Source organism: Mesoplodon mirus (assembly GCF_964341445.2).
Source record: "Mesoplodon mirus genome assembly, chromosome: 7".
Classification (NCBI taxonomy): domain Eukaryota; kingdom Metazoa; phylum Chordata; class Mammalia; order Artiodactyla; family Ziphiidae; genus Mesoplodon; species Mesoplodon mirus.
Genome location: NC_138983.1, coordinates 49,805,516 through 49,949,694, shown reverse-complemented (window position 1 = coordinate 49,949,694; position 144,179 = coordinate 49,805,516).

The window sequence follows — 144,179 nt, the reverse complement described above, 5'->3', positions numbered from 1 at the left end:
AACTCTTGGGTTATATTTACAAGTAGTTCTATTTTCAATTGTGAATAATAGTTCTAAAACCATATGTTCACATTTGTTTGGAGTACAATAATTTTCTTGGTAGTGTAGTCATCAATTTTATAACTGCATTTCTTTTGTTCACTGAATTTAGTTAATTTTTATATCTAAAGCATTATGACCACTATTCTTATAATATTTATTCAATATTGGGGTAACTTTTCCACATATTATCCTGTTTTATCCTCAAAAACTCCAAAGTAGGCATTTCTACTAATTTTTTTTCTTTTAAATTGTTTTTTAACATCTTTATTGGAGTATAATTGCTTTACATTGTTGTCTTAGTTTCTGCTGTAAAACAAAGTGAATCAGCTATATGTATACTTATATCCCCATATCCCCCCCTCTTGAGTCTTAATTTTTAATTAAGAGCATTTGAGTCCAAAGTATATAGGCAGCCTAAAGACTCAAAACTCCCAGTTCATCATTTGAATTTTAGGTGTGTTTCATTTTGAAACGCTTCTACTTCTGACAACAAATTCATCAAATGAAAACCTACGAGACTCACAGATGGTGAACAGTTAGCTCAGTATCAAAGGAATTTGTATTAAAATTGATGCAATATATTTTTATTATAAATACATTTCTCTGGACTGAATGGTACCACTGTGTAACTGACAGAGAATACATAATCTTAGAATAGATGTCGATGTTTTACAGAAAGAATTAGCAATCAGTCCTAAAGTTTTCCTTAACTTTTCTGAAAGATTTTAAACTTTACTACTTTCCTAGTGCAATACTTTTTATAAGTTAGGTAATTACCTTTTAACTCCTCTATGTTTAAATACATATCAATGAGCTGAATGAATGTAGTAGTAATTGGCATGATGAGTTTTCCTCTTTTGCTTTTTTCTTGTTTATCACGCCAGAGAAGAAAATATCATTAACCCCAACTACATTTAGCAGACAGGTTCAAATCTGTTTCTGCCTCTCTTTGTTCCTGTTCTTTCCTTATTTACACAGTAATGTATCCTTTGCCATGAGTTTAAAATTAACTTCCTCTCTTCTTTCATCAATCCTGCATGAATCTGCAGAAAGCAGTCCTTTCCACACTAGCACTCCTGCACTTTTAGTGTATTGCCACTAGGTATCTGTGGAAGAGAAAGAAATTCCCCTGCAGAGTGAGCCCTGGGGCTTCCTATTTTTAGGCTAGAGATTCTCTAAATATGTCATGACTGAATAAGTGATTAGCTAGATAGCATATACTTGAATTTTACCTTGCATTAAATATTTATGGGTTTCCATTAACCTGGTCTAACTTGATGGAGACAGAGTTGAGGAGGCTAACTCCAATACCATTTCCCCATCTGATTTTAATGCTGTTATTAATTTCTCTTTTGAAAATACAGTTCTGATCCCAATACTTACGTGCTCCCAAACCTCTCATGGTTCCCCGTTACTGAGATAACCAGATGCTTACAGCACACTCCATGATCCCCAAACCTCCCAGCAAATGGTCAACAAAATTCCACACAGGAAATCTGAGGGTGAAACTTTAAAAAAAATTCATCAAGATATGAATCTATATTTTTCCTCACATCTGTATATAATCTATCAAATAATTCTAGAAACACAGAAATTGTGTTGATTCTAAATATCTCACTTTTCTCTCCTGTCTCTATTACCACTTCCATTGTCTTCATTTGGGACCTTATCATACCTCACTTGGGTTCTTTCAGGACCATCCTAACTCACTTACCTGGATCTTACTGTTCTAGCTCCAGTCCACCTCTCACTCTATAGCCAGCAGGATCTTTTTAGTAGAAAAATTGATCATGCCCTTCCCCTCCCTCTCCTGGCTATTAGCCTAAGGCCTGGCGCTTACCCGTCTGTGTCTCTTGCCTCTTACACTGCTCCTCCTCCACCACCCATGCTCACGCTCTGCCAAATCCCATCCGATAACGTGTTAACCGACCTCACTGCTCCTTCATGTGGGTAGAATAATCTCCTCTGCTTGTTCATCATAAAAACACCTACTGAGTGTTCAAAGTCCTCTGATCATTACGTTATCTTTGAAGTTTTCACTATTGCCTTTTGTCCAGACTGAATTAGCCATCTCTTCCTCTGAACTATTTCTATATCCTGAATGTAATTTTCTCCTTGCCCATATCTCACAGTAACCCATGGCATTCAAATTATTTGTAATTATTTGTCTAATTTTTCCATCTTATAACTTTTCAAGGCAAGCAAAATCAAAAGATTGTTCTGAGTATAATATACCAGTTATTGTAATGGGGAGATAGAGTAACTAGACAGTTAAAAGTCCTACCTTTCTTGGCATGATAGGCTAGTGATGGTTTCATTCATCTTTGTTATTGTGAGACAGATAAAGTACCAAGATATATTTGTTAAATGAATAAACAGGTAAATTATCATATTAAATAAATGGATATGGTATCAACCATCAAGAGAATTTACTCTCATTTTTTAAAAACCAATTTAATTAGTTTTTATTCGATTTGGCCAGTATTTTCAGAAGCCAAATAGCAAAGGAAGTCAATGCCATCTCCAGGCCAAACTACTTGAAGGAGAGATAATCACCCATCTGAAGACTGTAATGTGCACTTAGATATGAAAGGCAGACAGGCAGACATGCCTCAGAGTATCTTACCCATCCCACATGGAGCTCTCAGAGATGAGTTCACATAATTCTACAGTCTATATTATAGCCATGTCTAGACTTGCCTTGAATAACTCCAATAATATCGAATCCCTCACCTCCCATCACAAGTTGTTCCATTAACAATTGTAATTTTTTTAGCAACTGAAACAAAATATCATGTGTGTATATGGAAGTTCAGCAACAACTTGCTGATGCACATTTATTGATAAAATTAAGATTATTTTTTAAAGTGGATTTCCAATATTCTAGATGACAAGGAAAGAAGGTATTTCTTTGATTTGACAGAATAACAAGACTGTGGAGGAACTAAAAGTTCATTTAGTCCAACATTATTGTTTTACAGATGGGGTAGGTGAAGTCCAGGGAAGAAAACAACCTATCCAAGCTGAGCTGGCTGTTCAGGGGATAAGCCAGAACTCAAATCTAGATCTCCTCAGTCTCTCAGACCCCCTGTCCACTGTATCAGCCCTCTAAGAGCTTTATCTGGACAAGATTTCATCTAGTTTTTTGTCTCTTCTATGTTGTAGGGTCTCCATATTTTAAAAGTAGAGAGAGAGAGAGAGAGGTATATAGATGTATATAGATAGGTACAGATAAAATACTTCATAATTTTTGTGGCAAAATAAAATTCAACAGTGTTATGTATTCACCACACTTTTCATGTCTCCTGCCCCATTCCCTCTCTTGCCTTACCAGGCACACTGCGATCCCTGATTTAGCCTTTCCCACTACGCTGAGAAGAACGTTTCTCTTTCTGCCAGGTTCTTGGGGAAGTCCATGATGTGCATTTACACAATGGATTTGGAAGGACGGACTCTGAGAAACAGAGGTGAAAAGAAATATGAAGGGACATAATTACCCAATCTATAAGAATCTGGAGAGAGGGGAAGAGAAGAAGCTATGAGATGCTTTTTGACAGATAGAAGATAGACTTTTGGTGGTGGAGGGCAGGGATGGAGAGATGTCAAATGAGGCTCCAAATGGTGCTTGCTGAATACAAGAGGTTTAAAAAGGCGGAGACATCTGGGGTTATGGCTTAAACCTCCTTTATAATCTACTAAAAGAGGTGATAATCACAACAAGTGAAATTCTGTTATTGTCATCATTATTGTTAGAGCTGTTTGAACTGTTTCAATAAATGTTGCCTTGAGATTAAACTTGTGACTTTATTTGGGCTAAGGTAGATAAACAACTTAAAATTCTTGCACAAGTAGGTTTAAATGCATTTAAGAATATTAAGTTCTAGACCAGCATTTGCCAAACTATGACTCAGTTTTATATGACCCATGATCTTAGAATAGATTTGTACATTTTTATAAGGATTGTAAAACAACAACAACAAAAGAATAACTGGCAGGCAAATCTTAAAGTATTTATTATCTGGCTCTTTAAAGAAAATATTTCCTGACTCCTGTTCTAAACAAAGGGCAAAGAAGGCTCTTTTAAATTCTTCTAAGCATTTGAATTTCAAGCTATCCCTTGAAAATGAGACAGAACATTTGCCAGATGTAGGAGCTGGGACTTGAGTAGTCAACCTGCGACTATATCTGAAGTGAAACAATCAAAAGTGGTTAGAACTGCTAGGAGACTGGGATGCAGAGATTACAGGGACCCTGTGATAATCACAAGAGGCTTACAGGCTAAGGAGAGAAGATCCAACATGAAATATTTCCTACATTTAGGAGACATTTCTTCAATAAGGGTTGTATTACGATTCTATTAATATTAGTATAAGGACCACCAAAACTTTGGAGTTAATATCTTTGAATAAGTCATATGACTTCAATAAGCATTACCTTCTTCATTCATAAGATCAAAATCAAATTGATAGCTCTTTGCTGGTATTATTAGGAGAATTAAATTAGGTAATTTATACTAAGTACCAATATTTCATATTACCTGGCACACATAAAGTGATAAGTAGAAAGGATTCAATTATAGAAATTTAATTTTTTGTGTGAATTTATAAAAAGTGGTCAGTTCTGACATATTTCAGAGAGCTTAGTAAGATAGTTGTGAAACAAATGCAGAGCTATTACAATGTACTGGATACACGGGACACTTAGTTTCCTCCCAAGGTAGGTTCAGATGCCCAGATGGAATAGAAGGGCAATCTCTGTCCACTTATTTCTTTTCTACTGAAAAAAAAAAAAAAAGAGTTCTTCAATCCTTGCTTGATAGCCTGGCTTCTTCCCAAGGTCACTTTTAAATAATTACACAGTTTCACACTTGGTTCTGTCACTGAGTCATAGAATTATCTGTCTAGAGGTAAATCCAAATGGCATTTCCTTAAACTCCTCTGGGACCAAATACTGTGCCACTTATATATGGTTTATCGCTCCTGGAGAATAGATGCTATGGTTATTCTGGCATTTGGCTGGGGAAGGAGAGTATACTTCCTAACAGGAACCAGGGACAATATTAATTACAAAAAATAATTATTACTTCCATTATCATCAGTGTAAGTAGTGAAAGGATATATATATAATCCTTTATATAAAACAAATATATATAATTGTTTTAAACACCCTGCTCTTCATTTCTGACCCACAGCTGCATCTCAATGTTAATTAGTATCTAAACTGCAGGGAGTCCCCCAAAGGACAAGGGGTCAGTATGGGGTTAGTATGTCTGCTGTTTACTATTTGGTTAAAGCAAGCAAATAAAACACACATAGCACAGCAAACACAAAGCTAAAAGATTAATAGTTTACATTAAAAGCTTTATCAAAACCTCCCTCTGTCCTTCAAAATGTCTAGGTACCATATTCAGGGGTGACTTAATATACAGTAATATTCTTTTTAATGAGTGACTAAATTAATCTTATACCAGGCCTGTGGGAGAGACGATCTGGATATCTTAGTGCCATTTTGTTTTACTAATACCTATATCTGAGGAAAAGCTGAAATAGGATTTGTTACACCAAACTCTCTGACAGCATAACATTATTTATACTGGTAGCTATGGGTAAGTAAGTGAGTTAATATTGCAGTATTTTGAAAATCCAGCTGTTCCCCAAGGAGGAAAATCCAGCTGTTCCCCAAACAGGTTGTCATAAATGATCAATTGTAGAAAAAGGTCCAAGCTTTGCAAATTTCTACACAAGATATTCACTGAAGTTCTCCACCTACCTAAGTAAGCTCACTCCAGCAACCAAATTGTGGGACTGAGAGCTTCAGTTTCATGCTAAGAGATATGTTTTCCTTACCCTAGAGTGTCACAAAATTGGAAATGTCACAACACTTGGGGGCACATGAAAAATTCATATTATATCACATCTGTTTTTAACTTGATCCCAATGGACCTGATATTTCTCCAAATTGCTATGTGGAAAAACCAATTTAATTTGACTGAGGTATGAACAGAAACTTACAAGCAAAGTAGAATACTTGCTTTAAGGTTAAAATGGGAAACTTTTCTTTGTATCGTGATTGCTAAGAAATGCTTCTAGGAATATTGTTCTCTTTTTAAAAACCTATTTTCTTCACTTGTACTGATGCAACTCTGACTCCTTTAAGATCTAGTTCAAGGAACATCTCAAGATTGCATCTAAAATATATGTGTTTCCCCTTTCTGAAAACCTAGTGTAGGTATAATCTGTAAAAGTAAATAATGGAAAGATGAAAATTAAGTGAATAACTGAGTTGAAGGCACAACTCTATTTCTTAATAGCTGTGTGGCCTTGATTAAGTGATTTAACCATTCTGGGACTCAATTTCTTCATGGGCAAAACAGAAATAATGAGTGGTCCAGAAGATAAAATTAAGCCTTGGAGGATGAAAAAAATGACTGCTATTGGTCCTTGTTTGATAATGATGTGATTCAATGTTTATAAACATTTTCTATGTATCATTTCTCTTCACGTATCCTAAAGTTTAAAGAATCTGAAAAGCAAGGTTTTCATTATCAGGACATCAAAAATCATTCCAAGTGCAAGGAACGTAAAGCATACCAGGGCTATGTTGAAGGGAAATGTTGTCATTCTAAAGGAAGATGGAATATATCCCAATCCATTAACCCTCTGACCATCTCCACATTCTCCCCATCTCCCCAGGGGGAGGCATCGGATTAGATGTAGCGCAATCCATTCTGCTGAAGGGCTGTGTGTGCACTGATAAGCACACTGAGCAGTGGAAGAGCATTGTCTGTGGCTTTTCTCTAGAGCACTGGCTATTTATTTCACTTTTACCCCAATCAAGCAAAGACATTTACTAAATTTCTCTTGATGCTGTCACAGGATCTCTTTCAAAAGCACCGTGTGCAGCAGGCTGAAAAGGTTGGCAAAGGAGGAGGCCTTGTGACTAGCTCATACAACTGCACTGGCATGTGTGGGATTTCTTGGGAAAAATTATGCCTTCACTGGGCAATTAAGATACATCTGGTTATTCTGTCAGCTGAAGAATTCACTGAATTCAGTGCCAGCTACTATCAGGTGTGGATGTCTCAAATTTCCTTTGAATGAGATGTTGAGAACATTCATCCCCCAATGATATGTCCCTTGGAAATGTAGTTAAAAATATAGAATAGGATAAGAGTGTCATACAATCACAGATTAATTTATCAGGGTTCTTTACTGTTTGTACCATTAGCTTCTTTGACTGTCTGGTAAAGTCCATGGACTCCTTGCTCAAAATAATACTTTAAGTGCATAAGATAAATACATACGGTTGCAAAAAACTAATTATATTGAAACAAAATTATAAATATTTATTAATGTTTTAATAATAAGTCCAAGCAGCAGGTCTGTTAACTAGTGCAATTTGAAACTGGTAGTGAGCATAAATGACATCTCAAGGTATATGTTAAAACTTTAATATGATATAAAATTATTTTTATTTATATTGGTGATAAATTCAGAGGAATAGCTAACACTAATGATTTGTTGCCCATATTCATAAATCAAGGAAATGCTTAAATTCAATTAGAGATGAATGAATTTCTCCTTTCACATATATAGCCCTCAACTTATAAACATCTAGTAGTGGGAAAAACTTTGATATCAGAGTGAAAAAAACATGAGCTGGTAATCTAATGCTGCCACATTCTAAATGTGTGATCCAGGCAAGTCCTTTTAATAACTGTGAGTCATCATTTCCTCAATTTTATTTACAGGGAGTTCAGTGAAAATCAAATGACCTAATACTAATGGTCAACATTTATTGAGCACTTACCAGTGTCAAGTACTGTGCCAGTTGCTTTATAGACATTAACTCACATCATGTAGAAGAGAATTGGTATAATTTAAAATTGTATCCAAATATATATGTAAGGTTCCCAGATAAGACTGGAAACTTTAGAAAATTCATTTTAGCTCAGATTTTGCATGGGGAAAACTTTAGAACCTACAGAAATTCCTTCCAGTCACCAGTAGACATTATACTGACCATTATATTAGTATTATTTTATCAGGGGAAATGAACTATAAGAGGCCTATTCCAAGCTCCTCATTTTTTTGGGTGCCACTCTGAGGAGTGAAGCAATTCTCCACCAAAAATGCCCCCCTGAAACTCTCAGATTCTGGCCTATACTCCTGGGTCCTTCCCAAAATTCTTCTTAGTACAGCTTTATGGAGATGGTGGATGGGATAATCATTAAAATATCTAACCACAGAAGATGGTGGTGTAGAAAGATCCTGAACTCATCTCTTCCCAAAGACACAAAAAATATACAACTAAATGTGGAACAATTTCCTCTGAAACAAACCTGAGAAACTAGATGAAGACTTGCTCCACAATAAAAGTTAAAAGGGCTGCACTGAGATGGGTAGGAAAGGCAGAAACATGCTTTTGCCAAAAAACCCACATGCAGCATAGTGACCCACAAAGAAGAGGGATTTAAAATATATATATATATATATATATATATATATATATATATATATATAAATATAAATATATATATATACATATATATATAATATATGTATCAACATATATATGTATGATATATCTATCAATCTCATACATAAATGGAGCTTTTCCCTGAGAAGCAAGATGTTTATACCCCACACTAGGTACACCAAATTTGGGGGCCTGAACCAGAGAAAAGAGCACCAAAAATGCCTGGCTTTGAAAATTAACAGGCTTTATGTTTAGGAGAAACATAGGGTTATAGGGAAAAAAATATTCCACTCTTAAAGGCTCACACACAGACATACTTGTTCCAGGACCTAGTAAAAAAAAGCTGCAGTTTGAATAAAAGCCTGGACCATATGTGAAGGAGATTCACTGCTAATCTTAAAGCATCTGCCAGAGGGGCAGAAGTCTTTTGGGTCTCTCTCTGGGGATGGAACACTTGTGGATGCCATTTTCACAGGGTCCCTCTACATTGCTGGTGGCAGTGCTAGAAAGTACCATTTTTGCAGTCTCAATATAACCTGCTAACAGCAGCAAGCAAGCAGCCCCAACCCTCCATGCCACTCAGTCAGCCCCACAAGCCCCAAGCCACTGTCTCAACCCCCTTTGTCCAAGGCCAATAGGCATGTGTAGCCTACATAGGGGATGCCCATAGAGCACTAGGCTCAAGTCACTAGAGGGGGTTGCATTTCAGGACCACATCCATCTTAAACAATCAGAGATGAACAAGAAGAACTAGGGCAAGATTAAATGATAAGGTTCAATTCCTACACAGACCCACTCATTCAAGAAAGGGAGAGATAGCTGTTTCATATAAAATACACACACACACACACACACACAAACACTGAGCATCAACTAAAATGATGAAACAGAGAACAATTTTCCAAATAAAGAAACAGAAAAAAATCTTAAAGAAATGGAGATAGTATCTTACCTGATAAAGAGTTCAAAGAAATGGTCCTAAAGATGCTCACTGAACTCAAAAGAAGAATCAATGAACACAGTAAGAACTTCAAAAAAGAGACTTAAAATATGAAAAGTACTAAACACAACTCACTCATCTGAAAATACAATAACTTAACTGAAAAATATACTAGCAGGAAGAAACAGCAAATTAGATGACACGGAAGAATGAATTGGTGACCTGAAAGACAGGGTAGCAGAAATCACACAATAGAACAGCAAAAATAAAAAGAAATTTAAAAAATGAGAATAGCTTAAGGGACCGGTGAGACAACATCAAGTGTACTTCTCTCTATATTATAAGGGTACAAGAAGGAGAGAAAAGCAAAAAAAGAGGTATAAAACTTATTTGAAGAATTGATGGATAAAAATCTTCCCTAACCTATGGGAGAAAAGTGACATCCAGGTCCAGGCAGCGAAGAGAGTCTCAATCAAGATGAACCCAAAGAGATCTACTGCAAGACACATTGTAATTAAAATATCATGAGGAAAAATAAAGAAACTTAAAGCAGCAAAAGTAAACTAGTTACATACAAGGGAACCCCCATAAAAATATCAGCTGATTTTTCAGCAGGAACTTTGCAGGCAATAAGGGACTGTCATGATATATTCAAAGTGCTAAAAGAAAAACAAACAAACAAACAAAAATTCCCAATCAAGAATACTCTACCCAGCAAGGTTATTCAGATTGAAGCAAAGGTTGTTTATCAGACAAGAAAATGTTAAGTAGTTCATCACCACTAAACTGGCCTTACAAGAAATGTTAAAGGAACTTCTTAAACCTGAAAAAAAAAGGCCATAACTAGAAAAAAAGGAAAACTGTAAAAGAAAAAAAATAAATAAAATTTCACTGGTAAGGGAAAATATGTAGTAAAGGTAATGAATCAACTACTTATAAAGTTGGTAAAAAGGTTAAAAGACAAAAGTAGGAAAATCAACTATAACTTCAATAATTATTTCAAAAATACATAAAATAAAAAGATGCAAAATATGAAGTATAAAAAGACATAAAATATGGGGGAAGGAAGTGAATGTTATTGAAATTAAGTTACTTTTAACTTAAAATAGACTGCTACTATATAGGTTTGTTATTATGAACCTCATGGTAAGCACACACCAAAAACCTGTAATAGATATACAAAAAATAATGAGAAAGGAATCTAAAAAACATTAAAGAGAGTAATAAAACCACAAGGGAGAAGACCAGAAAAGAAGGAATGAAATGAACTGCAGAGGACTGGGGCTGGCGGCAGGAAGAGAGCCTGAAGGGGTTAGTCCACCACGGCTAGCCCGGAGCGAGTCTGGGGAAAGGGTCTGGAGCTGCCGAAGAGGCAAGAGACTTTTTCTTCCCCTTTGTTTCCTGGTGCGCGAGGAGAGGGCATTAAGAGGGCTGCTTGGGGAAGCGCCGGAGACGGGCACGAGTCGCGGCTAAAGGCGCGGACCCCGGAGACGGGCGTGGGACGCTGGGGCTGCTGCTGCCGCCGCCTCGGGGCCTGTGTGTGAGTGCGGGTCACTGTCCGCCCCGCCTTCCGGGGGGCCTGTGAACCCCGCCACTGCCGGGGTCCCGGGACCCGGGGACGGCTTTCCCGGGAAAGCACACGGAGCGCCTCGGTCTGGTACAATATCATGCCGGCCTCTGCCGCCGCAGGCCCGCCCCACACTGCGCGCCCCTCCCTCACCTCTTCCTGAGTGAGCCAGAGCCCCCAAATCAGCGGCTCCTTTAAACCTGTCCTGTCTGAGCGAAGAACGGACGCCCTCCGGCGACCTACGCGCAGAGGCAGGGCCAGGTCCAAGGCTGAGACCCGGGAGCTGTGAGAGCAGAGAAGAGACAGGGAAATCTCTATGTGCAGCCTCGGAGGCAGTGGATTAAAGCTCCACGGTCCACTTGATGTGCCCTGCATCTGTGGAGTGCATGAATGGACAGCGAACCATCCCAAATTGAGGAAGTGGACTTTGAGGACAAGATTTAAGACTTTCCCCCCTTTTCCTCTTTTTACAACGAATTATCCCAAATTAAGGAGGTGGACTTAGAGAGCAAGATTTCAGACTTCTCACCCTTTTCCTCTTTTTACAATGAATTATCCCAAATTGAGGAGGTGGACTTGGAGAGCAAGATTTTTGATTTTTCCCCCTGCTCTCTTTTTGTGAATGTGTATGTGTATTCTTCTGTGTAAGATTCTCTCTGTATAGCTTTGCTTCCACCATATGTCCCAGGGTTCTATATGTCCGTTTTTTTTCAATAATTACTTTTTAATTTTAATAACGCTACTATATTTCATACTTTATTCTATTTTACTTTACCTGCTCTTTCTATTTTTCCTACCGTCCCTTCCCCCTCCCTACCTCCGTCCCTCCTTTCCTTCTTTCTCTCTTTCTTTCCTTACTCCCTCCCACCCTCCCTTCGTCCTTTCACTCTTTCTTTTTCTTTCCTTCCTCCCTCCCTCCCTCCCTGCTGTCTTTCTTTCTTTCCTCCCTCCCTCCCACCCTTCTTCTTTTCACTTTCTTTTTCATTCCTTCCACCCACCCTCCCTCCGCCCCTCCTTTCCTTCTTTCTTTCTTTCCTTCCTCCCTCCCTTCTTCCTTTCACTTTCTTTTTCTTTCCTTCCTCCCTCCCTCCTTTCTTTCTCTCTTTCCATCCTTCCTCCCTCCCTCCCTCCTTTCTTTCTCTCTTCCTTCCTTCCTTCCTTTCTTTCCTTCATTTCTTTCTTTCTCTCTCTCTTTCCTTCTTCTACTAATTCTTTCTTTCTACTTTTTCTCCCTTTTATTCTGAGCCGGGTAGATGAACGGCTCTTGGTGCTGCAGCCAGGAGTCAGTGCTGTGCCTCAGAAGTGGGAGAGCCAACTTCAGGACACGGGTCCACAAGAGACCTCCCAGCGCCACATAATATCAAGCAGTGAAAATCTCCCAGAGATCTCCATCTCAACACCAGCACCCAACTTCAGTCAACGACCAGCAAGCTACAGTGCTGGTCACCCTATGCCAAGCAACTAGCAAGGCAGGAACACAAACCCACCCATTAGCAGAGAGGATGCCTAAAAACATAATAAGGGCACAGGCACCCCAAAACACACCACCAGACGTGGACCTGTCCACCAGAAAGACAAGATCAAGCCTCAACCACCAGAACACAGGCATTAGTCCCCCCCACCAGGAAGCCTACACAACCTACTGAAACAACCTTAGCCACTGGGGACAGAAACCAAAAACAATGGGAACTACGAATCTGCAGCCTGCAAAAAGGAGACCCCAAACACAGTAACATAAGCAAAATGAGAAGACAGAAAAACACACAGCAGGAGAAGGAGCAAGATAAAAACCCACCAGATCTAACAAATGAAGAGGTAATAGGCAGTCTACCTGAAAAAGAATTCAGAATAATGATAGTAAAGATGATCCAAGATTCTATTTTGAAGATCGAAAATCTTGGAAATAGAATAGACAAAATGCAAGAAACAGTTAACAAGGACCTAGAAGAAGTAAAGATGAATCAAGCATCGATTAAAAACACAATAAATGAAATGAAAAATACTCTAGATGGGATCAATAGCAGAATAACTGAGGCAGAAGAACGGATAAGTGAGGTGGAAGATAAAATAGTGGAAATAACTGCTGCAGAGCAAAATAAAGAAAAAAGAATGAAAAGAACAGAGGACAGTCTCAGAGACCTCTGGGAAAACATTAAACGCACCAACATTTGAATTATAGGGGTTCCAGAAGAAGAAGAGAAAGAGAAAGGGACTGAGAAAATATTTGAAGAGATTATAGCTGAAAACTTCCCTAATATGGGAAAGGAAATAGTTAATCAAGTCCAGGAGACACAGAGAGTCCCATACAGAATAAATCCAAGGAGAAATACGCCAAGACACATATTAATCAAACTGTCAAAAATTAAACACAAAGAAGTCATATTAAAAGCAGCAAGGGAAAAACAACAAATAACACACAAGGGAATCCCCATCAGGTTAACAGCTGATCTCTCAGCAGAAACTCTACAAGCCAGAAGGGAGTGGCAGGACATAATTAAAGTGATGAAGGAGAGAAACCTGCAACCAAGATTACTCTACCCAGCAAGGATCCCATTCAGATTTGATGGAGAAATTAAAACCTTTAGAGACAAGCAAAAGCTGAGAGAGTTCAGCACCACCAAACCAGCTTTACAACAAATGCTAAAGGAACTTCTCTAGGCAAGAAACACAACAGAAGTAAAAGACCTACAATAACGAACCCAAAGCAATTAAGGAAATGGGAATAGGAACATACATATCAATAATTACCTTAAATGTAAATGGGCTAAATGCTCCCACCAAAAGACACAGAGTGGCTGAATGGATACAAAAACAAGACCCATATATATGCTGTCTACAAGAGACCCACTTCAGACCTAGAGACACATACAGATTGAAAATAAGGGGATGGAAAAAGATATTCCATGCAAATGGAAATCAAAAGAAAGCTGGAGTAGCAATTCTTATATCAGACAAAATAGACCTTAAAATAAAGACTATTAGAAGAGACAAAGAAGGACACTACATAATGATCAAGGGATCGATCCAAGAAGAAGATATAACAATTGTAAATATTTATGCACCCAACATAGGAGCACCTCAATACATAAGGCAAATACTAACAGCCATAAAAGGGGAAATCGACAGTAACACAATCATAGTAGGGGACTTTAACACCCCACTTTCACCAATGGACAGATCATCCAAAATGAAAATAAATAAGGAAACACAAGCTGTAAATGATACATTAAACACGATGGAGTTAATTGATATTTATAGGACATTCCATCCAAAAACAGCAGAATACACATTTTTCTCAAGTGCTCATGGAACGTTCTCCAGGATAGATCATATCATGGGTCACAAATCAAGCCTTGGTAAATTTAAGAAAATTGAAATTGTATCAAGTATCTTTTCCGACCACAATGCTATGAGACTAGACATCAATTACAGGAAAAGATCTGTAAAAAATACAAACACATGGAGGCTAAACAATACACTACTCAATAACGAAGTGATCACTGAAGAAATCAAAGAGGAAATAAACAAATACCTAGAAACAAATGACAATGGAGACACGATGACCCAAAACCTATGGGACGCAGCAAAAGCAGTTCTAAAGGGGAAGTTTATAGCAATACAATCCCACCTTAAGAAACAGGAAACATCTCGAGGAAACAACCTGACCCTGCACCTAAAGCAATTAGAGAAAGAAGAACAAAAAACCCCTAAAGCTAGCAGAAGGAAAGAAATCATAAAGATCAGAGCAGAAATAAATGAAAAAGAAATGAAGGAAATGATAGCAAAGATCAATAAAACTAAAAGCTTGTTCTTTGAGAAGATAAACAAAATAGACAAACCATTAGCCAGACTCATCAAGAAAAAAAGGGAAAAGACTCAAATCAATAGAATTAGAAATGAAAAAGGAGAAGTAACAACTGACACTGCAGAAATACAAAAGATCATGAGAGATTACTACAAGCAACTCTATGCCAATAAAATGGACAATCTGGAAGAAATGGACAAATTCTTAGAAATGCACAACCTGCCAAGACTGAATCAGGAAGAAATAGAAAATATGAATAGACCAATCACAAGCACTGAAATTGAAACTGTGATTAAAAATCTTCCAACAAACAAAAGCTCAGAACCAGATGGCTTCACAGGCGAATTCTAACATTTAGAGAAGAGCTAACACCCATCCTTCTCAAACTCTTCCAAACAATTTCAGAGGAAGGAACACTCCCAAACTCATTCTACGAGGCCACCATCACCTTGATACCAAAACCAGACAAGGATGTCACAAAGAAAGAAAACTACAGGCCAATATCACTGATGAACATAGATGCAAAAATCCTCAACAAAATACTAGCAAACAGAATCCAACAGCACATTAAAAGGATCATACACCATGATCAAGTGGGGTTTATTCCAGGAATGCAAGGATTCTTCAATATACACAAATCAATCAACGCGATACACCATATTAACAAATTGAAGGAGAAAAACCATATGATCATCTCAATAGATGCAGAGAAAGCTTTCGACAAAATTCAACACCCATTCATGATAAAAACCCTGCAGAAAGTAGGCATAGAGGGAACTTTCCTCAACATAATAAAGGCCATATATGACAAACCCACAGCCAACATTGTCCTCAATGGTGAAAAACTGAAACCATTTCCACTAAGATCAGGAACAAGACAAGGCTGCCCACTCTCACCACTCTTACTCAACCTAGTTTTGGAAGTTTTAGCCACAGCAATCAGAGAAGAAAAGGAAATAAAAGGAATCCAAATCGGAAAAGAAGAAGTAAAGCTGTCACTGTTTGCAGATGACATGATACTATACATAGAGAATCCTAAAGATGCTACCAGAAAACTACTAGAACTAATCAATGAATTTGGTAAAGTAGCAGGATACAAAATTAATGCACAGATATCTCTGGCATTCCTGTACACTAATGATGAAAAATCTGAAAATGAAACCAAGAAAACACTCCCATTTACCATTGCAACAAAAAGAATAAAATATCTAGGAATAAACCTACCTAAGGAGACAAAAGACCTGTATGCAGAAAATTATAAGACACTGATGAAAGAAAGTAAAGATGATACAAATAGACAGAGAGATATACCATGCTCCTGGATTGGAAGAATCAATATTGTGAAAATGACTCTACTGCCCAAAGCAATCTACAGATTCAATGCAATCCCTATCAAACTACCACTGGCATTTTTCACAGAACTAGAACAAAAAATTTCAAAATTTGTTTGGAGAAACAAAAGACCCCAAATAGCCAAATCAATCTTGAGAACGAAAAACGGAGCTGGAGGAATCAGGCTCCCTGACTTCAGACTATACTACAAAGCTACAGTAAGCAAGACAGTGTGGTACTGGCACAAAAACAGAAAGATAGATCAATGGAACAGGATAGAAAGCCCAGAGATAAACCCACACACATATGGTCAACTTATCTTTGATAAAGGAGGCAGGAATGTACAGTGGAGAAAGGACAGCCTCTTCAATAAGTGGTGCTGGGAAAACTGGACAGGGACATGTAAAAGTATGAGATTAGATCATTCCCTAACACCATACACAAAAAATAAGCTCAAAATGGATTAAAGACCTAAATGTAAGGCCAGAAACTATCAAACTCTTAGAGGAAAACATAGGCAGAACACTCTATGACATAAATCACAGCAAGATCCTTTTGGACCCACCTCCTAGAGAAATGGAAATAAAAACAAAGATAAACAAATGGGACCTAATGAAACTTCAAAGCTTTTCCACAGCAAAGGAAACCATAAACAAGACCAAAAGACAACCCTCAGAATGGGAGAAAATATTTGCAAATGAAGCAACTGACAAAGGATTAATCTCCAAAATTTATAAGCAGCTCATGCAGCTCAATAGCAAAAAAACAAACAACCTAATCCAAAAATGGGCAGAAGACTTAAATAGGCATTTCTCCAAAGAAGATATACAGACTGCCAACAAACACATGAAAGGATGCTCAACATCTTTACTCATTAGAGAAATGCAAATCAAAACTACAATGAGATATCATCTCACACCAGTCAGAATGGCCATCATCAAGAAATCTAGAAACAATAAATGCTGGAGAGGGTGTGGAGAAAAGGGAACACTCTTGCACTGCTGGTGGGAATGTGAATTGGTACAGCCACTATGGAGAACAGTATGGAGGTTCCTTAAAAAACTACAAATAGAACTACCATATGACCCAGCAATCCCACTACTAGGCATATAACCTGAGAAAACCATAATTCAAAAAGAGACATGTACCAAAATGTTCATTGCAGCTCTATTCACAATAGCCCAGAGCTGGAAACAACCTAAGTGTCCATCATCGGTTGAATAGATAAAGAAGATGTGGCACATATATACAATAGAATATTACTCAGCCATAAAAAAAAACGAAACTGGGCTATTTGTAATGAGGTGGATAGACCTAGAGTCTGTCATACAGAGTGAAGTAAGTCAGAAAGAGAAAGACAAATACCGTATGCTAACACATATATATGGAATTAAAAAAAAATGTCATGAAGAACCTAGGGGTAAAACGGGAATAAAGACACAGACCTACTTGAGAATGGACTTGAGGATATGGGGAGGGGGAAGGGTAAGCTGTGACAAAGCGAAAGAGAGGCATGGATATATATACAGTACCAAACGTAAGGTAGATAGATAGTGGGAAGCAGCCGCAGAGCACAGGGAGATCAGCTCGGTGCTTTGTGACTGCCTGGAGGGGTGGGATGGGGAGGGTGGGAGGGAGGGAGATGCATGAGGGAAGGGATGTGGGAACAGATATATATGTATGACTGATTCACTTTGTTATAAAGCAGAAACTAATAAAAAAAATGAAAAAAAGGAACTGCAACAAACCCCCATAGAACACAATTAATAAAATGGTAAAAAATACATACCTATCAGTAATTATTTTAAATGTAAATAGACTACATTCTCTAATCAAAAGACATAGGGTGGTTAATTGCATAAAAATACAGGACTCATCCATATGCTGTCTACGAGACTCACTTCAGATCTAAAGACACACACAGACTCAAAGTGAAAGTTTGGAAAAGATATTCCATGCTAATGGAAATGAAAAGAAAGCTGGAAATGAAAAGAAAGAATAATAAGACAGTGACACTTATATTAGACAAAACAGACTTTAAAACAAAAACTATAACAAAAGACTAAGAAGGACATTACAAAATAAAGGGGTCAAGTCAACAAAAAGATATAACATTTGTAAATATTTATGCACCTAACATAGGGGCACCCAAATACATAAAACAACTATTAACAGACAGAAAGGGAGAAATTGACAGCAACACAATAATAGTAAGGGACTTTAATACCTCACTTACATTAAGGATAGATTATCTAGACAGAATACCAATAAGGAAGTACTGGCCTTAAATTATACATACTTTGTACCTCAACATAATAAAGACCATATATGACAAACCTACAGCTAATATCATACTCAATGGTGAAAAGCTTAAAGCTTTTCCTCTAAGATCAGGAAGAGGACAAGGATGTCCACTCTTGCTACTCTTATTCAGCATAGTATTGGAAGTGTTAACTAGAGTAATCAGGCAAGAAAAAGAAATAAAAAGCATCCAAATTGGAAATGAAGAAATAAAACTATCACTATTTGCAGATGATATTATGTATATAAAACCTTTATAATTCCATCCAAAAACTGTTAGATTAAATGAATACTGTAAAATGCAGGATAGAAAAGTAATGTACTGAAATCTGTTGTACTTCTATAAACTAATTTAGAAAAAAACTATCAGAAACAAATTTTTTAAAAAGTCCTATTTATGATTGCATCAAAAAGGATAAATTTCTAGAATAAACTTAGCTAAGAAAGTGAAAGTTCTGTACTCTGAAAACTATAAGAAATAAGACATTGGTGAGAGAAATTGAAGACAACAGAAATAAATAGGAAGATATACTGTGTTCATAGATTGGGAAAATTATATTGTTAAAGTGTTCATACTACCCAAAGCAATCTACAGAGTCAATGTAATCCGTATGAAAATACCAAGATATTTTTCACAGAAATAGAAAACAAACAATACTAAAAGAACCCCAATACTAATAATATGGAAACACAAATGACCCTAAACAGCCAAAAAATCTTAAGAAAGAATAATGAAGCTGGAGGTATCATGTGCCCTGATTTCACACTAGACTATGAAGTTATAGTAATCAAAACAGTATGGTACTGGCACAAAAACAGACACATAGATCAACGGAACAGAAATAGAGAGTCCAGAAATAAACACACATATATATGGTCAATAATCTTTGACAAAGGAGACAAGAATATACAAAGGGGGAATGACAGGATCTTTAATAAATTGTGTTGGAAAAACTGGACAGCTACATGCAAAAGAATGAAACTGAACCACTTTCTTACACCACATACAAAACTGAAGTCAAAATGGATTAAAGACTTAAATAGAAGTTCTGAAAGCACAAAACTCCTAGAAGAACACATAGGCAGTAAGCTCTGAAATTGGTCTTAGCAATGTTTCTTGGACATGTCTCCTTAGTCAATGGTGACAAAAGCAAAAATAAACAAATAGGACTATATGAAACCAGGAGGCTTTTGCACAGTGAATACAGTCATCAACAAAATGAAAGAGTAAACTACTGATTATAAGAAGGTATTTGCAAATCATATATCTGATATCAGATTAATATTAAAAATATACAAAGAACACATACAACTCAATATCAAAAAAAACAATATGACTAAAAAATGGGCAGAGGACCTGAATAGACATTTTTCCAAAGAAGACATACAGATAGCCAATAGATACATGAAAAGATTCTCAATATCACTAATTATCATGGAAATTCTACTCAAAATCACAATGAGATATCACCAAACATCTGTCAGAATGATTATCAAAAAGACAAGAAATAAGAAGCAGTGGTGAGGATTTAGATAAAAGAGAAGCTTCGTGAACTATTGGTAGAAATGTAAACTGGTGCAGCCACTATGGAAAATGATATGGGGGGCTCTTCAAAAAATTAAAAATAGAACTACCATTATAATCCAGCAATTTCACTTCTAGGTATTTATCTGAAGAAAACAAAAACACTATGAAAATTATATATGCACTTCTATGATTCTTGCAACATTATTTACATCAACAAAGATAATGGAAGCAAACTAAGTGTTTATGATAAATGAATGGACAAAGAATTAGTGGTATATATACACAATGGAATATTACTCAGCCATAAAAAGAATGAAATCTTGCCTTTTGTGACAACATAGGTAGACCTTGCAGGAGTTATGCTAAGTGAAATAAATTAGACAAAGACAAATACCATACAATTTCACTTACATGTGGAATCTGAAAAACAAAACAAATGTACAAACAAACAAAACAAATCCAGATTCATACTTACAGGGTATAAACTGGTAGTTGCAAAAAGAGAGGTGTTTGGGGGGGAGGGGAGAAATAGGTGAAGGGGATCAAAAGTACAAACTTTTAGTTAAAAAATAAGTCAATGGGATGTAATGTACAGCATGTAGAATATAGCCAATGATTATTTATTTATTAACTTTGTATGGTGACAATTGATAACTTGATTTATTGCAGTGATCATGTCATAACATACATAAACATCAAGTCACTGTGTTGTGCACTTGAAACTAATGCAGTTTTGTAGTTCAATTTTACATCAATTAAAAAAAAATCTAACCACATAGGCAGAAATTAGTTAGGAAGGACTCCTGACCATTCTAAAGGATGCTGGTAGTAAGCAAAGGGTTCACTACCTTTACACAATCATTCCAAAGACATTTAAACAGTTTTAAAAAATGGTAAAAGAAGGAAATGCCCCAAACCAAACCCAACAATGACTGGCTTAAGGGATTTTATTCCAGAAATATAGGTATGTGTCAATACTAAGAAATATGTAATTTACATTAATCAAATAAAGAGAAAAACAATATGTGGACATTTCACTCAATTCTAAAAAAGGACTTGAAGTTTTAAAATTAAAAATAGTAAGAAATACAAAAATTTTGCTGACTTTATAAAGCATACCTATATTCAAAGAATATTATACATAAAAAAATTAGATGAATAATCCTAAGAGTCAAACAATGATATAGATAAACACAATTACTATTTAGTATTTTTGGATATATCAGCCAACAAATAAGAGAACTAAAAAAAAATGATCTATAATGGAAAATTTGGAAGGAGCTAATAATAAATATGGTTGTAAACTTGGAAATTTAGAAAATAATCTTGAAAGACTATTACCAATAATAAGAGAACTTTTGTAAGGGTCTAAGCACAAAAATTTTATACATAAAATAACAGTTTTCATACATACAAACAGCATTCAGTTAAAGGACATAAAAAAAATGGAAAAAAAATTTGTATGGAAACACGAAAGACCCCAAATAGCCAAAGCAATCGTGAGAATGAAAAATGGAGCTGGAGGAATCAGGCTCCCTGACTTCAGACTATATTACAAAGCTACAGTAATCAAGATAGTATGGTACTGGCACAAAAACAGAAAGATAGATCAATGGAACAGGATAGAAAGCCCAGAGATAAACCCATGCACATATGGTCACCTTATCTTTGATAAAGGAGGAAGGAATGTACAGTGGAGAAAGGACAGCCTCTTCAATAAGTGGTGCTGGGAAAACTGGACAGGGACATGTAAAAGTATGAGATTAGATCATTCCCTAACACCATACACAAAAATAAGCTCAAAATGGATTGAAGACCTAAATGTAAGCTGTGACAAAGTGAGAGAGAGTCATGGACATATATACACTACCAAACGTAAGGTAGATAGTTAGTGGGAAGCAGCTGCATAGCACAGGGAGATCAGCTCGGTGCTTTGTGACCACCTGGAGGGCTGAGATAGGGAGGGTGGGAAGGAGGGCAATGCAAGAGGGAAGGGATATGGGAACAGATGTATATGTATAACTGATTCACTTTGTTATAAAGCAGAAACTAACACACAATTGTGAAGCAATTATACTCCATACAAGTTGTAAAAAAAAAAAAAAAAAGTTCATCAAAACAAGTCCTGAATAAAGCCACTGCAGATCTACTAAAGAGAAGATTTATAATCCATAAATAACCAATGTCTAAAAATTGCTGACTTTTACACAGCAGAAATATTATCTGTAAGCTTACACTGCATTAAAAGTACTAGTATATTTGTACAATGCAAAAAAAAAAAGAAAAAAACTCAATTTACAACAGTAAAAAATAGATAAAATACTTAGGAATAAATCTAACAAGAAGTGTAAAGATCCATACAAAAAAAAAAAATTTAATGCTCCTGAGGTACCCAAAGATGATCAGAACAGATAAAAAGGCACGCAAAGAGGTTGGATGGGAATATTCTATATCATAATGATGCCTGCTCTCAGTAAATTACTCCATCAATTCATCATGAGATAAATCCCATACAAACCCAACTTTTTCTCGAGTGGGAAGTAAACAATCTGATTACACATTTATATGAAAAAAGAAATAAGCAAGAATCACTTGGAAAATTGAAAAAATAGATTGACGTTTAGCTGTTTAATAATGCTACCAAATAGTAAAACATATTCCATAGCTTCAAAAAATGAAGCAGTGTGATACTTGCAAATAAACAGAAAGTCAGAAAGTCAATGACCCAGACTAGAAAATCTAGAAATAGACTCAAATATGTGTTGGAGTCTAGGGTATGAAAAAGATAACATTACAAATAAGTAAAGAAAAGATGAATTTTAGAGCAAAAAATGCTGTAACATTGTGATAATCCATTGAAGGATATTGTTATATCTATGCCTCACTCATAATACCAGAACAAATTCCAAAAGTATCACATATTTAAAATATTTTTTTGAGAATGAAACCACAAAAGCGTTGATAGAAAACTTGGACGTTTAAATATATCAGGTTGGAGCCTCATCCACCAGGTGGCAGACAGCAGAAGCAAGAAGAACTACAATCCTGCAGACAGTGGAACAAAAACCACATTCACAGAAAGACAGACAAAATGAAAAAGCAGAGTACCAGATGAAGGAACAAGATAAAACCCCAGAAAAACAACTACATGAAGTGGATATAGGAAACCTTCCAGAAAAAGAATTCAGAATAATGATAGTAAAGATGATCTAGGACCTCGGAAAAAGAATGCAGGCAAAGATCGAGAAAATGCAAGAAATGTTTAATAAAGACCTAGAAGAATTAAAGAACAAACAAACAGATGAAAAATAAAATAACTGAAATGAAAAATACACTAGAAGGAATCAATAGCAGAATAGCTGAGGTAAAATAATGGATAAGTGACCTGAAAGACATAATGGTGTAATTCACTGCCATGGAACAAAATAAAGAAAAAAGAATGAAAAGAAATAAAGACAGCTTAAAAGACCTCTTTGACAACATTAAACACAACAACATTTGCATTATTGGCAACTCTATGCCAATAAAATGGACAACCTGGAGGAAAGGACAAATTCTTAGAAAGGTATAAGCTTCCAAGACTAACCAGGAAGAAATAGAAAACATGAACAGACCAATCACAAGTAATCAAATTGAAACTGTGGTTAAAAATCTTCCGACAAACAGAAGTCCAGGATAAGATGGCTTCACAGGTGAATTCTATCAAACATTTAGAGAAGAGCTAACACCATCTTTCTCAAACTCTTCCAAAAATTTGCAGAGCAAGGAACACTCCCAAGCTCATTCTATGAGGCCACCTCCACCCTGATACCAATACCAGACAAAGATACTACAAAAAAAGAAAATTACAGAATATCACTGACGAATATAGATGCAAAAATCCTCAAGAAAATACTAGCAAACAGAATCCAACAACACATTAAAAGGATTATATGCCATTATCAAGTGGGGTTTATCTCAGGCATGAAAGGATTCTTGAATATATGCAAATCAATCAATGTGATACACCATATTAACAAATTGAAGGAAAAAAAACCATATGATCATCTCAATAGATGCAGAAAAAGCTTTTGACAAAATTCAACACCACTTATGACAAAAATTCTCCAGCAAGTGGGCATAGAGAAAACCTACCTCAACATAATAAGGACCATATGTGACAAACCCAGAGAAAACATCATTCTCAATGTTGAAAAACTGAAATCATTTCCTCTAAGATCAGGAAGAAGACAGGGATGTCCACTCTCACCACTATTATTCAACATAGGTTTGGAAGCCCTAGCCACGGCTATCAGAGAAAAAGAAATAAAAGGAATCCAAATCGGAAAAGAAGAAGTAAAGCTGTCACTGTTTTCAGATGACAAAATACTATACATAGATAATACTAAAGATGCCACCAGAAAACTTCTAGATCTAATCAATGAATTTCATAAAGTTGCAGGATACAAAATTAATGCACAGAAATCTCTTGCATTCCTATACACTAACAACAAAAGATCAGAAAGAGAAACTAAGGAAAAAATGCCATTCACCACTGCAACAAAAAGAATAAAATACCTAGGAATAAACCTACCTAAGGAGACAAAAGACCTGTATGCAGAAAACTATAAGACACTGATGAAAAAAATTAAAGATGATACCAACAGATGGAGAGATATACCATGTTTTGGGATTGGAAGAATCAACATTGTGAAAATGACTATACTACCCAAAGCAATCTACAGATTCAATGCAATCCCTATCAAACTACTAATGGCATATTTTACAGAACTAGAACAAAAAAATCTTAAAGTTTGTATGGAGACACAACAGACCCCAAATGGCCAAAGCAATCTTGAGGGAATGAAACAGAGCTGGAGGAATCAGGCTCCCTGACTTCAGACTATACTACAAAGCTACAGTAATCAAGACAATATGGTACTGACACAAAAACAGTAATACAGATCAATGGAACAGGATAGAAAGCCCAGAGATAAACCCATGCACATATGGTCAACTAATCTATGACAAAGGAGGTAAGGATATACATTGGAGAAAACACAGTCTCTTCAGTAAGCGGTGCTGGGAAAACTGGACAGCTACATGTAAAAGAATGAAATTAGAACACTCCCTAACACCATACACAAAAATAAACTCAAAATGGATTAAAGACCTAAATGTATGACTGGACACTCTACAACTCTTAGAGGCACACATAGGAAGAACATTCTTTAACATAAATCACAGCAAGATCTTTTTTGACCCACCTCTTAGAGTAACAGAAATAAAAACAAAAATAAACAAATGAGACCTAATGAAACTTAAAAGCTTTTGCACAGCAAAGGAAAGTATAAACAACATGAAAAGACAACCCTCAGAATGGGAGAAAATATTTGCAAACGAATCAATGGACAAAAGATTAATCTCCAAAATATAAATACAGCACATGTAGCTCAACATTAAAAAAACAAACAACCCAATCCAAAAATGGGCCGAAGACCTAATAGACATCTCTCCAAAGAAGACATACAGATGGCTAAGAGGCACAAGAAAAGCTGCTCAACATCACTAACTATTAGAGAAATACAAATCAAAACTACAGTGAGGTATCACCTTTGGCATCATCAGAAAATCTACAAACAACAAATGCTGGAGAGGGTGTGGAGAGAAGGGAACCCTCTTGCACAGTTGGTGGGAATGTAAATTGAAACAGCCGCTATGGAGGACAGTATGGAGGTTCCTTAGAAAACTAAAAATGGAATTGCCATATGTCCCAGCAACCCTGCTACTGGGCATATACCCAGAGACAACCATAATTCAAAAGGACACATGTACGCCAATGTTCACTGCAGCACTATTTCTAATAGCCAGGTCATGGAAGCAATCTAAATGCCCATCGACAGATGAATGGATAAAGAAGATGTGGTACCTACATACAGTCGAATATTAGCCATAAAAAGGAACGAAACTGGGTCATTTGTAGAGTTATGGATGGACCTAGAGACTGTCATACAGAGTGAATGAAATAAGTCAGAAAGAGTAAAACAAATATCGTATATTAACGCATATATGTGGAGTCTAGAAAAATGTTACAGATGAACCAGTCTGCAAGGCAGAAATAGAGACATAGTGTAGAGAACAAATGTATGGACACCAAGGGGGGAAAGCAGGGTGAGGGGTGGTGGGATGAGTGGGAGATTGGGGTTGACATATATATACTAATATGTATAAAATAGATAAGTAAGAAGAACCTGCTGTGTAAAAATACAAAAAGATTGGAAGACAAGTTAACTACTTAATAAGTAACTTCTTAGGTTCACTTTATGCTCACTTTGCTCACAGAGGTAAACAAGCTACTGTGAAAATACATCAATCTCAATTGCTATTTGGGTAGAAAAATAAGTTTTTCTTTACACAGCTTGTATTGATTTTCTGAAATAATATATGAGGCATATGTTTTTCAAACTAAAAAAAAAGAAGATTTTCTATATTTCCCCCCTTCATGTTATCATCACTGTTCTTCTGTGTATCAGCCCCCACCCCTCTCAGTTATTTTTATTTTCAGCACAAGTCAGCAAACAGTGCATGAGACAAGAAGTGATAATGAAAATGACTGATGTATCATAATAAATTAAAAAGTTCAGGAAAAAAAATAAATATATCAAGTTGGAAAAGGCATTTTTAAGAATAAGTAAGACACAGAAGTCATTAAAACAATGTTCAATTCAAACACAGCTGTATGGTAAAAATAACCATAAGCAAAATAAATAAATGAATAGAAAAATATTTTCAACTCATCACAGAAAAAAAATAGAAAAATTGGCTTCAGTAAGGTTTTAATTTATTTTCAATAAAAAATAAGTAAAAAATACCAAAAGCCAATAGCTTAGTGGGAAAGCATAGTAAGAGAGTTCACACAGACAAAAAAATGCCAATGATTCTTAAGGATATGGAAAGATGTTCAGTCTCATTCAAAAACAGAAAAATATCAAATTTAATTACATCGATATGCCACTTTTTGAACTATTCAGTTGCCCAAAATAGAAAAATTTGATAATTCACAGTGCTGAGCAGCAAATAGGGAAGCAGGCATTCTTACTGCTGGTGAGAATAAAATTCACACAACCTCTATAGAGGACAATTTGTCAACATTTAGCAAAAACAATGCACATTACTTACATGAAATATTTAACAAAAGAATACACATTACTTACATGAAACTGAAATAACTGATATATAAAGTTATTCATTGCAGTATGATTTATAACATAAAAAAGATTGGAGAAACCTAAATGTCCATCAACAGAAGGCTCTTTATATAAATTACAGTACTTTCATAAAATGTTTCTCTTCTATGTTGAGTTTAATACATATTTTAGCTCTTTTTACATATCTTCACATTTTTGTATGTTTGATTAAGAAATAAATCCCCAATATTTATGAAGTTATTTAAGTTAAATGATCAGTAACATATAAAACTCATAAACATTTTACTCTGTTTTATTCAATTGAAAATAGGTGACACAATTAATCTAACAGATTGTAGAAGATTAAAAACTCAAATTTTTTTAATAGTGACATATAGATTGCCACTATTCACTTACTGTCACTGTCAGCATTTATATATTAACAGATGAGCTTTTCTTCTCATTAGAACTCTGATGGCCAGTGACTGCAGGGAACTCAGGGAAACCATTCTAAGATGAATCTTAAAGAAACATACATGAGCATTATACTCATTTATTTATAGAGTTATTTGTAGATAAGTAGTAGGTAGGTAGGTAGATTTAGTTAAATGGAGGTGGATGGACAGATTGAGGGGTAGGTGGATATACAGACAGGCAGACATTCAGAGTTATAAATGAAATGTTTGCATCCCCCCTAAAATTCTTATGTTGAGATCCTAAGCCACAATACAATGGTATTGGGAAGTGGGGTCTTTCAGAGGTGATAAGGTCATAAAGGTAGCACCCTCATGAATGGAATTAATTAGTATCCTTATAAAGGAGACCCTAGAGAGCTTTCTCACCCCTTCTGCCATTTGAGGAGACTTTGAGAGGATGGCAGCCTATCAACCAGGAAGTGAACCCTCACCAGACACTAAAACTTCTGGTGCCTTCATCTTGACCTTCCCAGCCTACAGAACTGTAAGAAATAAATGTTTGTTACTTAAGCCCCTCATTCTATGGTTTTCTGTTATAGCAGCCTGGACAAACTAAGATACATACATAGATGATAGATAGAGTATCGAATTAGTTCTGCTTCTACGTCATTGTCACCCCCAACCGCAAGCACACATAGAGACATGTGCTTCGGCCTCACCTTCAGACCCTGACAACATCCTTTTAGTCAAAGAATCTTACAGCATAAAGGAGTTCAAGTCAGAGTGATACTTTCGCCCAACACAGTATTTTTCAAAAAGTGGCTTTCAAATATAAACTGGATCCCAAAATCAATTTAGTGAATTGTAAAGATTATTTTATTTGAATAGGATAAAACGGAAGAGCACAGAGAACACAGACATGCCTAATATAATTTAAATAGTTTCATGGCAATTTTGCTTCCATTTTAATTATAATCTCATATATGTATGGACTGAAATTTGACATAAAATATATTTCTTAAAGTGGGGCGAGACAAAAAGTCACATGAAAATTATTGCCAGATTTTAGGCACCAAGGAGCAGATGGAAGGATTTAATCTCAGATTTAGATAAGAAACCATTTTTTTCCAGGGCTTTGCAAATTACAACTCTAGCAATTAATATTTATACTGAGTTTACTGTTTTTACATTCATCTTTCAATTGATCATCTAAACCATTCCCTTTATGCTGATGAGACAACTGGGATTGAGTAGAGTTGAGTGTCTTTTCCAAGTTCATTCAGTTAAGAAGCTATGGAGCAGAATTGGGAATCTGGCCCAGGTTCAATCCTACACCTTCTCGATCAACAGATATGGCAAGCTAATTTATTCCTTTATTTATTCACTCATTCAAAAAATAAATGTGCACTGTATAGTCACTGGGATCCAGGCATGGTGCTGAATAAAAGAAATATATTGAAGGGCAATATAGTCATATCCCTGCTTTAATGGAGCTCACGGTCTAACCGCCATAGGCTTGGCAAGTGGCAAAATGAAACTGGACCTCAATGAAGTTTAACTTCTTTCACTGATGTTTAAGAAGAATTATGATGCAGATATAAAAGCAGAGATTTGTCAGTACATAGACCCAAGCCTGTCTCCACCCTTCTTTTCCCACCTGGCATGTCTTTGATATTGGTCAAGTTACTTCTCATATTCAGCTTCCTCATCCTAAAATGGAAATCATAACACCTAGCTTTCAGGATTATTGTAAGGATTAGAAATAACACAGCAAAAATGCAGGGTCTTATGTCTGGCACTTCACTGCCATTATTATGAGCTATTACTGTTAATGAATCCAAAAAAATTCTGGATAATACTTGCTTAAAGTACAAGGACTCAGAGAACCTTACATAAATGTTACAGTAATAGATATGAAGACTCCCTAATAAAGGCCTATCAAGTGTCTTACATGTATAAATGCCAATTTGTAGTCCTTGGCAAATATAAATATAAAAGCCGTCTACTAATAACGTGTTTAATGAGGACAATAAAAACAACACAACACAGAGAAATTTGAGAGCTCAGCATCCCCATCAGTGCCAAAGCATTTCATTTGTTTCACCTATGGAAGGATGTAAAGCCAAGCTTGCCTACTATCGAGAATTCTCTTGACTCAGTAGGAACTGCTTCTATTTAAGGCATCAGTGCTTAAAACATTCCCTAGAGGGAGTTGATAAATCACAGCTTCCAAGACTTTAGCTATTTGGCAACAGTCTTTTTGAAATTTCCTGTAAACATTTACCCTGACCCTTGATACCTTTCCATTCTTCAGAGTTTGTTATCCCCAGGGTAAAGATGGAAAATTATGCAGAATTAGGTGGTAGTTAGAGGATGTAGCTTCACTGAAAAGAGAGAGTTTTCACTTTTCAGTAATAAAAATTCTATGAATTTGTCTAGGGCAAAAATCTACAGTTACTTTGGGAAAGGTTTATGTAAGGTCTGACATTTCAAAATGAGGCATCAAATAGTCTTGGCTGCTTACTTTTTTTTTTTTTTTTGCTGTACACAGGCCTCTCACTGTTGTGGCCTCTCCCCTTGCAGAGCACAGGCTCTGGACGTGCAGGCTCAGCGGCCATGGCTCACGGGCCCAGCTGCTCCGTGGCATAGGGGATCTTCCCAGACCGGGACACGAACCTACGTCCCCTGCATCGGCAGGCGGACTCTCAACCACTGCACCACCAGGGAAGCCCTGGCTGCTTAATTTTTATAGGCTGGGACACTTGTGTTTTTGAAAGGGTAAAGAAAAAAGGAAGAACATTTAGAGTCTCTTCTCCCCCATCTATTCTGATAATGAAATTCAGGCTGAAAAGTGTTCCCTGAGAAAAGGCTTTTCATGAGGTTAAAGTAAAGGACCTAAGAAAGCAAAGAGAAAATGTTATTTTATCCATGTTAAACATACCAGCCTTGAGAGAAACTTACACATTTCACATTGGGAAAAGACACGTGTATTTCCAGTCTACTTTGATGGAAGTGTTAATTTATTAGATGCTACACAAATGGCCTCAAACTTGCATTTCATATATATTCATGTGTTCTCACCTGCTCTCCCCACTCTGCTCCTTGTCCCCATCCCAACCCAAACCATTCAAAAAGACTGAACTAAGCAATGTTCAGGAATCCAGGATTCTGACTCATCGATAGTTCAATAACCCTAGCATAACTCTAAGCTAGAGCCTTCCTTCTCTTCTCTCCTACAGAATCTGACTTCTCTTCATAGGGAAGGCTTCCTGCAGACTCTAACCCTTCATGACCCAAAGACACCCCCCACCCTTATCCAATGCATTACAAGGAAAAAGATAATTTAGACATTGGAAAAGGGAAAACTGTCCCATAATACATCATAAATATGGTAGTAGAATAGATTTAAGGAGAGAGACATTCTTTGGTAAAATAATATCTAAAAGTTTTGTCTGCAGGGGGAATATAAAGTACTATACACAGATAGGCCTGCTTATTTGTAGTTGGTTTATCTTTGCACAATTAATTATCTATCTATCGTCTCTGAGAAAGAACACAAAATTCAGAAAGAAGAACACTAAATGACTTCCCACCAAGGCCTCCCTGACCTAATGATGCCCTTTTGCTAAGAAAAATCCTCCTTTCCCCTGCCAACCCCAATATTTCCTGATTAAACAGGGAAAGGAATTCCTCACATGTACCCCTCACCTCATCACTTCACAATGCACCTCTAACAATGCACCTCTACTACCTTGGCGTATCATCTGGTTCACAGAGCTAGGTTGGATTTCATCTCCCACCTGACCCAGATCTATTGGAAGTGCTCAACTATTCAATGCTACCTTACTTCGATCCAGAGCCAAGACCACTATTAGGTCCTTGTTACACCTTCCAGTCTTAAGATCAAAGTTTCTCCCTTTGTTTTCCAAGGAACTTAAGCAGTTAAAGGAGAATATAGTTGTGACCCATAGCAATGGTCTATTCTAGAGACCTGAGGATTTACAAGATGCAAAAGGAAGGGGAGGTCAAAGGGAAATTAAAAACTTGGAGTTGACCAGAGAGTGGAGGAAAGAGAGCAGTTAAAATGATCCAGGTCTTCATGAGGGAAGGGAGTAGTGTGGGGTCACATGGCAAGTCTCTGAAAAGCTGAGAAATTAAGCCCCACTTTGGCAGCTGCTTTACAGACTTGAGTTAGCTGGACATGTGCTCTTTGCATGACATTTTTCATATTCCCTTCCCTCCAACTCTGCCCATATCTCCTCTGCATAGCTAAATATATGATAGCTAGCTACCTAATTAGCTAGTTTACCTTATTTGGGAGTTTCCAGGGCTGTATTTGCTGGTGATGACTATACTGTATTTCCTAGTCACCAGCAGGCATCCAACATCTATTCAACATCAGTGACTATGAAGATAAACTGATCAGTTAATCAGTTTATCTAAAATCCCTGACCCATTTCTGTACCTCCTAACCCCACCTCCCAAGATAAGAAGCCTAGTGCCTGGCTTCATAGGTAGCAATCATAGAAACTGTGGGAAAAATTATTAACTTTGGTAGAGCAGTGCTTTTCAACCTTAGCTGTTCACACTAAGTGATCTTGTTTAAAACAAAACAAAAAGAAATCCTATACCCCCACCAATAAGATCAGGAACTCTAGGGCCAGAATCCAGGCATCAATACTTTATTTATATTCTCCAGTTGATTCCAGTATGTAGTCAAGAATGAGAACTACTGCTGTAGATCATTGGTTCCCAAACAAATGCTACATGGGAATTACCTGGAGGATGTACTAAACAGTATGATGGGGCCCTACCATCAGAATTTCTCATTTGGTAGGTCTGGGGGTGAGACTTACTGTTTGCATTTCTTAAGAATACACCTGTGGTGCTAATGCTACTGGTCTGGGACATACCATGGTATTAGAGAAATAGCTCAGTGAGGGGCAACCCAATCACAGGCTGCGGAACAGATAAGAGATATACCCCAGGGGTTGGAGACTGAATGTCTTAGTCTCAGACAAAGGAAGGTGGAATGACTTCAGAATATAATTTACAGAATTGCAGTGAAAGAATGTAATCTACAGAATTGCCTCAGAGTAAAACCGTGTAAGAATGAGGGTGCTACTCTGAATTTAAGGTATACCCCAGACTCTATAAAATGTGCCTGATGAGGAATATTGATAGAGTTATTAATTGGAAGTCTGTCCTGCACCATACTGATCCTTTAGTATATTGTTGCATCCTATATAACACAAAACTATTTAATTTGGAGATTTTATGTGAGCTTTGGGGGAATTGCAAAGGGGAGGATTTTACTTTTAAATCAAAGGAGAAGTAAATGCTGGTTATGGGAAATAAAAAAATATATTATTAGGGCAAAAAGCATTTATTTAAAAGTCTTCCACCATTCAAACAAAGGTTATATGATAATAATGGGCTGAGACTTTTAAAATTGCCAATACTTAAATGTTTTTGACCTACAAAATGGCAGTTATTATAGGTCAACCTACTGGTAATTTCAATAACAATGTATGGTGTATTTCATTGCAATCAGGTGAATCATTAATTTGAAACTTCATGAGCAAAGAAGATACCTCACTCATTTTCCTTCCTGCTGTCGCTAAAGAGTTCCTATGCCTGGTGCATGGTAAGTATTTAATAAATGTTGGTTATGTGAATAAATGATCTGAAAATAAAGTGTTTTCAGAGTATTGGAATGCCATGGATATGTACACCTGGAAGTTGCATTTGTTTGATCTTTACTTTTATGTTCTGGGTTGTTAATTTTAAAACTTTTTTGTCTATTTTCATCAATTCTTTTTTTTTTTTTAACTCCTGTGAGGTCACCCATCGGACCATGGACTATACATAACTGTTGTCTAGACACGAACCAGGATGTACTTTGCCCTTTCAACTCCTTCCATCCTGCAGAACCGAATCATTATTTTGCTGTTACACTTGCAATCACTGTTCAATAAAGCTTCCAGTGGACCCCCATTCACCGTTGGCAGATTTCTAGTTTCTTGTTTGAATGTCCTTCATCTTTTCAAATTGTCCTTTGGCTGTATTCAATACTTAAGTGACTATTACATTGCAATAGATGCACTGTAACCCCAATTTTCCATTTGTTGGAGTTTATTTTCTGAGGAAAATTGTACTTCATTACAGATCTATTCATCTGTGAGTTGGGGTGAATATAGTATTATCCCAATCTTAAATGGGTCACTTTTTTTCCCCTTATGCTTGAGTAGGGAATGGGAAAATAAGTCTAGGGGCTCTTTTGTAGAGATTTGGAAAGGATACTTAATCAGAACTATTAGGGTCATGGCAATTCCTCAATGACAAGACAGAATATATACTACTTATGAAATGTAAACAGAAGGGTTATAGTCAAAAATGCCAGCACACTATAAACTCATAGCAGGTAAAAATCATATGTGATTCAAAGAACTCATAGCTATGCATAACAACACTGTCTAGCTCTGTATTCTAGTACCTTATTTACCACAACAAATGTGCTCTGAAGAAATAGTTTGTATAATAAATAAATTTATATGAACTGAATCATATTTTGGTGTTATAGAAAAACATAGCTAAAAATTAAAGAATGCATTTAAATAGCATTTTAGTGTTTATGAGGGGCTTTATTATATATGTCATTGGATTCTCACTTAAAAAAAAAACAACTGTGAGGGAGATAAACCAAATGGCAGTAAGTCCACATATTATGGCCAGGTTAAACTATATGACTGGCCCAAGTCCACACAATAAGTTGCAGAGGTCAGTTATTAACACAAGGTTTGAAACTAAAATTAAATGTTTTATATTTCTCTGTTTCAGGTTGCAAGCATCCATAGTTTAACTTTTTATTTTACATAATCATGCCGGTTTTGACCCAGTATCCTTTTATTTGAGTATCTCTCCTACAGATTTGGTTATATTTCCTACAAATTATGCCTAAATGATCTACATCAAGACCTGAATTAGTGACTGGCATAATTCTGTCTCAGAGATTTTAGTTTTACAGAATGGATTCACATGGCATTTTACTCAATTGTAAAAAAGCTGCCTATATATTTTTGGTACATAACTCTCAAGGAGCAACATGGAGACAGGGCCTTCTAGGGCCCTGTGATGTGACCCTGGCCTTATAACTCTAAAATTCTAATGAAAATTGTCTACTCTAGAGACCATATGTTTATAATGGGGAATATTCTACTCCATTATTTGTTCTTTAATGTGAACATCTTTGGCTGGAGCTGAGCATAGCTTGAATGCCTTATAACAAATTCAAGTAGAATGGAGAATTAACAGCAAAAGCAATTAATCACTTCTCAGTGTTTATCATGGCACACAACTTTCTCTGTGATCTGGCCCTTGCCTACAGTTCCACCTTGGTTAGAGACACAAAGACAGTGCAAATGATAGGTAAGGAAAATTAGGTAATCTTAAGAGCTGCTTGTCAATGTCCTAATGGACTTCAGATCTCTTGCCATTCACCTGTAGGGAATCAGAAATTTTCACAATTCCACATTTCTTAAAAAATAAGAACAGTGGTAGTCCCTCTTAGTCTGCAAATATTCAAGGAAATAGTAGAATGCAAGAACTGTAATAAATTTTAAAAATAATCTCACCCCAAAGCTCATTTTAGATGTGGAAAACCTGAGAATTGAAGAGTGAAATGGAATTGTCCAAGGAATAGATGTTCTAATATTAAATTCAATTAATATTGAAATATTTCCAACTAAACAACAGGTATTGTGTTAGGCAAGGTCATAGTTGTTATTTCATTTAATCTTCAGCATGACTGTAAAAGTGGGAATTTGTATCTTCACCTGATAGATTCAGCAGTGTTAATTAGTTTTCTTCAAATTGTACAGTTAGTGAGTAAGAGAATGCCCCAGATTCATACTTTCACTTAGGTGAAAGCAGAGCCAATAGTATTGATCAAATTAATCAAGGGTTTTTCAGAGCTGGCAATAAGCACAGTTTAGGTCATATCTTTTCCAAAATTCTTAAATGACCATGTATATTAATATAAACAACATTTCATTATCCAATTTTGAAATGTATTTTTCCTATTACTAAGGTAAATATTTTTTCTCTTCCAAGAAGGTTTCCTTCCTTCTTTTGTGTTGAGGTTTCATCCACATCTAGCTAGGGCTCTGGCCATTGGAATAAAATCTACTACTATATTGGCTCACAATATTGTGCAGTGACTGGAAATAAAGTAAAAGAAGCATCTTCAACTCAGGTATCTTAACACCCATCTTTCTGCCCTCCTCATTCATTGACCAGAGAGAGAGTTCTGTCAAGAATATTTATGCTATCAAATTTAAGAGGATAGAAATTATTTCAAGCATCTTTTCTGACCACAATGGCATGAAACTAGAAATCAACCACAGAAACAGAAATGAGAAAAAATGATTACATGGAGACTAAACAACATGCTAATGAGAAAAAACAATGGGTCAATGATGAAACCAAGGGACATTTTAAAAGACCTTGAGACAAATGACAGTGAAAACACAACTATATAAAAATCTATGGGATACAGCAAAAGTAGTCATAAGAGGGAAGATCATAGTGATACAGGCCTTCTTCAAAAAATAAGAAAATTCACAACTAACAAACTAACCTACCACCTAAAAGAATTATAAAAAGAAGAACAAATAAAATCTAAAGTCAGCAGAAGTAAGGACATAATAAAGAAAAGAGAGGAAATAAATAAAATAGAGATTAAAAAAAATAGAAAAATAATCAATAAATCCAAGAGAGGGTTATTTGAAAAGTTAAACAAAATTGACAGACCTCTGGCCAGGCTCACCAAGAAGAAAAGAGAGAGGACCCAAATAAACAAAATAAGAAATGAAAGAGGAGAAATATCAATCGATACTGCAGAAATACAAGAAAAACCATAACAGAATACTATGAACAATTATATGCCAACAAATTGGACAAACTAGAAGAAATGGACAAGTCTCTAGAAACATACAGCTCACCAAAACTGAATTAAAAGACATGGATAATTTGAACAGAACAATCAAAGTGGTATAGAGGGCTATATCTCAACATAATAAAAGCTATTTATGACAGACCCACAGCCAAAATAATACTCAAAGACATCCCACTAAGATCTGGAACAAGACAAGATTGCCCACTCTCACTACTTCTATTCAACACAATATTGGAATTTCCAGCCACAGCAATCAGAGAAGAAAAAGAAACAAATTGTATCCATATTGGAAGGGATGAGGTAAATTTTTTTTCTACACAGATGACATAATATTATATATGGAAAATCCTAAAGATTCCACACAAAAACTACTAGAACTGATAAATGAATTCAGCAAGGTAGCAGGTCAGAAGATTAGCATACATAAATCTGTTGCATTTCTTTACACTAGTAATTAAATATTAGAAAGGGGAAGTAAACAATAATCCCTTTTAAAATTACATCAAAGAGTGAAATACTTAGGAATAAACCTGATCAAGGTGAAAGGCTTATATGCTGAGAGCTATAAAACATTAATAAAGGAAACTGAAGATGATTCAAATAAATAGAAAGATATACCATGCTCTTGGATTGGAAGAATTAATACTGTTAAAATGGCTATACTACCCAGAGCAATCTACAGATTTAATATGATCCCTATCAAATTACCCACAACATTTTTCACAGAACTAAACCAAAATAATCCTAAAAGTTATATGGAACCATAAAAGACCCAGAATTGCCAAAGCAATCCTGAGGAAAAAGAACAAAGCTACAGGCATAACACTCCCAGACATCAGACAATATTACAAAGCTACAGTAATCAAAACAGTATGGTATTGGCACAAAAACAGACATATGGATCAATGGAACAGAATAGAGATCCCGAAAATAAACACACACACCTACAGTCAATTAATTTTTGACAAAGGTGGCAAGAACGTACAATGGAGAAAATGCAGTCTCTTCAGTGAGTGATGTTGAGAAAGCTGGACAGCTGCATGGAAATCAACAAAGTTAGTACACTGCCTCACACCACAGATGGAAATGAACTCAAGATGGCTTAAACGCTTAAATATAAGACATGACACCATAAAACTCCTAGAAAAGGATACAGGCAAAACATTCTCTGACATAAATCATAGTAATGCTTTTTTTTTATGTCAGTCTCCCAAATAAAAGCAAAAATAAAGAAATGGGATCTAATCAAACTTATAAGTTTTTGCACAGCAAAGGAAACCATAAACAAAATGAAAAGTCAACCTACAGACTGAGAGAAAATATTTGCACATGATGCACTGGCAAGGGCTAAATTTCCAAAATATACAAAAAGCTCATACAATTAAATAACAACAACAACAACAACAACAAAAAACCCGATCAAAGAATGGGCAGAAGATCTAAACAGAGATTTCTCCAAAGGAGACATACAGGTGGCCAATAGGCACATGAAAAAATGTTTAACATTACTAATTATTAGAGAAATGCAAATCAAAACTACAATGAGGTATCACCTCGCACCAATCAGAATGACCATCATTAAAACGTCTACAAATAATAAATTCTGGAGAGGGTGTGGAGAAAAGGGAACCCACCTACACTGTTGGTAAGAATGTAAATTGGTACAGCCACTATGGAAAACATTATGGAGGCTTCTTAAAAAACTAAAAATAGAGTTGCCATATAATCCTGCAATCCCACTCCTGGGCATATATCTGGAGAAACTCTAATTTGACAAGATACATGCACCCCAATGTTCATGCAGAATTATTTACAATAGCCAAGACATAGAAGCAACCTAAATGTGTGTATGTGTGTGTGTGAATATATATATATATGTTATCAAGTATAGTTTGCTATTTCTATCTTCTTCTATTGAGCTTTTTTTCCCCTCAGTGCTTAACATAATATTCCATCTTCAGACTGATTCATCTGCCCATTACTGAAGCTCAGCCACTTGTGGAGTAAAATGTATTAGTCCTATAGGAGACTATCCACAAAGCATAGCCAAAAAATGGCAGGAATCTCTGGAGGTTGATAAGGACCCCATAAGGTGAATAAAAACTAGCATTATGTAGTTTATATACTAAATTTAGCTTATTCATATCTCATCTACAACCCTATCAAGAAGATAATTTTTTTATTTGGATCGTACTATGTACCAAGCACCATTATAAATGCTAAACAGGCATTGACTTTTTTCATTTTAAATAGTACTAAAAGCTTTATAGACAACTACAATTAGGGCAGTGATCTTCAAAACTGTCTACATTTTAAAGTCGTTTAGCTTGTAGTAGAAGCATATAACATTTTTTTTTTCTTGAACCGTTTCCAAGTGAAAGCACACTTCAAAATCTTGTTTAACTACAGTTTGGGTTTTTTATTACTTGGGATTAGTGTTAGGCTGGATTATCTTCTAAAAGACAACAGGCAAGAGTTGTCAGTGGTAATCACAAAGAATCATAGAAAGTGAACAGTGTAAGGAGATTTAATGTTATTTATTCCAGCAGTGTTTCCCCTCCTGCATTGCAGATAAGGAGGCTGAAACCTAAGAGAAGTGATATGGTTTAAGCTACATAGCTGGTTAATGGCTATGTCAGTGTTCAAATTCAGTCCTTTTATTTCCCATTCCCATAATCCTTCCACAATAATGCAAGATAGAGTCCCCTTTGTCAATTACAGAAAAAGAAAAAAAAAAAACAACAGAAACCCAGGCATGCAAAATCTATGAAGTTGAAAGAGACCTGGTTTTACTCTGCAAAGTACTACTTTGATACAGCCAAACTATTCAATGACAGCATCCTAGATGACAAAGTCTACAATACTTCACTCTTGCCTATAGTGAAATATCGAAACCCCATATTATGTGTTAGAAAGCTCTTAACTATCTGAAAGGCTTACCTTTCAGCCATATACTACTGTGGCTCTTCATCTCAAAATAAATATTCTGGTAGCAGAATTATTCAACTCAACCCCTAACTGCCATTCTTCTTTCATTTTTTATCCTCATCCATACACATACACACTGAACCCAGAAATTGTACTTTTACATTCAAATGATTTATATTGTCTTATTTATTTAAATATATATATATATATATATTTTAGAATCTACATATATTAAATTGTATATTTATAATTAACATATATAAATATATTTATATTCTTATAAAGAAATACATATTTCTTTTAAAATACGTGTATATTCTAGGAAACCTATTTATCTTCTATAAGACCTGTTTTAGAGTAGTGCTGATAAATGTTCACTCAGTGAACTGATGAATTTGGCATTATGACACACAGTACACAAAATTCAGTTAAGTTCTTCCATCCAACTACAATGCCATTTCCCATTATGTACCATCTTGTCTCTACATAGAAATTTCTTCTCCCTGAGAGACCCCGGAAAAATTCTCTATGTTAGAGATATACATCTAATGAAAAATAATCTCTATATATTTTCAATTTGTTCCTATCCTAAATGATACTAAAGTGTCAGGAAATATATGCAGCAGCCTCCTAAAGTGAATGCAGGTTTCTGAGAAAGCTCTGTTTCTTGGGAGTACTCACTACCCATTTTTTATATAAGCAAAGAAAAACTGCAGTTCTCACCACTAAAATTAAAAATGCTATACACATTGAAGAGTGAAACCTAGGAAGAATCAGAGAAAATCTCATCTAGTGTGCAGTGCAAGCAGTAGACAATGTTATTTCCAACAAATTAATTTAATTGGTTCTACAATAGCAAGAGGAAGTAGCCGCGTGTAGTTAGATGTCCCCTTGGGAGCATAGCTGAAAGTGGCTCAGAGAATACACAGGAAATCTCCTGTAGATCAAATGTTCTTATAGAACTCAGCCCTTACTGTGTTACCTAATTTCAATAAAATTTTACATCCAAATGACTTATGCTGTTTTATTACTTCTTTAAAAAAATACTTACACAATGCATTTAGTTAAATACACTCTTTTTTAATACTTTAGGAAAATTTATGTTAATAGGACACAATATCAACTGGCTAATATGATAAAAAACAGTCTTGCCTACATAATTTGGAACTGCCAGATAAATTTATCTAAACTACAGCAATTTTTGAAATTTAAAGGATATGTAAGAGTTTGAAAGGTTATGTAATCATGAAAACTAATGATTACAGTAGGAACTAAGGTTTTCATTTCACTTAAAAGTATTTTTAAAATTTTTCTATAATGAACCTATGTTACTTTTGAAATTAAAAAAAGCACTTATTATTTTTCAATGTTGTAAGTGCTTTGAAAGAGAAAAGTTTAAGGTAAACCAGAAGCTAGAAGGAGAAAACTGTCAGATGTAATCAGTAAAGGCTAGAAGAATGTGCACCAGCGAGTACTACAGATGGAGGGGAAAGTATTCCAAGTAGAAGCAATAGTGTTAGCAAATATTCAATATTATGAGTGACTTCATATGAATTAATGAATACTGTTGTGAATAGTAATTGTCTATTTTAGTAAAAAGAAATAGTTTAGACATAATTGAGAAAATAATGAAAAGTGCTTTCAAAATATGAATATCTTTAAAGTAGGCATTCTGATTTCTACTTTTATATATATTGAGGAATGTGAAGTAACCTGAGAGAGAGGTAGTATTTTGTCTCTTTTACAAATAAAGAAATGGATAATATAGGATTTACAATGATTTATTCTTTCATTCATTTAAAACTTTTTCATTGGGAACCTACAGTGTGCCAGGCAGTGTTTTGTTTGTTGGAGAATCAGAAACAAAACTGATAGTTCCTGCCTTTATAGGAGAGTCTCTGTCCTATAGGAGAGAGTTTCAGTAGTGGGATCTGAGAATTTGTATTTCTAACCAATCTCCATGTGATACATTTCTGCTGGCCTGGGGATCACACTTAGCCAAAGGAAAATCCCATGTAAATAAAGCCTAATGAACAATGGGAATGGAGAAGTAGATGAAGTGAGAGAGATAGGCAGGATCTCCCCAGGTGTTTAAAGGGTTATATTAATAATTTGGTATTTTATCTCTGAGGACAGCCATTGAAAGCTGTTAAGGGAGTTTTAGGTAATGATGATAAGAGAGATTAGTGTTTTTTAAAAATATTACTTTGGAGTCCCAATCAAGATGGTGGAGTAGGAAGATCCTAAGCTCACCTCCTCCCACTGACACATCCAAACTACAAATATACATAGAACAACTATCTCTGAGAATGACCTGCTGACTAGCAGAACAGATTTTCCACAATTAAAAATATAAAGTAAAGGCCACATTATGACAGGTAGGAGGGGCAGAGATGCATTCTAGTCAGAACCCACACCCACAGTGTGGAGACCCACCAGCAGGAGGAATATCACAATAACAACAGAGGTCCCTGCTGAGGATCAAGGAGTTCAAACCCTATGTTGGGCTAACAAGCCCAGGGGAACTGCACCAGGCAGATAAGCCCCCATAATAATGTGTGGCTTTGAAAACCAGAAGGTCTTATGCCTGGGAGAGGTGGAGGGCTGTGGGAAACTGAGACTGATCTTGAAGGATTCATGCACAAACTCACTCGTTTCCAGTCCCAGCACAGAGGCAGCAGCTTGAAAAGTGCCTGAGTTATACAAGAAGATCCACTGTCTAACTTGAGAGTGTGTGCCAGAGAGGCAAGGGTCTGGTGGAACTTTCTCCTGGGAGAGAAGTGCTGGTGGGCACCATTTTAACTAGCTGGTTCAGTGCTGGCAGATGCCATTTCTGTCACTCTCCATCAAAGTAGCTAAAATCATGTGTCCCAACCCAGAATTCCCCTGAGGAACTTTCCGGCCCAACCTGCCCCTACTGGCTGGCCCCTAAGAAGTGGCTCCCACCCTGCTCTATGCAGATGACACCAGACAATAACAGTGCCCCTCCAAAGAGGGTCCCCCTCAGAGGAACCAAACCTGTGTGCCAGTGTATCTGAAGCAGTGGTGGCTGGGCCTCGCAGCCAGCTGTCCTGGGGGCAAACTTGACCCACCCATTCAGCGATCAAGGCCCAGCCACAACAGGAGGGCAAATGCAACCCACACAGGAGACAGCCCTGGAGCATCTGGCTCTGGGGACTAGGGAGCACTGCCATACTGGGCTCAAAAGGACACCTTCTACAGAAGGCCATAGTTTCAAGACCAGAAAACATAGCTGATATGTTGGATTGGTCAAAAAGTTCCTTCAGGTTTTTCTGTAACATCTAACAGAAAAGCTCGAAGGAAGTTTTTGGCCAAACCAATACTTAATACATAGAAATAAAGACAGAGAATTAGGCAAAATGAGGAGACAAAGGAATACCTTCTGAACTAAAGAACAAGACAAAAACTAAGGAAAAGGACAAAACAAAATGGAAATAAACAATTTATTCTGTAAAGAGTTCAAAGTGATAGCCATAAAGATGCTCACCAAACTGAGGAGAAGAAAGAATGACCGAAGTGAGAACTACAAAAAATGAAATAGAAAATAAGAACCAATCAGATTGTAAGAGAAATGAAGACTACACTAGAGGCAATCAACAGCAGACAGCAAATTAGAGGATGCAGAAGAATGGATCAGCAACCTGAAAGGCAGGGCAGTGGAAATCACCCAAGTGGAATGGCAAAAAGAAATAAGAATTTTTAAAAATGAAGATAGTTTTAGGGACCTCTGGAACAATACCAAGCTCACTAACATTCACATTATATGGGTCCCTAAAAGAGAAGAAAGAATAAAAGGGACAGAAAACCTATTTGAAGAAATAATGTCTGAAAACTTCCATAACCTGGGGAAGGAAAAATACATCCAAGTCTAGGAAGCACAAAGAATTCCAAAGAAGATGAACCTAAAGAGACCCACAGCAAGATGCATTAAGATTAAAACATCAAAAATGAAAGAGAAAGAGAGCATCTTAAAAGCAGCAAGAGAAAAACCAGTTATGTACCAGGGAACCACATAAAACTATAAGCTGATTACTCAACAGAAACTTTATAGTCCAGAAGGAAGTGGCACACCTATGTTCAAAGTGCTGAAAGGAAAAACAAACAAACAAAACTTACAATCAGGATACTCTGCCCAGAAAGGTTATCATTCAGAACTGGAGAGACAAAGAGTTTCCCCAAATAACTATTAGCATTAATAAATTCAGTAAAGTTTCAGGATAGAAAATTAGTGTACAGAAATAGGTTGTGTTGTTTTTTGTTGTTTTTTTTTTTTTTTTTTTTTTTATTTATGGCTGTGTTGGCTCTTCGTTTCTGTGCGAGGGCTTTCTCTAGTTGCGGCAAGCGGGGGCCACTCCTCATCGCGGTGCGCAGGCCTCTCACTATCGCGGCCTCTCCTGTTGCAGAGCACAGGCTCCAGACGCGCAGGCTCAGTAATTGTGGCTCACGGGGCCAGCCGCTCCGCGGCACGTGGGATCCTCCCAGACCAGGGCTCGAACCCATGTCCCCTGCACTGGCAGGCAGACTCTCAACCACTGCGCCACCAGGGAAGCCCTGTTGTTGTTTTTTTTTTGCGGTATGCGGGCCTCTCACTGTTGTGGCCTCTCCCATTGCGGAGCGCAGGCTCGGGACGCACAGGCTCGGGACCCACAGGCTCAGCAGCTATGGCTCATGGGCTCAGCCGCTCCCCGGAATGTGGGATCTTCCCGGACCAGGGCACGAACCTGTGTCCCCTGCATCGGCAGGCGGACTCTCAACCACTGCGCCACCAGGGAAGCCCCTGTGCTTTTATATAGTAACAAAGAACTATCAAAAAATGAAATTAAGAACATTGACAACTGCATCAAAAAGAATAAAATACCTTGCAATAAATTTAACAAAGGAAGTAAAAGATGTGTACTCTGAAAACAATAAGACATTGATGAAAAAAACTGAAGATGACACAAATAAGTGGAAAGATAAACTGTGCTAATGGATAAGAAGAATTAATATTGTTAAAATGCCCATATTAACCAAAACAATCTAAAGATTCAATGCAATGTTATCAAATACCAGTGACATTTTTCACAGAACTGAAACAAGTAATTCTAAGATTTGTTTGCAACCAGAACAAAACATGAACATCCATAGCAATATTAAGAAAGATAAACAAAGCTGGTGGTGTGATGCTCCCTGATTTCAAACTATAGTAGAAAGCTACAGTAATCAAAACTATATAGTATTGGCACAAAAGCAGACAAATAGATCAATGAAACAGAATAGAGGCCAGAAATAAACCCACACTTTATAGTGAATTAATTTATAACAAAGGAGCTAAGAATATACAGTGGGATGACTGTCTCTTCAATAAATGGTGTTGAGAAAACTGGATAGGTACATGAAAAAGGATGAAAGTGGACCATGTTCTTATACCATATAAAAAATAAACTCAAAATGAATTAAATACATACATGTAAGACCTGAAACCATAAAACTTCTAGAAGAAAACATAAGCAGTAGGCTCTTTGACATTGTCTTAGCAATATTTTTTGGTCTGTTTCCTCAGATGAGGGTGACAAAAGCAAAAATAAACAAATGGACCACATCAAACTGAAAATTTTTCACACACCAAAGAAAATCATCAACAAAAAGAAAAGACAACCTGCTGAATGGCAACACAAGTCAATATTTTAAAAAAAAACAAGAAAAACTACAAACAATTCAATTAAAAATGGGCAGAGGACCTGAATAGACATTCTTACAAGGAAAACATAGAGATGGTGAACAGACATAGAAAAAGGTGATCAACATCACTAATTATCAGGGAAGTGCAAATCAAAACCATAGGATATCACTCTACATCTGTCAGAATGGCTATCATAAAAAAGACAACATATAACAAGTGTTGATGAATATGTAGAGAAAAGGGAACACTCATGCACTGTTGGTGGGAATGTAAATTGGTACAGCCGCTATGGAAAATAATGTGGAGATTTTTCAAAAAATTTACTTATATGTGTAATCTAACAAACAAACATTCAAAACAAAATAAAAACAGATTTATAGATACAGAGAACAACTCAGTGGTCTCTAGAGGGGAGAGGAGTAGGAGGTTGGGTGAAATAGATGAAGTGGATCAAGAGGTACAAACTTCCAGTTATAAAATATATAAGTTATGGGAATATAAAGTACAGCATAGGAATATAGTAAATAATATTGTAACTAATTTGTATGGTGACAGAAGGTTATGAGACTTATTGTGGTGATCAATGTGTAATGTATATAAATATGTCAATGGTACTTCAATAAAAAATAAATAGAAAAAAAATTTAAATAAAGCTATTTTCATTGTAATGTGGTGAGTGGATTGGAGAGAGGCAAGTTCAGATGCTGAGAAAACAATGAAGAGGTTATACAGAAGTTGAGAAATGATGGCGTCTTGGACTAGAGTAAAAACAACAGAGTAGGAAATTGGGTGGTTGTGACATCTTAGTTTCTAAAGCTAGAAAATTATAGATGTATTGTTTGAAGCCAATTTTCTGACTGTCTATTTGAGGCCCTAGTGAGTTGCTATTACGGTATAGTCCACCTCATTGCCAGCAACAGCAACAGCACCTGAGAACTTGCTAGAAATGCAGACTCTCAGGCTTCACCTCAGACCTAATAAATCAGAATCTGTACTCAAAAATGATTCCCACTGCTATATTTAAAATAGATAACCAACAAGGAACTACTGTAGAGAACTCTGCTCAATGTTATGTGGCAGCCTGGATGGGAGAGGAATTTGGGGTAGAATGGATACATATACACGTATGGCTGATCCGCTTTGCTGTGCACCTGAAACTATCACAACATTGTTAATCAGCTATACTACAATATAAAATAAAAAGCTTAAAAAAATTCCTAGGTGATTCACATTAAAATATGTAAAACACTACTGTACCATAAAACAGCTATCTCCCATCTTACAAATTTAGATAATATGTGCTTTTGAATGGCAAAATTTATAAATGAAATCCAAAGTCTTCCCTTCCAAAGACTGTCTAGAATTCTTTGTTAGGATATGCATATTAGTAAAAAATGATGCTGCAGAAATACATAGATACTGAATTCATTGATAATAATCATATATCTTAAAAGGCAAATGATATTTGAGTTAAGGATTATAATCTCTGTTAAATTAAATTTTCTGGGTTTTATTTTTCTATCCATAACAAAGATACACTTAGAACAGAGGAAAATGGTTTATGAAACAATTTTACTAACTCTAAAAATTTCTGTATAGAATTGGTAAAGCTGACACTTGGTGTTAGAATAATAATATGAGGGGGAGTAAAATTTGAAGATTCAAGGTATTCTTTATACCTTTAAATACTGGCAATTTAAAATTTACAGCAATTCAATTTGCTGTTTTATAAAAAGGAATAAAATACTAGGCAATCTTCAACTTTCATATTATGATAAATGTTCACAAGCCAAACAAAAGATTTATAGATTCTAATAGGTGTTCCATTCCCAATTTGCTAAAACCAATTACAAAATCCCAAGTGGCAGCTCATCTTTTAGGAATGTTGTTTAATATTATATTTCTAACACTTTGCACTTTAATCCACTTCCTTTATAATTGAACACAGAGTTGATTAGGCTTAAGGCCAGTGAGCTCCTGATAGAAACGAAAGTTGAGGCAAGCCTAATTATCTCCATCTTGCCTTAATTGTATTGAGTTTATGAAACCTATGCCTCCCCTCACCAGATTCAGAAATTTTATTTTTATCTGTTCCACCCATTTGTGCAAAATAGTAAAGGCAGAGTGAATAAAATGTTAAAATATTTCCACAAATGGATATTGCTTTACAAGTAGAGGTGGTTGCTGAATGGATTGAAGTATTCTTCCTAAACTGATGGTTTAGAGGGTCTTGATGTATAATGCATGAAAATGCAGAATGTGCAAAATTTGAATGAACAAAACTCAGTAACTGTCTGCCTAACCCTTAATTTATTCCAACAAATTAGTATTGAGGGTCCATTTTCCAACTAGTATTTTGTATTGACGCACTACACTGAGTAATAAGACCTACCTGGTCCTCGATAGATACTGTTTGGGAAAGAAAAAATGGAACATAGTCCCAAGTGATCGTATTACATACATACATTTGAAAGAAATCGGAAAGGCATTGAAGAGGAGGTAACATTTTAAGACTTCGGATTTCAATAGAAATAAGAAAGTACATGCATTTCAAACAAGCAAAACATAATAAACAATAATTTAAAAGTGGAGAAACAGTATATTTATGATAAAATACAAAGCATAAAAATTGTCGACCAGGGCTTCCCTGGTGGCGCAGTGGTTGAGAGTCCGCCTGCTGATGCAGGGGACACAGGTTCATGCCCCGGTTCGGAAAGATCCCACATGCCATGGAGCGGCTGGGCCCGTGAGCCATGGCCACTGAGCCTGCGCGTCCGGAGCCTGTGCTCCACAACGGGAGAGACCACAACAGTGAGAGGCCCGTGTACCACAAAAAAAAAAAAAAAAAAAAAATTCATATTGGAATACAAAGTTTGAGGATTACATAGAAAATCAAACCAAAACACACAACCCTTTATGCTCACGAGACAAAATTAGCAAATAACTACCATTCATCAAAGTGATTTACATACTTTACTAGTCCGGAGGTGGTTAACATTACAAACATTCTGACAATTTATTTTCTTTAGGGATGGTGACACAGGTACCTGTGGATGTGTTGAAGCTAAACTATTAATAGCTTTGTTATTCCCCTTTTAGGAGTTCACACAAACTCTCTGTAGGCCTCCTGTTGTTGGACCACATTTTAGAGGAGATCTTTTTATCATCATGGCTATTTGGTGTACTGAGAACTAATTACCTTGGCTAGAATAAGAAATACTAAACTTTCCTTCAAGTAAAGACTATCTGAGCCAGATCTAATTACCAGAGAACAACTGCACCTTCAGTTGAGCTATCCTAACATACCTTTGGTGAGAAAGTGACTGGTTAGCTGCTTTACTGTGGAGCCAGCAGGACAAAAGCAACTGAAACTAAAATGGCTCAAAATTTTAGAAGTGAGAGTCAAGTGGTCCTTTCCTATCCTTTCTCCACTGAATTCCCAGGCCTCTCTAAACCTGATTCACTCTGGGCATTTATATCTACTTTTTACAACAAACTATTAAGGTATGCACTATTACCGTCTTCATTTTACATAGGAAAACTGAAGCATAGGGAGGATAAAGAATTGGCCCAAATAACATAGCTAGGACATGGTGGCATTGGATTCCAGCTCAGGCAGTATACCTGGCACTATTGGTAGCATCTTAAACACCTAACTTGCTGCTTCTCCTACGTGTATCACAACCATCACCAGCACTGCTTTTTTCATGATTACTACAATCATCACTATTGACTGCACTAGCTACCCTTTTTTTCCCTTCACACCAATATGAATTTTTACTAACACACATTTGTCCAAGTCTGTACAAATTAGCTACTCTTTAAATGAGCATTTCTTCCATACCAAACATTATCAAATCTTTAGCAACCTTAATTTATTAACCTCCAAGAAGACATTATTATCCCCATCTTGCAGATAAAACTGAGGCTCAGAGAGGTTAAATGACCAAGATTATGGAGCTAATTATTGCATGTGGCCAAGGGTCAAATCCAGATCCTTCAGATTCCAAAGACTGGCTCTAAGTGTCCAATTAACCCCCTATTTGTTTTATCCAGTAGTTCTCAACAAGGACCTTAACAACCCCTATGTAGCATTTAGAAATGCAGGGGATATTTTATAGTTGTCCCAAAGCATCAAACGCAGGTATGCTAAACATCCTTTAGTGTGCTGGGATGTCCTTCAACAAAGGATTGTCTCACCTCCAGAATGTCAATAGTGCTCTCTTTGAGATACACTAGTTTATCGTTTCTTTTCCCATCAGAGAGACGTTTCTCATGCTGTACCTTAGCTAAAGTATTTTCACACAACTGTTACATCTTTCATATCTTGAAGGGCTCCGGGAAATGTTCACCTTTAAGATGGAGTTACACACGCACAAGGTAGTGACTTTTTTCTAAGGCAGTTCTCATTTATGTTCCTCTAAGAATAATTTATAACTTTAAATAGCAAATGAGGGTACCTGACATGTAAATAATACAACTCAGCCTCTTTGATTCCATGTGAGTAATGCAAATTAATTCTGCTAACTGTTTAAATCAAATATTCAGTGAGAGATATGAGATTGTCATGGCAGATGATACAGGAATTATTTGCTGTTGTTAGTGGTGGGGATGGCAGTTTGTTTGTTCACTTACAGATACTCTAATTGGCAATCAATTTGTCCATCTGTGTCTAATGCAGTGACCTGAGGTGTTCACAGAAGACAACAGTTTGAGTCTTTGACTATATCCCCTTTAATTTTATACACTTTCCCCCACAATGATGGGTGGTGTAATGATTCTCTCAAAGGTTATTACTAAATGCTAACGAGCAATGGTTTGGGAAAGGCAGTAAGGTCATGATGTCAATTGAGAAGCCAGTACCTGGTGAATTGGTCTTTGCTTTCAAAGGACAATTTGCCTACTTCACAAAGTGAGAAATATACTTAAATCTCTTGAGGTCGGTTATTGCTGTAAGCCGAAGACTGGATATGCTTTGCTTCTGCTTGAAAAAAATAGAATGAAAGAGAAGAAGTGACAGTAGTTTGCCTTTGGGTAACTTACAGAGAGATTTTCTTTCAGTCACCATGTTAATCAACCTCAGGGGATTGGAACCTATTTCTCACCAGGCATCATTCTCACAATGGTCCTGTCAGGTCAAAGTAGCCATTTCACAGATGAAGTAAATGAGGCTTAGAAAATGAAATGTCTTCCCAAGGACACAGATCTAGTCAATGTCAAAGCAAGAATTCTAACCCAGGATGATCTATTTCTAAGGCCTATGTTAACTTCACTAGGCAACAGTGAGTTACTGAGCTCGGTGAAACAAAGGAGTGCTAAGGACGCCTTGTGTCCTATCTGTTGTCTGAATATTGTCAGCAAACATTCATGTACCATGTTTATTTGTGCTTTACAACCCTGTCAGGAAGTAGTTAGGGAATAAAGTAGTTAGGGAATGAAGAATCCCTTTTTTTTAGAGAAGGACAATGAGGGTCAGAGACACTAAGGGGAGTTTCCAATGTGACGCAGACAATTAGTGGTACAGCCATGATTAGAGAATGAGGACTTAACATCAAGTGATGCTTTCCAGCACAACAAATACCGCCTCTTTAAGAGATAAAGCTGATGTTTATAGCCTCAAAATGCATATGCATTTATAAAACAGACTAATCAAAGAACAAAACGTTTTTGTTTAGCAAAGTAAATCTTGTGAATATCTACAAAATGGTGCTTGGCCAAGTCAACTGTTGATTAATTCATCAATAAGTTTTTCAACAGATGTGATAGATATAGGAGAAGTGGCATTCTTTGCTTGCCCAAAACTTATCACCAAGAAAACCACATCAATGCGCAAGACCTTAGCTTTCTCATCTGTAAAGAGAGAGACTATGAAGCGTTTGTGTTCACAACATAACATTAAGAATGAAAAATAGTGACAAAATATTTGATGAATTTCAAATGATCATATTTATATGGCTTATTTATACTCCTGTTTCTTTTGTTTTCTGCCCAAACTTTAGTAGACTAGCACATAAGTTGCATACACACACACAAACACACACTACACTTGTTAGTGTTTCTGTTTATAAAATATATAAACACCATGTTTTCCCAAATTTATATTCAAATGCATCATTAAAGTTACAATTAATAACATTTTAGTGACCATTTCATAAATTTTAGTTATTAACTAACTTTTGAGAGAAGATTCAGGCAGTGTATGAAAATCTTACTCTGATTTGGTTTTCCCTTTGGGAAATCAAAGGCAGAATGTAAATACTGCTATGCTTTGGATCCATAGCTACAATAAATAGAACAGTAGTTTTGCATCTGTCATACTACCCATTGAGGATAATTTTCTGATTGCTTTTTATGCCTCTTTAAGAAAGGAACATTGTTGAGATAATTCTATTTGGAATTCTTCATGCCATCTCTGAGTGGGAATAAGTTGTTTGGGGATAAAGACCTGATTCTAACATAACAGCTTTGGGGAGGGAGGTAGTAAATAGGTGGTCCTTCTCAGATAAGTAGAAATGGGAGATACTATAAAGACTATCCTAAGTTTTGAACACAGAGCTGCTGCTTCAGTAGGCATGAGACACATACTGTTCAGAAGGAAACTTCCAGAAGTTTCCATGAGTCTCCAGCAATTTCTGGAATTGGAGTAAGATGACTCATGCAATTAGCCTAAGACCAGGACAAAGTATGAGAGGATTTGTAAAAAATCCTTTCCACCAAAGGAGAAGGAACACAGTGGGTGGCAGGCCTATAGTTTCCTTTTATTCTAGTTGATAGTATATGGGTCTTCCCTGTTTTTTTTTTTTAAGAACTCAATGCTACCAAGTGCTAAATTCATCTGTAAGTGAGCTAATAGGAAATCTAAAAGGTTATCAATTATTCCAGTTAGCCCACAGAGCTCAGTCTGCAGGAAACACCAATATATCAACATATATCAACATGTATGAGACCATACCATATTAAGTAACTTATTCAAGGACTCATAACTAGTAAGTGGCAAAGCAGAGTTTTATGGAATGCTCACTCTAAAACTGAAATTATTGATTCCCATGAAGTCCTGAGTCACAGAGAATACGACCCCTGTACGGAAGAAATGACAGTGGACATGTTTATATCTTTAATGGATAAGGCCTAAAGTTTCCCTGTCTGGGATAGTTTATCATTAGTCCTAACTAGAATTCTCCAGATCTGTGCTGTCCTATAAGGTTGTTTCCAGCACCCCAATGGCTCTGATCACTTGAAATGTAGTGAGTCCATATATGCTACAAGTACAAAATGTGTATCAGATTCTGAACATTTACTATGAAACAATGTATGTTAATAATTTTTATATTGTTTATATGTTGAAATGATAATATTGTGGATATATTTATTGAGTTAAAATATGTTACTAGAATTAATTTTACCTATTTCTTTTTACTTTTTAAAAATATAACTACTAGAAAAAATTTTTACATACATGGGTCACCTAATTGGAAGCACTGGTCTAGGTCCTGAAAGAATAGAGATAGATGATTTTTGCCTTTGAAGATGCCTTTTTTTTTTAGGATATGGCTGTTGCCGTGCTTGTGTTTTCTTTATTTCCTGAGCCATGGTAAAGCCATCACCCTGGGCTTTGGGGCTGGGAAAAACCTAGTTACAATTCCATTCCCCTTCGTCCTAACTAAGAATCCTTTTAAAAAGTTAGCTGTCATCTCCATGCTTCAGTATTTCATTTGAAAAATGAGAATAGTAATATCAACCCCAAATAATTGTTATGGAAATTAAATGAGATAATTCATGCAAAGTACCCAGCTCAGGGACCTGTTCCTGATAAATGCTCAACAAATGTAAATGTGCCTCCTCTGTTCCTTTTTTCCCTTTCCGTGTCTGTCACTAAAGGGCACCAGACAAGTCACCTTAATAATGCTATTTTTTTTTTTTTTTTGCACCATCGACTTTTTTCTCCCTAATCTCAAATTTTCTCCTGTATCTGATCAACCCTCAAAATGATAAGAATATTGTTTTTTTTAAGGTCAGCAGCTTGGGGATGAATTTGCATCAAAGATGAAAAATATCTCCAAGTAAATTCAATTTGTAAATATTTAGTTGTCTATGTAAACTCTGTTTTTCAATTTAGTGAACCAAATGGTAAAATTTTATGAGCAAACTAAGTTACGCATGGTATTTCTTGTTTTTAAAATAGCACAAGCCTGAAAAAAAAATGTTGCTTTTTTATTCATTTCTCTCTTCATTTCCTTCATTGCAACATCTTCCAAAGCTTGCTCAGTTTTAGAATTTGAAGAATTTTTTTTTATTTCTAAAGTTATCATAGAAAGTCTATGACTTCCTTCTGGTTGTGAGCTTGGTTCTTAACTAAATGTTCATACATGTAATCATTCATTCATTCACTTGATAAATATTTACTGGATACCCATTATATGCCAGGAACTGCCTGAAATGAAGAGGATATAGCATTTAATAAATCAGACTCAGTACCTGTACTTTCAGAGCTTACATATTAGAGAGACAGACACATGTTCAATGTGTAACAAAGATAAAACAACAGACAATGAATGAGAAGACATTGGGAACTAAGGGAATATAAGAAAGGGATCTGTCCTTAGGGCCAGGAAAATAATTACTGAAGCAGTAATGTTTAAAGCAAGACTACTGTCGACTGAAAAAAAAAAAAAAAAAAAGCACAACCTGAAAGTTGAGAGTTATTCAGCAGACAAAACTGAGGACTTAAGCCTGGGACACAGCATCCCAGAGGCTGCTCCTAAGAGGTAAGGGGGAGAGCCAGAATATATAGGGGGTTTTGCAACAAAGACCAGGTAGTTGGAATATGAAAAGACTACTGTTAATTAAAAAAAAAAAAGAAGATATCTCAAGTTAAGGAATTTAGTGCTTTCCTATGTATGGGAAGATGTAAGAGGAGTCTGGGCTCACTGAAATCATTCCTTTGATAAGCACCTCAGCTATCTGGGGCCATTACTCTGTGTTTGCTCATCCTGAGTTTCCTCAGGGTGCATGGTCTGGGGAGTGGCCGCAGTGTCTGAGTTCCCTTCAGGGCTCACCATGGCAGGGGGCGTGGTGACTGTAGTGGCTGACAGCTGCAACATCCTTTGTTTCCTGACATGGTAGGCACCATTTTTAGTTCACACTATCACAAGGAATAGGAGCTGGTGAGACAGATATTAATCTCAAACCACATCCACAGTTCCATATTCCATTGTTGTACCTTTAAAAATAAAATAAAATTGGGTATTCTGGGAATTCACTTTTGGCCTTGACAGGTCAATATGAAGACCAGGGTGATATGGAGTGTTCATATGCAATGAATTTCTCAAAAACACCAAGATGAAGCTCCCTATGAATAGCACCTTGCAGAAGTTAAGATCCTAATCTTTTTTAAAAGAGGTGGATCACCTTAGAATACTAAGTAAATATTGGAGTATTCTAAGAAGGGATATAAAATAAGCTTTCAGTGACCTGTTAAAATTACTCTTTTAATAGAATTCCAAGCATTATTCAATTTTTTATTAAGTAAATTAATTCAAAGAGACATTCCACATTTAGGAAAACAAAAATCCTCTGAGGGTCATTCTCCAAAGATTGCCTCATTGAGAACATCAGACAGTAACTCATTATAAGATAGTGGAATTTTTAAAATGTGTATCAGGTTGAAACATTGAACACCTACTTTATGCTGGGCACTTCTATCCTAGAGTATTTTAGCGGATCCTCCTGTTCTTAAACCACCCTGTAAAGAAGGAATTTGTATCCCCATTGTAAACATAAGTAAACTGAAGCTTAGGGGATAGAAATGATTTGTCAAGCTCACAGAGCAAATAAAATAGTAGGAAATGTATACACTGGCCTGTGATTTCTGACTCTCTCAATATAACAAACATTAAGTTAGCAGTGACTAAATGCAGAAGGAACTGTAAGTGGCCTAGGTTGTGTTGGTATTTAGAATGGAATCTCAGATACCATTTCCCACAGTGAGGAGTCTTCCTTCACTAAGTGCCCCTGCATTCTAAAACTGCTCCTTGAAAACTGCCTCTTGAGAACTAAGGACATCTGCCTCAGAGGAAAGAAACACAGTTCTGGAAGACACATAATCAAATATGGTCTCTGCCTAAGGTCTTGGGATTTCCTCACTTAGGCACCTGAGGAATAACTGTAAAGTGCATGCAAATCTGATCTTGTGCCAACCACACACCTATTTTAAAACTCTGTATGTCAAAGGGTAAAGTCAAACCCCCTTGATCACCTTCCTGTCTTTCTCCCCTAACCCCACACACAGATGCACAGACACTCAGATGCATAGGCATATACATCTTTGCTTGGCCAGCACCCCCTACCTATCCACTACATCTCAGCTTTAACAGCACTTCCTCCAAGAAGTCTATTCTAGCCTCCCAAGTAAGAATTAGGTTCCTGTCCTATACACTCCTTGAGGTTCTCTTAGTTAGCCTTTATAACCTTGTATCTGAATTATATGTTTCCTGGCCTGTCTTCTCCACTGAACTGTAATGTGTAAACAGTAATAAGTCCTAGTTATATGGAGACTCAAGTATGTAGACATGGGGAAGAGGTCTTTAATCAAAATAATTCAAAATTACAAATGGAAAATTAGGTGCACATGTGAATATTTAGTATGAGAAAATAAATCACATACAATTGGAAATTTTAAAAGTTGATAAATATTATAAATATCCCATACATAGAAAAATAACATGATAATTGTACTAATTAATCACCTAACATGCCTCTATATACCTTCCTATAGACAAACTCCTCAGTCTGACCATTTCAAACCTAGTTTTTCCTCCACCATCCACATCCTTCCAGTGGCCAGCACTAATGGAAATATTTCTATTGGATAACACTAATGGACGCACACCTTCAGATCACGTAGCCTAGTGAATTGGTACAGTGAGCAGTAGGACTTCTAGATATCATTTCCAACCTGGAGTGGCGAGTCCTAGGTTAATACACACAGAAGTGACTGTGCACCACATACATCTGTCCTCCTAAATCCAAATATGTAGTATGTATGTATGTATCTTCTCTCTCTCTCCCTCTCATATCTCCCTCTCTCTCTCTGACACCAGCTTCCCTTAACTGGATCTCCAAAATGTCCCTGACAACTTCAGTGCCACTCTTCTTGGGAAAAGGTGTGTAGTAGGAAACCTAGAGTGTAAAGGGACACAGGTTATTATCATGAACTTAAAATATATTAGTTTTGCAAATTTGACAAAATATGCAACTACATGACTAAATTGCTAAAGCCAGGGCCTTGGAAGGGCCTGTGAAGATGTTTAATCTTCCTATTAGCTTACAATAAATTCACATTTGGATATGAAAGCACAAGTATTGTATCTTTTTCACTTTTGAATCCCTATTCCTAGTCCTATGCCTGACATGCAGGAGGCTCTCCAAACATATTAAATGAATGATTTAAATTCAGTCATATTAATTCTTAGTCCCATCTTCATAATCCATGAATTGCTTTATGAAATACTTAAAAATAAAATTGTGAGGTGGAAGCAGGGAACAAGCCCACATTATTAATTAAGTTGGAAGCAGGGAACAAGCCCACATTATTAATTAAGTTATGTCCAGCTTAAAAAGTAACAAACTTCATCTGGTGTTACACGTGTCATCAGCATATAACAGGCATACCTCGGAGATACTGTGGGTTTGCTTCCAGACTACCACAATAAAGCAAATATCGCAATAAAGTGAGCCACATGAATTTATTGGCTTCCCAGAGCATAAAAGTTATGTTTATACTGTAGTCTATTAAGTGTGCAATAGCATTATGCCTAAATACAATGTACATACCTTAATTTAAAAATGCAAAATAAAACAAAACAAAAATCAATTACAATAGTAACATCAAAGATTACTGATCACAGATCGCCATAACATATATGATAGTAATGAAAAGCTTAGAATATTGTGAAAATTATTAAAATGTGACACAGAGACATGAAGTGAGCAAATGCTATTGGAAAGACTTGCCTTAAGCAGGGTTGCCACATGTTTTCAATCTGTAAAACAGGCAATTTCTGCAAAGTGCAATAAAGCAAAGTGCAATAAAAAAGGAATGCCAGTAGCATTATTGTCATAAATATAGTAATTCTACCACTAGGTATTCTTAAGGTACTGCTTTCCTCTCTATGATTAAGAGATGAGAGAACTTAGGTTTTGAAATACTTTTTTTTTTTTACAAAGAATTTATTAATTATCAGAGACATGAGACAAAAGGTCATGAAAGGTAAATTAAGTTTGAGGGACCTATGCCTACCAAAAGGAGAATAGATAACAAGCTGTGATATATCCAGACGAGGCAATGAATACTCCAGAAATAAAAAGGAATAAACTACTGAAGTATGTGACAATACAAACGAATCTTCAAATAATTATGGTGAGTGAAGTAAGCCAGACAACAGGCTATATGATTCTCTTTATATAAAATTAAAGAAAATGCAAAAAATTTATGACAAAGCAGATCAGGAGTTGTGAGGAGGGGGCACCAAAGGATGGAAAGAAGAGATGACAAAGGGACAACAGGGAACTTTGGGAGGTGATGGGTGTGTTCAGAATCTTAATTGTAGCGATGGTTTCATGGGTATATATCTATGTCAAAACTATCATATTACACACTTTACATAGGTACAGTTTATTGTATATTAGTTAAATGCAAATAGAGGTGTTAAAAACATCAAAGGAGCATGCATTTATGGTTGCATTACCAAAATAAAACAAATATATCAGCATTATATAGCACAGGTCCTTGACAGGGTGGAGCCATATACATCCCAGATGTGTCCTCATTCACCCAGATTTGTACATCTGCTTATGTAAATCCTTGCAGTGCTATGCCAACTCCTGAACTTCCTCAAAGATTTATAAAGGGTAATATTTAGTAGAACATCCTTATCAGCATTTCTAAAGAATCCCTTTTTTCTGCAGTGTACTCAAGGCCAAGAAGGATTTGACAAAGCAAATAATAGCCTATGTAATGAAAGAGCAATCCTTATTCTAAAACAAATGCACAGCATTCTAAGACAAATTGATGGGATGAAGTCCCATTGTATTAGATCAACCTTTTGACACATATGACACAAGGTCATTTTAAGTGAAGGAATACTTGCTTTTTCAGAGGAAGATCAAACTTACTATTGGATTAGTCTAAAGGACATTTCAGCTACTTATTAAATACCAGGATATTTGCATTGGAAAGCTCAGCAAAATTGACTTCACTACTTAATGTTTGGAGAGGGCTTTTATGTAGATAATCTGCACCAGATACTGGGGTTTCCTTTGCCTCATTTTTACTCCATGTGGAATATTAGTACATAAGCAGCTTGGTTTCTTTTAACTAATTTTCTTTTGAATAAAGGAGTTTAAATAAAATTTCAGGATGACAGAAAGACAGTCACATCTAAGTCAAGTTGTTTATTCTAATAACGGTTTCATCTGTATAAGCTTATCTCAGTGTTACAATGATCCCAGGTGTTGGGTAAGACAGGTATGCCTTTGCATTTTATTTTAAAGATAAAAGTCTCTCACAAATTCACTACATTTTCACAATCTTCAATTTAGATTAAGTAAAAAGCTCTTCAGTCTCTCCTGTTGCATCTCCCTCTTATAGCCACAGCCTGGTGCTTCCATACCTTTATTTTTTCTTAGGCTTATACAGACAGGTTTAGACACCGGAACGTTTCAACTTTTATGCCACCCTTGACTTTTTAACGGTTCCCTAACACACTGTGTATTTTTGAGGCTCACTCTGAACCTCTGCTTAAACAGTGGTCCTACGTATTGTAGCATTGTGCTTCCACAGATAAATTACCTCTTCTCTATGGATTTTCTGACCCCTCCTCTGTAGATTTCATTACTTTCCCCAAAGATAGGTATAAATAGGTCTTAGTGCATACTGCTTCTCTTGCCTTGGAAATACACGTTTTTTAATGAAAAACATTATTGTATAATAAGCATCCTTTACATATATGTTTTCTCCCCATCTAGACCATGGATTCCTACATGTTGGACTTTTAAAGATGATTTGCAGTTGTTTGGGATTTCCTGGAGTCAGGCAGACCAGAGTTTGAATGCTGCCTCTAACACATCTAGGAATCTGGTTTTGGGCAAGTTACTTAATCTCTTAGTGTGATCTTGGTTTTTTCATATATTGTATAAAATAGAAACCATGATATCTGGCTTACCAGGATATGGTAAAAACGATATCATAAAATTGTATATGTAAGGCATGGCTAGTACCTAATGCATGTTCAGTAAATGATAACTAATGTTGTTGATGCTGTTTTGTTGCTGTTATTACTTCCACAGTAACAGTTGATTATAAGGAAATCAAAATGTGTTTTTGAAGAGCTTTCATTAACTCCCCAGGTGGTAGTGCCTTGTAGATTTTCAGGCATAAGGATATTACAGAGATCATGGAACAATATTCCTCAAAGCAAACTGACCCTTGTAAACATATTGGCTTGATCTGACAGACCGCGCTATAGTGCAAATGAAGGGAACTGCAGCCAGAATAAACCATCTGGGGTCTTCGGAGGCATCAAGTCCATAGGAGATAATGAAAACATACATCACCCATAACCTTTAGGCCAACCAGGCTATTGAACATAACAGGAGCATAATGGCTTTCCTGATGTATCAGAAATTCTCCACTCCTGCCTCAAGGTAGTTCCTCAAATTGCTCCATGCTTATTGCTTCAATCTGCATTCATCTTCAATATGCCGCGTATGCCTGAATCCTTTCTCTCAAAACCTTCAAGGCCCCAGGAATTTGTTGTGCCCAAATGCCATACTCACTAAGTGACAGAGACCCTGAAAGTTGAAAATCAAGCCTGCTAACACTATAGAAATAAAAAGGAAAGAAGTCATGTTAAAAATAAACAGTTTCAAAAATTTCATGGAAAATAAGTCAATGGAATTTGCAACTTCATTTGTTCTAGTGACAAGCTGATAAAATGTTGGTGGTATAACAGCATCAGAAAATCTGACACAAATTGAAAGTGACTACACATTCCATTATCCCAAACTCCCTTGTTAATGGAAAATGATGGTTAAAGACAGTTTCTAATATGTCTTAGAAGCATGAGGCTGTCTATTGGAAATAATACCCTAGATTATCAGGAAAGATAAGCATTCAAAAGGAGGCAAGGGCTGAAGTGATTCTGTGATCCAAGCCTCATGATCCTGACTACTGGCTGTACAAACAATTTCATTATGAGATTATAAAATATACAAAGAAAATTTTTATCAATGGAACACATTTAAAAATTTGGGTATAGAAGTGACTCATTGGGTAGTGAGTCATTAACAGAAAAGTTAATGTGGTCAATCAATAATTAAAGCTTGCAAAGGTATTTATTGAAATTTTTCCAAAAGAATGTTTATATATTTAAATATATTTAAATAGCATTCTATTCATGGAAAATCATTATTTAAAAGAAACTAAAATATGACACATAAAATTAAATTTTCTCTAGAAAATTTTGAAATAAAAGTATAATTAGAATCTAATACATGGTCTTTATATTAACTTCATTTTTTTACATAATGCAGCTTTGTAATATTAGTATTTTGTGTCTTGTGTAAAAATGGTCAATCAAAAAACCTAGACTCTAAGGGTTAAAGAAGGTACAAGGATACTAAATGTTTATGCTAATACTTATAATAACATCATATGAGGGTACTTATTTTTATTTTACAGGGAAAATTTACCTCAGAAAAAGTAAGGGCTTTTCCCAAATAAAGCCACCCAACTAATAAATGATAAAGTCAGGATTTGAATTTCAGTCTACCTTACTTGAAAGACTTGACTATTTCTTCTATGCCATCTCTTCCAACAGACTCTGATCCTGTACTTTCTTCAATTCTGAATATATCTACTTTATAGCAGCCTTCAAAATCATATAGTAAATTCAGAAAACATGTTCAGACTCATCAATATGAGAACTTCATTCATTCAAATCATTCAAAAATATTTAGTGAGAACTAAATGCTTAGTGACCATTTGTTAATGGCCATAATAACAACAGTAATAGAGCAATTTTAATTGCAAGTAGGAGAAACCGAATCCAAACAAACTTAAGTAGCACAAGCGATTTACTGGCAGGGCACTGGAGATGTTTCCCAAAAGTGAGGGAAGGGCTGCAGAAGCCAGAGCAGCTTTGGAGGTTTAAGAGATTGGACTCGCTTTTTCTCACCAGGACTCTCTCTCTCCCTCTCCCATTTCCATTAGGGAGTTGTCTTCATTTACTTAGGCTCTACCATGTTAGATACACACGGATCCTATAGCTCTGAAGCCACATCACTACAATCTGAAAGGAAAAAAAGCTCCCTGCAGCTCAGCATGTAAAAACACCAGGGAAGGATTCTAAATGGCCAGCTAGGTTCATACGACCACCCCAGACCAATCATTGGTCAGGGTGATGAAACATTATTATTACCCAGGCTTGGGTTACATGCCTACCTCTATGGTCTAGAGGATGTGTACTTTGGTTGGGAGCTCCATCAGAATTACAGAATTACATGAGAATTCACAAAGAAAGAGGCAGAGGAGTGCTATAACTAGAAGCTTAGGAAAACATATTGAGTAGTCATAACTAGTAGATATCAGATATACCAGCTAACACTTGTTGAACATCTACTATATTAAGGGTATTATTCTGAACATATTACATGTGTTATTTAATCTTCACAATAATCATACAAAATAGGTTATATTTTTATCTCTAATAAAGATTAGAAAATTAAGGCTTAGAGAGATTAAATAAATTGCTCAGTGGGTTATAGCCAGTAACTGGGAAGGGCTGAATTGAGCATAATATACGTCTGTCTGTTCTACTACAGACAACAATTCTATGCCACCTCCAGGCTTGGAACCATTTTTCTTTTGTTACCGATTGCTACACAGGATATGATTTGTAGGTCTTGGTTGTACTTCTTTGTGAATATTTTAGTTTGTTAATGTTCTTAAAATATAATGTTTAGAAGCGAAATTGCATGTATCGGATATATCTGTAAAACAGGAAAATGAGTAGGAATATCATACTCATAATTTAGGTCTTTGTTATTTTAGTGAAGCCACTGAGTTAATTTAAAACAAATAGCAAAATCAACTTGGGTAGTCCTGTTTATACTTTGGGCCAAATATAATGTTTCAAAGATTTTCTTATAGCTTGCTGCTAAAGCAGATGTCTGTCTTTATTTGAAATTAATACTTATGTTTCTACCTTTATCTTCTGTGCTGATTTTTGTATGTATTCATTCCTTGGTTGATTTTATTTTTCATGGCCTTGTTCACCAATCCCACCAAATAGGCTGAAACATCTCTCTTTCACTCATTGTATTAGATATTTTCAAACTACTTATTGCATTAGAGACCATACATGATTTATTTGATTTTGTTGTTGTTACATAATGCTTGTTTCTCCATTAGACAATAAACTTTCTGAGTGCAGGGACTGTGTCTACTTTATTCACCATTAAACACCTAGTTAAGTGTTTGGCAGAATAGTCAAACAATAGGTAATCTTGAATGAATAAATGGATGAATCTACTGATATTTTAATATATATCAATAAATCATATATTTCATCTAATCCAAAATCAAATTTTGCTGTTATTATTGTTTTGTTTGATATTTAAGGATAAGATAAAACCTCATAGCAAAACTAATTTGGTATTTTCCCACTTTTAACTCCTGTGTCAGGTGGAAACATGTTAGGATTTGTTTATACCAAACTGCGTTTGCTCACAGTTTCCTTGGTTTACATTGCCCAGGTTCTGCTTTTCTACGAGGTAAACTCCTGGTCTCCATTCTAGAATTTTTCTGTCACTGAAACATCCGTAAACATGTAGTGACCTCCCCATGGTAGTTGCTTCTCTACACGTGTTTCTACACTGGAATTCTATTATTATCATCTTTCACTGATATTACATCTTTAAATGCTGTGCCTTGGAGGAAGGAATCTGTTTCTAAATCTGTCTTCATATTCCTGGAAACTATTGGAATACTTGGAACATAGTGCTATTACTAGGTTAATCATTATTATGATCAATAGAACCTCATTTCTCATGGAATTTACCTAAACCTTCTTTACCGGTGGTCCTACCACAGAACCATGTTCTGAGGATGACAATGACTGATGCTGATGGAGTTTAATTGCTTGAAAGCTGAAAACACAGAACTCCTGAGAAAAATACATTTTACTGAAGCAAAGGCAGAATCGTACAAGAATGAAAGGACGTTTTGAGGAGTGAGCGTAAATTATTAAAGGAATGAAAAAGGAAGTGAAAATTTGAGATAGGAGTATATATTTTTCAGTATTGTGCAAGTGTTCCCAACCTGAGCTTATATTCTAGGTATGAATTTCTCTGGCAGATAAACTGTTCATCTTATATTTTACTTCTGTCTTTTCCATTTTCTCTCCTAGATTTTGAACACCATCTATCTGTCCCTCTACCTGTTCACATTCTTATTTGACATTTAGCATATGAGGTTAATTCCACAGCAAATGACCTTGTAAAACAGGAGATGTAAGAGGAGATGTATTTTACTAAAGAAAGACCACAGTTGAAATGAGTAATAAAATAATCTATGAAAACAACGACTCATTCTTGGGGAGGCAGCTCGGGCTCTGGAATCTCACGGACTTGGGTTCAAATTCTGATTGTCATTCACTGGTTGTGAAAATTGTTTAAGTATTAACTCTCTGAGTTCTAGTTTCCTCCTCTGTATGACTGGATAATACCTACTTCATATGGTGATTAATAAGAATGAAATAAAATAACAGACAGAGTTTTTGGCAAATAGGTGTACAATAAGTGTGTATTGAATACAGTTGAATTAAAAGAAAATTGTATATTTATCTCATTCTATTCAAATAATACTCCATTTTAAAATTTGAGAGAACTTAAATTTTAATAAGTGAATTAACCTATCCAGTGTTGCCAAGTTAATAATTGGCACAATCAGGATTAGAATATAGAAAAAGCAAAGGAAAAATTATTTAGAAGGATGTATCATAACAAATACCATGTCAGAAATATTCCTGAGAATATAGACAATATTATAATATGGCATATAAAGAAAAATTATATTTTTGTGTTCATTAAGTACCGATGAATAACAAATTAATAAAAATTTGCCAAATAATGAATCATGCTTGATTTCAAGCAGGGAATGACCAACTCACCTGCTTAATCAAATTTATTAAAACAAACATTACTTTGCTCAAGTGACATCATCACTGATATAAATATTTGAAGATCTCTGAGAGCTACTGCTTATTGTGTTCAAGGAATTAGTACATCTCTTTGGAACCTCAGTGGGCATTTTTTGGAAGAGAAAATTGATGGAGCTTTGTACTAATCCTAGACCTTAGAGAAAATATAAATAATAATAAAGATGATTTCAAACAAATAAGACAGTGGCTTCATGATTCCACTCCACTCGACAGCAGCCTTTCCCTAGACTCATTGACAGTCTGAAGTTTTCAGAGCAGTTTAAACTTTCTTCTTGAAAATTATACCCATCTGTGGCAGGTATCCATTGGAGAAGTATTATCGTGAACCTGGATGTTTTTGGTGCCATGCTCCTGGAAGACCGTGCAGATGGGAGCTTTCCTCCCCTTCCTTTCTGCAGTAAGGGGAACCTGAGGCATTTTTCAATGAAGCTGCTCTGGGCAAACCCTAAGGGCCTGTCTTCCTGCTGTGTGTACCCAGCCAGGGGATTTGAGTAGGAGGTGGGGAATCTGGAGATGAAAAGTGGCACCACTGCAGGCCCACTTTAACCCTTGTTCAAGCATGGAGCATCTAGTAAACAATAGAACCACAGGCACTCTTATCAGCCCCTATGATCAGCTGGTCAAGCACTGGGGACCCCGGACTGTAATTAGCAGCCTGGAAAAATCACACCTGAGGCCGGATCAGCTCACCTTTGTCAAAGCAGAAAAGACTTTCCTGTTCTGGGGCCTATGGGAACGTTTTTCTTCAGGACACTGTGATAATCATGGCATGGATTTACAGAGTTGATCTGGAAAGGTTTGGGGGCATTATCTGCGCTCTCTTGCCTCCTGTTCTCATGGGGGTGACCTTGTGAGTGTCCAAGTTAGAGTTGTCCAGGGTTAGGGCTACAAGCACATCTCCAAATCTTTGATGTGTGTTGTTGCCTCTCAGAACAACATAAAATAGATGCCATTTGAGAAAAGTTGTTCATCTCCAACTACCCATACTTTTCAGTGCCTCTTATAGATAAAGCCAAACGCCAGTTTTTATGAATAGCCGACTCAGTACTTGTCTGGACAAATGGAGTAACCAGAAAAATACAGGATCGCGGGACACTGTGCTCATAGTGGCTATGTTAATCTGAGGAGGAAAATAGGGTAATAATACATCACTGGCATAATAATAATAATAATAATAATAATAATAATAATAATAATAATAGAATTTTTAAGGCATTCCTTTTGCACCGGTTAGTTCCTTTGCTTATTTCTATGCTTTGTCCTTTCACTGTCCATGCTGAGAGGACTGGATCTCTCCTTTCATACGTAACTTCTGAAATGTGTCTTTGATTCAGCTCCTTCCCAGATATTTAGCTGTCTAGAAACCCAGATTTTGGGATGTCTCTTCTCCTCCAGTATTGTTCATCTTCCCCTCACCCTGGCTCTTCCACTTCTCTATGGATGCAGGCGCATGTTTCTCTGCATCCGGTTTTCAAACTCTGTGGCCTTTTAGTTTTTGGAACCTGAAGATGCTCCAACAGAAATAATTACCACTAACTTATAAGGTGAGGTGATTTCTGTTTGACCACCAAATATGTTCATTTTTAAATAAAGCTTAAAGCTTGACAAGCTCTAAAAATATGCATTGCAAGACAAGAAAAAGAGTACATTATCAAGACTGGCAAATGAAAAAAAAATCTCTATGGTTGAAAAAAAAAGTTACCTAAATTTATGTCGAAAGAAGGAATGTTTTTCATGAAAGCCTTGAATTAGAGGCCTAACTCTTCCATTTTCTAGTTAAGAGACCGAGTGGGCAGGGCAGTCCAATTCATTTCTCCCAGCTAATGTTTTCTCCCATGTAAAATGAGAATAATGTGTGTTCCCCTCACAGGACTGGGGTGAAGTGATTAATAAAGATATATCAATGACAAACATTCACATACGTGAACCCTTAATACTTGATTTAAGTCTCAACCCCTCATGTGAGACAGACTATTTATATTCCCATTTTACATAGGAGAAACCAAGCTGTGAAATCATTAGCTATGATGCTGTATGTATCGATTACTTTTTAACCAAAGAATGCCCTGGAAAGTCATTTATCGTTTATTATTATTACCAATTCCAAATGTAAGAGAACATAAAATTTTCAAAGGCTCGTACTTGATTGCTAGCAAGGAAATGAAGCAGTCATTCTATGCCCACCCTTTCCTTTACCTGCCAGGCTTTCCAGATGTACTGTCTACACTTGCAGACTCCACTTGTTTAAGCTCCTTTCCCTCTTTATGCTCCCAAAATCTTCATCTCATCCCCACAACTTTCCTCATCAGAATGATAAGGGATATAATGTTTCCATTAAAACACTAAAGGCAGGAGAGGGGGAAGATGGCAGAAGAGTAAGACGCGGAGATCACATTCCTCCCCACAAATACATCTACAAGTGGAACAACTCCTACAGAACACCTACTGAATGCTGGCAGAAGACCTCAGACCTCCCAAAAGGCAAGAAACTCCCCACGTACATGAGTAGGGCAAGAGAAAAAAGAAAAAACAGAGACAAAAGAATAGGGATGGGACCTGCACCAGTGGGAGAGAGCTGTGAAGGAGGAAAGGTTTCCACACACTAGAGGCCCCTTCGCGGGCGGAGACTGCGGGTGGTGTAGGGGGAAGCTTCAGGGCCGCGGAAGAGAGCACAGCAACAGGGATGCAGAGGGAAAAACAGGGAGATTCCCGCACAGAGGACTGGTGCCGACCGGCACTCACCAGCCGGAGAGGCTTGTCTGCTCACCTTCCGGGGCAGGCGGCGCTGGGAGCTGAGGCTCGGGCTTCAGTCGGAGCGCAGGGAGAGGACTGGCGTCTTGAACACAGCCTGAAGGGGTTAGTGCGCCACGGCTAGCTGGAAGGGAGTCCAGGAAAAAGTCTGGACCTGCCGAAGAGGCAAGAGACTTTTTCTTCCCTCTCTGTTTCCTGGTACGCGAGGAGAGGGGATTAAGAGCGCCGCTTAAAAGAGCCCCAGAGATGGGCGCGAGCCGCGGCTAACAGCACGGACCCCAGAGACGGGCATGAGACGCTAAGGCTGCTACTGCCGCCACCAAGAAGCCTGTGTGTGAAGCCAGGTCACTCTCCTCACCTCCCTTCCGGGGAGCCTGTGCAGCCCGTCACTGCCAGGGTCCCAGGATCCAGGGAAAACTTCCCCGGGAGAACACAAGGCGCGCCTCAGCTGGTACAACGTCACGTCGGCCTCTGCCGCCGCAGGCCCGCCCCGCATCATGCCCCTCCCTCCCCCCGGCGTGAGTGAGCCAGAGCCCCTGAATCAGTGGCTCATTTAACCCTGTCCTGTCTGAGCGAAGAACAGATGCCCTCAGGTGACCTACATGCAGAGGCAGGGCCAAATCCAAAGCTGAACCCCGGGAGCTGTGCGAGCAAAGAAGAGAAAGGGAAATCTCTCCCAGCAGCCTCAGAAACAGCGGATTAAATCTCCACAATCAACTTGATGTACCCTGCATCTGTGGAATAACTGAATAGACAACAGATCATCCCAAATTGAGGAGGTGGACTTTGAGAGCAAGATTTATTATGTTTTCCCCTTTTCCTCTTTTTGTGAGTGTGTATGTGTATGCTTCTGTGTGAGATTTTGGCTGTATAGCTTTGCTTTCACCATTTGTTCTAGGGTTCTATCCGTACTTTTTTTTTTTTTTACTTTAAAAACATTTTTTTTCTTAATAATTATTTTTTATTTTAATAACTTTATTTTATATTACTTCATTTTATTTTATTTTATCCTCTTTCTTTCTAATTTTTCTCCCTTTTATTCTGAGCTGCGTGGATGAAAGACTCTTGGTGCTGCAGCCAGGAGTCAGTGCTGTGCCTCTGACATAGGAGAGCCAACTTCAGGACACTGGTTCATAAGAGACCTCCCAGCTCCATGTAATATCAAATGGTGAAAATCTTCCAGAGATCTCCATCTCAACACCAAGACCCAGCTTCACTCAACGACCAGCAAGCTACAGTGCTCGACACCCTATGCCAAAAAACTAGCAAGACAGGAACACAACCCCACCCATTAGCAGAGAGGCTGCCTAAAATCATAATTACTCCACAGATACCCCAAAACACACCACCAGAGGTGGACCTTCCCACCAGAAAGACAAGATACAGCCTCATCCACCAGAACACAGGCACTCGTCCCCTCCAGCAGGAAGCCTACACAACCCACTGAACCAACTTTAGCCACTGGGGACAGATACCCAAAACAACGTGAACCACGAACCTGCAGCCTGCAATTTTGGGACCCCAAACACAGTAAGATAAGCAAAATGAGAAGACAGAGAAACACACAGCAGATGAAGGAGCAAGATAAAAACCCACCAGACCTCACAAAAGAGGAAATAGGCAGTCTACCTGAAAAAAAATTCAGAATAATGATAGTAAAGATGATCCAAAATCTTGGAAATACAATAGAGAAAATGCAAGAAACATTTAAAAAAGACCTAGAAGAACTAAAGATGAAACAAGCAACAATGAACAACACAATAAGTGAAATTAAAAATACTCTAGAAGGGATCAATAGCAGAATAACTGAGGCAGAAGAACGGATAAGTGACCTGGAAAATAAAATAGTGGAAATAACTACTGCAGAGCAGAATAAAGAAAAAAGAATGAAAGAACTGATGACAGTCTCAGAGACTTCTGGGACACCATTAAACGCACCAACAGTCTAATTATAGGGGTTCCAGAAGAAGAAGAGAAAAAGAAAGGGACTGAGAAAATATTTGAAGAAATTATAGTTGAAAACTTCCCTAATATGGGAAAGGAGATAGTTAATCAAGCCCAAGAAGCACAGAGAGTCCCATACAGCATAAATCCAAGGACAAACACGCCAAGACATATATTAATCAAACTGGCAAAAATTAAATACAAAGAAAACATATTAAAAGCAGCAAGGGAAAAATAACAAATAATACACAAGTGAATCCCCATAAGGTAAACAGCTGATCTTTCAGCATAAACTCTGCAATCCAGAGGGGACTGGCAGGACATATTTAAAGTGATAAAGGAGAAAAACCTACAACCATGATTACTCTACCCAGCAAGGAGCTCATCCAGATTTGATGGAGAAATTAAAACCTTTACAAACAAACAAAAGTTGAGAGAGTTCAGCACCACCAAACCAGTTTTACAATAAATGCTAAAGGACCTTCTCTAGGCAAGAAACACAAGAGAAGGAAAAGACCTACAATAACAAACCCAAAACAATTAAGAAAATGGGAATAGGAGCATACATATCGATAATTATCTTAAATGTAAATGGATTAAATGCTCCCACCAAAAGACACAGACTGGATGAATGGATACAAAAACAGGACCCATATATATGCTGTATACAAGAGACCCACTTCAGACCTAGAGACACATACAGACTGAAAGTGAGGGGACAGAAAAAGATGTTCCATGCAAATGGAAACCAAAAGAAAGCTGGAGTAGCAATTCTCATATCAGACAAAATAGACTTTAAAATAAAGACTATTTGAAGAGACAAAGAAGGACACTACATAATGATCAAGGGATCGATCCAAGAATAAGATATAACAATTGTAAATATTTATGCACCCAACATAGGAGCACCTCAATACATAAGGCAAATACTAACAGCCATAAAAGGGGAAATCAACAGTAACACATTCCTAGTACGGGACTTTAACACCCCACTTTCACCAGTGGACAGAATATCCAAAATGAAAATAAATAAGGAAACACAAGCTGTAAACGATACATTAAACACGATGGAGTTAATTGATATTTATAGGACATTCCATCCAAAAACAACAGAATACACATTTTTCTCAAGTGCACATGGAACACTCTACAGGATAGATCATATCATGGGTCACAAATCAAGCCTTGGTAAATTTAAGAAAATTGAAATTGTATCAAGTATCTTTTCTGACTGCCACGCTATAAGACTAGATATCAATTACAGGAAAAGATCTGTAAATAATACAAACACATGGAAGCTAAACAATACACTACTTAATAATGAAGTGATCACTGAAGAAATCAAAGAAGAAATCAAAAAATACCTCGAAAAAAACGATAATGGAGACATGAAGACCCAAAACCTGTGGGTTGCAGCAAAAGCAGTTCTAAGAGGGAAGTTTATAGCAATACAATCCTACCTTAAGAAACAGGAAACTTCTCGAATAAACAACCTAAACATGCACCTAGAGCAATTAGAGAAAGAAGAACACAAAACCCCCAAATTTAGCAGAAGGAAAGAAATCATAAAGATCAGGTCAGAAATAAATGAAAAAGAAATGAAACTATAGCAAAGATCGAAAAAACTAAAAGCTGGTTCTTTGAGAAGATAAACAAAATTGATAAACCATTAGCCAGACTCATCAAGAAAAAAAGGGAGAAGACTCAAATCAATAGAATTAGAAATGAAAAAGGAGAAGTAACAACTGACACTGCAGAAATACAAAAGATCATGAGAGATTACTACAAGCAACTCTATGCCAATAAAATGGACAACCTGGAAGAAATGGACAAATTCTTAGAAATGCACAACCTGCCAAGACTGAATCAGGATGAAATAGAAAATATGAACAGACCAATCAGAAGCACTGAAATTGAAACTGTGATTAAAAATCTTCCAACAAACAAAAGCCCATGACCAGATGGCTTCACAGGCGAATTCTATCAAACATTTAGAGAAGAGCTAACACGTATCCTTCACAAATCTTCTAAAATATAGCAGTGAGAGGAACACTCCCAAACTCATTCTATGAGGCCACCATCACCCTGATACCAAAACCAGACAACAATGTTACAAAGAAAGAGAACTACAGGCCAATATCACTGATGAACATAGATGCAAAACTCCTCAACAAAATACTAGCAAACAGAATCCAACAGCACATTAAGAGGATCATACACCATGATCAACTGGGGTTTATTCCAGGAATGCAAGGATTCTTCAATATACACAAATCAATCAACGTGATACACCCTATTAAAAAATTGAATGAGAAGAACCATATGGTCATCTCAATAGATGCAGAGAAAGCTTTCGACAAAATTCAACACCCATTTATGATAAAAATGCTCCAGAAAGTAGGCATAGAGGAAATATCCTCAACATAATAAAGGTCATATATGACAAACCCACAGCCAACACCATCCTCAATGGTAAAAACTGAAACTATTTCCACTAAGATCAGGAACAAGACAAGGTTGCCCACTCTCACCACTCTTATTCAACACAGTTTTGGAAGTTTTAGCCACAGCAATCGAAGAAGAAAAGGAACTAAATGTAATCCAAATAGGAAAAGAAGAAGTAAAGCTGTCTCTGTTTGTAGATGACATGATACTATACATAGAGAATCCTAAAGATGCTACCAGAAAACTACTAGAGGTAATCAATGAATTTGGTAAAGTAGAAGGAAAGAAAATAAATGCACAGAAATCTCTGGCATTCCTATACACTAATGATGAAAAATCTGAGAGTGAAATCAAGAAAACATTCCCATTTACCATTGCAACAAAAAGAATAAAATATCTAGGAATAAACCTACCTAAGGAGACAAAAGACCTGTATGCAGAAAATTATAAGACACTGATGAAAGAAATTAAAGATGATACAAATAGGTGGAGAGAAATACCATGTTCTTGTATTGGAAGAATCAACATTGTGAAAACGACTCTACTATCCAACGCAATCTACAGATTCAATGCAATCCCTATCAAACTACCACTGGCACTTTTCACAGAACTAAAACAAAAAATTTCCCATTTTGTATGGAAATACAAAAGACCCCGAATAGCCAAAGTAATCTTGAGAACGAAAAATGGAGCTGGAGGAATCAGGCTCCCTGACTTCGGACTATACTACAAAGCTACAGTAATCAAGACAGTATGGTACTGGCACAAAAACAGAAAGATAGATCAATGGAACAGGATAGAAAGCCCAGAGATAAACCCATGCACATATGGTCACCTTATCTTTGATAAAGGAGGCAGGAATGTACAGTGGAGAAAGGACAGTCTCTTCAATAAGTGGTGCTGGGAAAACTGGACAGGTACGTGTAAAAGTATGAGATTAGAACACTCCCTAACACCATACACAAAAATAAGCTCAAAATGGACTAAAGATCTAAATGTAAGGCCAGACACTATCAAACTCTTAGAGGAAAACATAGCAGAATACTCTATGACATAAATCACAGGAAGATCCTTTTTGACCCACCTCCTAGAGAAATGGAAATAAAAACAAAAATAAACAAATGGGACCTAATGAAACTTAAAAGCTTTTGCACAGCAAAGGAAACCATAAACAAGACCAAAAGACAACCCTCAGAATGGGAGAAAATATTTGCAAATGAAGCAACTGACAAAGGATTAATCTCCAAAATTTATAAGCAGCTCATGCAGCTCAATAACAAAAAAAACAAATAACCCAATCCAAAAATGGGCAGAAGACCTAAATAGACATTTCTCCAAAGAAGATATACACACTGCCAACAAACACATGAAAGGATGCTCAACATCATTAATCATTAGAGAAATGCAAATCAAAACTACAATGAGATATCATCTCACACCAGTCAGAATGGCTATCATCATGAAATCTAGAAACAATAAATGCTGGAGAGGGTGTGGAGAAAAGGGAACACTCTTGCACTGCTGTTGGGAATGTGAATTGGTATAGCCACTATGGAGAACAGTATGGAGGTTCCTTAAAAAACTACAAATAGAACTACCATATGACCTAGCAATCCCACTACTGGGCATATACCCTGAGAAAACCATAATTAAAAGAGTCATGTACCAAAATATTCGTTGCAGCTCTATTTACAATCACCAGGAAATGGAAACAACTTAAGTGTCCATCATCAGATGAATGGGTAAAGAAGATGTGGCACATATATATGATGGAATATTACTCAGCCATAAAAAGATACGAAATTGAGTTATTTGTAGTGAGGTGGATGGACCGAGAGTGTGTCATACAGAGTGAAGTAAGTCAGAAAGAGAAAAACAAATACCATATGCTAACACATACATAGGGATTCTAAGAAAAAAAAAATGTCATGAAGAACCTAGGGGTAAGACGGGAATAAAGACACAGACCTACTAGAGAATGGACTTGAGGATATGGGGAGGGGGAAGTGTAAGCTGTGACAAAGTGAGAGAGTGGCATGGACATATATATACTACCAAACGTAAAATAGATAGCTAGTGGGAAGCAGCCACATAGCACAGGGAGTTCAACTCGGTGCTTTGTGACCACCTAGAGTGGTGGGATAAAGGAGGGTGGGAGGGAGGGAGACGCAAGAGGGAAGAGATATGGGAACATATGTATGTGTATAACTGATTCACTTTGTTATAAAGCAGAAATAACACACTACTGTAAAGCAATTCTACTCCAATGAAGATGTAAAAAAAAAAAACACTAAAGAGGTCGGAAGTTGAATCATTTCTTAATTAATTAGAAGATACTTCTCTTTTCCCCCCTAATTACGTTTCTCTTTCATTTCCTACTTGTGATGAGAATCTACAGTCTTGAAAGGAATCAGTATAGCATTTGAGTTGAATGGGTATCAACTTCTCTCTGGGGAGGGGGTGTGGAAATGACATTAGTCCACTATACCAACTCAACAAAGAACTTCATGAGGATTAAGACAGACAATTCTTGATTTACTCCACACGACTTTACTGAGCAATGCTAAGTACTGGATATAAATCAATCAATAAGAGATGTGCTTTCTGTTCTCGTGGGGTCACATTAGCAGAGGAGACAGACCTTGTCTATAGCACTTAAGGGTGGGAGTGGAATGTGTGTATCTGTACCTTGTTTCACTTACTGGTTAGTAGTGATGTAGTAGTAGCTGCGTTATAGCAATGGTTCACCTTAATTGACACTGTATGCCAGGCATTGTTCTATACACGTTGCAGGTATGAACTCATTTAAAAACTGCTCTAAACTGCAAGACTGGTTATATCACTTTCCTATTTCAGTGCTTCTTTGCAGATCCACATTGAAGGGTAAATCAGCTGAGTATATAAAGGATATTAGACTATCATAGGGCACTAAAACATCACTGCAAATAAAAGTTGATGGAAAAGACCATACTTAACACAACTTTTTTAAGGGAGAAGAAAAAAAAAATCTTGGAAAAATTAGTTTATATAGCTGCTGGGCATGACATTTGAGAATCCTCTCTGAGATGCCTGAGTCATAAGACTTTCTTTTAAAATGCCTTCAAGAGAAGATGGATCCTGTTAACGTTCACCTATGTTTGTCTTTGTCATACAGAATGGGGCTGATGGAACCAAAAATGGGTTGCTCTCCATAACTGATAAAAGACTAAGCATCACCATCGATGTTCCCTGCTGGTCCCTCATGCCATCCACAGAGCTTCCTCTAAATAAACGTATGCTGGAGAAGCAATCCCACTACTGGGCATATACCCTGAGAAAACCATAATTCAAAAAGAGTCATTTACCAAAATGTTCATTGCAGCTCTATTTACAATAGCCAGGACATGAAAGCAAACTAAGTGTCCATCAACAGATGAATGGATAAAGAAGATGTGGCACATATATACAATGCAATATTATTCAGCCATAAAAAGAAACGAAATTGAGTTATTTGTAGTGAGGTGGATGGACCGAGAATCTGTCATACAGAGTGAAGTAAGTCAGAAAGAGAAAAACAAATACCATATGCTAACACATATATATGGAATCTAAGACAAAAAAAAGTCATTAAGATCCTAGGGGTAAGACGGGAATAAAGACATAGACCTACTACAGCATGGACTTGAGGATATGGGGAGGCGGAAGGGTAAGCTGTGACAAAGCGAGAGAGTGGCATGGACATATATACACTACCAAACGTAAAATAGCTAGTGGGAAGCAGCTGCACAGCACAGGGAGATCAGCTCGGTGCTTTGTGACCACCTAGATGGGTGGGATAGGGAGGGTGGGAGGGAGGGAGACACAAGAGGGAAGAGATAATGGAACATATGTGTATGTATAACTGATTCACTTTGTTATAAAGCAGAAATTAACACACCATTGTCAAGCAATTATACTCCAATAAAGATGTTAAAAAAAAAAGTATGCTGGAGAGAACTCAAAAACTATGATTCAAGCAAACACAAATCATTATCCCCCTAAGTCATCTTCATTCTTTAGACATGTCCTGAACTTCAGAATTATGTCAAACTATATCCTAGTTTACAAGTCATTTCTCTTCTGGCATTTAACTATCTTTTTAACCTTAACTGTTACCATTCTGCCTCTGTATAGGTATGCAAGCCACTGCTGTTGCCTCTCCAATTCCTTTCCTAAATATTTACTTATCTGACTTCTCTATCAAGTATGAATTCCATAAAGACATTAATTTGTCTTATTAATCTCTGTACTCCATTGCTGATATCCTGAATAATGCATATAGGTGTAATAAATATTTGCTAAATAATAATTTTCTACTGAAGAAAAAATCCTAGTGACTTGTTTAGTAAGTCACAACTTCTACATCCAAGAAATCATACCCACAGATCAGACCCCAATAAATATTTTTTAAATATCTATATGATCATCTGATCCATTGTTCCTCTAAATAATTTTCATCTCCTCTAACAAGAACAAATCATTTTCTTTTACTTTCTTTGGGTAGTCTTTTCTTCTATTCTTGTATTTAAGAACATTCAGAAGTGGTTTAGTTTTTCAGAACTCTAAAGTGTGTGAAAAATGTGTTATTTATAGACTAAATGGCAAAGCCTTATAAATGCAATGATGGCAGCTCAATTTCTGGGTGCAGTCTTGTTTGGTTCATCATAATTTGACAAGTTAGCATGCTTAAGGTTAATGAGAAAATTCATTTTCAGTGACATACGAGGTATTTAGGAGAGAAACAGTCACACTAATAAGGAATTGCATGTTGCAGATACTGCATAGTCTTGGAATTTTTTCTTAAAAATGTATATGTAAGAAATGGCTTGCTTTGCTGAAATCTAGATAAGAAGAGAAAGAAAGGGCAGCACCTAGAACTTTTAAGGAGAAACAGGGTGTCTTAATAACTTAATGTGGGCGGTAGAAGTTCAAGGTAATAGCCCAGGTGGGCAAATATGGACCTTACTTCCTGCCTGGTGCAGAAGCACACAGCAAAATTGAATTAGTTGTGTACTTTATTATAAAAATAAATGTTTATAATCATACCAGGAAAATGTCACTTGTTCTCATAAAATGTCCTTTTAAAATGAGCTATCAACTCAGAATATCAAAAAGCATCTCTTTCCCTAAAGGCAGTGAATAGAGAGCCAAGTAGCACTCAAGTGAGGCCCATGGGGAAGAAACATTTAACAAACTAGCATTTACTAAATCAATATTTGTCAGCACCTTCTATATGAAAAGCACTCTTCAAGGTGTGAGAGAAACAATAGTGAAAGGCAGATCTGCTATCACTAGCCTCAAGTAGTGCACAGTCTAGTGGGAAGAGCTTGCCCTTCTTGTAGGTTCAAGGTTATGTTCCTAGATGAGAAGCTCTGGAGACAAGACTACAGCAAGTGAATGTTGTCAAAAAGAGATGAATCTAGTTCTTTCTGAGTAAACTAGGTCCCAGTTTTAGGTTTATGAAGGTCTTTGTGCTAATATAGGTTCTTCCATAAGACACAGAAGAACAGAGAGATAACATCTATTTTAAACACAAGGTCTAGTCATTTTCCTAACTTGTCAAAGGCTTTATTATAAGTCCAACTTCTTGTGCTTGTCCTCAATGGTCTTGTTTGCCATTTCTACCACTTGTGGGTCATGATACCAGGCCAAAAAAAAAAAAGAAAGAAAGAAAGAAAAATTAAGCAGTTTTGAGATCATTGTATTTAAGTACTTATTAAGCAGTAATAACAATATCTAGTATTTGTACTGAGATTTGCTGTTATGCTTTCAACGTACATTTCTTAGTGGATCTCAGCACTGGCTGTGACTCAGAATTATGTCTCTAGGTTGCATGCCAATACCTAGATCTCAGACCAGCAGATCCTGATTCAGTAGATCTGGGATGGTATTTTTAAGCAGATTCATGGATGATATTCAACTGAAGTCAGAATTGAGAAGCATGGTTTTATGTAATTTGTTTTTCCACAGTGTCCCAGGGAAATAGGCTTTAGTAATACTCCATGAGCTTCTATGTGTAGAATGTGTTTCCTCTATGTGTAGAATGTGTTTCCTGAGGCACCTCCTGGGGAAATCTTCCCTATCACATCCCCCTCTCACCCTGTCACCACCCAGGCAGATCCAAGTCACAAACCTTTAACACACCTCTGATTTGTCATCCTATTGTGCTGCACTTTTTTTTTTTAATCACTGTTGCTTATTTGTCTCTCTCTCCTACTTGCTTGTGAGCTCCTTAAGGGCATGGGCTTATCTATTCACCCTTGTCTCCTTAGAATGCATTACGTTACTTGGACATGGTAGGATTAAAATTAATAATGACAATAATAACACATCGTGTTTAACTGTATGCAAGCACTATCACCGGCACTGTATATGCATGAATTGATTTAATTTCCATGACAGCTATGTGAGGTAGGTAAGATAGTGCTATTATTATCGTCATTTTACAGATGAGAAAACTGGGGCACAAAGAAGGTAAGCAACTTAAGGTCACACTGTCTGTTTAATGAAAATGTTAATAGTGTCTCCATATCACTGGAAGAAGAAAACTATCTTCATTTTATAGATGAGAAAATTGAAACTCTTTCAATCACATCAGTCCTTTAAGTGTGGACCACTTATACTGTAGTTTAGATACTTGCTCTTTATTACAATAATATCTGGAGTTTGGGGGATCCTTTGGGTTCCACACATCCTCTGTATGATACTACTTCTACACTGGGCAATCATCTCTCTTAAATGGGGCAGGCAGAAGACACCAGCTGAACCACTGCAGTGGATGGGCTTCCAGCTGAAAATAAATGATGTCACGGAGCAGTGCCAGCCATCTGTTGACATACTGATTTGCCACTGAAAAAAAATGGAGTGCATTTGTTCACATTTCCAGATTATTTAAAAATAAGGAGCAATGGGAGTTATTAAGTTGGGCAATCTGAGTTCTACGTAGCATTTATACACTTTGTTTTTCCTGGATGCCTTCTTTAAAATTAAATTTTTAATAACCTTTAAGCCTTGCAGCCTTGAGGGAATAATTTCTTTCACAGTAGTTCAAAGGTTTAATTTCACAGTAAAGCTTTTGAAATATGGTATTATCCCTTTTGTTCTAGAAAATTACTGTTTAAAAAATCATATTTCAAAGTAATGACTGTAATGAGAAAAAGATATAAGCCCCAACATCAAACGGAAAAAATGATAACCTCGCCTGTGATGTCTTCTAGGGAGCCTTTCCCTCGTGGATTCTAATTTGTAACAGTTAGAAAAGTCTCCAAAATTGTGCACTCTCTGCCTGGTAATACAGCCTGGACTGCCATCTAGGAGTGAGGGGAAGGGGCTGATATAGACATAATGGAAGCCATTAGCTTTCTTATATAAGTAAAATGCAGTATGTCTTCAGTCCTGCCATGTGTGTGTTTTCTATAATGTTATTTCCAAACAACATTATCTTTGGAGTTCTACAGCCATTTTCATGGACATTTAAGTCATATGTGGAGTTGTAGAGCAGACAGTGGGTGATTGTCAAGTGTAGCAGAGCCTGACAGGGAAAGGGGAGGAGACCCACCCCATACAGCACACCCAGCATGTACTGGACACTGTATTCTGGGCTTTACATATGTTTTATCTTTTTTAACCTTCTGTAGCTCTCTGAAATAAGTACCATTAGCCCCATTTTACTGATGCTAAGTCCTCATTCTACAAAAGATGATACTTACCCGGTTTTATTACTCTAAGAATCAAAATCCTCACTGTAACTTCCATTTAAACCTCCCCCGGCCCATTTATCACTTTATAAGAGTACCTAAAAGGACTTGTTAAATTGTAAATTCATAAAGACATGAAATGGATTAAAGAAGAAAGACTAATGGAATGAGAACTATATATGTAGGGTAGAATTAGAGCCATATACATTTAGGAGAAAAAATTACTATTGTTAGTTACTAAAGGACTGAAATGAAGGGGAGTGCTGTGTACCAGTCAGAGACACCAGATGAGATCTCTAAATGCATGCACGTCATTTGGGGGCTGTATAATCTTGGACAAATCACTGTAATTCTATTAGCCTCAATTTCTGCATCTGAGAAATGGATCCAAAAGGTGAATAATATTCCTCGCAAGTGATAAAAAGGATAAGGATGTGAAAAAGCTTTCTGAACTATCAACTGCCATGCTCACTATATCTATGGCTGTGTGTATGTACATGTGTGTTTATTGATTTTTAGATATTTCAAACACAGTATTTATCATACATCATCACAATAATCTATTCAGATATTTTCTCCATATACTGTAATAGCCTTAATGCAGAGATTGTATTTTGTTCATTTATCACATTTTATGTACTCAGCCACCTGTTTGCTGAAATTTAATGCTACATTCCTATTTATGCATTCATACCTTCATTTAATTAGCATGAATATCCACTAAGTTCAAGATACTCATTAAAGTAGGGTCATTTTAATCCAGGAACTTCCATGAAATAACAGCACGAATGGCTTATGGAAATGTGGGTCATACTTCCTAATATCATCAACTTTATTCCTATTTTTCCCTCTGTGTCCTTTAAACTTTGGTAAACATAATAATCATAGAGAAATTTTATTGAATGCATACTATTTGTCATGCTGCATGATAAGTACCCTCCATGTGTTATCTCACTAAAATCTCTGAATAAATAAATAAAAAGCCAGTACTATCACTCAAATATTTAGGAAAGTGAGGCTTGGAGAGATTAAGTAATTATCAAGGTCACATTAGATGTTGAAGGACAAGATTCAAGACTAGGTCTCTCTAAATCATTCGACAAATATTTATTACATTGTTATTATGTGTCAGATGTTCTGCTAGTTATTGGGAATACAGTGGTAAATACAGACACAGTGCTCACACTTGCAGATACTTTTCCTAGCAGTAAAAGAAAGATGTTAAGTATAAAAATATATGATTAATTAATTATGATTCTTATGAGTTTTCTTTAGATGTTTAAACTGATAGCTAAGCTCAGAACGTTCTTGTTACATTCTAAACATACAGAGAAATTGTCTCCTTTCTGATGGGTACTTTATGGCCATGGGGTGGGTGGAAGACTTTTATCCTCTTTATGTTCAAGAAGTCATTTATCACAACTAATATCTTACTTAGTTCTGATATTTCCAGCCAATAATTTGGATTTTCATGATTGCATTAATTTTAAATACCATGGAAATTCATAGGCTAAAAATACAGAGCCATTGCATATGTATTCTCTCAAGCAGCTAAATGGCCCTTAAGTTGGTGTCCCACAGGTACTTGTCAGGAATGAATGGATGTTTTTGCTAGTACAAGAACTGGGTCATGTATTAGACTGATACATTTCAACCTTGGAGCACCTTAACTTAGTTTTACATAATTTCTTTTCTATGAACCAAGAGGCCCTGCTTGATAAATTTAAACATATTAGTGGAAAAATATGACCCATACAGAAAGAATGGGTGGTTGTGGTATAATAAAAAATATTTCTTTGGTCTTTGTCCCTGGTTCCTGGTACAGAGTTCCTAAACTCCTTGGAATTTCATGAGTGATGAGTGCCTTTTACTATTCATAACAAGCCCCTAACCTTTAAAAAAAATTTTATTTTATATTGGAGTATAGTTGATTTACAATGTTCTGTTAGTTTCAGGTGTACAACCAAGTGATTTAGTTATATATATACATATATCTATTCTTTTTCAGATTCTTTTCCCATGTAGGTTATTAAAGAATATTGAGTAAAGTTCCCTGTGCTATACAGTAGGTCCTTGTTGATTATCTATTTTATACAGTAGTGTATATAAGTTAATCCCAAGCTCCTAATTTATCTCTCCTTCCCCACCTTTCCCCTTTGGCAACCGTAAGTTTGTTTTCTAAGTCTGTGAGTCTGTTTCTATTTTGTAAATAAGTTCATTTGTATCATATTTTTTAGATTCCACATGTAAGTGATATCATATGATATTTGTCTTTCTCTGTCTGACTTACTTCACTTAGTATGATAATCTCTTGGTCCATCCATGTTGCTGCAAATGGCAATATTTCATTTTTTATGGCCGAGTAATATTCCACTGTATACATGTACCACATCTTCTTTATCCATTCATCTGTTGATGGACGTTTAGGTGGCTTCCATGTCTTGGCTATTATAAATAGTGCTGCAGTGAACACTGGGGTGCATGTATCTTTTCAAATTATGGTTTTCTCCTTTTGACCATATCTGAGTTTGTTATTGAGGTGACTCTTGGTGGGACCCTAGATAGCTTCAACATGGGGGTGGTTAGAGAGGTACAAATCACGTAATATAGGGTCAGAACTAACAGCTCAACCTCCTTGACCTATGGGGAGGTAAGAGGGGCTGGAGATTGAATTCAATTATCAATAGTCAGTGATTTAATCAACAATGGCTATGTAATAAAATTTTGATAAAAATCTCTGAAGCAAAGAGGTTTGAGGGAGCTAACAAGTTGATGAACATATAGATGTGCTGAGTGAATGGTGTGCCCAGAGAGGCTTTGGAAGATCTGTACACAATAACCCACCCTCCCAACTCTCACGAGATCATGCCCTATGCATCTCTTCCATTTGGCTGGACTGATTTGCATCCTTTATTAAAAAAAAACTGTAATAGTTAAAATAGCACTTTCCTAAGTTCTGTGAGTCATACTAGAAAATTATCCAATCTGAGGGCGGATTGTGGGAACCCCTTAATTTGAAGTCAGTCAGGTAGAGTGTGGGTAGCTTAGAAACTTCATTTTCTGCTGACATCTAAAGTTGAGGCAGCTTTGTGGGACTGAGCCCTTAACCGATGGTGTCTGTACTAACTCTGCATCGTTAGTGTCAGAATTAAGCTGAATTGTAGGACAATCAGTTGATGTTGGAAAATGGGAGAATTGGTCAGTGTTGGAATGATATATCTGAATTGTTTGGAAAAAACATAGAGTAGTACTAGGAGTTTAGCTTGGTTTTACCAAAGGGCCATGACCTGGCTCAAATTCTGATTCTGCCATTTAAAATTTGTGTGACCTTACAAGTTACTTAATTTTTTGGAGCTTCTGTTTCCCATCCATAAAACTAAAACTAAAACATTCATAATAAGATTGTTAAAAAGATTAAATTAGTTACTGTAAATACAGACTTTTTCTCAATAGCTGACACCAAGTAAGTGTTTAATCATTTTTTATTTCAGCCTCCCCTCTTCTTTTCCTTTCCCTCAATATAAGTTCTAGAGCACCTTACTTAGTAATAGCTCAGAAATTCAGTACTGTTCTAATTATACATATTATACTCCAGAAATTCCAGTATTTCTCCTACAGTTGATGTCTCTCAGAATGTCTTGCACATCCACAAGTGAATAAAAAACTTATGAAATTTGCATATTTTATATCTATTTTCCTGATTTTCTAGATGAACATATTGCCCAAGAAATGAAGAGGCTCAGTTGATGTCATAGGGCTATTTAGTGGTTGTCACAGGCTGTGGTTTTAGTCTGTGACTCTGCCTGCCTATTTCTCCTGGCACAGTTTATAGCCCAGGGTGAAACCATGTGTCAGGCAATATGTCCCAGTTTAGGGTTTGGGAAATATAGTCACCACTTTAAACTATATAGCAATTAAAATGCAGGAGATGGTGCAAGAATTGCTACTGAATTCATTAACATTTACGACATATTAGCTATGTGATTTTTTTCTAGGGGAAAGAGGCAGGCAAGAAGAGTTAGAGCATTTGCTTCTAATAGGAGGTAGAGGTACCTTTAAGGTTTAACCACTGAAGTTCTAACAAAACCAGCTTTTTGATAAGGCAGACCAGCCAGCTGCTGTGTGTTTTGCAATTTTCAATACACAGTTCCACTTTCACACTTCAATAATTTATTTTCTAGTACTTAGAATCCAGGAACCTGCTTTCACTGATGTAGCTAAAATGCAAGGAACAGAATTTAATAACAAACATCTCCACTTATCTCATCTCATTCCCCAGTAAACTGTGTTGGAAAACATGTGTAAATAGTACCAAACAAACAAGGCATTTATGGTCTCCTTTAGAGTGTGTTCTATTTGAATTCCAGATTTAGTGGCTTTTATAGAGTGTATGTACCACTTTCCAAAACTTTCTGAGACAAAAATTCTAATACTATTACCAAATTGTAGAATTTTCAGACTTAGATTTAAATAGAACTAACATATATGAAGCAACCAGTTTGTCCTTGTAGTATTCTGAATGGTTTCACTCTCTGTGTGGTGGATATTATAAATTTAATTTTATAGACAGAGTACCTTAGACTAGTAGAGGTTAAATTATTTTCCTAAGGTTGGAGTTGAAATAGAGCTTGGAGAAATTTCAACTAGGTTTGCATGCTTTCCATAATGAGGGCTTAATTACTAACTTAACTCTTTAGGAAATAAGCATAAAGGTTAAAATTACCATTATGCATTCCAGAAGTTATTTCTACTACTGGGAGATACAGTTTTAGCACATAGTCATAATACACATTTCACATACTTTCTTATGTTCAAATATTGAGCAATGACTGGATATGCCAAATAAACAAAAGAATCCTGTAAAGAGGACTTCTTTCCAATGATCTTAAATATAAGAAAAATAAAACAAATATCTGAGAATGTACGAGGTACTCTTCAGGTCCATGTGTACTAGAAACATGATCAAAGATATTTTGTTTTTCAGAGAAACTGAAGATGATTTATTGAATAATTTATTTGGTAATACTTAGATACCATAAGCAACAATGATAATTCAGCTTGATTGGTTGTCAACATAGTTTTAACATAGTTTAGTTAAAACTACTGCTGAGTGAAGAAATAGACCATCATCTATATAAGCTTGAACATGGAAGGCCACCAATATTTAACAGGCCTATGACAGACCCTTCATCAATGTGTCCCCAATGATTTAAAGGTGATGTTAAGGTACATGGGCTATCTTATGAACATGAAGAATGTTATTCATGATTCGGTCTTTGCAAATCACTACTTTCTTGGTATTAATGCAAATAATTAATGCAAATAATGACTGCAATAACAACAGCTAACAATTATTAAGTACCCTTTTTGTTCTAAACACTCTGAAAACTAATTTACATATTTTACCATATTTTACCACCAGATCTCATATAGACATTGGCGTGGTCTTTTGCATGCTCACAATTTCACAGATAAGGAAACCAGAGCTCAGAAAATCAAGATACTCAGCTATTAAGGACCAGAGCTAGGACTCAAACCCAAGTCCTTTGATAGCAAAGGCAGGCTTAATTCCTCACTGCCACTTTTAAATGTTTCAGAAGATCAGAGCAAACTTCAGTATAGTAAAGGAGTGCATTCACCTCTAGCTAAACAGAGCTCTTCACTGGACGTTCAGCAGATTAAAATCTAAAATATGTTTTGTGGTATCAATGGCAATCTGATCACCAGAAATTTATGCTTCCTTTTCATGGTGTGGAGTTGTTAGTCAGCCACAGAGTATATTTGCGAGCTCCCTTGAATCTAGGTAGAATAGCGTGTCTGGGTTCTGACCACATAATATGGATGGAAGAGATGTACAACACTTCTAGGCATAGTCCATAAGAAACCTCCTGAGTGATGTTTCTCTTTTCTTTGTGCCAGCTGACTGTCAAAATCCAGGGTGATCTTTGAAGCCAAATGTTGAAGGGGCATAATCTCTATCAGCTGGGTCTCTGAAGCACAGTAACCCTCCTCTATGCCTACCTTCTGCTGACTGATCTCTAGGTGAATGAAAAATAATACTATAATGTCAGGCCATTGAGATTTGGGAGTTTATCTCTTAGAGTAGTTAGTGATAACATATATGGTTATGAGATATGCATAATATTTCCAATAATGTGGTCATTTGAATCTGTATGGGTCAAGCCAATCCTGTAGAAGAGCAAAATATTATATCACAAATTCCATTTCTCTTTTAGAAAAAAAAATGTAACTAACTCTGGTCAACAGTTCAAAGAAAGAAGTATTACTTCCAAATGCTAAATGACTCTTCCTTTGGCTACTGCTTCACAGAACCATTAAAAAGAAAGCCACTACTTTTCAAAGAGCTTGAAGACAGAAAGCAGAAGTAGAGTCTGTTTTAGGGGTTAGAGATTAAGTAGAATGTCAAAAGGAAAGGATGCTACACCATAATGAGACTATGGTGTCTTCAGCAGCATAAAAAAGGACAGATTTTAAGTAAGACTTAAGAAGTCAAAGTGAACTATACAGTTGAACCTCTCTGTCTCTGTCTCTATCTCATTTTTTCTCTTTCTCTTTCTCACTATCTTAAATACAGACTAAAAATGTTGACCCCAACAAGAATAATACCTACCATCTTTTGAGAACCTTTTATGTCATAAAAAAATGTTACATACATTACATACATTACAGTAACAGTCAAAACATTTCCACAAGGTAAGCATTATCTTAGCTATTTTATAGTTAGGGAAAGAGATTCATAAAGAATAGACACTATGTTCATGGACATATGGCAGATATGAATGGGAACCGGGACATACCTGCCTAGTTATCCTCCTCTACATGGGATACTTCAGGCTTCCATCTCCAACAACCTGATGACTGTACTCTCTGTACTTTCACTGTGCCAGTCTAAATGGTAAAACAAATAATATTTATTAAGCTGCCCACTGCTTAACCACTCTGCAGAACTTGCCTCTGCTAGTCATCCCTTCTTTTGGCTTGCCTAGCATCACCATCTTGTTCTTTTCCTGACTGTAGCTCTTTCTGGGTGGCCTTCACTCTGACCTTCCCTGAAACACTTGATCCACTGCTCTTTTTACAAGGAAAATTTCAGTTTTTCAGTTCCTCATGTGGTTTCTAACCATTTGGAAATGTTTTCCCAGTGGAGTGTCATTATTGGATTTATGTTCAGGGCTCATATATTCCTAGAGAAGAAATGCATTTTATTCTTTATTTAAGTCTGCTTTGTGACCACCTAGAAGACTGGGATAGGGAGGGTGGGAGGGAGGCGCAAGAGGGAGGAGATATGGGGATATATGTATATGTATAGCTGATTCACTTTGTTATACAGCAGAAACTAACACGCCATTGTAAAGCAATTATACTCCAATGAAGATGTTAAAAAAAAAGTCTGCATTTTGTGTTGCACACTTAGGCAAAGGACATGCTCTGTATAAATCTTACAAATGAAAATGTGAATGTGAACATGTAAATCTGGTAACAACTGTGAATTGAGATATAAATAGAGGAGTCAAATACATGAAACATTTCTTCAAGGCAGGAAAAATAGATCAAGGGAGACAGGAAAAAAATTGCTTCAGTGCTTGGGACCTCGTTTTCTACCAAACTCAACAATATCGACTTTGTAAGGTCAAAATTACTGAGTTTTAAACAAAATGACTGCAATGGAAGGGATATTTTTTGATGTGCATCACAAAAGGAAAAATATATCCCTCAGAAGAAAGCTGGAGCTCGCTAGTCATTAGCATTTTAATCCTTAGATACATAAAGATATTTATGAGTAAAAGCATTCTGCAGGGTTACAAGAAAAGGTGACTAGCACTTATCAAGAGCCTTCAGTGTTTCAGGAATTTTACTAAATTAATTTATTTAATCATCACAAAATTTACTTTGGAAAACAGTTTAGCAATTTCTGAAATCATTAAACACAGTCACCACAGCAATTTCATCCTAGTTTTATATCCAAAAGAAATAAAAACACAATCATACAAAAGCTGGTATGTGAATATTCACAGTAGCATTATTCATAATGACCAAAAAGTGGAAACAACCAAAATGTTCATCAACGGATTAATGGATAAATTAAATGTGGCACAATTTATACAATGAAATCTTATTCTACAATAAAAAGTAGTGAAATACTGAGGTATGCTAGAACATGTATGAACCTTAAAAATACTGTACTAAATGAAAGAAGTCAGTCCAAAGACCACATATTACATTTATATGAAGTGTCCAGAATAGAAAAATCTATAGACAGAAATGTGGATTAGGGCTTGCCAGGGAATAGGGCAGGGGAAATGGGGAATGAATGCTAATGAATGTAGGGTTTCTAATTGGTGTAATGAAAAAATTCTAAACTTAGATTATGGGAATGGTTACACAGTTCTGTGAATATATTAACACTATCAATCGTATGAATTAAAAAGGATGAATTTTATGGTATGTGAAGTATATTGAAATAAAACTTACATTAAATGAAAAAAAGAAACAAACACAAAAGCCCTTCAAGGAGAATATACATATATATATTTTTTTTTCATGATTTGAAATTGTCTATCTAATATGGTCATTATAATTTGAAATAAAATCAGTCTTCAACATTCATCCTCCAAAGTCTGTATTTATGAAACTGTTCATCTACAAATTTTATAGAATACAACCTTGCATTCCTGCTGATGGACACTATAAATGCCTGGATTTAAGTTGTGTTGAATTTATCATTCTTCCCTATGACATTTCTGTTCACAAACCAACCTCTGAGAACTTCTCCATCCATGGATCTCATATGATTAAATAATTTAGATTTTATCATCAATTTGCATCCAATATGAATTATGATTCCCAATGGCATTATAGCATCTTCAAAATAATGAGACAGGAGAGCATGGGATTAGAACATGGCATATGGGGCCAAACTGCCTGGGTTAAATTTCTGGCTTAGTTATTTGTTCTAAATGTGACCTTGGACAAGTTACTCCATCTTTTGGTGCTTCCATTTCAAGACCTGTAAAATGGGGATAATCACAGCTCCTAACTCATAGCTGTTGTGAAAATCTAATAACAGTATAAGCAATATGCTTGAAACACTGGTCTGTTTATAGTAGGTGTTAATAAGTAAAGGTTAATTATTCTTACTACCTCTTCCAGCCCTTTCCATTACCTCTCCCATGCACAAACAGTATACCCCTGACTTACAAAATTACTTGTGGATTACTGCACACTCTGAATTCTATACTATGCATTTGCATGAGTTGTTTCTTCTGCCTTAAAATTCTCTCCACACTTTGGAGGTCTTGGAAGAGTCTTAAATTTTCATCAGAACCAAGATCTGTTCTTATCTCATCTCAGAAGATTTCCTTGATTGTGCCTGGTTAATGCCTGTTTCCCAATGTAATTAATAGTGCCCCCTTTCATCCTCAAAATTATCCTAATTTGAACAACAAATCATATTGTTACCTCACCTTTAAATCATGTGCCCTGGCCATCATAGATCTGGAGAAAAGTGCGGATACAAAGGAAGAGGGATATTCCAACACAAAAGGAAGAAAAGGTTGAGATATAACCTCTTCAAATGGTGGGAAAGTATACGTAAGAAAAAAGACAGTAGAAGGTCAAAGAAGAGTGCATCCTTACTTTCTCCCTCTCAGTGTGGAACATAGGGGAGCAGAGAGTAATGGAAATATCCAGAGGGGCATGGGGTCTGAAGATGCCTGAGAATATCAGAAGTACAGAGACCCACTTCCCTAGATAGCTTATAACATCAAGTTTCTTGGATTCAAGTCTCTAGAAGAAGCTTTGTGCTTGGCATCATCAAGATGGCAGAAGGCCAAAGCATGAAACAACAGCAATGTGAGGTGCGTCTAGATATATGGGCTGTTGCAGCCCTATTGAATCCCACAGCATGGAGTGAAGTGTGCAGAAAAATGGCATCCTTACATGCCCTGGTATGGGGATACCAGAATGCTGATAGACCTATGAAGGTTCCTGTAGGAACAGGGGGACTTCACAGGCTCCCACTACAGCAGTGGGATCATCACATCATCAGGCCAGATAAGCCACTCCGTAGCAGAGACCAAGGAGGATGCAGAAAATTAAAGTAGAGTCAGGGATCTCTTTTCCCCTACCCCACCAAGAACAATATTAAATATGTCTCACTATCCATATACCATTATTGTGGGGCAATGATTCTTCCCTATTCCTGTTGGATGGATATTCTTCCATGTTTGATGGAGCTGTGTTATTTTAATATTCCTGACTCTAACCACACCCTCAATTAGACTTATTGTGGTTTAACTGATTTGAAAGAAGAAACTGGTTTGTGTACCACTGCACTTTCCTCTTTTTATTAGCAGTGAGCTACTCATTGTGAGCATTCATGGCCCGACCAGAGCTTCTGTATGAATAGGTCAGTTCATCTCTTTTGAGTATTACAAAGATCACTTGTGTATAGATATTAATCACATTCTTAAAAAATCCACTTTATCAGTAATAAAGACAATACTATATTTCAGTGATTCTAAGATTCATATTTTTTTCTGCACTTTAACATTTCTGAAACTGGAGTGCATCTTACAATCAATAGCATTCGATGGTCACTGTTGGCCAGGTGGCAGTCACGACAGTGGTCATTGCCTACACACTTGATAATATCAAATGTGCCAATGTCAAAGCTTGCTGAATGGTATCAGAAACACTGAAGAAAATCCTGAAGATTGTTTTTAAGCCTTAGAAAACAAATAGTAAGGAGTTAGATCAGATATGTTTAGGAAAAAAGCAGGAGTCAAAATTAGGCTAATTCTACTTCACTGAGAAGCCAAATTAAAAAGCCAGCAGCAATAGCTTCCAGATATTTTTTATTGGACTATTTTAAGAACGCAGTATCACCAAGACCTCTGATAGGACATAGGGCAATATTGTGTGTAAAATATTCACAAATTGACGCATGTGAGTGAAAAAAAATCACTCTTAGAATACAAAGAAGCATTAGGAAAAGCTTTACCAATTTGGTTGGTCCACATTTTCCTTTTTATGTTTGCAAAAGACTGATGCATGATAAAAATATATGATCAATTAAGTCTAAGTTTCTTTCTCTCTGTGTAAAATAGAAATTATAATGAATAATAAAGTATATAATCGAATATTAATTAGCAGTGTCTTTATCTTTCTAAAATATATAAAAATAATAATATGTCTTAAAATAATGGTACATTTCCTTGGATTAAAAAAAGTGTGGTATTTTGGCCATTATTTACTCCTTTGCTTTATTTTTCAACTGGTTCAAACACTGAGGGGTGAAGAAAAGTACTACTTATAGAACCTTGTCAAGAACTTCAGTGCCATTGTAGAGGAGGGAAAAAGAGAGACAGAACTCTAAAAGACTGGGCTTTTACAAAAAGTGAAAGCGACTTTTTAAAATGAAGAGACTCTTTAAACCTCAAGAGACTTGGGTATGTTTAATTAACAAGCTTAAGTTGTCATACTACCCTAAAGTGTTTGTTTGAGTAAACTGCCCAAGATCACACAGGTACTGTGATGAAGCTAAGTGATGAACTTCCACCTCATTTCATTCCAAAGCCCTTTCTCATCACAAAGTTCACCTCTAAGCCTGATCTTTATCTCCAACTATTACTGGTGCATCGGGGTCTTCCCTTTCTACATAGTGTGCTACTATTAACTGTGTGGAGTTTAACTCTGCCTCAACTTGGCAATCTACTTTGGGGCTACCTGAAGTAGGTAAGGACAGAGAAAGAACCAATGGAACCAAAACGTCCTGGAAGGCATTTGTTTTCTGATTTAATAAGTTAAACTTTTGGGGTATAAGTGAGTGTGTACATCTGAAACTATAAAGAGATTGTAAAAAGGGAAGGTCCCTCAATACATGCTTGAAATAAATTCATGGTTAACAAGGCTCAGGTTTGAAACTAATGAATATTTAATTAAATGTTTGACTTCATCAAGGAGACTTAGTAAATGACTGTCAAAAGTGCTATGTCTGTTAACATCCTTTCCGGTTTGTGAATGTACCTGGAGCTAAAGTGCAGACAAGATGATCAAGAGTCAAAGGATGTTGAGCTGTCAAGGTCTTTAGAGATCTCCTCATCTGCTGTTTTCCAACATGGGTTCTGTCTAACACAGTTCCCAGATATTTTCTAAGAACAGTGGATCCTTTTATCAAACGAGTTGATAGGGTAATTACCTGGGAGATTCACATGACCCATCAGCCTGGAAAAGACTCCAAGAAATTCTACAACTAGAAGATAAAAAATTAAATCCATTTGATTCCCAGACTTTCCTAAAACAGAACTATTAAAAATGGTCTCCGGGGCTTCCCTGGTGGTGCAGTGGTTGAGAGTCCGCCTGCCGATGCAGGGGACACGGGTTCAGGCCCTGGTCCAGGAAGATCCCACATGCCGCAGAGCGGCTGGGCCCATGAGCCATGGCCACTGAGCCTGCGCGTCTGGAGCCTGTGCTCCGCAACAGGAGAGGCCACAGCAGTGAGAGGCCCGTGTACTGCAAAAAAAAAAAAAAAAAAAAAAAAAAAAAATGGTCTCTGTATTTTAACACAGATCAAGAGCCCAACAAACAAGTAGTCCTTGTAATACATTTTGGGAAATGCTGAGTAAATATAAATAACGTATTTTTGGTTAAAATAAGGAAAATGAAGCCCAAAGAAGTCAAGTGACCTAGCCCGGGTCATCTAGCAGGCTAATGATAAAGCTGCTGGGTCCACTGACTCAGCCCCATGTTTTTTTTTTCCCATTACAGATCTCAGAACCTAATATCTGAGCAGGCTTCTCATGTGCACCGTCAGATTGAATGGTCTGTAGTGAGCTCACAGGTTTTATAGTTTTCCTTCTTGCTTTAAAATATACCTGAGGGACCAGGTTCCTCTTCTATAATTATGGAAAGCCTCAGCTTCACTTCACTTCAACATTTAATCAAGTCTTTCTTAGTATCCCTCCCACCCCATTCATTCCCCAGAGCTGCTAATTGCTTTATGTGAATCTATACCATGAATATTCTTAATTGTGAAAGAGTCTGAATGGATATGGGGTTTAAATTTGATTTATAAAAATCTCTTAAGTGATCTTCACTGCCTTCAGTGGAAACTATCCTTATTATTTTTTTTCTGTTTGAAGAGGTGTTAATTAAACACTTTGAGTTAATTTAAAATTAACAGGGGATATAATTTGATATCTTTCTATTGAATCAGCAAGTTCTAAATGAAAACTCTTGGGTCAAGAAGATTTTGGTTTTAGGTGTGGTTAATCTAAGTGAACAGACTGTTTCTGAGAATGAATCATCTGTGCTCATCTACAATTATATTTTGTGGAAAGGGAGGAATTTCAATACAGAATCCAGTCCACTTTGAAATGGAAAGAAAACTGGGTGTCTAAACTTATGGAACCTATGTACAAATACAGAGGGGCCACTGACTTTCATGGAGATTGTCATCTGATAGGACATCTGAGAATTTCATAAAATTGTCAGAGCTGGAAAATCCTTGGAGATCAAGTTATCCCATCCTCTCACTGTGAAGACAAGAACACTGAAACCCATAGATGAGAGTGATGAACCCAGGGTAACCCAGTAAACTGGCACCAGTATTTGAAATTAGAACAGTTGCCCTGACATTATATCCCACAGAGACAATTAAAAGTGTCACAGACTTGTAGGTCAAGCCATTTTTGGTTGTAATCATTTTATTATATCCATCAATCATCACAGTGCTATGAATTTCAAAGTGTGGCATACCTAACTCTTTTTGTTTTGGTTTTCTTGAGGTATTTAGTTTTCTATCGATGCATAACAAATTATCACAAACCTAACAGCTTAAAATAATATATATTTATTATTTCAAAGTTTCTATGGGCCAGGAGTTCAGGCATGGCTTCTCTGGGACCTTTGTGCAGGGTCTCACAAAACTACAACAAAGATGTCAGCCAGGCTCTGCTCCTTTCTGGAGCTTGAAGTCCCATTCCAAGCTCACATAGTTGTTGGAAAAATCCAACATCTTGCCATTGTATGGCCGAGGTCCCCATTTTTATGGTGGCTGTCAGCTCTGAATTCCTAGAAGCCATTCATAGTTCCTTGCTATATGGTCCTCTCACAGTATGTGGCAGCTGACTTCTTCAAGGCCAGATGGAAGGGAAACCTTTTCCATACCTCTTTTAAGTGTTCCTCTGATTAAGTCAGGCTATATAAACGTTTCTTTTTTTTTTAACAGGAATATAATTCTTATTTTATCTTGTCTCATCATTTAGGCATTAAAGTACAATGTTCGTATTCTGTACATATAATTTTTTATGTAGATGTCTTTTTTTAACATCTTTATTGGAGTATAATTTCTTTACAATGTTGTGTTAGTTTCTGCTTTATAACAAAGTGAAGCAGTTATATGTATACATAAATCCCCATATCCCCTCCCTCTTGTGTCTCCCTCTCACCCTCTCTATCCCACCCCTCTATGTGGTCACAAAGCACTGAGCTGATCTCCGGTGAGATGCAGCTGCTTCCCACTAGCTATTTTACACTTGGTAGTGTATATATGTCCATGCCACTCTCTCACTTCGTGCCAGCTTACCCTTCCCCCTCGCCTTGTCCTCAACCCCATTCTCTACATCTGTGTCTTTATTCCGGTCCTGCCCCTAGGTTCATCAGAACCTTTTTTTTTTTTTAGATTCCATATATATGTGTTAGCATACGGTATTTGTTTTTCTCTTTCTGACTTACTTCACTCTGTGTGACAGAATCTAGGTGCATCTACCTCACTACAAATAACTCAATTTCATTTCTTTTGTGGCAAAGAACAGTATGGAGGTTCCTTAAAAAACTAAAAATAGAACTACCATATGACCCAGCAATCTCATTCCTGGGCATACATCCTGAGAAAACCATCATTCAAAACAGTCATGTACCACAATGTTCACTGCAGCTCTATTTACAATAGGCAGGACACGGAAGCAACCTAGGTGCCCATTAACAGACGAATGGATAAAGAAGATGTGGCACATATATAAGCATTTCTGATTCAGGAAGAAAGGGGCCTGAATCTCCAAAGATCCAGTTGTTTTTCTGTGATTTCTTTTCTCATTCTAAAGAAATATGCACTATGTTAACCTGATGTGTGTGTTTTCCTGAAGGAGTGCTCCTCACTTGTGTAAGCTTCAGGTCTCAAAACACATGGCCACTGCCTCTGCCACTCACCACCATATCAGTACAAATACTTGGAACAGTTGCCTGTCTTAGAACTCACCAGGATTTGTCAGGTTTTCAGTTTTTACATAAGTTATTTCCACCCCCTAGACACCCTAATTCCCTTCTCTGCTTGGCTGTCTCCTAACATCTTCAAGAATCAACAAATGGGGATTCACCTCCTACCTGGTTTGGGGGCCCCACTTTAGTGCTTATCCCTGTCACACCACATAGTCTTTAACTATATTTCCTTTTCTATGCTGTCTCCCCACTTCCACCAGTTCAACCTTGACTCTCCCCCTAACCCAAGCTTGTCCTTAAGGAGGGAATAGTAGGTTTCCCTTCCTAGTTCCTTAGTGCTCAGTCCCATTAGGAAGTTAACTGATATTTCTTTGAATAAATAAAGAATAAGTGATTGAAGTGAATGGTTTAATTTCAAGTTATGATAAAAAAGAAAAAGAAATAAAGAAGTTAATGACATTGGTTTTTTGTCACAAAGCATTTAATTTTGTTCAAAATTAAATTTCTCCTTTATACTATTGTTTAAATGATTACATTTTACCTTAACATATTTTTATTCTCTGAACTATAAAATGTGAGGTCCCTGAGCTTAGTGAGTAGATTCTACTTGATGCAGTAAGATAAAACTGGGCTTGGATTCTAGCTGGATAGGTTTGAGAAAATTACTGAGTCTGTTTGAAACTTAGTTTCCTCATCTGTAAAATGGATTTAATTTCAATCTTGGGTTGTTATGAGGATGATTTGTGAGATGATGTATTTGAAAGTGGTTAGTGGATGGCCTGGCATATATTGGGTCCCCAGTAAATATTAAAATTAAACAAAAGTACAACCATGACAAACAGATAAAAACCACCCTATATGCCGGATAAAACATTACAATTATTTCCATTTTATAGCTGAGGCTCAGAGACATTAAAGTAATGGAGGAAAAATGACATAGGTATATGAACTTAAACAAACTACTTAATCTCTCCGAGCCTTAATTTCCCCTTAGAAAAGTGGGGATAGAAACAGATAATGTTTACTTTGAGGATAAAACTAACATAGCATATGTATGAGTGGCTAAAGAGTACATAGTACAGAGTATTTACCAAAAAAAAAGAAAGAAAGAAAGAAAGAAAGAAAAGAAAAAGAAGCAAAACCAAAAGAAAAAAAAAATAAGGAAAGGAGAGAATACCACTACACTTTGGGAATCAGAGAAGTAATCATTTTTCCCACTTTTACAACTGCAAAACCTGAGGCTCAGAACGTGCAAATATCATGTCCAGCATTACACAACTTGATGTTGACAAAATGGAACTAGATTTAAGTCTCCTCTCATCAAGTTGAGGCTCACCTATTGCCAGCCTCATCAGTGGCTCCTCCCTAAATACATATCCCACAAGGCATTCATTCCTAGCTGCTCTGCATAGGGTGTATAGGTGTTATGAGCATATTTGTATTCTAGGCACACAGAGTAACATGGTTCACAAATTCCCTTTTGGAATTCCGGATTGAGGGGCGGCTAAGTTGTGCAGAGAGGCCCATAGGTCACTGCCAGCCAATATTTGCCCTTTAAAATATTCTCCTGTAGAGAAAGGAATTCAATTTAATAAAGAAAGTCAAAAAATAAAGACTACAGCATGATAGCTAACAGGCCAAGTTCTGAAGTCAGGCTGACAAATGTATGAGTCTGAGTTGACTGCTCCTTTAGGCAAATCAAGTACATTTCCTTTCTGTAAAATGTAGGTAATAATTTCTACCTCTTGATATTGTTGTGCAGATTAAATGACATAATGCATGACAGATTCTCAGGACAGTGTCTGGAATACCTCCCCTTAATGTTAACTACAGAGTAGCCCAAGCACACCTGGATAAAGACTTTATTTTTATGCAACCTCATACAGGTGCTCCCTGGATTATGCAATACTCTACACCTCAGCCTGTACCTAAAATGGAAAAGAATTGGTATGGCAGCCTTTTTTTGGATAAATGTTTTAATTGGAATTATTTGCTTATATATCACAAGTGTACAGTCTTATACATTTTTATAACTAAACACACACATGTAATTAGCACTTAAATCAAGGCACAGAACATTACCAGCACCCCAGACACTCCTTGTGTGCCCAGCCACTCATTATTCTGCTCCTCACCCCTGGTTAACTTCATTTCTGAATTCCAACAACATATATTAAGTTTGTCTGCTTTGAATTTATTGTAAAATGAATTATTACCATGTATACTCTATTTTGTGTCAATTTCCCCTCAGTGTTAAGTTTGTGAGAGGCATCTATATTTGTGAATGTACCAGTTTTATATCACTCAATTCTCATTGCTTTATATCATTCCATTGAGTGAGTATACCACAACTAATTTTTCCTTTTTACTGTTGACTGACATTTGTGTGGTTTCCAATTAGAGGCTGTTATGAACAGAGTTGTGATAAACATTCTAATATGTGGATTTTGGTAAACATGTATGCTTTCTGTTGAGTAGACATGGGAGTGGACTGCCAAGGTTATACATATGTTCAGTTTCACTATGCAATGTCAAATAGTTTCCAAAAGGCTGTATTGAATTACACTCCCACCAGCAATGTAGGAGAGTCCTGGTTCATCCACATCCTTGCTAATCTTGGATATTTTCCCTCTTGTTCACCTCAGCTATTTTGGTGTGTATGTAGTAATATAGTACTATGTTTTTAATTTACATTCCCCGATGACTAATGAAATTGAGCATTTTTTCATATATTTCAATAGCCATTTGGATACCAACTTTTGTGAAGTACCCACTCCTTTGCCCACTTTTCCATTGGGTTGTCCACATTTTCCTGTTGATTTAGGTAAGTTCTTGATATATTCTGGGTACAGGTGGTTTGTCAGATATATGTACTGCAAACATGTTTTTCACTGTGAGTTTCCTTTTTTATTCTGCTGATAAATAAATGTTCTTAATTTATAATATATTGTGATTTTTATCAAATTTAGAAACATATTATTTCTATTAGTTCTATTAAAAGCAACCTCCTCTTACTATCTAAATAGTAGGAGTGCAACAAAGTTCAAATAATATAGTTACCCAGAGTAACTTCAACCATCCATCCCAGGCCTGTGCTCCCCTTAGATTTACTGAAGGAAGGTCTGAGCTGATTTGTCTTTTCTTCAGGTTGCCTAAGGCTTCTCTTATTTTCTCATTTTGTCAAAATGAGTTCTAGCCATTAACATTTATAATAAAGTCATCAGCATTAGAAGGGCAAAATAACACTGTTTAATAATTTAGGAAGAGTGTAGGGCAAATAACCAGGCATATTGTAGGGTGAGCAGTGATATTTGGCAAGAGATGTAATTGGAACTTAACCTACACATATGTAAGGGATGACATTATTGTGGTCATTCAGTCAGTCATTTGTTAACTACCTACTTTTTTATATTGTCCTGAGAGTTTTTCCTGTCTTTATTTGACTCCACATTGGATTTGTGTTTGGTTAAAGCAAGGATTGGCACCTAGGTCAGTCTCAAAAAGTATTTCTCACATCTTGCTACCATAGAAAAGACATAGGACCTCAAAACTGAGTGAGCAAGACATACCGCTACCATACTAACAAGAGTATGTTGCAATATTGTTGGGGACAGTGTTTTCCAGCCAGTGTTCTGGGACCACAGAGATATTTAAAGATGGGATGAGGAAAATCTTGACAATAAGAGGTGCCTGAAGCTAGCTCCTAAAGAATGAGGACTTCTCCAGGTAGAAAATGGAAGTTTGTCCTTTTTTTTTTTTTTTTTAATTACCAGGTATCACTCAGAAGTCAGCATGAATAAAATCAGTGCTCTTTTACTCACATAAAGCACCGTTTATTTATTTCAGGCAATGGGGGTTTGTAAGTTTGGGATATAGTCACCCATTTTTCATGGGAAGGGCACCTATAGTTTTAGATAAAATGGGGGAAAGAATGTGTCTCTACTTTGCCTTTGCTGTATACTGATCATGCAGTATCTCATAGAATCCTTGGGGGAAAATAATGCACAAAGCAATCCCAAATGCACAGCAGATGCGACCTGTAGGCAACATCCGAGGTGAGAAGGTCGACTACAAGACCACCCATCAACCTGCATAGGATCTAGTCTAGTCTTAGGTACTGTTCAGATAAATGAATAACTATATGTAAAAATCTGCCCCAAAGGCTGAAAATTTTAATTTGAATTTCTTCCTCAAGTGCTTGGGTTATCATCCATTAAAAAATTACAGTAACAACAAAAATAAAATTATATGGAAAATCCACATATATACAAACAGTTAAGTAAACACACAGAACACATACCCTGTTCTCCTAAAACACCCAAACATGCCCTTGTTAATAGTTTAGAATAGTGCTGTCCAACAGAAACAATGTGTTACAAAATAAATTTTAAATGTTTTAGTAGTCACATTAAGAAAAGTAAATATAAATGGATGAAATTAAATAATATACTTTATTTAACCCAATATACCCAAAATATCATTTCAATATGTAATAGATAAGAAAAAGTATTAATAAGGGCATTTTGCATTCTTTTTCTGTACAGACTAAGTCTTTCAAATCAGGTGTGTATTTTACACTTAAAGCACATCTCATTTTATTCTTAGTTATTTATGAATTATAATATTTTTTATTGAAGTATAGTTAATTTACAATGTTATATTAGTTTCAGGTGTACTGTATATATATATATATATATATATACACACACACACACACACACACACACATATATATTCTTTTTCAGATTATTTTCCATTAGAGGTTATTAAAAAATATTGAGTATAGTTCCCTGTCCTATACAACAGGTCTTTGTTGTTTATCTATTTTACATCTAGTAGTGAAAGCACATCTCATTTTAGACTAGCCACATTTCAAGTGCCCAAGCAGCTAACAGCTACCATATTGGACAGTAAGAATAATTTTAAAAGAAAGCATTAAAAGTTGAGTAGGACTATCTTTCATATTATCTGCTTTATTTTAGACTAGTTTTAGGTTTATAGAAAAGTTGGAAAGACAGAACAGTTTCTGTATACCCTGCACCTAGTTTCTCCTATTGTTAATATCTTATATTAATATGGCTCATTTGTCCCAATCAATGAACCAATACTGACACATTCTTATTAACTAAACTTCATACTTTATTCATAGTTTATTAGGTTTAGGTTTTCTTAATGTCCCTTTTCTGTTGCATTCAGGACACCACATTACATTTAGTTGTCATGTCTCCTTAGGCTCCTCTGGGCTGTGACAGTTTCTCATTTTCCTTGATAACCATGACAGTTTTGAAGACTACTGGTCAGGTATTTTATAGAATGTTCCTCAGCTTAGGTTTGTGTGATGTATTTTCTTCTAGTTAGACTCGGGTTATGGGTTTGGGGAAGGAAGACCTCTACAGGTAAAGTGCCATTATCAGCACTTACCAAGGGTACAGGTGATCAATATATGACTTATCACTGATGATGTTAAACTTATTCTACTAGTTAAGGGAGTATTTGTCAGGATTCCCCACTGTAAAGTTATTTACCACTCCTCTTCCACACTCTACTCTTTATATGCAAGTCACTAAGCATAGTCCATAATTAAGGAGTAGAAAATCAAGTATTTCATAAATTACATGAAATTCTTCTTATGGAGATTTATCTACCCATCTCCCCTCCATCCCCGCCTTTTCATTTTTCATTCTATCAATTATTTATATCGGTGAGGACTTCATTTTGTACTCAGGGGTATAGGTCTATATACTACACTATTAATTTTGTTATTCAAATTGTTCCAGCTTTGGCCATTGGGAGCTCTTTCAGCCGGCTTCTCTGTTTTTTGGCATACCCTCCTCATTTTGTTTTGAGAATTCCTTAGTTTCTGGCACTATGAGATACTCTAGGTTTATCTTGTATATTCCATGCCTCAGCTCTAAAATCAGTCATTTATCCAAGGGGTTGGGTACCTTCCGTTGGAGAATAGTATTAAAAACCAATAGCTAGGCTCTGGGTCATATGGTCTTTCGATGGAAGAGTTCTGTCCTCCACTATAAATGTACAGACTACTGTACAATTTAATGAATTCAACATTTCAGTTTGAGCTTTCTGGTACCCCGAAGGCCTGTACCTTTCAAATCCCACCTCTCACTCCTGCAGTAGCTGTGGGCTGAGAAATACTAGCTATATGTTAGTTCTTCACACTAAGCCCTCTTTGTACAAATGAAGAGTGCTAGGTGTTTTCATGTGTGCACTAACTCTTAATTGAAGACTTCTCTATAGCAATAGGAAGAATTGAAAGAGAATTGAAAATGGAGAGCTTTCTAGGGAAAATTTTCCATCAAAACATCATCTTAGAGATTTATCTATCCTTGTGGATTTCCTATCTGTAAGAATGCTTCCCTTGAAGTTGAAAAGAACTGATTGTGGAGACCTACACAACCACATCCTACAACCCCATCAGTTTATTCAGTGCTCCTTCTCAGGCACTGGGCTAATTAATTAATCTGCACCATGATCTCATTTAATTCTCAAAACACCACCATGCATAGGCACTATTTTCTATCACTATTATTTCTACTCTACAATTGAGGAAACTGAACTTGAAAGATGAACTTGCCCAAGGCCATGCAGCTAGACTGACTGAGATGGAGCTCTGAATGCTAATCTCTCTGACCTCCATTAGCCTCGTTTATCCAACCTCACTTAACCACCATACAATATGGCCTGTAATAGAGTCGGTCTTCTCAAACTATACTGCTCCATAGACTTATAAAAGGGATAATAACTATTTGTGCTTAATATATACAGATTTACATGCAATTTTAAGAAGTGATACTTGTATTCAGAACACTCTCTTAAATTTTGGTTCAGCATGTGCAATCACCATAAACATGGCTGTAAAATTGAACCAAAACTCATCTAAATAAAAACTTATGAGAAGAGAGGGCATATTCATTGGGGAATTCCTTTCAGAAAGCATGTCATTCAATAAGAAAATTTACATTTGCTTTTACAATTCAATTGTACATGTGGATACTGATATAAATATGCAGATTTGGTTAGTAATAAAACTGTACCAAAGGATTTTTCACTAATAAATGAATATTTCTTGTATTACTCTTTTCTTTTTTATTTTAACTTAGAAAGCAGCAGTACTGCAGAATAGAACACAGGTTTGACAACTGGAAGAACTTGACTTAAGTTTTGACTCTGCCACTATTAACCGAACATTTTAAGGAAGTTTCAAAATGTTCTGTTTCTCAGTCTCCTTATTGGTAAAATGAAAATAATAGAGGTTTTTTATGAAGCACATGCAAAGTATGTGATCCACAGTTAATCCCACTGCTCTGCAATGATAGGTCCAAGAACACCACGATAATCTGTAATGTATAATGATAATACACATAGTACAGATTGCTGAGTTCAAAGTGGTTTGGATTCACAATGTCATGGGATCCTCACTGAAACCCTCAGAGGTGTGCATCACTGTTAGAGTTAATTACAAATAAGAATAAAAGACTTAGAAATGTAAAGAACTTTATCAGAGACAGTGTGGGGAAAGTCAGAATTTGAACCTAGTCTTGTCAAAAGCCAAGACATGCATTTAATCCTTCTACTAATTTCCACTATGAGCTCCACAAACACAGAGTCTAAACTGTCCCCACTATCTTTATTATTCTGCTTAATGCATGGTGATGCACATTAGGGTCAATAAGTAACAGAATGAGAACTAATCTCATTTTCCTCTCTCTAGGACTAAAGAAAATTTAGCCAAATTAGGGAGGAATTCCTTGATCCATTAGACCCAATTTTATTCCGTTTTCTTTCTTGCCTGGAAAAATGACTTTGTAACAAACCTGAAACACACATTGTTCATTCTTTTGTGTGAAAACTGTACAGTCTCCAGACCCACCCAACTTATAATGAAAAGGATAAATGACAAGCCTATTATTAAAATTTTGATTAGTACTATTAGCCAAGGTCCAAAGAGAGTTTCTGTTCAACAGTTTTGAAAAAAACGAATAGGCAAATTTCATGTAGGTTTCTATGCACTTGCCACAGAATGAGTGACTGACACTTCAGATTGTCAAAATGTCGAATACCTTCAAAGACTTCCAAACAAAATGGAATGGGGTAACTGCCTCTCGTGTTTCCAGAGAGACTGATAATCTTAAATGTAACCTCTCCTTTGCCAAATTAATTGAAGTTTGACATTCTTGCTTTCTACTCTCTTTATTTAGAGCTTTCCTGAGAAACAATCTTATCTGGACTAGATTAGAGATGCTGTTCTTGAACCAATATGGAGCACTGTGCCCACATGTAGCATCGAGATCCACTGAATTCATTGCCCTTAAGCAAGACAGTGAATTGCCATTTTAATCACTTTTAATCTGTGCAGCTTGGGGGATGACCTTGGAATGTGACTCATACTCTCAAAATAGGGGTATAGATGTAACCCATAAGGAATACAGCATGCTTTAGAGGTATCAAAGTACAGCCTGTTCAGCTCCCATTAAGAACTAGGCCCTGGCATTAAGTAATGTCTGGTCCACATTCTGATTTGAGGGAAACCCTGAAAATTCTCATTTGATTGCATGACACTTCATCATCACTAGGTTTTGGAATGAGATTTGCAAGCAGGTGGGGGAGATCGTGTGTAGCAGAAAGAGAAATTGGCATTGAAATCAGTTAGGCTTGGTTTGAAGTCATTGCTCAGCCATGTATTAGCTTGTATGCCCGTGTGGACTAATTTGTTTTAATGGCTACAGAATAAATCCCAAACCCCACCAGCACTTTTTCAAATGTATGCTAATTGATTTCACTGGAAATCCTGCAGAGATTATTTGGAACATTTGTTGCAATTCTATTACCGTGCTAAAAAAAAAAAAACGATGTGTGTTGCCAGTCCTCTCTCTTCACTCTTACAGTCATGTTGCTAAAAGGCAAATCATGTCATTGCCCCACTAAAGCCTTTGAGGGCTCTACACTGCCTGGAGAATATGGTCCAAGGTCTTGAGCAGAATGGGGATAAAATCTGTGTCTACCACCCTTGCTCTGTCTCAATCTCTGTTTTTCAGTTCTTTCAAACCTACGTGCTTTAAGTGTACAACCGGATAATCCTTGACATATGTATATACTCCTGAAACTATCACCAGTATTAAGGTAATGAATATATCCATCACCACAAAATTTCCTCTTGCCCCTTTTAATTCCCTGTTCCTGCCCATTTTCCAATCCCCAGGTATATACTGATTCACTTTCTGTTGCTATCGATTCGTTTGCACTTTCTAGAATTTTATATAAATGTAGATCAAACAGTATGTGCTCTTTTTTTTAAAATCTGGCTTCTGTATCTCTGAATCATATTATGAGATTCTTTCACATTGCTGCATGTGTCAGAGGTTCATTCCTTTTCATTGTCTCTCATTGTATGTTTCTATTGTATAGCCATACAATAGATGATATATCCATTCATCTGTTGATAGATATTTGGGTTATTTCCAGTTTGGGGGTATTACAAATAATGTTGCTATAAACATTCATCTATAAGTCTTCATAGAGGTATATACTTTTATTTTTCTTGGGTAAATACCTAAAATGTAATGGCTGTGTCAGTGGGAGGTGTGTTTAACTTTGAATAGGCAAAATGTTTTCCCAAAGGCTTGTGCCATTTTACATGCCAACTTGAAGTACATGAGATTTGCAATTGCTCCACATCCTTGTCAACAAATAGTGTCATCACTGTTTTTAATTTTAGACATTCTAATAATAAGTGTGTAGTGGCACGGTTTGTGGTTTTAATTTTATTTTATTTGATTTTTTTGTGGTACGCGGGCCTCTCACTGTTGTGGCTTCTCTCGTTGTGGAGCACAGGCTCTGGAAGTGCAGGCTCGGCGGCCATGGCTCACGGGCCCAGCTGCTCCGTGGCATGTGGGATCCTCCCAGACCGGAGCACGAACCCATGTCCCCTGCATCAGCAGGAGGACTCTCAACCACTGCACCACCAGGGAAGCCCTTAATTTACATTTCTTTAATGGTTAATGACAAATGCTTATTTCCAATCCATATGTTTTCTTTGGTGAAGTATCTATAATTTTTTTTGTTTGTTTATAATTGGTTTGTTTGACTTATAATGACATTTGGAGAGTTCTTAATATATCCTGGAATAAAATAAGATATTTGATTTGCAAACGCTTTTTCTAAGTCTGTGTCTTTTTAGATATTCTCTTAGTAGTATCTTTCAAAGAGAAAAATATTTAATTGGGATGAAATCCAATTTATGAATATTTCCTTTCATAGATCTTGCTTTCAGTGGTGGATTTAAGAAAACTGCCTAACCAAGGCCACAATGATTTTTTCCTGTTTTTTTTCTAGAAGTTTTATAGTTTCATATTTTAAATTTAGATCTATGACCCATTATGTTAGTATTTGTATACAATAAGAGGTATGAATACAAGTTCACATGTTTGCATGTGAATATCCAATTGTTCCAAAACCATTTGTTGAAAAGACTAGCTTTTCCCTACTGAATCGTTTTTGTCCAAAATCAATTGTTCATGAATGTATGGATCTATTTCTGTGGGTCTCCATTCTATTCCATTGATCCATATGCCTATCTTTATGCCCCTACCACATTGTCTTGTTCCTGTAGCATTATAATAAATCTTGAAGTGAGGTAGTGTAATTTCTCCAAGTTCACACTTAGTTTTCAATGTTTTTTAGGCTATTCTAGGTACTTAGTATTGTCATATGTATTTTATAATCAGCTTTTACCAAGAACATCCAATGGGATTGTTATTGGCATTACATTGAATCTATAGACCAATTTAGGGAGAATTAAAATCTCAATATAGAGTCTTTTAATTTATAAATACAGATTATCTCTCCACTTATTTAAAACTTATTTAAAACTTTCAGCAATGTATTTTTGTTGTTGTTGTTTTGTTTTTTTTCTTTCAGGATAGAAGTTTTATATATGTTCTGTCAGATTTATCCTTAAGCATGTCACATTTTTGATACTGTTTTAACAGTCTGCTAAAAATTAAATTTCAATTTTCAATTGTATCCTGCAGCTTTGATAAACTTACTTAAGTTTAGTAACTTTGTTTGTAGCTTCCATTAGATTCTCCACATAGACAACCATGTCATCTACAAATAGTTTTAATTTTTTCATTCCAATTAGGATCTTTCTTTCTCTCTTTCCTTTCCTTCTTTCCTTTTTCTTTCATTCTTTCTTCCTTTCTTTCCTTCCTCCCCCTCCCTCCCTCCCCCTTCTTTCCTTCCTTCCTTCCTCCCTCCCTTCCTTCCTTCCTTTCTTCCTTCCTTCCTTTTCTCACTGCATACCCTAAAACCTTCTGCAATATGTTGACTACAAGTGATGAGGGCAGGCATTATCACCTTGTTCCTAATCTTAGGGGGAAACATTCAGTCTTTCACCATCTCTGCCCCTTAACAGGCTGAGGAAGTTCTGTTCTAGTCTGAGTTTAATAAGAGTTTTTATTAGAAGTGTATGTTGAAGTTTTTAAAATGCTTTTTCTGACTCAATTGAGATGATCCTGTGGTCTACTATTAGGTCAAACTTGCATTCCTGTAATGAACCCCAAGTATATAGCATGTATTATCTATTTTATATATTTTTAAATTACATTTGCTAAAATTTTGTTAAGTATTTTTGCATCTATGTTCACAAGGGATGTTAGTCTGTAGTAGTGTTCTTGTATGGTTTAGGTATTAAGGTAATGTGGGCCTCAAATAATTACTTGAGGAACATAGTTCTTAAATTTTCTGTAAAAATTTGTATAGAATTGATACTATTTCTCCTTAAGTGTTTGGTGGAATTTACAAGTAAAGCTGTCTCAGCCTGGAAATTTCTTTGTGGGAAGGTTATTAACTACAAATTCTATTTCCTTAATAGTTATAGCATCTCATCTATTTTTTGTTGAGTGAGAATATTAGTTTCCTAGGGCTACTGTAACAAAACTGCCACAAACTGGGTGGCTTAAAACAATAGACATTTATCTTCTCATACTTCTGGTGGCCAAAAGTCTGAAATCAAGATTTCAGTAGAGCCAAACTGTACCTGAGAGCTCTAGAGAGTAAACTTCCTTGTCTCTTGCAACTTCTGTGGCTCCAGGTGTTCCTTGGCTTGTGGCAGCATCTCTCTAATCTCTGCCTCAGACTTCACATGGCCTTCTTCCCTGTGTCTCTCTGTGTGTAAATCTCTCTCTTTCTCTTGTAAAGACACCAGTCATTAGATTTAGGGTCCAGCCTAAATCAAGGAAGATTTTGTCTCAAGATCTTTAACTAATTACATATCCAAAGATTCTGATTTGAAGGACATTATTTAACCCACTATAGTGAGTTTTGGTACTTAGTGTCTTTCAAGAAATTTGTCCATTTCATCTAAGTCATCAAATTTATTGGTATGAAGTTATTCATAATATATATCTCACAATTCTTGATATTGGTAATGTGTGTCTATTCTGTGTTTATTCTAGATCAGTCTGGCTAGAAGTTTATCAATTTTATTTATCTTTACAAAAAATAAGCTTTTGGTTTCATTAATTTTCTCAATTGTTTTTCTGTCTTCTATTTCATTGAGGGAGATTGTGTTGAATCTTTAATATTTCCTGTCTTGCTTAAAGTGCATTTAATTTACTCTTTTTTTTATTAGTTTCTTAAGGTGGAAGCTGAAGTCATTCATTTAACTTTTTATATTTTCTAAAATATGCACTTAGTCCTATAAAATTTTCTTTAAGTTTTGCCAAAATCCCACAAATTTTGATACGTTGTATTTTCACTTTCATCCAATTCACAGTTCTATGCATTTATCTCCTTAGATTATTTTCCTTCTGACAGTCATTGGTACAACTTGTCCAATCAAGTTCAATCTTCCAGAGCTTTACCAGGTACTAAAATATGTGGCTGACATTTGTACAGGCAGCACCCTAGAATGTGGAGTGAGCAAGGGGAATTTTTCTTCCTGGACATTGAAAACCAATCTCAAATAGAGATCAGTAAGGCCTATAATTGACACATAATTTTAACAGCTCTGGAACTGAGATGCTTCCACAATAGAAACATCCTCCAAGTTCACAATACATCCTCATTCTCCATTTCTCTAATCAGACCACCCATTCACCACACACTCTGCAGAACACAATGAGATATTTAACGTCTCTTTCAGATATAAAAATTGATGAATTTCTTCCTAGATGTTGAAGCTTCAGAGTACATGATATATAATTACCCTCTCCTATAATTTCCTATATTACAGCTCTGAAGTTTGCAATGCATATCCCTGTAATTACTTCTATATGTAATTACATTTACATAATACTTATGTGATTTTATTTACATAATATCTAAGGTTATGATTCATATTTCAGAAACTTTTTAGTTGCCCCAAAACAGGGCACAATGAGGCTATATTTATTTCTTATATTAAATGCTAAAGAAAAAAATTAGTATATATATATATATTAGCTTGTCATAGGCAGGTATATAGAAATTTGGGGTGTGATATTGAAAAAGATGTAAGTATCAATAGAATGAAAAAGAATAGAAAAGGCATATTTATATCAGAGTGATAAGTCATTATTTCCAGGTAACATCAGGAGAAAGAAATATTATACCCCAAGAATAATCGACATCAAAGCACTCCGTAATTACAAGGAAAATCTAAAGCATAAATTTTCCCCTGGAGTTGTAGTTGTAGATAGTCCATGCCAGGTGTGTGTGAAACCCAGTATGTTTCAATTCACAATAGGAAGATTTAAAGCTTTGGACTCAACTACATCTGGGTTTAAATCCTAGCTCTGCAACTTCCAGCTGAATGATCTTAGACAAGTTATTTAGTTTTTCTGAGTTGAATTTTCCCATCAAAATTCAGATAATAAGATATACTTCATAGTGTTGCTATAGGGAACAAACAAGATAACTACTAAAAATCAAAGACTGGTATTATGGTATATGGCAGGTGATCAGTAAATTTTAGTTACATTATTCCCTCTCAATCGTTTTCTTTACAGAATTTTGCATATCTTCATAGTGGTTTTTGCCATTGGTACGTAAGCCATGTAATTAAAATTATTTTGCAGATAGAGCTAATTTCCAAAGAAATTATTTAATACAGAGGTTTTTAAGCTTTAATGAATATCAGAATCCCCTAGTGAGTTTGGTAATACTTAAATTGCTGGGCCACACCACCAAAGTTTTTGATTCAGGAAGGCTACATGGGTCCAGGAATTTATATTTCTAGAAAAGCTATGCTAATGCTGCTGATCGGTGCCCACACTTTGAGAACTGCTTCTGTCATATATATGCAACCACCAAAACAATATGATTGGCAAAAGGAAAGAGAAGGTCACATTTCTCACAGCCATATTTGCTGTCCTAAGCTTTAAATACATTCTGCAGAAGAGCCAACATGATCCAGTAGAGGAAAGTCAGCATACCCAAACTGCTGTCTCCCTTAGTGTGCTACCTGAGGCATGTGACTTCACTATTTTTGGCTTCAGTTTCTCCATCCTAAAATTTAAAGGACTAGAGTAGATCAGTCTCTTTTAAATTGTGTACTCTAAGCATTAGGGGGTCTTCAGAGCAAACTCAGGGATGATGCTGGTGGTGGAGTTGAACAGACAAAAATCTGAACCTCTTCAATTCCCAGAGAGATCAGCTCTCCTTGTATAACTTTTACATATAGTGAAGTTCCACACAAGGAACCAAACCAAATCAAACAAAACAAATCTAAACAAAAAATCTAGTCTGAAAAAATCTTCGGGCTAGAGGATATCCATCATCACTTTCACACTGGGTTTCTCAGATACTGAACTCCACACATACAGAACATTCTGTACTCCCAGCTTTCTGTGCTTACAATGATAATCAATAGTGATAACAACCCAAGGCACTGTAAATCTCAAACTCCAAGCTATCTTCAGTATACTTTTGATGTGAAGATTTTCTTGTATTCTAATTGTTTGAAAACAGATACACTTTGTTCCTTATGATTATTCTATTAATCTATATATTTACCACTCACATTCCATGATACAGTTAGCATTTTTGAGTGCTTGCTGTGTGCTACCCAGTATACTGAGAGCTTGAAATGTATTACCTCCCTCAATCCTCGGAAAAACCCTTTTGGATAATATCATTGCTCCCCACCTAACATGTAGCAACTGTAGCAAAGAGAGGTTAACTTACTTTTTCATGAGTCACAGCAAGTGAAAGATGAGGGTGGAACATGATCCTGTATGCTTATCTCTAAAGTTTATATTCTATTTATGCTTTTAAAAGATCAAATGATCAGGTAGTTTTCAAATGGGACAACCAAAATATGTTCAGATAGATCTCTTTGTCTGATACCGAAAAAAAAGATTAATTTAAAAGGAAAGAACAAAGATATTATATCCCTATAATGAGAGGAGTTAGACTTCCTCCAGCAGAGGCCTTTCATCAAGTGAGTAGAAAGGAGGAGGGTTTAAATGATTTGCCCAGAATCATGGAGGCAGTCTTATGAAGTATGAAACAGTACTACTTATTTTATTATTTATTTGATTTTTCAAACGTGAGCTTGGCTGAAGAGCTTTAGACTAAGTTAATGAAGTTAAAACCAAGGCATATATTACAAAAGGCCATGGCCAAAAAATTAACCAGTGTGTGTGTATGGGGGCATAAGATATGAAGTAAGGAAGGCATCATGAAAGACAGAAAACCCACCGTAGTGCCACCTTCTTGACCACAAAGACTAATAGCCTCTTAACCATAGGAATTCACTCCAATGATGCTTCATTTGGAACCTCTTAATTCTATGTGAGTGAAGCTTTAATGGTGTAGATTAGACCCATGGCCCATGATCTGAAGAAACATAGACAATGATTTTGTATGAACCTTGAGCAGGTCAGTAGCCAGAGGAATCATTCTAACCCAGACACTTATTCATCTTCTTAAAACTGCTTAAGCAATTTAGATAAAAACAAAACAAGGAGCCACCACAAATCAGCCTGAGAACTGTGACACTTGTAGCTGGAAAATCATATGATATCACTCCTGAGGTGATAGTAACTTGCATTGTAAATTGGGGTTTTAAGATTGAACCTGTTGTTCTTCCTTGGGACATTGGCTAACTAGGCACACATCCCAGTCTGGCCGGCTCATCTGTATTCTTCAGCTTTATTCATTACCTATTCAGCAAGTTGTTTGTGAAGGTTGAAACGAAGGAATTGCTAAAAAAATTTCTTTAAATAAAAGGTATGAATTACAATACTGTTTTTACAAACAAACGAACAAAATAAGAAAATCACTTTGGCTTCAATTATTTCCTCAACTATGAAGTTAATACTTCATTGACACATATGTTATATTTTTAAAATATTCTCATAACCTTATCAATTAGAAATTCCAATGAAAAATAATAACTAAGGTATATATGTAGAAACAAGAGATAAATATGATCAATATGAGACAAATCAGTTAGCTATTATAAAATATTTCTATTTTGACAACTAAATGTCATAAACGGATTTTTATAGCATTTTCAGCCAATGAGCAGAGAAGTGTCTAATATTAATAAGAAAGGTAATCCACTAATTAATAATAATAATCCATTCATAGGCTCTTCCAATCCTTCTGTTAATTTACTGATACACTGATGCACATGGCATGAAACTTTGATTGTTCTTTTTCCTCTTTCTGGCTCTCCTATTCTCTTTGTCAAAATCACCATCCATAAAGGCAAATGATATTTCATTTTAGCAACACCCTGCAGTTTGGTGCCTATTCTCCAGAACGGAGAGTATAGGTATTTCCAAATGTCATTTATTTTTCAGGTCACAAATCGTTACAACTTTGACTAGTACCTGATTTCCACTTCACAAACAATTTGTTTCCCACCGTCTTGAAACATGCAAAGACTGTGCATAGTCAGTTTAATTTGTGGTTTTAACCCCTACATTTTCACATTCAAGTGAAACACCTGTCCTACTAACCATTGTTACTTTCATTTCAACAGACAATGCAATTCAAATACTGATTAGAATAAGATGCTGCAAGCTTCCAGTGCATATCAAACAGAAGAACAATGAACACCCAGATTACATTAGAAGGACTGTGACTAAAGACATTTAGACAGAATGTGTGTTGATAGAGTAATTATTAGGTGGAGTAAATTGCAATGTAGAAGCTCTAACAAGTACTTGTATAAATAGTTTCTTTTCCACAAAAGAGATCTTGTAGTAGAGAAAAAAAAAAACGGTCTCTTCTAGCAATTTCCAAAATCAATTGCCTCAAGTTCTATTGTAAGAGTATTTTTAAAGTTTCACTCTATCTGTATTAGATGTATTTAATTTTGAGTGGGTGCGTCTTGGTACTGGAAGCCATACCTTAGCCGGTGGTTTCTTCTTCACCTTGTGTGGGGAGAATCGATAGATGGACACTGTGAGACAGCTACCTGGGGTGATCTAAAATGAAAAAAGCATTTTGAAATTAGGAAAAGAAACCTGCAAAACTTCAATAATGACAGCATCATTAACGGATGTTTCTCAATCAACAACAGTTACAGTGGATGCACTGTGTATTAAGCCCAGTTATGTGTGGGCCTGGCCTGGAAGTGCAAAAGAGAGACTAAAACGAATGGATGAGCAAATGAAAATGGAAAAACAAACAAGAAAAGAAAACTAATCCTTTCTTTGGATGTGTTTATAAATTACTTGGGAAGTTGTAGCATTATAATTGGAGGAAACATCACTTTGTTAACTATAGCTACAGCCATTTCAACAGACACAGAAACTTCTTCAGTGAAGGCCCCTTGCTCTGAAGTGCTTTGGTGTAGTTTTTCAAGTGTGATAACTGAAGTTGTTAAAAAATGGCCTGTTCTGAATAAAGAGAAGAATTTAGAGATCCCAGGATATCTGAGTGGTAGAGGGACAAGAAGAGAGATGGGGAAGGTAAGTGTGAAAAAAGGAAAGAAGGGATCAATAAGATAAATGCTCATCCCCACAAACTTCCAAATTTTTGCAAAATAGGCAAACTTCCAACAAATGTGATGGATATATTTTGTGGAAATCAGTAAAAGAAATTCATTTCAGATGGGATTGACACAGAGTAGGAGAGTATAAACTCCCTGTAACTTAGCATACACCTTAAAGAGGGCTTTTAAATTTCTTAGGCTGTGAAATCCAGAGAAGTGTTCAAGAATATTTTCTAGAGGTGAAGGGCCTCATTGAACATAAAATACACTACAAGGGTATTATTCATGTAATATAACATATTAATACGAATCTCAGTGTGGCAGGCTGAATGACAACACCCTCCCCTAAATATGTCCACATTCTAATCCCCAGAACCCATAAATGTTCCTGTACATGGTAGAAGGGACTTTGTAGATGTGATTAAGTTAAGGATCTTGACATTAAGAGGTTAGTTAGATTATCTGGGTGACCCCAAATGTAACCATAAGGATCTTTATAAGTGAAAGATGGAGGCAAGAGGAACAGAGTCAAAGAGAGATTGGAAGATGCTATGTTTCTGGCTTTGAAGATAAAGAAAAGGGCCATGAGCAAAGGATGCAAGTGACCAGTAGAAATTGGAAAAGGCAAAGAAATCGACTATTCCTAAAGCCTCCAGAAGAAATGCAGCCCTGCTAACACTTTGAGTTTAGCTTAGTAAGACTTCCAAAACTGCAAATACTAAATGTTTATTCTTTTAAACCACTAAATTTGTTGTAATTTGTTGCACCAACAGTAAGAAACTAACATGCTCAGATTGGTGAATCTTGATAAACTAAGAGTCAGATCTACAACTTTTCAAGACTTGACCAAATATTAAGAAAACAATCAGATTGCTAAGGCATGGTGTGGATGGGAGGATAAAAATCACTGAACTGTACACTTTGAAATGGTAAATTTTATGTTATGTGAAATGTTATGTTATATGAATTATATCTCAACAAAAATCAATCAATAACTGACTGAATAAAGATTATACACTAATAACAAAATTTTGCTTTAAACTATTGTTTGACTGTTTAAATGTAACCCTGACCTACTTTATTTTTCTGAAAACATAATTGATAATGATGATGATAATGATGGTGGTGATAATGATTAAAACAATTTTGATGAAGACAACAACCAGGCTGCTTATTGTTCAGCCTAACTCTGTTCCCACCCTAAAAAAATACAATTAATAACTAAAACAAAAATAAGATCCTCCCTTTACTTACATTTTGTAAACTGTACACTTTCTGACTGATTTCTATGCACATAAAATTCAGCTCCAGATTTTTTTTTTTATCAACTACCCTGAATAATGCTTTCACCTCTGTTCCAAAGTGACCCAGTGATCTGCCTTCCAGGAGGGATCCAGGCCCTGGACTTTGTCTTTCTCTATATGGAGATATGGCTGACCAGACCACCCCCGCATTCAGAGCAGGACTTTGATAGTATCTGCTTCTGCATGTGATGGTTCATATGATGGGGAGATGGGAACTCAGATTTAGAGAAAGAGAGCTAATGAAGATGGTCCAGAAAATGCAGATAGACCTTGCTATGTCCTACAGATAAGACTATTGTCCCAACTCTTAGAGAAGATGAAAAATAAAACCCGGTTGAACACAGTAATTTCTTGTTTAATAATACTGAAAGCAGTATATCAACAAATAGTCACCAATGCATCCATTAATAGGATGCATCACAATGAAACAAAAGCTGTGAAGATTATACTTATTTTTTAACATCTTTATTAGAGTATAATTGCTTTATAATGGTGTGTTAGCTTCTGCTTCATAACAAACTGAATCAGTTATACATATACATATGTCCCTATATATCTTCCCTCTTGCATCTCCCTCTCTCATACCCTCCCTATCCCACTCCTCTAGGTGGTCACAAAGCACTGAGGTCATCTCCCTGTGCTATGCGCCTGCTTCCCACTAGCTATCTATTTTATGTTTGGTAGTGTATATATGTCCATGCCACTCTCTTACTTTGTCCAAGCTTACCCTTCACTCTCCCCGTATCCTCAAGTCCATTCTCTATTAGGTCTGCATCTTTATTGCCATCTTGCCCCTAGGTTCTTCAGACCATATACTTTTTAACTTTTTTTTAGATTCCATATATATGTGTTAGCATATGGTATTTCTTTTTCTCTTTCTGACTTACTTCACTCTGTATGACAGTCTCTAGGTCCATCCACCAAACTACAAATAACTCAGTTTCATTCCTTTTATGGCTGAGTAATATTCCATTGTATATATGTGCCACATCTTCTATATCCATTCATCTGCTGATGGACACTTAGGTTGCTTCCATGACCTGGCTATTAAAATAGAGCTGCAATGAACATTTGGTATATGACTCTTTTTGAATTATGGTTTTCTCAGGGTATATGCCCAGTAGTCAGATTGCTGGGTTGTATGGTAGTTCTAGTTTTAGTTTTTTAAGGAACCTCCATAATGTTCTCCATAGTGGCTGTATCAATTTACATTCCCACCAACAGTGCAAGAGTGTTCCCTTTTCTCCACACCCTCTCCAGCATTTATTCTTTGTGAATTGTTTGATGATGGCCATTCTGACTGGTGTGAGATGATATCTCATTGTAGTTTTGATTTGCATTTCTCTAATGATTAATGATGTTGAGCATTCTTTCATGTGTTTGTTGGCAATCTGTATATCTTCTTTGGAGAAATGTCTATTTAGGTCTTCTGCCCATTTTTGGGTTGGGTTGTTTGTTTTATTTGATATTGAGCTGCATGAGCTGCTTGTGTTTTGGAGATTAATCATTTGTCAGTTGCTTCATTTGCAAATATTTTCTCCCATTCTGAGGGTTGTCTTTTGGTCTTGTTTATGGTTTCCTTTGCTGTGCAAAAGATTTTAAGTTTCATTAGGTCCCATGTGTTTATTTTTGATTTTATTTCAATTTCTCTAGGAGGTGGGTCAAAAAGGATCTTGCTGTGATGTATGTCATAGAGTGTTCTGCCTATGTTTTGCTCTAACAGGTTGACGGTGTCTGGCCTTACATTTAGGTCTTTAATCCATTTTGAGTTTATTTTTGTGTATGGTGTTAGGGAGCATTCTAATTTCATTCTTTTACATGTACCTGTCCAGTTTTCCCAGAACCACTTATTGAAGAGGCTGTCTTTTCTCCATTGTATATTCTGGCTTCCTTTATTAAAGATAAGGTGACCATATGTGCATGGGTTTATCTCTGGGCTCTCTACCTTGTTCCATTGATCTATATTTCTGTTTTTGTGCCAGTACCATACTGTCTTGATTACTATAGCTTTGAAGTATAGTCTGAAGTCAGGGAGCCTGATTCCTCCAGCTCCGTTTTTCGTTCTCAAGATTGCTTTGGCTATTCAGGGTCTTCTGTGTTTCCATAAAAATTGTGAATTTTTTTGTTTTAGTTCTGTGAAAAATGCCAGTGGTAGTTTGATAGGGATTGCATTGAATATGTAGATTGTTTTGGGTAGTAGAGTTATTTTCACAATGTTGATTCTTCTAATACAAGAACATGGTATATCTCTCCACCTATTTGTATCATCTTTAATTTCCTTCATCAGTGTCTTATAATTTTCTGCATACAGGTCTTTTGTCTCCTTAGGTAGGTTTATTCCTAGATATTTTATTCATTTTTTTGCAATGGTAAATGGGAGTGTTTTCTTAATTTCACTTTCAGATGTTTCATCATTAGTGTATAGGAATGCAAGAGATTTCTGTGCATTAATTTTGTATCCTGCTACTTTACCAAATTCATTGATTAACTCTAGTAGTTTTCTGGTAGCATCTTTAGGATTCTCTATGTATAGTATCATGTCATTGGCAGACAGTGACAGCTTTACTTCTTCTTTTCTAATTTGGATTCCTTTTGTTTCTTTTTCTTCCCTGATTACTGTGGCTAAAACTTCCAAAACTATGTTGAATAATAGTGGTGAGCTGGGGCAACCTTGTCTTGTTGCTGATCTTAGTGGAAATGGTTTCAGTTTTTCACCATTAAGGATGAGGTTGGCTGTGGGTTTGCCATACATGGCCTTTACTGTTTTGAGGAAAGTTCCCTCTATGCCTACTTTCTGTAGGGTTTTTATCATAAATGTGTGTTGAAGTTTGTCAAAAGCCTTCTCTGCATCTATTGGGATGATCATATGGTTTTCTCCTTCAATTTGTTAATATGGTGTATCACATTGATTGACTTGCATATATTAAAGAATCCTTGCATTCCTGGGATAAACCCCACTTGATCGTAGTGTATGATCCTTTTAATGTGCTGTTGGATTCTGTTTGCTAGTATTTTGTTAAGGATTTTTGCATCTAGGTTCATCAGTGACATTGGCCTGTAGTTTTCTTTCTTTGTGACATCTTTGTCTGGTTTTGGGATCAGGGTGATGGTGGCCTTGTATAGTGAGTTTGGGAGTATTCCTGCCTCTGCTATATTTTGGAAGAGTTTGAGAAGGATAGGTGTTAGCTCTTCTCTAAATGTTTGATATAATTCGCCTGTGAAGCCATCTGGTCCTGGGCTTTTGTTTGTTGGAAAATTTTAAATCACAGTTTCAATTTCAGTGCTTCTGATTGGTCTGTTCATATTTTCAATTTCTTCCTGGTTCAGTCTTGGAAGGTTGTGCATTTCTAAGAATTTGCCCATTTCTTCCAGGTTGCCCAGTTTAATGGCATATATTTGCTTGTAGTAATCTCTCGTGATCCTTTGTATTTCTGCAGTGTCAGTTCTTACTTTTTTTTCATTTCTAATTCTATTGATTTGAGTCTTCTCTCTTTTTTTCTTGATGAGTCTGGCTAATGGATTATCAATTTTGTTTATCTTCTCAAAGAACCAGCTTTTAGTTTTACTTACCTTTGCTATCGTTTCCTTCATTTCTTTTTCATTTATTTCTGATCTGATCCTTATGATTTCTTTCCCTCTGCTAACTTTTGGGATTCTTTGTTCTTCTTTCTCTAATTGCTTTAGGTGTAAGTTTCAGTTGTTTATTTGAGATGTTTCTTGTTTCTTAAGGTAGGCTTGTATAGCTATAAACTTCCCTCTTAGAAGTGCTTCTGCTGCATCCCATAGGTATTTCATCATTGTGTTTTCATTGTCATTTTTTTGTAGGTATTTTTTGATTTCCTCTTTGATTTCTTCAGTGATCCCTTGGTTATTAAGTCGTGTGTTGTTTAGCCTCCATGGGTTTTTATTTCTTACAGATTTTTTCCCTGTAATTGATATCTATTCTCATAGTGTTGTGGTCGGAAAAGATACTTGATACAATTTCAATTTTCTTAAATTTACCAAGGCTTGATTTGTGAACCAAGATATGATCTATCCTGGAGAATGTTCCATGAGCACTTGAGAAGAATGTGTATTCTGTTGTTTTTGGATGGAATGTCCTATAAATATCAATTAAGTCCATCTTGTTTAATGTATCATTTACAGCTTGTGTTTCCATATTTATTTTCATTTTGGATGATCTGTCCATTGGTGAAAGTGGGGTGTTAAAGTCCCCTACTAGGATTGTGTTACTGTCGATTTCCCCTTTTATGGCTGTTAGTATTTTCCTTATGTATTGAGGTGCTCCTATGTTGGGTGCATAAATATTTACAATTGTTATGTTCTTCTTGGATCGATCCCTTGATCATTATGTAGTGTCCTTCTTTGTCTCTTGTAATAGTCTTTATTTTAAAGTCTATTTTGTCTGATATGAGAATTGCTACTCCAGATTTCTTTTGATTTCCATTTGCATGGAATATATTTTTCTATCCCCTCACTTTCAGTCTGTATGTGTCCCTAGGTCTGAAGTGGGTCTCTTGTATACAGCATATATACAGGACTTATTTTTGTATCCATTCAGCCAGTCTATGTCTTTTGGTTGGAGTATTTAATCCAGTTACATTTAAGGTCATTATTGATAGGTATGTTCCTATTACCATTTTCTTAATTGTTTTGGGTTTATTATTGTAGGTGTTTTCCTTCTCTTGTGTTTCCTACCTAAAGAAGTTGTTTAGCATTTGTTGTAAAGGTGGTTTGGTGGTGCTGAATTCTGTTAGCTTTTGCTTGTCTGTAAAGCTTTTAGTTTCCCCGTCAAACTGAATGAGTTCTTACTGGGTAATCTTGGTTGTAGGTTTCTCTCCTTCATCACTTTAAATATGTCCTGCCACTCCCTTCTGTCTTGCAGAATTTCCGCTGAAAGATCAGCTCTTAACCTTATGGGGATTCCCTTATGTGTTCTTTGCTGTTTTTCCCTTGTTGCTTTTAATATTTGTCTTTGTATTTAATTTTTGATAGTTTGATTAATATGTGTCTTGGTGTGTTTCTCCTTGGATTTATCCTGTATGGGACTCTCTGTGCTTCCTGGACTTGATTATCTATTTCCTTTCCTATATTAGGGAAGTTTTCAACTGTACTCTCTTCAAATATTTTCTCAGTCCCTTTCTTTTACTCTTCTTCTTCTGGGACTCGCATAATTCGAATGTTGGTGCATTTAATGTTGTCCCAGAGGTCTCTGAGACTGTCCTCAATTATTTTCATTCTTTCTTCTTTATTCTGCTCTGCAGTAGTTATTTCCACTATTTTATCTTCCAGGTCACTTATCCGTTCTTCTGCCTCAGTTATTCTGCTATTCATGCCTTCTAGAGAATTTTTAATTTAATTTATTGTGTTGTTCATCACTGTTTGATTGCTCTTTAGTTCTTCTAGGTCCTTGTTAAACGTTTCCTATATCTTCTCCATTATATTCACAAGATTTTTGATCATTTTTACTATCATTATTCTCAATTCTTTTTCAGGTAGGCTGCCTCTTTCCTCTTTATTTGTTAGGTCTGGTGGGTTTTTGCCTTGCTCCTTCATCTGCTGTGTGTTTCTGTGTCTTCTCATTTTGCTTAACTTTGTTTGGGGTCTCCTTTTTTTTCAGGCTGCAGGTTCGTAGTTTCCATTGTTTTTGGTGTCTGTCCCCAGTGGCTAAGGTTGGTTCAGTGGGTTGTGTAGGTTTCCTGGTGGAGGGAACTAGTGCCTGTGTTCTGGTGGATGAGGCTGGATTTTGTCTTTCTGTTGGGCAGGTCCACGTCTGGTGGTGTGTTTTGGGGTGTCTGTGGCCTTATTATGATTTTAGGCAGCCTCTCTGCTAATGGGTGGGGTTGTGTTCCTGTCTTCCTAGTTGTTTGGCATAGGGTGTCCTGCACTGTAGCTTGGTGGTCATTGAGTGAAGCTGGGTGTTGGTGTTGAGATGAAGATCTCTGGAAGATTTTCGCCGTTTGATATTACATGGAGCTGGGAGGTCTTTTGTGGACTAGTGTCCATAACTTGGTCTCCCACCTCAGTGGCACAGTGCTGACGCCTGCCTGGAGTACCAAGAGCCTGTCCTCCACACGGCTCAGAATAAAAGGAAGAAAAAAAAGAAAGAAAGAAAGAAAGAAAGAAAGAAAGAAAGAAAGAAAGAAAGAAGCTAAAATAAAATAAAATAAAAGTAAAATAAATTCAAATAAAGTTATTAAAATAAAAAATAATTATTAAGAAAAAAACTTTTTAAGTAAAAAAAGGAAAAAAAAAGGGACAGAGAGAACGCTAGGACAAATGGTAAAAACAAAGCTATACAGACAGAATCACACACAGAAGCATACACATACACACTCACAAAAAGAGAAAATGGGGAAAAAAAGAATATATATATATATTTGCTCCCAAAGTCCACCTCTTCATTTTGGGATGATTCATTGTATATTCAGGTATTCCACAGATGCAGCGTACATCAAGTTGAGTGTGCAGATTTAATATGCTGCTCCTGAGGCTGCTGGGAGAGATTTCCCTTTCTCTTCTTTGTTCGCACAGCTCCTGGGGTTCAGCTTTGGCTTTGGACCAACCTCTGCGTGTAGGTCGCCAGAGGGCATCTGTTCTTCGCTCAGACAGGACGGGGTTAAAGTAGAAGCTGGTTCGGGGGCTCTGGCTCACTCAGGCCGGGGGAAGGGAGGGGTATGGAATGCGGCGCGAGCCTGTGGCGGCAGAGGCCAACAGGATGTTGCACCAGCGTTCTCCCGGGGAAGTTGTCCTTGGATCATAGCACCCTGACAGTGGTGGGCTGCACAGGCTCCCAGGAGGGGAGGTGTGGTTAGCTACCTGTGCTTGCACACAGGCTTCTTGGTGCTGCAGCAGCAGCCTTAGCGTCTCATGCCCGTCTCTGGGTTCCGCGCTGATAGCTGCGGCTCGCCCCCGTGTCTCTCACGCACCAGGAAACAAAGAGGCAAGAAAAAGTCTCTTGCCTCTTCGGCAGCTCCAGACTTTTTCCCGGACTCCCTCCCGGCTAGCCGTGGTGCACTAGCCCCCTTCAGGCTGTGTTCACGCGACCAAACCCAGTCCTCTCCCTGGGATCTGACCTCCGAAGCCGGAGCCTCAGCTCCCAGCCCCGCCCACCCCGGCAGGTGAGGAGACAAGCCTCTCGGGCTGGTGAGTGCTGGTCGGCACCGATCCTCTGTGAGGAAATCTCTCCGCTTTGCCCTCCACACCCCTTTTGCTGCGCTCTCCTCCGTGGCTCTGAAGCTTCCCCCCTCTGCCACCCGCAGTCTCCGCCGGCGAAGGGCCTTCCTATCGTGTGGAAACCTTTCCTCCTTCACAGCTCCCTCCCACTGGTGCAGGTCCCGTCCCTATCCTTTTGTCTGTTTTTTCTTTTTTCTTTTGCCCTATCCAGGTACATGGGGGAGTTTCTTGCCTTTTGGGAGGTCTGAGGTCTTCTACCAGCGTTCAGTAGGTGTTCTGTAGGAGTTGTTCCACATGTAGATGTATTTCTGATGTATTTGTGGGGAGGAAGGAGATCTCCGCTTCTTACTATTCCGCCATCTTGAAGCCGCTCCCTCTATACTTATTTTTAAGCTGATATTTAGTGATTGTGATGAGCCCAGCATTGTGACAATCACCTTCTATTATCATATTGTAAACATGATAACAAATCTATAAAGTTAGAATTATTTTTTTCCATTGTATAAATGAGGAAACTAAAGATGAAAAAAATTTAAAAAATAACTTTACCCAATTGATATCCTATTCAATTTTAAGTTTGTCTCACTATAAACTTGTGCTTTAAACTTCTTTGAGATATACCCTCTTTTTTTAATACAAATAATGTGTTGGGTTTGATAAAGACATCATTTCAACTTAAAAAAAATTTATTTGGGTTTGTTTTTTTTTCCTCTTCTCTCTCTTCTTTTCTTTTCTTTCTTGGAAGACTATGTGATTCACTAGGCAAAATATCTTGTAATAATTTTTACTGTCTTTACTGCCTTGTCCTTTTATTTGAAGATATACACCCTAGAGAAAATGGCTACACTTTCTCATGGAGGGGGCTCTTGCATTCCTTCAGAGATTTGTTACTAAGGCTAAGGGATTATACTGATTTCAATGGACAAATGCAAGGAATAATGGCAAATCACTAATGAAAACTGTTAAGTTATCAAGAGAAAAACATACTGCAAGGTGTCACTCTGGAATTGAGAATTATACAAAGCCACACCTAATATCTCTGCTCGACTGCAGACTAGTAAATTGATGCAAGATATTAAGAAAACACATCAGGTTCAGAGGTCTATAATTAATCTTGTCAGCAGGTGCAGCAGGACAGATTCGTATTTAAACTTGCACCTTGATGAGACTTTTCCCTCTTTTTACTGTATCGGTACACAGCACACTGGGGACCCAAGGGATCTAAACCCATTACAGTGGTTTTATCATCACGTTCATGCTCACTGCATGCCCTGCTTGTGCTTGGTGGCATTAAATATTTAATTGTGACCATGATGTTGTGGAGAAAGTGGCAGCTACTAGTGCATTTTTTATACATGCTGTTGAGGAACAAATATAAAATTAAAAAGTCTGTGTCCCAGGCTTGAGGTAGAATAAATGGTCAAGGGACAACACATTCTGTGTTTAGTTTCTGTAACTGAATTATATCACAAAGTTTTCTAAATGTATGTATGCATCATATTCTATAATAGCTAGAGTGAAATGTAAAGAATCATAAGCAATAATTCTATCATTAAATTTTAATGTGCAAGTGTTGGATAAAAACACATGCATCTAAACCTTGAAACAATACTAGTGAAGGTAACTTATTTTGAAACCCAAGAGATGGATTAAATTATTATCTTTTAGTAACATTAAAAACAGAGGAAACGATTGAAGATTGAGGAAAATGGGTATCTCTTTAGTGAACAAGTGAGTGAATAGTGGAGTTTCATTTTGATCAGACTTATTCCTCATTATTTAATTTGCCTTTAGAAAAAAAAAAGGAAAAAGAATGAAAGAAAAGTTAATATTTAGTTTTGCTTATATGCTCTCTATTTGTCATAGTTCTTATTTTAGAAATTTCTGTTTTTAATTATAATACAGCAACATGCCACATTACATTGGGATATGACACATATTTTATACACTTATATAACTAATGCACAATAAATTCATGTAAAATGGGAAGTGTTTCTTAGAAAAATACAAATGACTCAAAGAAGAGCTGTGTGTTTTCTTTCTCACTCTCAACCTCTTAAATCCAAGTAATTTATAATCTGCATGGTGTCAGGGAGATGGAATATGATCTACTCTGCAACATGAATTAGGATAGTGGAGAGTAAAACAAATATATATATATGTATCATTAGCAGGTAATTGTCTAGGCTTTGCTGGATCCAGTTAGAATGATTCTAGTATTCTATGTAGAAATCTTCCTGGTTTAAAGTAAGTCAGAGTAATTGTGGATAACTTTTATTCTAAGGATTCATTTTAAATCATTTCCATTTAAGTTAACAAGCATTAATTTTCTTCATATTTATTGATATCTAACACTATATTTTATATGTATTTGTCTATTTACTGATTATCTTCTCCACTAGAATGGAAGTTTCATGGTGGAAAAATTTTTGTCAATGTCTTTTAACCTCTTTATACAAAGGCTTTTGAAGATTTCTTCACTTTGATGGTTTGTGAAAAATGGCTAAAGACATCCCAGTCCTACTACGCAAAAAACAGGTCGTAATTGTGTTCTTCTAGGTGCATCAATCCAAGTCTTCTCTTGGGTCTCTGGACCCGTGCAGAATAAAGGAACAAGTGAGTGTTTATCACAAAGGTGAAAGAAGTTTTCACAGAGTAGCCAGGTGTACAGTTCTATGTCTTTTTTCATGCAAAGCTACTCTGGGATCTGTTCCTTTCTCTGTCATTATTTCTTTGTAATTTTTCATCCACTTGTTAATTTATGTCCCAATTGTACTGAATTCCTTCCACTTTTCAGAGTACATCGTATGTCTCACTGTCTCTAGTCCTTGGAATATATACTCCAACCCCCACTGTACATCTGGCTAACTTTTACTTATCCTTAACATCGGTCTGGGTGTCACGGGTGTCACTACTTTTGAAAAATCTTTCCTGATCTCTGAATCTTGGTTTGATATCCCTACTATATGATCTCACATTATCATGGGTTTTCCCCAATCATAAATTTATCACTCCCACCACCATCCCAAATGTAATTCTACTTCAGTAGAGTAGAAGCTCACTGAAGGCAGTGCCCAGGACATGTTTGTTCATTATTGTGTCTCCACATACTTATTAGTCCATAATATAAATATGTTTATATGCATATGTATATGTACAGTGGTAAGGAATTTGGACCCTATCCAGTGATAAATGGGAATATCACTTATTGAAAAATATCATCACTGATAATTTAAAACAAACTGGAAACTGCCAACTTCTATTAAAAATATTTTGCTTATAAAGAAAGGTGATATATTCATAAAAAATTTCCATTTAATACTCATGGGATATATATGCCATGTTCTGGCATTGAGAGGCTGGGTTTTGGTCATGTAGAGAACTCAGGTCTTCAGCCTAGTATTCTTCACTGACCATATTAGATTCATAGGCAGACCTGATGCTGCAGGTTTTCATGACATTGGCTCTATGGTTTGAGTGTGGGAAGGTGTACAGATTTTCACTGAAAGGAGCCAAGATGTGCAACATGATTGGAATAATCTGCAATATTAATAGCAATATTATATCATGTATTTTGCAATAGTGTAGTATGACTCAGACCCCCTTAGTCCCAAAGGGCTGCTCATTCCCAAAAGCTCCTCCAGTCACAGGATTGGCTCTTACTGGTCCAAATTGGGTCATGTGCCCATACCTGAACCAATCACAGGTGGTCAGGGATGGGATGAGGCTCTGATTGGCCAGGCTTGGAACATGTGTCTATTCCTGAACCAATCACATTGGTCAGGGGTGGGGTAAGGCTCTGATTGGCTAGGCTTGGGACCTGTGCCCATCCCTTTAAATGGCACTACTATGGGCCTGTCAGCTTCATCCAAACTATGTGGATGGAGAATGGAGGTGGAGTTCTCTAGAGGAAAGTCAGGATTCTGTAAGAGAAGATGAGATGAATGCTAGGCAGGTATGAACAACAGATGTCAACTAGACCCTTGAAGAAGACAGTTCATTTCAGTCTGATTGCATAGACTGAATGAGAGTTCAAAAGATCAGATTTTTAAATTTAGTCTAGGGGAGATTGATTCAAGATGGCAGAGTAGAAGGACGTGCTCTCACTCCCTCCTGTGAGAGCACCAGAATCACAACTAACTGCTGAACAACACTGAAAGGAAGACACTGAAACTCACCAAAAAAGATACCTCACATCCAAAGACAAAGGAGAAGCCAAAATGAGATGGTGGGCAGGGCACAATCACAATAAAATCAAATCCCATAACTGATGGGGGAGTGACTCACAAACTGCAGAAAAATTATACCACAGAAGTCCACCCACTGGAGTGAATGTTCTGAGCCCCACATCAGGCTTCCCAAACAGGGGGCCTGGAAATGGGAGGAGGAATTCCCAGAGAATCTGATTCCCAGAGAATCAGACTTTGAAGGGTAGTGGGATTTCATTGCAGGGCTTCGAGGGGACTGGGAGAAACAGAGACTCCACTCTTGGAGGGCACGCAGAAAGTAGTATGCACATCAGGACCAAGGGGGAAGGAGCAGTGACACCAAAGGAGAATGAACCAGACACACCTCCTGCTGGTGTTGGAGGGTATCCTGCAGAGGCAGGGTGTGCCTGTGGCTCACCACAGGGACAAGGAAACTGGCAGCAGAAGTTGTGGGAAGTACTCCTTGGCATGACCCTCCCGGAGTTCACCATTAGCACCAACAAGGAGACTGTAGCCGCCAGTGCTGGGTCGCCTCAGGCTAAACAACCAACAGGGAGGGAACTCAGCTGCATCCATCAGCAGACAAGCGAATTAAAGTTTTACTGAGCTCTTCCCACCAGAGCAGCACCCACCACCAGTCCCTCCCATCAGGAAACTTCCACAAGCCTCTTAGATAGCCTCATCCACCAGAGGGCAGACAGCAGAAACAAGAAGAACTACAATCCTGCAGCCTAAGGAATGAAAATTGCATTCACAGACAGACAAAATGAAAAGGCAGAGGACTATGTACCAGATGAAGGAACAAGATAAAACCCCAGAAAAACAACTAAATGAAGTGCAGATGGGAAACATTTGAGAAAAAGAATTCAGAACAATGACAGTGAAGATGATCCAGGACCTTGGAAAAAGAATGCAGGCAAAGATCGAGAAAATGCAAGAAATGTTTAACAAAAACCTAGAAGAATTAAAGAACAAACAAGCAGAGATGAACAATACAATAACCGAAATGAAAAATACACTAAAAGGAAACAATAGCAGAATAACTGAGGCAGAAGAATGGATAAGTGATCTGGAAGACAGAATGGTGAAATTCATTGCTGTGGAACAGAAAAAAGAAAAAAGAATGAAAAGACATGAAGAGCAGCCTAAGAGACCTCTGGGACAACATTAAACACACCAACATTCACATTATAGTGGTCCCAGAAGGAGAAGAGAGAGATAAAGGACCCGAGAAAATATTTGAAGAGATTATAGTTGACGATTTCCCTAACATCGGAAAGGATATAGCCACCCAACTCCAAAAAGTACAGAGAGTCCCAGGCAGGATAAACACAAGGGCAAACATGCCAAGACACATAGTAATACAACTGACAAAAATTAAAGACAAAGAAAAACTATTAAAATCAACAAGGGACAAATGACAAATAACATACAAGGGAACTCCCATAAGGTAAACAGCTGATCTCTCATCAGAAACTCTACAAGCCAGAAGGAAGTGACATGATATATTTAAAGTGATGAAAGGGAAGAACTTACAACCAAGATTACTCTATCCAGCAAGGATCTCCTTCAGGTTCGATGGAGAAATCAAAAGCTTTACAGACAAGCAAAAGCTAAGAGAATTCAGCACCATGAAACCAGATTACAACAAATGCTAAAGGAACTTCTCCTGGTGGAAACACAAGAGAAGAAAAGAACCTACAAAAACAAACTGCAAACAATTAAGAAAACGGTAATAGGAACATACATATCAATAATTACCTTAAATGTAAATGGGTTAAATGCTCCAACCAAAAAACACAGGCTCACTGAATGTACACAAAAACAAGACCTATATATGTGCTGTGTACAACAGACCCACTTCAGACCTAGGGACACATACAGACTGAAAGTGAGGGCATGGAAAAAGATATTCCATGCAAATGGAAATCCAAAGAAACATGCAGTAGCAATACTCATATCAGATAAAATAGACTTTAAAATAAAGAATATTACAAGAGACAGGGAAGGACACTACATAATGATCAAGGGATCAATCCAAGAAGAAGACATAATAATTCTAAATATATATGGATCCAAGATAGGAGAACCTCAGTACATAAGGCAAATGCCAACAGTTATAAAAGAGGAAATCGACAGTAACACAATAATAGTGGGGGATTTTAACACCTCACTTACACCAATGGACAGATCATACAGACATAAAATTGGTAAGGAAACACAGGATTTAAATGACACAATAGACCAGATAGATTTAATTGATATTTATAGGACATTCCATTCAAAAACAGCAGAATAAACTTTGTTTTCAAGTGCACATGGAACATTCTCCAGGATACATCACATCTTGGGTCACAAATCAAGCCTGAGTGAATTTAAGAAAACTGAAATCATATCAAGCATCTTTTCTGACCACAACGCTATGGGATTAGAAATTAAATACAGGGGAAAAATGTAAAAAACACAAACACATGGAGGCTAAACAACAAATTACTAAATAACCAAGAGATCACTGAAGAAATAAAAAAATACCTAGAGACAAATGACAACAAAAACATGTCAATCCAAAACCTATGGGATGCAGCAAAAGCAGTTCTAAGAGGGAAGTTTATAGCATTACAAGCCTACCTCAGGAAACAAGAAAATTTTCAAATGAACAATCTAACCTGACACCTAAAGGAACTACTGAAAGAAGAACAAACAAAACCCAAAGTCAGTAGAAGGAAAGAAATCATAAAGATCAAATCAGAAATAAGTGAAATAAAAACAAGGAAAAAAATGGCAAAGATCAATAAAACTAAAAGCTGTTCTTTGAGAAGATAAACAAAATTGATAAATATTTAGCCAGACTCATCAAGAAAATGAGGGAGAGGACACAAATCAATAAAATTAGGAATGTAAAAGGAGAAGTTACAATGGACACCACAGAAATACAAAGCATCATAAAAGACTACTACAAGCAACCCTATGCCAAAGAAATGGATAACCTGGAAGAAATGGACAAATTCTTACAAAGGTATAACCTTCCAAGACTGAACCAGGAAGAAATAGAAAATATGAACAGACCAATCACAAGTAATGAAATTGAAACTGTGATTAAAAATCTTCCAACAAAACAGAAGTCCAGGACCAGATGGCTTCACAGGTGGTCTATCATTCAGAGAAGAGCTAACACACATTCTTCTTAATCTCTTCCAAAAAACTGCAGAGGATGGAACACTCCCAAACTCATTCTACAAGGCCACTGCCACCCTGATACCAATACCAGACAAAGATACTACAAAAAAAGAAAATTACAGACCAACATCACTGATGAATATAGGTGCAAAAATCCTCAACCAAATACTAGCAGATAGATTCCAACAGCACATTAAAAGGATCATACACCATGAACAAGTGTGATTTATCCCAGGGATGCAAGAATTCTTCAATATGCACAAACCAATCAATGTGATATACCATACTAACAAACTGAAAATTAAAAACCATATGATCAAATCAATAGATGCAGAAAAAGCTTTTGACAAAATTCAACACCCATTTATGATAAATACTCTCCAGAAAGTGGGCATAGAGGGAACCTACATCAACATGATAAAGGTCATATACAACAAACCCACAGGAAACATCATTCTCAATGGTGAAAAACTGAAAGCATTTCCTCTAAGATCAGGAACAAGCAAGGACGTCGACTCTCACCATTGTCATTCAACATAGTTTTGGAAATCCTAGCCTCGGCAGTCAGAGAAGAAAAAGAAATAAAAGGAATACAAATTGGAAAGAATAAGTAAAACTGTCACTGCAGATGACACGATACTATACATAGAGAATCCTAAAGATGCCACCAGAAAACTACTAGACCTAATCAATGAATTTGGTAAACTAGCAGGATACAAAATTAATGCACAGAAATATCTTGCGTTCCTATACAATAACAATGAAAGATCAGAAAGAGAAATTAAGGAAACAATTCCATTCACCACTGCAACAAAAATAATATAATAACTAGGAACCAACCTACCTAAGGAGGCAAAAAACCTGTACTCACAAAACTATAAGACACTGATGAAAGAAATCAAAGATGACACAGACAGATAGAGAGATATACCATTTCCTTGGATTGGAAGAATCAATATTGTGAAAATGACTATACTACCCAAAGTAATCTATAGATTCAGTACAATCCCTATCAAATTACCAATGGCATGTTTTACAGAACTAGAATAAAAAATCTTAAAATTTGTATGGAGACACAAAGGACCCCAAATAGACAAAGCAATCTTGAGGGGAAAAAACGGTGCTGGAGGAATCAGACTTGCTGACTTCAGACTATACTTCAAAGCTACAGTAATCAAGACAGTATGGTACTGGCACAAAAACAGAAATATAGATCAATGGAACTGTATAGAAAGCCCAGAGATAAACCCATGTACCTATGGTCAACTAATCTACAACAAGGGAGGTAAGGATATACAATGGAGAAAAGACAGTCTCTTCAGTAAGTGGTGCTGGGAAAACTGGACAGCTACACATAAAAGAATGAAATTAGAATACTCCCTAACACCATACACAAAAATAAACTCAAAATGGATTAAAGACCTAAATGTAAGACAAGACACTATAAAACTCTTAGAGGAAAACATAGGAAGAACACTCTTTGACATAAATCACAGCAAGATCTTTTTTGATCCACCTCCTAGAGTAATGGAAATAAAAACAAAAGTAGGGCTTCCCTGGTGGTGCAGTGGTTGGGAGTCTACCTGCCAATGCAGGGGACATGGGTTCGAGCCCTGGTCTGGGAGGATCCCACGTGCCGCGGAGCGGCTGGCCCCGTGAGCCACAATTGCTGAGCCTGCGCGTCTGGAGCCTGTGCTCCGCAACGGGAGAGGCTGCGATAATGAGAGGCCCGTGCACCGTGATGAAGAGTGGCCCCCGCTTGCCGCAACTAGAGAAAGCCCTCACGCAGAAACGAAGACCCAACACAGCCATAAATAAATAAATAAATAAATAAATTTAAAAACAAACAAACAAAAAAAACCAAAAATAAACAAATGGGACCTAATGAAACTTAAAAGCTTTTGCACAGCAAAGGAAACTATAAACAAGACGAAAAGACAGCCCTCAGGATGTGAGAAAATATTTGCAAACAAATCAATGGACAAAGGATTAATCTACAAAATATATAAACAGCCATGCAGCTCAATATTAAAAAAAAAAAATCCAAATATGGGCAGAAGGCCTAAATAGAAATTTCTCTAAAGAAGACATACAGATGGCCAAGAGGCACATGAAAAGCTGCTCAACATCACTAATTATTAGAGAAATACAAATCAAAACTACAATGAGGTATCACTTCACACCAGTCAGAATGGGCATCATCAGAAAACCTACAAACAACAAATGCTGGAGAGAGTGTGGAGAAAAGGGAACCCTCTTTCACTGTTGGTGTGAATGTAAATTGATACAGCCACTATGGAAAACAGTATAGAGGTTCCTTAAAAAACTAAAAATAGAACTACCATATGACCCAGCAATCCCACTACTGGGCATATACCCAGAGAACCATAATTCAAAAAGATGCATGCACTCCAATATTCATTGAAGCACTGTTTGCAATAGCCAGGCCATGGAAGCAACCTAAATGCCCATCGACAGATAAATGGATAAAGACGATTTGGTACATATATACAATGTAATATTACTCAGACTTAAAAATGAATGAAACTGTGTCATTTGTAGAGACATGGATGGATCTAGAGACTGTCATACAGAATGAAGTAAGTCAGAAAGAGGAAAACAAATATCGTATATTTACACATATATGTGGAATCTAGAAAAATGGTACAGTGAACTGATTTGAAAGGCAGAAAGAGAGACACAGTTGTAGAGAACAAACGTATGGACACCAAGGGGGGAAAGCAGGGTGGGGAGGTTGGGATTGACATATATACACTAATATGTATAAAATAGATAACATAAGAAACTGCTGTATTATAAAATAAATAAATAAATAAATTTAGTCTAGGGTCCAGTCTAGGATCCTGCATTGTAAAAAAATACTAAAAGACAAACCAAAAAAAAAAAATGACTTAATATTTTCTCAAGTGATTACTCTATTGTGTTGCAGTGACATTCAGTTATTCTATAAAACACCCTTACCACATTGTTTTTACATATCAGCATTTGTATACCATTCTGTGGCTCTCAGAAGACTCTGTTCTTCCCACAATGTATTATGAGTTTGTGCTGCTGTGTAACTCGAAGCTCTGCAGGCTCCTCTTGTTGTGAGAAACATCTGAGAGATAAATGTGTACTTGTGTTCCATCTAACATCTCATGCACATGGGAAGCTAGTTCCTATAATGCCTGGGGAGATCTGAATCACAATGTTACACAATTAAATTGTGACAGGGATTATGTCTAAAGCTCCTGGAGGTCACCACAGGTACAATATGAGATGTGTGAGCTGACACATATGGATTATGACATGTGCCAAAGTTTTCTGCTTTGATGATCACTAATTGTGTTCGTGTTTTGACCCTTTATATCATTTTATTTAGACTAATCTTTGAAAGCACAGGATTCTGATCACAGACAATAAATCAAAAAGCTGTGATTGAGCTTCTTTGATGAGGAAGGCATTCTGCTGGTCTCTGAGGCAGCCACTGAAGTGGGGAGAAGCTCTAATTTTGAATATCTATAAAGTGTCAGATACTGTGAGATGTTTTTTGGTTTGCATTATTGAGACAAGCCTGAGAGGTGGGTATCTTTAGACATGTATAATTTGAGGTGTAAGTTAAGTCACAAAGCACCCAGGGAAAGCATCTGGAATTTGAACCCAGTTATATCCAAGTTCAAGGTCCAGCCAGCTGAGGATCGGTAGTGTTTCGAAAGCAATAAATAAGAATCAGAGTCCACCCATTTCTCTGTATTGAGGTCTCCTAAGTGTGCTCTCAAGAGGCTGGTAAAAGTGACAGATGCTATGCCTGGAAAATAAATATACTCATTTGTGCCTATTCTTTCAGGGAATTTGTGGACCTTGAAAGTTACCCACAGACACTTGGATCTCAGAATAAAGACAATCTACAGGGAAGAAACCCAGTCTTATTAATCTTTGCTTTCCCTTTGGTGTATAGAATCCTTGCCAGGCACAGAACTGGTGATAAATAAAGCTTGTTGAATGGAATAAATGAATTAAAGAGTGAATTAATTGGGATAGACATATATACACTAATATGTATAAAATAGATAATAAAAAAAGAGTGAATTAATAGAAGATGTCTCTCTCCACTCTTCACTATTAACCCAAATTATGTGTGGGTATTTGGCTTACTTCTGTATCACTGTATTGCATGGTCTAAAATTTATTGAGCACCTACTAAATGCTAGGTCTGTGTTCCTCATTCTATATGCACTATTTAATTTAATCCTCACCATGGTCGGTCTTCAATTATATAAATCTTACATTCAGGCACTAGAATAGTGCCTGATACAGAGTGAGAAAAATATAAGTGATAGGAAAAACACACTATGTGTGATCAGTAAAGCTAACATTTATTAAGTGCTTGTCATGTTCAATGCACACATCCAAATGCTTTACATATATTATCCTAGTTTAATCCTCACAACACTATGAAGCAAGTACTCATACTAACTTTTTTTACTAAAGATATAACGGACAGAGCAAATAATATGTCTTACCTAAGGTCAAGAAGCTATAAAGGAACAGAGTCAAGATTTGAATCTGGGGCTTTCTGATCTTACAGCTCATGGAAGCTGAGACAAAGTGAGAAAGCAACTTGTCTGGAATCATAAAAATACTATGTGATAAAGCAGAGACATTAACCCTATTATTCTTTTCACTACTCAATTTTAATTCTACATGCCATCATTTAATACCACAAAATTGACAGACATCACTCGCCGGCTAGCCCTGATTTATAATTCGTTAGCACTAACTAGCTGTGGTATCTGTAGATACAAGACAGGAAACAAACAAACAAACAAAAGATAGAGACTAACTTGTCTCACAAAACTTGGTAGCTTCATTGAGCTTATGATGCTCCCAACATTTTGGGAACAGGATGATCAGATATGCTACAAATACTCAACCTTGACCTAAAGCTTATTTAGGCTAGAGAAATTCCTGTACCTTTCTCATTCTTAGCTTGGTTCTACACTGAAACTACAGCAACTGCATCCTATACTAACCATTTAGAGGTATCATCAACAGAGGCAGAATATGGCCCTTGGCAGCTTATTTTATGATATTTGATTAATATCACTATAATAGTGTATATTAGAATGTTAATTTTGTAGCTACTTCTAGTTTCCTGATACATTAATATCTAATTATACCACTTTAGTCTATGTGTTCTTTCCCTGTAAACCAGCACCCATATAGCAAATACTAGGTTATACATCTCACTTAACAAATAAGGGTAAATTAAGAAATACAATATAAAGTATAGGTTACAGTTATGGTTTTGAAAAGTCAGAAAGTCATGGATCTAAATCTTGTCTCCATTCACTGATAGTTGTGGGACTTCTGTCAAAATACCTATTTAATCTAAATCTCATTTCTAGGGCTTCCCTGGTGGCGCAGTGGTTGAGAGTCTGCCTGCCGATGCAGGGGACGCGGGTTCATGCCCCGGTCTGGGAGGATCCCACATGCCGCGGAGCGGCTGGGCCCATGAGCCATGGCCGCTGAGCCTGCGCCTCTGGAGCCTGTGCTCCACAACGGGAGAGGCCACAGCAGTGAGAGGCCCGCATACCCCCAAAAAATAAAAAAATAAAAAATAAATCTCAGTTCTATCCTCAGTAGAGATAATAAGATTCATGTCTCATAGGATTATGAACATTAATATAAAATAATATAGATAAAGCACTTGGAATAGGCCCTGCATATAAGAATTGCTTAATAAATGTTAACTTTATTAAATACACATCTGTATTTTCCTTAGAATTACATTTTACTTAGTATTGCTTACAGTTCTATCTATCTATCTATCTAAATCATTGACTCATTTAATCTTCATCACAACCCTATGATATTGGACTATTATCCCCATTTTATGAAAGAGGAAACCAAAGCTCAGAAAGGTTAACTAACTTGCAAAAAAATCACACATTTAGTAAAATTTAACTTTCTTCAGTACATCGTTTCCTGTCTTTATCTATCTGTAGTACCATAATCATAAAAGGGCACAGACAGCCCCAGTAAAAATGGAATACAAAGTAAGCACAATGACCTCTACTGTAATGCTATAAAAGCTTCAATAGCAGTCTTTATACAAGGAATGTAGGCTCAGAAAGATGCATCTAGCTATGAGAACAAAGAAGAAAGGCTACTAGCTTGGATACATTAAAAATAAATATTTGTTTCCCATAAAATGCATACCCACTGTTATTCAACCCAATTATTTTTATGCAATCCCATATTTAAAACCTTTCAACATTATGACTTTATAGCATTTCTTTATTCTTTAATGTTTAAAACACTGTTTGGGATAAAACCAGTTATACAGAAAAGAATTAAGAAGAGAAAGATACAGGTTGTATCAAACAGCTCTGTTTAAAAGAAAAAACAAAATTGTTCACTCTGTGATAAGCAAAGGAATGAGACAGTAATATAATGGAAAGGGAAAAGAACATAGTGTCTTATCAGCCTAAGTTCAAATCCTGGTGACCTTGGTCAATTAATTCACTTAACCTCTCAAAGATTCAGGGTTTTTTTTTTCCTCATCTATAAAATGGAAATAAAAATAAAATGAGGATTCCTGCTTCAGTCATATTTTTGTGATAGTTACTTTGGTATACTATAAATGACATAACTGCTATGAAGAGATGGCTTTGTACTCTTGTTGAAAAGCCTACCACAGAAGTATGCATTTTAAGTTATCAAAAGTCCCTGTAAGCAGCAAGTACAAAACAGATATTTGTTGATTGGTTTAAGAAAGCACTTTGGAAACAACTTACAGAATAGTAAGTGTGTACATAGATTTGGATCTTTAAAGCTCCAAGTCTACTATGTATGTGGCTCCTGCCTTGCAATGATTTTCTCTTTCACCACCTTGCAGCCTCAGGTCCAGTACTTTGTTCATTTAACTCTACTCAGCCAAATGCCTTCTCCTGAGTAAGGTTATAAAGATGGACATTTATGGTCAATTTATGTAGTTTGGCAACAGCTGGAAATCACAGCAGAGATTCAATAAGCACCACTATTTGAATTTATTAACATTTATGAGAAAATAATGCCAAATAAATTTTATGAAAAGTGAGAGACATTTAATCAGCATTATAAATCATATTTTTTTGTGATTTTTTTCAGTTTTTACACTTCAGTGCAGATATGATTTAGAAGGCAGCTGTGATCTTTTATCATGCTACATGTAAAATCATTATTGACTATGACTGCATTTTTGAATTTATCAAATTATTAAATTTAAGTTCTAGTTATATTTTTTAAAAGTAGGACTGAAGTATAGAGAATAGAAAAAATAGCTTCATGAATCATGTTGCTGTTTACATTTCTACTGACGAGTCTAATCATCTGTTTAAATACAAAATCCTATTCTTATTGAATAAGTTAGGGCTAAGTTAAGAAACTCAAATAACAGTTCCTTTTGATTCCACTTTATCATGCCATCTGTCACTAAAGTATACAAATTATCTGCTTCATCCACTTCCTGTGTATTCAATGTCCACCAAGTTCCTGAAGCTGCTTTCAAATGTTTCTAAAACATGCATACCCCACTTCCATGATCAGTATTGCTGTCCTAGTAAAGGAACTTGTCATCTGGGCAGTTATCCTAGGCTCATACTCAGTCCCTTCAGCCTCTCTTCCTCCTGCCTGTCTATGAATCACATGATCAGTGATTAACAAATACTCACTCTGGGTATTTGCCTTTTGTAGATAGAATTCAAGTTGGCCCTTCTGTGACCCCTGGGTATAGACTGTCAATAAGCCTCAAAGTCTTACAGCTCTGCAGGTAACCATTAAGCCTGATGAACCTTCAACTTCTGAAGTTTAACTGAGACAGCTACACCCTACACCATCCTCAGAAGTGGAATGGAGTATTTGCAATCTACCTTCCACAGCATCACCAGTTATCTTTCTGAAAATAGATGACTCTGTCACATAGCTCGCTAATGATGCTATTCCACTGCATAATGTAGTATGTTACCATGTGGCAGCCAATACCTATTTTCATCTCCTATCACATGTATCACTCTATGGATTTTCACATGCTGTCCCTTCTCTGTAGGTTAATCTTTTGACTGTCCCTGCCGAGGAAACTCTTGATCATACTTCAGAGTCCACGGGAACTCACAGACAGAGAGAACAGACTGGTGGTTGCCAAGGGAAAGGGGAGGTGGTGGAGGGATGGAGTGGGAGTTTGGGATTAGCAGATGCAAATTATTATATATAGGATGGATAAACAACAAGGTCCTGCTGTATAGCACAGGGAACTATATTTAATATCCTTTGATAAGACATAATGGAAAAGAATATGAAAAATAATATGTATATATATGTATAACTGAATCACTTTGCTGTGCAGCAGGAATTAACACAACATTGTAAATCAACTACACTTCAATTAAAAAAGAAAAAAAAACCCAGTGAAAAGAACACTGCTTATCTGAATCCTTCATTAACACAACTCATCTGCTTCTTAACATGGGGAGTTGACTACTCCATCCTCGGTGCCCATACAGTACTTTGACATTAAGAATTTCTCTCATCCACAATTTCTTGTGCTGTGTTTGAGTTTCACATGTAAATCTCTGTCTCCCTGACAAGGCTTCAAATTCCCTGAGGGAAGGGGTCATCATACTGTACTCATTTCTGTATCTCCAATGCATGTTATAGTACTTGCTTCATAAGTAAGATATAATACAAATTTTGTTTGTGCTCTTGAATCCCTATTTAAAGATGTCCTTTAGCTAAAATGAAACAAATGGAAGAGATAATGGAGTTGAGAGTCATAGAGGGAAAAAAGAGAGAAAATAGGACTTGTCCCATCCTAAATTAATAATGTTAAGGTTAAAGATTGGAAGCTAGTCATGAGTGGACCAGGTAGTTCCTATAGTCTCTATACACACTAAGCAGCAAGGGAAGAAGACTATCATTTTTTAAGCATTTAGTGTATGCCAGTCAGAATACCAGGTTCTTTAATAGTTTTAATCATTTAATCAGTACAACCTTATGAGTTATATATAATTCACATAGTATTGGTGAGGAAACATGTTTGGTGAGATGAAACAGTTTGCCTATGATACCATAGCTGTTAGTACAAAAGCTAACATTTCTACCCAAGTGTGTGCAACTTGAGAGTTAAACTTTTTCTTCTTTAAATGCTCATTTCAGAGACTCATACATAATAGGAACTAGATGAATGTTAATAATATTCATAATGAAAATCCCTAACACTTACTGAGCAGTTATTATCTGTCAGGTACAAGGCTGAGCACTGGGGACAAAGTTTTGAATTAGACACGTCTTCTCAAAGGTTTTGAAATGTATCTGAAACAAACTGAATAGAACCTAAAGCTTAGTGTATCCAACCTTAAAGTAATTCTGAGGTTTATCAAACAAACAGAAAGTGCTTCGTTTTGTTTGGCTCTGTTTTGCTTCTGTGACTATAGAAGGAGGAAAAGGAGTCTCTTTATCAAACAGTGTGGAGGCAAGAGGCTCTCTTCCCCGCCGGGAGAGTGCCTTCGATAATTATCAAAGGAGCTGGATGTCTCCAGCTCCTTCCAATTAACTTCTGTTACGGAGTGCTGTTGACTGCTTGCCTGACAGACACATGCAGATGGGGGAGAGGAGTGCTCACAAGATTTCCTTGCATTTCCTAGTTCACAGATTAAAGGCAGTGTCAAGAGCAAATCAGAGTCAAGGAATTGATTTATTTGGCACTGAGTGTGTGGGAAAGAGCCATTTGGAGTCATTACAAAAAAGGTTGAGCTGCTTTCATATTATGCTCTACCTCTTGGTACACAAATCAAACAGTTTTTGCCTTTCAGATGCATTTGCTCTGCGGGTTTCACTGCCAGAAAATGTGGCTAGATTCAGCTTTCTTAAATCTCAGCACTCATAACCGTAATGGTAGCTGTTACAACCACTCTGGCCCGAGCTCAACGCTTGCTGGGCACTGCTGATAGAGAGTGGGAGCAAGTGGCTGCTAGACAGGTTAGAGAAGATTCTGGAGGACCTGATCTAGGCCAAGGTCTAGACTGTCAGACACAAGGAGCTATCATAATAACACATTAATTATCGTAATAGTTATGTCATAATGGCAATCACTCAAACAGCATCTACATGTATTAGGCCTTTCTAGGGGTATGTGTTTGTGTTTGTGTGTGTGTGTGTGTGTGTGAGAGAGAGAGAGAGAGAGATAAGCAAACTGTGCAGATGTCCTATACCTCTCCAAAATTTCTCCCTGGATTAGCGTTAACTGATGATTCTTTTCTGATCCAGTCTTTAGTGATGCAAAATATTAATTTTCCAACTTATACATTTCTTTCACATTAGACAATGAGCCCTTAGCCTTTTATTGTAAGCAAGAGCCCTCCTTTCTCCTCTATTAATTGATTGATTGATTTGATCTATTTATTATTGTCAAATTAATACAAAATTTCTATCTTTTCAATGCTTTATAGTTCCTTATTGTACTTACTTCTTTTCATGTTCAAATTGTTCCAGATTTGTCAAAGGGAAGCCCCATCATGCTATTTTCTGTGTTCTTGTGACACGCTCCCACTTTTTTTTTAAAGCACTCCCTGGCTTCCTAGCATAACAAGATTTTTTTTCAGGCTCATCTTGTACCTACCCTGCCCAGTCCCAAAATCAGTCACTTTGCTGAGAATCTCTGCTTCATGATAGTGAGGAATGGCTCACATATTGTGAGCCATTGGGTTTTCACAGTGAAAACCCTATCTTCATTTAATATCAACATATTTATTCATTAGCTCAATTCTATAATACACCTAAAAGAATTTCAAAATCACTTTACCTATCTTTCACAGGTTTTCATAGGGTTTTCACAGTGAAAACCCTATCTTCCTTTAATATCAACATATTTATTCATTAGCTCAATCCTATAATACACCTAAAAGAATTTCAGAATCACTTTACCCATGCTACAGACAAGAAAAAATAAAAGAAAAACTCAAATCTACTAAAAAGAGTTTGGTGTTTGTTGGCATTTCTTCCTCCTCCTCACATTGCCTGCGACTGAGGGTACATAGTCCAATACTATGAAAATGTTACCTTGGATTAATCCTTCCTTCCTTTTCCTTCAGTTTTTATTTTCTCACTCATTAATTTTATTTTTTGAAAATGTAGAACATTAACATATTTTCACAGACTAAAACTGTACAAAAAGGTATGCTCAAAGAATTGTCATTTCTTGCTGTATCCCTTCCACCCCATTTTCTGTCCATCTTATCCCTTAGAGATAACCAATCCTCATTATTTTCTGGCTTATCCTTCTTATGTTTCTTTTTGCACTTAACAAATATATATTTATGTTTTCTTCTTTTCACTTCCTTCTTATGCAAAATGTAGCATGCCATATGTGATTTTATTTACTCTTTTTTTTTTTCACTTATGCTGTCTCCGTAAATCACTCCATATCAGTTCAGAGGTCTTTCTCATGCTTTTGTACAGTTTCATAGTACTCAGTCATGTATATCTACCATAGTTTATTTAACAAAACCTCTTTGGTGAGAGATTTGAGTAGTTTTCAATATTTTACAGTATAATGGTATAATACATATATTTGTGCATATGCAATTTTATATTCTTGGTGGTATATCATTATGGTAAAGCCCTAGAAGTGAGTGTTGTGGGTCAAAAGGTAAGAATACATGTAGAACCTTCATAAGGGTTATACTATTTAGTATTCTCACCAGCAATGTATGCAAGTGTCTATTTCCCCATAGTGTCCCCAATACACTGTATTATCAAGTTTTTTCAATTTTTGACAACATACTGCATGCTAAACAGTTCCTTGGTCTAGTATTAACTTTTATTGTTTTTATCCTCAGTGAAGTTGAGCACATTTTCATCTGTTTAAGGTCTACTTTTATTTCACTTTTTTGTGAAGTGTCTGCTAATGGCTTTTTCCCAATATTCTATAAAACAAATTTTCTCTTTCATTTTTAAAGTCCATTAATAATTAAGGATATTAGCCTTTTCTCTCTGATATGCTTTGCCAATTTTACTCCCACTTGGTCATTCTTATTTTGAATTTTTGCTATTTAATTTTTTTATGTAGACATATTTATTGATTTTTAAAATTGCATATGGGTTTTCACTCAGAGTTAATAAGATTTTCCTATACCTATATTTATGGAAGAATTCACTGATGTTTTCTCCTTCTTCTAGCACTTGTGTGTTTTTATAGTTAGAACTCCCCTGTTGCTCTGGATTGTCTATGACTGTGGTTTCCAAACAGTTCTACAGAACCTTATGTCTCCACATAAGTGATTCATGAGGACTTAAAATGACCAATTTAAAATATATTTTGTCAGTTAAAATCTTGAATTAAAAGCAACTCATTTACTTAAATATGTCAAATAATGTTTTTAACACATTGAAGATGATTAATACACCAAAATTTGCTGCCAAACAAAATATTTCTCTAAAGTGATCAAAATATAGTTTCTCCTTCCATATCTGGACATGTATTGAATCTTTGGGAATATATTATTGATAAGCTAGGTTCTTCTCTGATTTATTTTTAAATTCAGACCTATGCATGTCTGCTAAAATCAAAACAAAGAGAAACCTCTATAAACCAGTACATCAGAGGTGTCATGCTTAATTAAGATGACACCAAGTCCAGGTACATCTGCTTGGTGCATGTCTTTTATATACTGCTACAATGAGTTGTGTGCAAGAGCAAGTAAACTCCTAAAACATTACAGTGTGAGATGTCAGAGTGTTGGTATTCGTGGAAATCAATGGGCGTTTTAAGTCCTTTTTGTCTTATTCTTATACTAATACATTCCAAAATCATTTGTTAAAAACCTATTATGCATCAGGCACTGTACTGGGTCTCAGATATAAAACATGAACATGATCCTTGCCACTTCAGAAACTTGTACTTCTAAAATGTCCTTTAATTTATAAAAGTTAATTTATATATCCAGGCAAGACATATTAAATAATTAATTATAGTAAAAATGAGAGTTATAATAGAAAAAGTACTAGATGTCACAGGGTTATTTAAGAGAATATATGACTGATGAGGTATGGAAGGTCTCTCTGAAAAAATATTGCTTAAACTAAGAACTGAACATTGAGAATGAGTAGGTAAAATGCCCTTTAAATTGTTTTTTTTTTTTCTTATATTGGAGTTTCTCATGAGTCCAAAATATAAAAGGAAAGTTCATTCTACTGTTAGCAAATCACATATTTAAAGTATAGAAGCCAAGTTTCCTTAAGATAACAGATATCTGTATGTCTTTTTTGGAAAAACATCTATTAAGGTCATCTGCCCATTTTTTAATCAGACTATTTGTTCTTTTGCTATTGAGCTATATGTGTTCCTTATATATTTTGGATACTAACCCCTTATCTGATATATGGTTTGCAAATATTTTCTCTCATTTTGTAAGTCATCTCTTCATTCTGTTCATGGTTTGTTTTGTTGTGTAGAAGCTTTTTAATTTGGTGTTCTACTTATCCTTGCTTTTGTTGCTTGTGCTTTTGGTATCATATCCAAAAAAATCACTGGAAAGACCAGTGTCAAGAGCTTTTTCCCTGTTTTTTTTTTCTTTTTTTTTCCCATAGGAGTTTTACAGTTATGACTCTTACATTTAAGTCTCTAATCTATTTCAAGTTATTTTTTGTGAATGGTATAAGATAGGGGTCCAGGTTCATTCTTTTGCATGTGAATATCCAGTTTTACCAATACCATTTATTGAAAGGATTTCCCCATTGGGTACTCTTGACTTCCTTCTCAAATATTAGTTGACCTTGTGTAGAGGGGTTCATTTCTGAGCTCTCTGTTCTATTCCATTGATCTATGTGTCTGTTTTATGCCAGTACCATACTGTTTTGATTACTGCAGTTTTCTAGAATAGTTTGAAATCAAGATGCCTCCAGATTTGTTCTTCTTTCTCAAGATTGCTTTGGTTATTTGGGGTTTTTCATGGTTTCATACAAATTTTAGGATTGTTTTTTCTATTTATTTGAAAAATTTTGATAGCAATTGCATTGAATCTATTGAAGGCTTTGGGTAATATGGACATTTTAACAATACCAATTCTTCTGATGCACAAACATGAGATATCTTCTCATGTAATATATGTCTTCTTCAATTTATTTCAACAGTATACAGATCTTTTATCATCTTGGTTAAATTTATTCTTAAGTATTTTATTGTTTTTGATGTTACTGTAAATATGATTGTTTTCTTCATTTTTAATTCAGATATTTTGTTGTTAGTGTACAGAAATGTGTATCAAATCATCATGTTGTACACCTTAAACTTATAAAATGTTATATGTAAATTATATCGTAATAAAACTGGAAAAAAATAAACAGAACCACATAATTTTGAAGCCCTCCATATCAGCCTCCACTATCCATCACTATCACCTACTCCTACATCTGGTTAACTTGTTGCCTATGACTTGTATTGCTTAAGATTGATCCAGGATTGCCTTAAGGTATCTTAAGAGGATAAGGTCTCTGTTTGCCTGCCCTCTCCATGGCCTTCCTTTGTGTTCTTATAGCATCATATGTATTTATCTCTCTACTGTATCATTTATCATATTCTATTCTCTATTCCTTTGCCCTCTCCACTAAGTGCTCAAGTCCTTTAGCTAAGGACCAAAGTCTTATTAATTCAGCACAATTGCTAATACTTTGTAGTCACTCCATATATGTTAAATAAATAAAGGCTTTCTAAGATAAAAGAGGAAAACATATTGTAGATGAGGACAGCATGTTACAAAAGAGGACGAAGTATAAAAGAGTGGCCTTCTTTCAGGAAATGGGAGAAAAAGGTGTATTTGAAAACAAAACATTATTGGGAATACAGAAAACCATCATGGAAGATCTGAACAGAAAAGAAAATAGAGGTCAGAATCTTAGGGGCTGGTATTTCCTGGTAATAAATGTGTACCTTATTTTACAGGCAATGGCAAACCAATGAAAGTTCTGTGGCAGACTGATAACAGCCCCCAAATGACATCAGGTCCTAATACCCAGAACCTGAAAATGTTACTTTATAAGAGAAAGAGTTTTTGCAGATGTGATTATGGATCTTTAGAAAAAGAAATTATCCTGGATCATCCAGGTAGACACACACAGGAGAGATGGTGATGTGAAAACAGAGCAGAAAATGATTTGAAGATGCTTGCCTTGAAAATTGGTGTGATGTGACTACAAGCCAAGGAACGCTAGTAACCACCACAAATTGGAAGAGGCAAAGCACAGTTCCCCTGTAGAGCCTCAGGAAGTTATGTGGCCCTGCTGTATCAGTGTATCAGCCCAGTGATACTGATTTAGGACTCCTGGTCTCCAGAACTGTAACAGAATCAATCTATTGTTTTAAGCCACTGGGTTTGTGGTACTTTGCTACAGCAGCCACAGGAAACTAATACAGCTTGAATCAGGGAAAGTTAGAAAATTATTTATTTGTAACAGGAGAAGTCTGGAATTAGTAAGGAAGCCTGGGGAGGGAACTGCAGGAGCAGGACAGGAAACCTGTTGGGAGATGATGATATTAATGCTGGTGAATCATCAGGGGAGCCTACAATAATGTGGTAGCTCTGGGAATGGTGAAAAGGAATAAAATTCATTTGTAAAATATCCCTAGCTACAACTATTGTATATGATATGGGAAATTTTTTTTTTTAATTTATTGTCTTATGGTGGTTTAAAAAAATCTGAAATACATATCTTTTAATCCTTGTAAACAGGATAATTATTGCTACAATACTATGTACTGGGCTGCATCAGGATTAAAGGTTTCTTCCAGATAGGAAAGAAAGGGTATTTCTTG